Source organism: Nycticebus coucang, chromosome 4, assembly GCF_027406575.1.
Source record: "Nycticebus coucang isolate mNycCou1 chromosome 4, mNycCou1.pri, whole genome shotgun sequence".
Taxonomy (NCBI): Eukaryota; Metazoa; Chordata; class Mammalia; order Primates; family Lorisidae; genus Nycticebus; species Nycticebus coucang.
In genome coordinates, this window is record NC_069783.1 from 90,427,969 (window position 1) to 90,558,169 (window position 130,201).

At 50.4% G+C, this 130,201-nt stretch overlaps 2 protein-coding genes across 7 annotated transcripts; both read left to right on the forward strand.

The window, feature by feature from the left end:
• The first annotated feature begins 16,618 nt into the window (after window positions 1-16,618).
• PROM2 (prominin 2) lies at window positions 16,619-32,837 on the forward strand. 3 transcript variants are annotated; one of them, XM_053590186.1, is made up of 24 exons: window positions 16,619-17,226; window positions 17,911-17,960; window positions 18,357-18,559; window positions 18,658-18,778; window positions 19,035-19,098; window positions 19,352-19,441; window positions 19,775-19,977; window positions 20,371-20,445; window positions 21,133-21,196; window positions 21,409-21,568; window positions 21,903-22,055; window positions 22,974-23,097; window positions 23,558-23,649; window positions 23,772-23,856; window positions 26,564-26,710; window positions 27,207-27,272; window positions 28,010-28,102; window positions 28,228-28,281; window positions 28,547-28,627; window positions 28,800-28,868; window positions 29,633-29,722; window positions 29,873-29,979; window positions 30,334-30,407; window positions 30,601-32,837. In XM_053590186.1, the coding sequence occupies exons 1-23, from the start codon at window positions 16,977-16,979 to the stop codon at window positions 30,395-30,397; spliced, it is 2,505 nt and encodes an 834-aa protein (XP_053446161.1). In that variant the 5' UTR covers window positions 16,619-16,976; the 3' UTR covers window positions 30,398-30,407; window positions 30,601-32,837. The 3 variants fall into 3 exon arrangements, with proteins under 3 accessions (XP_053446161.1, XP_053446163.1, XP_053446162.1); XM_053590188.1 differs by lacking the exons at window positions 17,911-17,960; window positions 18,357-18,559 and having other exon boundaries at window positions 17,104-17,226; window positions 30,601-32,832; XM_053590187.1 differs by lacking the exons at window positions 16,619-17,226; window positions 17,911-17,960 and having other exon boundaries at window positions 18,375-18,507; window positions 30,601-32,832.
• Window positions 32,838-37,993: 5,156 nt separating this feature from the next.
• On the forward strand, window positions 37,994-115,148 carry KCNIP3 (potassium voltage-gated channel interacting protein 3). Of its 4 annotated transcripts, XM_053590199.1 has the most exons (9): window positions 37,994-38,132; window positions 51,459-51,624; window positions 105,711-105,835; window positions 106,274-106,343; window positions 106,518-106,588; window positions 110,848-110,955; window positions 111,525-111,629; window positions 112,368-112,430; window positions 113,134-115,148. In XM_053590199.1, exons 1-9 carry the CDS (start codon window positions 38,118-38,120, stop codon window positions 113,179-113,181), a joined length of 771 nt encoding a protein of 256 aa, XP_053446174.1. In that variant the 5' UTR covers window positions 37,994-38,117; the 3' UTR covers window positions 113,182-115,148. The 4 variants fall into 4 exon arrangements, with proteins under 4 accessions (XP_053446174.1, XP_053446171.1, XP_053446172.1 ...); XM_053590196.1 differs by lacking the exon at window positions 113,134-115,148 and having other exon boundaries at window positions 112,368-113,110; XM_053590197.1 differs by lacking the exon at window positions 113,134-115,148 and having other exon boundaries at window positions 38,001-38,132; window positions 105,715-105,835; window positions 112,368-113,113.
• Window positions 115,149-130,201: the final 15,053 nt, after the last annotated feature.

The following is a 130,201-nucleotide window of genomic DNA, read 5'->3' on the forward strand; positions in this document are numbered from 1 at the left end:
TAGGCATACCTGGTTTTATTTCACCTTACTTCTTTATTATGTTTTGCACATATTAAATTTTTTGTAATTTGAAGGTTTATGGCAACCATACATTAATCAAACATAGGAACACCCCATTTTTCCAACAGCATGTGTTCACTTCATGTCTCTATGTCAAGTTTTGAAATCTTACAGTATTTCAAACGTTTCATCATTATTATATCTGTGACAAATGGTCTTTGATTGTTACAATTGAGATTGGTTTGGGGTGCCACCAACTGTGCCCAAATAAGATGGCAAACTTAGTCAATAAACATATGTGTTCCCCTGTCTCTCTCCCTCTCCTCAGGCCTTCCTATTCTCTGAGACAAAATATTTAAATTAAGCCAGTTAATAACCTTACAATAGTCTCTAAGTTTTCATATGAAAGAAAAAAATCACACATCTGTTTCTTTAAATCAAAAGCTAGAAATAATTAAGCTTAGTGAGGAAGGTATATAGAAAGTTTAAAAGCTATGATAGGCTGAAATGCCTCTTGTGCCAAACAGCCAATTTTTGAAATAAAAGAAAAATTCTTGAAATTAAAAGCGCTACTCCAGTAATCACACAAATGATGACAAAGCAAACAGCCTTATTGCTAATAAAGTTTGAATGGTCTGGACAGAAGATCAAACCAGCCACAATATTCCCTTAAGGCAAAGCCTAATCCAGAGCAGAGCCCTAGCTCTCTCCAATTCTACAAAGGCTGAGAGAGGTAAGGAAGCTGTAGAAGAAAAGTGTGAGGTTAGCAGAAGGTGGTTCATGAGGTTTAAGGAAAGAAGCCATCTCCATAACATAAATGAAGGGTAAGATGAAGCAGCAAGTGCTGATAAAGATGCTGTAGCAAGTTATCCAGAAGATGTACTCAAGATCATTGATGAAGGTGGCTACCCTCAACAACAGATTTTCAGTGTAAGGAGGAGTCAACGTCTGGCTTTGAAGTTTAAAAAGACAGGCTGATTCTGTTGTTAGGACAGGTTGATTCTGTTGTTAGGGGCAACTGGTGACTTAACCTGAAGCCAGTGCTCTTTTGTTATTCTAAAAATCCTAGGGCCCTTAAGAATTCTGCTAAATTTACTCTGCTTGTGCTCTATAAATGGACCAACAAATCCTGAATGACTTTTGTTTATAGATTTTGAGCTCATTGTTGAGACCTACTGGTCATAAAAAAAGAGTCCCTTCAAAATATTACTACTCATTGGCAATGTACCTAGTCACCTAAAAGCTCTGAGGAAGATGTGTAAGGAAATTAGTGTTGTTTTTATGCCTTTTAACGTAACTTTAATTCTGCATCCCATGAACCCAGGAATAATTTCAATTTCTAAGTCTTCTTATTTAAGAAATACATTTTTTAAGACTATAGCTGCCATTGGTAGTGATTCCTCTGATCTGGACAAAGAAAATTAAAAACTTTCTGAAAAGGATTCATCATTTTAGCTGCCATTAAAAACATTTATGATTCATGGAAGGAGGTTAAAATATCAACATCAACAGGAATTTGAATGAAGATGATTTCAATCCTCATGGATGACTTTGAGAGATTCAAAATTTCAGTGAAGAAATTCACACAGATGTGGTGGAAATAGCAAGAGAACTGGAATTAGAAACAGCCTTGAAGACGGGACTGAATTGCTGCAACGTTGTGATAAAACTCGAATGAATGAAGAGTTGCTTCTTAAGGGTGAGCAAAGAAAAAGTTCATGAGATGGAATTTACCCCGGGTGAAGATGCTGTAAACATTGTTGAAATAACAACAAAAGATTTAGAATACTACACAAACTTAGTTGATAAAGTAGTAGCAGTTTGAGAGGACTGGCTCCGATTTGGAAAGAACTTCTACTGTGGGTAAAATGCTATCAAACACTAGCCTAGGGTGTAGAGAAATATATTATGAGAGGAAATATCAATTGATGCAGCACACTTTATTGTTGTTTTATTTTAAGAAGTTGCCACAGCCACCTTAGCCTTCAGCAGCCACCACCCTTATCCGCCAGCAGCCATCAACATCAAGGCAAGACCCACCACACAGAAAAGGTTATGATTTATTAAAGGCTCAGATGTTCATTAGCACTTTTTACCTATAAAGTATTTTAAAATTAAGGTGTGTACATTTTTATACATAATGCTATTGCACACATAATAGATTATGGTGTAGTTTAAACATAACTTTCATATTCACTGGAATCTGAAAAGTTCATTGATTTATTTTATTGCAATATTCAGTTTATTGCAGTGGTCTGGAACTAAATTGAAATATCTCTGAGGTATGCCTATAATTTATGAAACACTTTTATTAGTAATATATAATGATAGACATATCAGAATATTTATTTATTTATTTTTGGAGATAGAGTCTCATTTTGTTGCCCTCAGTAGAGTGCCTTGGCATCATAGCTCACAGCAACCTCAAACTCTTGAGTTGAAGCGATTCTCTTGACTTAGCCTCCCAAATAGCTGGTACTACAGGTGCCCACCACAACACCCCACTATTTTCAGAGACAAGGTCTTGCTCTGGCTTAGGCTGGTCTTGAAACTGTGAGCTCAGGCAATCCACCCTCCTCCAAAGAACTTTTATTATAACTTCTTATTTGACAATGTTTCCCATGTAACATATCAAATAAAAGCCTAATTAATCTAGTATAACTCCTTTTACAAGATGAGATACAAATGATTTAAGATCTTCCAGGGGCCCTCTGAGAAATCTTAAAGTTAGCTCAAGGTTAAAAAAAAAGACTTTATTTAAAATTTGATTTGGGGAAGTACAAAAAGTATCAAAATATTTGAATATTTAGGTAAATAGGTTCGTAGGTTATTATAAGACAATATGTAGTTGACTTAACAAAGTAACAATAAAATATTTTAAAGGCAATTTTGAGAAGTAACATAGCTATAAAAAACTTAGCTCTTTCAATATTTGGAAGATTTAGTCTTTCTTTTCAAATAATCAAAGACATTATACTTTTGTGATTTTTTTTAAACACTTGCCAGATTTTGATACTGCCTAATTTTATTAAAAATTACTGAAACATTAGTTATTAAATATAGGTTTATCACTTATACTTTTTGGCTTCTTAATTTTTGTAAAGAAAGAAAAGATATTTCTTTTAAATAATGACAACATAAAGCATAAAAAATATTTTGATAAGATGCAGAATCTGGGTTTCCTGGGCCAATGATAAAAAAGCTTAAAAAAAATTCTTATCTCTTATTAAGAACAGACCAGTAATCAAATAAACTTATTTTAACAAAAAGAGAATTAAACACTTGTTTTATATCAGCACATTATTAAACTCATTTATTTTTATTTATTTATTTTTGAGACAGAGTCTCACTTTGTTGCCCCAGTAAAGTGCCATGGTGTCACAGCTCACAGTAACCTCAAACTCCTGGGCTCAAGCAATTCTCTTGCCTCAGCCTCCCAGTAGCTGGGACTACAGGAGACCGCCACAACACCCAGCTATTTTTTTTGTTATTGTTGTCATTGTTTAGCAGGCCCTGGCCCCTTTGAACTCACCAGCCCTGGTGCATTTGGCCGGCACCCTAACCACTGAGCAACAGGGGCCAAGCCACCCACCCAGCTATTTTTAGATATGAGGTCTCGCTCTGACTCAGGTTGGTCCGGAACCCGTAAGCTCAGGCAATCCACCCACCTCCACCTCCCAAGTGCTAGTATTACAGGCATGAGCCACTGTGCACGGCCTGTTAAATTCATTTTAAAAATCCTTATAAATAAATCCATTTAGGGCAGTGCCTGTGACTCAAAGGAGTAGGGTGCCAGTCCCATAAGCCATAGGTGGTGGGTTCAAACCCAGCCCCAGCCAAAAACTGCAAAAAATAATAAATAAATAAATAAATCCATTTACTCTTAGCCAGCTTTCACACTGCAACACAAAATTTCTTTTCTTCAAAATTTTTCCGACTTTCTATATCCATTTAAGTTTTGCTTTATTATTTGTGTTATTTTGGAATAACCAGTAATTTTAGGACAAAATTACTTTCTTTTCCTTTCATAAAAGTATAACCTTTATATGTCATACTTCTTTTTATTTATTTATTATTATTTATTATTTTTTTTTTAGAGACAGAGTCTCATTCTATTACCCTGAGTAGAGTGCCATGGTGTCCCACAGCTCAGAGCAACCTCGAACTCCTGGGCTTAGGCAATTCTCTTGCCTCAGCCTCCTGAGTACCTGGGACTACAGACGCTCACCACAATGCCCAGCTACTTTTTTGTTGCAGTTTGGCCTGGGCTGGGCTCGAACCCACCACCCTCTGTATATGGGGCTGGGGCCTCACCCACTGAGCCACAGGCGTCGCCCCATATGTCATACTTCTTTTAAAATCAAAATCACATCCTATTTTCTTTACATACTTCTATTTACTTACGTATTCATTTATTTTGACATGGGGTCTCACTATGTTGCCCAGGCTGGATTTGAATCTCTGGGCTTAAGTGATGCTACCACCTCAGCTTCCCAAGTAGCTGGGACTACAGATACATGCCATGCCAACCAAATACGCACTTTTACATTCAGTTTTTCTCCTGTGCTTTGCATACAAAATTTTTACCCTTCACCTTTTTGGTTTTCAGTAGTTTCATTTACATGCATTGATTATAATTTTCAATCATTGATAACCTTTCTTTTACAGAGAAAACTAAGAAGTAAACAGCATTTGAATTGTCTCAGATATTAACACCTCATAATATGTTGGCAAATTTTATGAATATACCATCTCATAATTTTATAGGTATGTTTTTTCATGATATAATTTTTTCATGTGACAAAAAGAACATATTTATTAATAGGCTAAAATATCCTTTCTTTCTCTATAAAAATTAAGAAGCCAAAAAGTATAATAGATAAACCTGTATTTAATAACTAATGTTTCAGTAATTTTTTGTAAAATCAGGCAGTATCAAAATCTGGCAAGCATTAAAAAAAATCACAGAAGCAAAGAATCTAGAAGATAGCTCTTTCCTAATTTCTCTTATTTTTTTCTTTTTATGGTCATGCTTGACATATACCAAGAAATTTATTTTTATGAAATATTTTGTTATTAGGTTGATTTTTTATTTTATTATTTTAAACATCTAGTAGCGATAACATAAACTTGTTTGACCAGCAAACCCATGTAGAAGAAATTGTATACAACTCTCAAGACACACTGCTTTTATTTATTTACTTATTTACTTACTTTTGGACTCAAAGTACCATATCTTTACTATATAGAACTTTTATAGCACTAAGGGTAGTTAGCTTTAAAAACCTCCACAAAATACTATGAATTACATGTCACAACAGATACAAAAAGGACATGAGATTACTTTGAGGGGAAAGTTGCTTTTAAATACTGTTTAGTTCCAACGAAAAATTTGACACTGGGAGACTTTTTTTCCTCTCACTTTTTCTAAGACATGCTGCTTTTACTTTTTTTTGAGACAGAGCCTAAAGCCGTCACCCTGGGTAGAGTGCCGAGGTATCACAGCTTACAGCAACCTCCAACTCCTGGGCTCAAGCATTCTCCTGCCTCCACCTCCCAAGTAGCTGGGACTACAGGCGCCTGCCACAATGACTGGCTATTTATTAGTTGCAACCATCATTGCTGTTTGGCAGGCCCAGGCTGAATTTGAACCCGCCAGCTCAGGTGTATGTGGCTGGCGTCTTAGCCACTTGAGCCACAAGTGCCGATCCAACATACTGCTTTTAAATGACCCAACAAACTTAAACTAGCTTTTATTTACAGAATCTTACCCCAGATCATGTTAACTTAAAAAACGCTAAGGTTGGGCGGCGCCTGTGGCTCAGTCGGTAAGGCGCCGGCCCCATATGCCGAGGGTGGCGGGTTCAAACCCGGCCTGGCCGAACTGCAACAAAAAAATAGCCGGGCGTTGTGGCGGGCGCCTGTGGTCCCAGCTGCTCGGGAGGCTGAGGCAAGAGAATCGCTTAAGCCCAGGAGCTGGAGGTTGCTGTGAGCTGTGTGAGGCCACGGCACTCTACTGAGGGCCATAAAGTGAGACTCTGTCTCTACAAAAAAAAAAAACGCTAAGGTTAGTGTCTATACTCCTATTTCTGAGACTTAAGTATACTTAATTTGCACAAGTATTTATAAGCCAATTAGATAGAAGTTATAAATTAATTTTGGTAATACCATCTGGAGGTAGAAAATTTTCACCTATATATAACATACATAGATAGATAAGAGCATACAAATGCAAATGGAGATCTTATAGTTTTCCTTTTAAATCTTAGCCATGAGTTAGGCGTAAGGACAGGAACCAGACTTAGTAATTTATTCAAGCGTTGATTCTTATCTTTGCCCTATATCACCCTCGGTAGAGTGCTGTGGCAGCACAGCTCACAGCAACCCCCAATTCCTGGGCTTAGGCAATTCTCTTGCATCAGCCTCCCGAGGAGCTGGGACTATAGGCACCGGCCACACGCCCTGCTATTTTTTTGTTTTGCAGTTTCATGGGGCCGGATTCGAACCTGCCACCCTCGGTATATGGGGCCGCCACCCTATGGGGCCGGCCACAGGTGCCACCCATTAAAACAGTTCTTCCTGATATAAAATTCCAAATCTTCAAAGGCATTCCAATTTTAATTGTGACTAAAAGACATTAGGCCTTTTTATGGCTTAAAATGGGACTTTTGTGACTTAACCACAGAGGTGAGAGCATCCGCGGAAAGAGGGCAAAAGATGTAGTCCCTCTCCAGATCCAAAGTCTCTCCCAAAGGTAGCCTAGAAAAGCAAGGACCCTCATTGTTTTTTTTTAAGTCATAAACACATACATCATGTATACATTAATGCATTTATGGGGTATGATGTGTTGATTTTATATATAATTTGGAATGCTTCTATCAAACTAGTTAATATATCCTTCACCTCATTTACTTAATTATTGTGTTAAGACATTTATACTCTATAATTAATAAATTAGACATGTACCCTTGTAATATGCACCATAGGTGTAGTCCCGCCATTTACCCTCCCTCCTTCAAACCTCCCCCCTCCCCTCCCCTCTCCCTCCTCTTCCCTCTTCATCCTGGGCTATAGTTGTGATTTATCTTTTATATGAAAGTGTGAGTAATTGCAAATTGATTTCATAATAGTACTGAGTACATTGGATACTTTTTCTTCCATTCTTGAGATACTTTACTAAGTAGGATATGTTCCAGCTCCATCCATGTAAACATAAAAGAGGTAAAGTCTCCATCTGTTTTTAAAGCTTCATAATATTCCATGGTGTACATATACCACAGTTTAGGGACCCTCGTTGTTAATAAGGCAATGAAGGTTGAGACAGCAATGGCCCCTATGGATTGGGACTCTATAGTAAAATAAATTTCCCTGTCTACAAAGAAGACCCTTCATGATTGGAAGACCCTTCATGTTTCTGACTCCTAGCTATCTGGCTGGCTGCCTGATGGAAATCTGACCACTCGTGCCTCCATCTGGCAGATGGCAGAGAGAATATTTTCACTGGTCACAAAGCTAAGCTCTCAGGACATCAAACAAGATGAAAGAATAATCTCATAATAGTAGTTTCCTCTTATGACAACCCACACAAAAGACAGAGACAAGGAAAACGGGACTATTCCTGGGAGGCTGTGGATCAAAATGCAGTTGGTACCCAGACCAAATTCACAAGCATCATAATTTCAGAAAACTAATTGTTCCAAAAGTTTTTCTCCCACCATCCAAATTTAGAAAGGGTGGGACAAAGGAAATATCTTTATGTTGAACCCTTGACGGGGTGCTACAGACAGAAGTCTGGATCCCTAACTTTGGTAAGAATTCCCACCTTCTGTTCATGATCCCATTCATGGGCTCTGGAGCTGGTAGGTGTATCCCAGCCTGTTAGAGTCCCATTCTTGTCACCAGAAACTGTAGGGAAGGCAAAACTTTATTTCTTTCCTCTTAAGATCCTAACTGAACCTGAGAATAAGATTGACATAAGGCAGATTAACAGGAGAAATGTACACATATTGATATACATTAAGTTTTACAGGACACAGGACCCTCATAAGGAAACAAAGGCCCAAACAAATGGCAAAGCCTACATGAATTTGTACTATGTTGAACAGAGGCAATTGCAGAAAAGTAACTAACTTGTGTGGGGAGGCTAAAGGAAGATAAGATAAGAATTATTTTAACAAGGTCTGTAGAGAATTCTCTTGGTTATGATTTCCTGTCCAAGAGTGTTCTTTTCTCCTGCTACAGGAAGGGCATCTTTCCCACGGGAGTTTTTACGTCCTGTTTTCAGGAAGAAAAGGGGAGATAGAGTGCCTTTCTTGCATCTGTTGGTTTTCAAAGTGCTTTTAGCTCGAGGCAATCTTTATGTCAAAGTGGCATATTTGGGAGGGGCGTGTTTTGCCACCTTTCACTAGGGTTGGTGTGTGTTGTGTGTGTGTGTGCGGGCACACGCATGTGTGTACTGGGGCAGGGAAGGTGTTGAGTTTGGCAGCTCTGCCAAAACCCTGGGATCTAGGCTGATGGAGTTGCCATCACCCTGTAATGTCACCATCTCAGCATGAAACTTCAGGGACACTCCCCTAGAAAGGAAGTCAGGTGACCACACACCTGCTCTGCAGTGCATTAGCCAGGAAGTAACACATTGTCCTTATACTAATAGCCTGTTCATCGAATTAGGCATGTGGCCCCAACTCAACTACAGTGGAGGCTGGACAGTCCTCCCTACCATCTGGGAGAGGAGAAGGAACACAGGGCGTTGTCTTGGCCATAGCAGTCAAAGGACACTTGGGACAGAACTTTTCTGTGGGGGCCCTGAGTTGTCAGGGGAATGTTATGATCAGATGGCTTCACCTGTGCACCATTCTTTATGATGGTGTGGGCAAGACTTGAGCACTGGGCTCTGGGACAGTCAGTCCACTGCCTTTGACCACCTGGGAAGTGCAGAGGCCTGCTCCAGAGCACAGCAGGTGCTGCTGCATCTCAGGATTTTCCACCAGAGAGTCATGACAGGGAATTCCAGGCATGCCCCACCCCCAGGTGAAGCAAAGGCCATTTCTCTGGGACAGGGGTAAACCTGAGGCCCAACACCCCTCCCCTCCCAGGAGGAGCCACCTTTGACCTTAGGGATTCTTGTCAGAGCTTTGGTGGAATTTGTAACCCTTGAGCTAACCCAAAGCTTATGCCTCCAAGGTCTGTGCACAGGTCCTGTTGCTGCGGGGCTCCCAGCACGCTGCTGGGGCTGAGGCCTCCCCCTTCCTACCGCCTGGTGTCTGCATTCCTTCTTCAGCACTCAGGGCTTCTCCCGGTAGCCTGCTGCCTGCTGCGACTTGCAGCCGCTTGCCTGTGCTTCTCGGGTATCTACATTCCCCGCTCATCCAGTTCTTGCTGTGCTCAGACCACTGCCACCCTTTCATGCCACACTTCTGTCCATCCACCAGTTTGCCGCCTCATTGTCTCACACTGACGTTGACACAAGGTGTGATTGGCCTCCATGTTTCCTGCCTGCTCCCTGGCCTGGCCTAGGTCTTCAATTGCAGCTGTCCCCTCAGCTCTCCTCTCCTGGTTCTGCTGGACCCCCACTTTGTCTCGGTCCCTAATGGAGGGCTCCATCTTCATTGGAGCCCAGCACCTTCCTCACCAAGGTACAATCAGGCCCTCCGATAGCAGCCTGCTTCACCAGGTAATTTATACCACAGGTCACCCCACTGCCATGCCCCCCAGCTGGCCCTCCACTGAAGTGAGTCTCTTGGATTCTCATCCTCTGTCCCTCTGGGGCCAGGGAGACCCCAGCTGTAAGAGTAAAGGTGCATCCCTCTCCCCCCCACTCCCTCTACCTCCCCCAGCGGAGGCCCTGCCTTAGCTGTGAGAATGTTGCTTTCTGGGCAGGATTCCTCCTTTCCGTGTGAGCAATGCTGATCTTCCTATCCAGTCAGCAGAAATGAGCCATCAATTGTGGAGCCAGGGGTCAACCTCAGAGGCCAACAAGACCAAACCCTCCACCCCCTTTTGCTTTGAGGGGATCGAGGTCCTTAATGAGTCTGAAGTGAGAAGTCAAGGCCAGAGTGGTTCTTTCTGAGCGTATTGTGTCTTCGAAGTATCACCTGCACAGTGACCTGCTCCAGGGCCCTTGGCAGCCCAGGCTCTCCCCTGCAGCCCAGCTGCTTCCTGCTCTCTGAGAGCAGCAGAGGGCCTCGCCATCCCCTCTTTCCTCCCTCCTTCTCAGGTGCACACCCCAGGCCTGTATGTACCTGTCCCTGAAACCTGGCCCAGTAGTGAGTTGTTCTTAAGACACAGGCTGTCCGGCTGTGGTAGACGGGGCAGGCAGGGGTGGGGTAGGCACCACGGAGGAATGGGATCCTGACCCCTCCTCATCCTGCACAGAAGCTTCAGGAGTATGTGGGGTGGGGGCACCCCTGCCCTCCAGGATAAGGGCTGCTCTCCTGTGGGGGGTGTCTGGTGCGGCCCTGGCAGTGGCTCCAAGACCATCAGAACCCCCCTGGGAAGCTCATGGAACTCACACCACCAGAACCATTCCCTGGAGATTCGAGTTTGAAAGGACCCCAGCATCTGCACGTGATTCTGATGGGTAGCCAGACTGGGGCTCCGGTCCTCCCCCAGTGGTGTGGGAAGATGTCTCTTCTCTGCCCTGTTCTAAAGTGCTGGCTGAGTAGCAAGGCCTCTGCTCAGATGACAGCTCCCTTACAGCCCTGCAAAACACAAGTCCTCCAAGCTGCAGATGTGGGGGACTTGCATGTCATCCAGGAGGGAAGGTGTCCTGGGAAGTGAACGCTGCCATTGGCACAGCTCCGCTCCTCAACTGTTGGCATTTCTGTGGGGAAGGGTAGGTGATCCAGAAGTGTCACTACCTTACATTTTGGGGAGAGACTGTTGCACAATTCACACCCCCACATTGTCACTCATAGGGGAACATGTTCATTTTGTTTTGTAACACCTGGGTTTCTATGAGCAGTAGTTATGTATCAGGTAAGTGCACGGCATGGCATCTGTCACCATGAGACCCTCAGTCTTCATCTGGCCTTCTCTAGTGAAACATGGGGGTAGGGGTGGTGAGGTTTCTTTGCAGCTCACCCAGAGAGGAAAGGCCTTCTCATTCAAAGAGGCTCAAAAAAGCAACTGTCCACTTCCTTCCTGGGAAGAGTGCCCTGCCTCCTGGGGGAGGGGTTGCCACCATATATGAACTTCTGAGGAGTCTGCTTGCTGCAGTGGGCCCTATGTCATCTCCCATTGTCTGTGAAGCACCTGACATTGCTAGCCTCATCCCCAGCCTGCAGAGAGCACCAAGTGCACGGAAAAGGGGGAGCTGCTGGGAAGGCTGGGCTATGCTGTCCTCATCCTCTGTATTCATGAACCAGGCTCAGGGGGCTGGGTCTGTAGCAGGACAGAGTGTAGGTGAGAAGTGGTGGGAGGAGGCAGGGTGGGCTCAGATCACTTGGTCCTTCCAGCATGAAAGACCAGAAGCCTATGCTGTCTTTTCCCTGAGCTTCCTGTGACACCCCCCTCCTGATCCTTTGGGTGGCTCCTGTCCTCAGCACAGGTGGTCTCTCATGGTTCAGTGCCACTGGCCCTGCCTCCGCTGGCTGTGGCTATATGAGAGAGAGGCCAAGCTGCAGAACAGGATGAGCAGCACAGGGCCCAGCTGGCAGAGCGCTGACCTCTCGGGCCATTTAGCATTACGAAGGCATCTTGGATGTCTTGCCATATTACTGACTTACACTGACTTGTGGTCAGCTAGTCCACTATGGTCTTTTTGTTTCCATCCCCAGTTCAGAGACTCTGAACGTATGAATGGGCCATTACACTTTTCCAGCCTCCTTTAGTGCTGCATGCTGCGGGTTTGAACCCCCATTCCAGTCTGTTGAGATTCCTGTGAGTCCTTGTTCTGCCGTCAGGCCGTGCACCTTTCCTCCAGATTCTGTGTGGTCAGACATTCTGATAAGACTGATTTCTAGGTGCAGAGCAAAGACATGGTGTGGTCCAGAACAGGCGACACCCCATCAGAAACTTCCCTTCAACTTCAGGTCTCATTTCTCAGTCCTGCATGGCATCACCTGCTTCAGTCTTCTGGCTGTGATTGGGTGGGCTCCTCTGGAGGCCCCACCCCCTCCGAAGCTCCCCCTGGAGAGAAGCCTCAGTGCCTACATCCTGTGTCTTCCCAGACTGTCTCAAGAGACAAAGGGTGGGGCTACTTTTTCCTAATGCAATATAGTCTGAGAAGTGCTGGGGGAAGCAGGGTGGGCTTAGATCCCTTGGCTCCTTGGAGCATGAAAGACCAGAAGCTTTTAGTCTGCAATAGTTTAAGACTGTTGGTTGGGGTGGCACTCCTGAGTGTCCAGGCAGGACCCACCCAGGAGACTCAAGGGTCAGACAGAACTCCCGAGAGTCTGACAAATGGTACTGTTATGAGCCCCCATGAGGAAGAAACATACATGGCACCCCCAGGCCAGGACCCTAAAAGCCTTTCCCTCTACTTCCTGTGATGGGAAGAGACTATATTGGAGAAGGTGTCAGAATGAGACCAGTGACTCATCAATATCATGTGTCCATCATCTTTCTAAGTTGAGCTCTAGGAGGGTCCCCGCGGTGCTACTGGACAGCACGAGGCCTTGGTTGCCTTGAGGTTCTGCATGCCAGACTCCTGTCTCTGTCCTTTCCCCAAGGGGCTGCACAGAGGATGCAGCTGGTGTCCATGTCATATGTGGCCTGGGTCCTGATCTTGAGACAAGCCCTCTCCTGACCTTAGAAAGACAGTGCAGCCAAGGAGGCTCTGGGCAATGAGGAAGAGGATTCGCTTGCAGGCTGGGGTAGCCTTGGGGAGAGCCAGCTCAGGGTGGAAGATGGTGTCCTCCAATTTGACACAGAGACCAGCAAATCTCGAGAACATGTTGACCCTCTGGTTCCCAGGGGACTCACCTGGCCATGTCGAGGGTGCAGAGCCTACCCATTGGTCATGAGCTGCAAGGACTGAAGTTTCTAGTTGACCTGAAGCCTTCTACATCAAGTCTCTCTAAAGGATCTATTTGGCTCTATGCTGTTTCTTCTAGAAGCTCACCTGCCACAAGAAACCAGACGGCAGCCATCTCTGCCTGCCTGGGCCCCTGCCCTCCCTATTCTGACACTTCTAAAGTCCTCACATACCTGTGGCCTTCCTGTCCATACCCAGGTAGCCCCATTAAAGCCTTATCCTATCTTGTAGTCATTGTCATAAAAATTCTCCAGCACTTTGCTTCCAAGCTCAGGGGCCTCTCTTTGGGCTGTCCCCATCCTTTCTACTTGGTGAGACCCATGAAGATGTTCCCAGGGACGAGTCCCTCACCAGAGGGCCTTCTCTCCCTCCCACAGCCCACCCACCCTATACCTTCCTTATTGGGTTCTCTCACCAAAGCACACACAGAATTTTAGTTTGGGGACGTCTCCTACCTGTTCTGGATTCAAATTGACTTTCTGATTCTCTGGTACTGAGAGAATGTCTTGTCTTTAAATGTACCAAAAGTTACTTTCCTGAAGTCTAGGGAAACATTTCTGGGGAATATGCCATTTGCCAGGTGCCATGCTTAGAGCTGAGGAGGGTATGCAGGTACCCATGCGTATGAAACCCAGTCTTGATTGTGTGGAGGAGACAGACTGGTGAACAGGTAATGTGGACGCAGATTGTCATATTAAAGGATGCTTCAAAGGGCCCCTCACTCAGCTTGGCGGTCCTAGAGAAGGTGACAACTGAGCCAAGTCTTAAAAGATAAGCAGGAACTGGGTGGAAGTGGAGGCTGAGGGTAGCGACAGGGAGTCATGAGCAGGGACAGGACAGAGGGGAGTGTGGCAGGGAGAGCTCAGGCTCACAGGAAGTAGTCAGAGTAACCCAGAAGGTCCTGGAAAGACAAATTAAGGACTCCACACTTTTATCATGCAGGAGCCATTGGTGGTTAGAAACCAGGCGTCATGAGGTCTGGTTTGCATTTTCCAAGGTCCTTTCTGGAGTAATAGTCAGAAGGTGGCACTGAAAATTGGGATGAGTGGCTGGATGCAGGAATGAGGGACAGGAAGTCAGGCTGGTGCACAGTGTTCTGGAGTGGTTCTGGAGTGTTGATGGCACAGCTAGCTGTACCCTAGCCTTGATGATCTGATATGTGGGTCTTTGTCCCATGGGTTGGTTTAGGACCCATTCCCGGGGCACAGCAAGGACAGCAAAGGTGAGAGAAGAGGGACCCATCTTCTCTACTACTATTTCCTAGAGAGCTTCTGAGGGTCTCCTCCACTGTGTTCCCAGAGGGGCCCAGGTGTTTTCTGGGGGACAAAGCCCTTCCCTCTGCTCTGGCCTGCCTTTACCTCCTCCTTCCCCAACATGTGGCTTCAGGTTTGAGGAAGATAAACCTTTTGGGGATGTATGAGCTAGGGTGAGAACGTGGCCCCAGGAGGTGTCCTAGGGTAACCAGAAGCAGCTTATCCCAGGTTAACCAAAGAATCCCCCCACAAACACACAGCAAACACACACATACTTACACGAAGAATTCCCCACAGAGGGCAGAAGGTCCCAGGGGGTCAGCCGGAGAAGGGTAAGTACAAGTATGCCAATATGGCTCCCTTTCTCCACTTCCAGAAGCCCACCAGCCCCCCATTTGCCCCAAGGGCATCTCTACTGGTGAGCTTCCCCACGCTTTCCTCCTCTAAGGAGTCTAATTATAGCGATGGCTTTGCCTCTGCCCAGGGCCTAGGGCTGAGCCCTGAATCCCACTTGCTCTCCCAGGTGGGACTGGGAGTGGAAGGAGGTGGGGGGGATGACTGGCCAGTCTGATGACAGATTGACCCACCACGATCCTGCCAGGAAAGGAGACCTTCCTTGGTGGTGACTCCTGGCTTGGCCACTGACTCCAGAAATCCCCCTCTTCATGCTTCAGTTTCTCCACCTATCAAATGGGCAGGTTCAATATCGCCATCAACTGCCCTGCCCCAGGCTGAGGAAGAGGCTGGGAATGTTTTTTAATTTCTCTTACCTTCAAAGTACAATGTTGTTATTACAGGCACTTAGGAAAGCAACAGCAGTGGCCAATGATTGACTTGATTACAATAATTGAGAGGAGAGAGGGGTGAGAATAGAGCCCAGGGTCTGGGACACTGACTTCCCAAATCCCTGAAATTTCTAGTCTACTCCCACCCCAAGAAGCTGGGGCCTAAAGTCTCCCACCACTAGTGCACCCACATCTGAAAATACAAAAATGCCTAAATGACTGTTGGGAATTGCACCTCAGGTGGATTATCTCAAGCTGGTGCAGGCTGTGTCCATCCTTCTGGTGATGCAGCTGGTTAGAAAGTGATCTCAGTGCAAGTCAGTCTTTCTGACAGTTGGCGGGGGGAGGATGGAGGGGCAGGGAGGCTCTGGAGAGTCCAACCCTATCTAATGGCAGCCTCCAGGGACCAGGAGTCCCCAGCACAGGTGCCAGGCTCAAGTGAGTCAGGTGGAAGGGCCATAGGTTCATGGGTTGGAGAGAGGCGGACAGAATGGTCAGGGGCCTCCCTCCACACACAGGAGTTAAGCTGGCCCTGGACCCTCACTGAGGGACACAGCCTGGTCCCACTGGACCTCTCTGCCAGGGCACCCCCACTCCACTGCTCTCTGTAACCCTGATCCTCATCTCTGAATCACCCTTTGATGAGGTGCCATCTCCTGTCTACACCCCATTATTAACTGGACTGTGGCTTCTCCCACTGAGTATTCTTGCTCCCCACTCTGAGAAGACTGCAGGGGCAGCATGGAAGACAAGAACTCTACTGTCAGCCCCGCCCTAACTCAAACTTAGTTCCCTTCTTTACTGCTACCCCTGCCAGGAGCAGCTGGACATCCCTGGGTCTCTCGGAGACACAGACCCATCCCAAGCTACTGCTCTGGGCTGAGTTTGGGGTCCCAGGAGCCACACACCCAACAGCTCCCTCCAGGGCTTCCCAAGGTAGGGGCAGGGGCTGTCATGGACCCTCACAAACTTCTATTACTTCTTTATACACAAGGAACACATGGTTAATGCATGGAGATTAGGTAGCACAGATGAACAAAAGGGAATTAAAAATTGCCCAGCATCCCCCTAGAGATGATCACTGCTTTATACCTTCACTCCAGGAAGTGTTCTATTACCTGCTATTCGCACTTATTAATGCATTGTGAATACCTTTCAGGTGAAAAGAGACATTTCCACATGATTTTCCTTGATGATTGCCCAGTGTGTCATGGGGAATGCCCATTTCACCAGCTTTTTAGGAGTGGCTTTCAGACAGGATGTCCTCCATCTCTCCAGCAATACTTCCCCACCACCTGCTCAGCCACTGGCAACTTTCTGGGCATACCCCTGATCAATCCTTTCAGCTGAGGCTGGATTGGGTATGGCTAAGCCAAAGGGCACTCCTCCACTGGGATTTGTTCCCCCAAAGGACTGTGCCTGTCAGATTATGCCTCTGTTCCAGGTTGGCCTGGCAGTGGGTGCTGGGTATGATCCATGGGGACAGAGCAAGCTCCAGAAGGTTCCTGGGCCTATGAGTCTGGTCTTATGGCCCCTTATGCCAGGGCTTCATGAAGTGACTGTGTTTTCTCAGGCTCCGGATTGGGCTGTTGGGCCAGGCATGGAATATAATATTTGACATTGGGCCACCCTAGATAATGCAGAGCCACTGAGGTGCCACCTGGACCCAGCTCAGAGACAGCCCTTGCCTAGGAGGACCTGGGAAAGGCAGAGGGAGCCCAGGCTTCAACCCAGGCCGTCAAGGGCGGGCCAACCTGGCCCTGCCCCCCACCCCAGGCCTCCGCCCCTATCCTTCCTACACTTCAGGGCAGCAGCCCAGGCAGCTCTGGAGCCCAAACCTGTCAGGCCAGTTTTGAGAGCTGTGGAGTGGAGCCAGAGGGACAAGGCTGCCAAAGGATGGACGGCTTGCCTTGCGCTCGCCTGGCTCCCTCCTGAGGTCCTGCTGCCCACCCTCCAGACCCCATGAGGCACATATCTGGCCTCCTAGTGCCCCTGCTGGGCCTGGGCCTGGGCCTGGGCCTGGCCTTGACTCTGCCCAGGGCAGCAGCTGCAGACTGCGGGCTGGTCGGCCAGGCTGAGCGCCTGGTGTTCCCCGATGTGGCCAGAGCCCGCTGGCTGGCCCCTCGTGTCCGTGCACCCGGGCCCCTGGACTCCCTGTATGGCACCGTGCGCAGCTTCCTCTCTGTTGTGCAACCCAATCCCTTCCCTTCAGGTGAGTGTGCTCCTGCCCCCTCAGTGAGCCCCAGCAGATGCCAGGTCCCTGGTTAGCCCCTGTCCCCCTTCCTCCGTGGGTGTGCCCACCCTCTGAACAGGCACTTGGGGGGCAGGAGGCGGGCATTCTCCACCACTGGTTTCCTTTGTAGTAGTGCAAGGGCGCAAGGGGCAGCATCTGGAGAGGGCTCCAGAACCTTCTCATGTGACCTTGGGCAGTCCCCTTTCCCTCTCTGAGTCTCAGCTCCGTGTCTATAAAGTAGAAGAGACTGTGTTAGACATGCATTACATCAGACCTGGCTCAGACATTCTCTGAGTGGTGCTAGGGTTTAGGGGGCCAGGAGGGACTGAAGGACCCCTGCCAAGCCTGTCCCCTGCCACTAGAGGGGAAGGACTGCTAAGCTAGTCCCCTTCTCTGCCTCTGCCCAGGCTGCAGAGAGTCTTCCTGTAGGGTCTGGGAGGAAAGTCTGCGGCCTCTCCCTGGCTGCTCCCTCCTGCAGGCAACGCTGAGGCCTGGGCAGGATGACACAAGACCATGGTGACACTGCCTTCTCCAAGGGTGTCATGTGGAAGTGGCCCTATCCCAGAGCCCACCTTGGCCTGGCAGTGGGGTAGAGGGTAGACACAGGGGCAGGGTGGTGGGGTGGTGGCTGTCCCCAACCCCCCACTTGGCTCTTTCTGGTAGAGTTGGTGAAGGCCCTGCTGAATGAGCCGGCCTCTGTGAAGGTGGATGAGGTGAGAACCGAGGGAGGTACTGGGTGGGAGTAGTAGGGGGAGTCCAGAGGTGGGCAGGGCAGAAAAACTTCCACTCAGAATCCCCCAGGGTGGACGGTCAAGTATCTTTTCCCTGCTATGGGCACTGGAGTCAGCAGACTTGGGTGCAAACCACAGCTCTGCCCTTTCCCAGCAGTGGAGTTTGCTGTGAGCTCAAACTCCTTGAACTTTAGTTTCTCACTTTGTAAGATGGTAATGGACAGTGAGAATGCTTTGCACCCTATAAGTAGGCTCCATAAGATGTAGGCACAGATCCACAACCTTTGCACTCCCTCCCTCCTGGTTTCTCTCTGGACCCGGGTGGGAACTGAGGCCAGGGTGGAGGAATGGCCCCTCATGCCTGGTTGCCCTGCCCAGGTGGTGCGGTACGAGGTGGGCTATGTGGTGTGTGCTGTGATCGCTGGCTTTTACCTCCTGGCAGTGCCCATCGCTGGGCTCTGTTTCTGTTGTTGTCGCTGCCACCGGCGCTGTGGGGGCCGCCTGAAGACGGAGCACAAGGCGATGGCCTGTGAGCGCACCACCCTCATGGCCTTCCTGCTGCTGATCACCCTCGTGCTGCTGTGAGGGGCTGCCCTGGGCAGGCGGGAGGGCTGGGCCATGGCCCAAGGCTCCCATGGGCACCCAACAAGCCCATTCCTCTTCCCCTCCACCCTTGTAGGATTGGTGTCGTCTGTGCCTTTGTCACCAACCAGCACATGCACAAGCAGACCGGCCCCAGTGTTGAGGCCGTGCCTGAGACCCTGCTCAGCCTCCGGGGCCTGATCTCCGATGTCCCCAAGGTGAGCCCCCTCATGCCCATATGCCCTCATGAGCACTAGGCAGGACAGAGCAGAGCAGATGCTCTGTGGCTTGCAAGGCAGAAACACCTTTCCTCATCTTCGCACCTGGCTGCCCTTGAGGGAGAGTTGCTATACTACATAAACGTACCTATGGTGTCCTCAGGGTGGATGCTCAGCTCTGGGGCCAGGGAAGGGGCAGGGGTCGGGTCTGTGGGGTGACCGGGAAGGGCAGCCTCACGGCCCTGTGTTTGCCTAGGAGCTGCAGGCGGTGGCGCAGCAGTTCTCCCTGCCCCAGGAGCAAGTCTTACAGGAGCTGGATGGTGAGGGTCATAGCTGCTGGCAGGGCCCCTTCTCAGATTGGCTGGTGATGGGGGTAGGGGAGACTCCCACTCTCTCCGCCCAGACACCAGCTGGGACCACCCTTGGCCAGGGTGGAGGGGTGGGAATGGGGAAGGATGGAAAAACCAGTGCCCACTCTGCAGAGCCCAGTGCGCGGTGGGGGAGGCTGGATGGAAGGGTGGGGAGGCCCTCCACTCTGGGGGCCAGTCCTAAAGACTGTTCTGTGCTCCACAGGCTTCGGCATGTACATTGGGAGCATGCTCCACACCCAGCTTGGGAGCACTGTGTACCCATTGCTGGCCTCAGTGCACAGCCTGGGCCACGGTGAGTTGGACCTATGGGCTGTGTGGGTGTGAGGCCAGTAGGATCCTCCTGAGGCACGTCCACCTTCACCCAGCTCTGGATTTCTGGTGCCACCTCAGCTCCACCCATGGTTTCCCTTTCCCATTACCCTGAGATCCTCTATCCTCCCATATCCCTGCTTAGGTCCTGGCTTAATGTGCCTCAATGGTTTAATGTGCCAGGGGCAATTTCCATTGTAACTACAGATGTGAAGGACAGCAAGGTCCTTTTGGTTGGGAGGAGAGAGCACGGTCTGCCTCCCTCAATGCCTCCGAGTGTGTGGGTGACTGCTCAGGTTGGATGTGGGTCTCTCAGCCCTGCAGGTCTCTGTGGATGACCTCCAGGCTCTGAATGCCTTCACTGTGAAGCTGCGGGCAGCACAGCGGGACCTGGAGCCAGCAGTCCGGGAGCATCGGGAACGCCTCCGCACCCTGCTGCAGAAGCCAGAGTGCCAGGGGGACTGTGAGAGGGTCCTGACTCGGGCCCAAGCCCTGGACCTGGGTGCTGATTTCAGCCAGGTGCAGGCTCAGGACAGACGTCTCTTAGAGCTAAACAGGGCACCTCTGCCAGCTGCCCTGGGCATCTGATGGTTCAGGGGCTTCCTGAAGAGGCAGATTCCTGATCCCCTTCTAGGGAGGCCTCTCTCTTTCTCCATCTACCCATGACTAGTGACAGTCATCCGGAAAGTGGGCTATGAGCTCTCCTTGGGCCACACACTGTACCGTAGCTGCACCTATATTAGCTATATTAGCTTTTAGAGTCTTGCTGCCCCTGTCAGGGTGGTAGGGCCTATGGTAGTCAAGATTTTATTCCTGAGGACAGGAAAGGTTCAGAGGCTTCTTGGCACCTGAGCCTGGGGACCTCCTCCCTTAGCCCTCTCCATGCACTTGGTCATAATCTCCCCATTTCAGCTACCCTCGGTGGACAGTGTCCTGCATCGGCTGAAGGGTGTCCCAGAGGCCAACTTCTCTAGCATGGTTGAGGAGGTGAGTGCCCACCTGGGCCACCTGACTCCTCTCTCTCCTAGAGACTCACAAATAAGGGCCTTACTTCCCCTTTGGGAGGCAAGAATCCAGTTGAACGGGAGACTTGGGGCCTCACATCCCACGTGGTACCCTGGGCTGGAGGCATGAACATGGTCTGGTCTCAGAAGGGAAAGCTAGGGCCCTCAGGGTGGTGGGGGGCTGGGGCGGCATGCAGGTGAATGCTCAGGCTAGCAGATCCTGGGAGGGCAGGCAGCTGGAGATGGCCGTGGGGGAGGGTGCAGTATGAGTCAGCACCTGTGACCTGGGACCTACAACTGGGGAAACAGTGAATCAGCCGTGCTGGATGGCTGGAGTAGAAGATTCTGAGAGAAAGGAAGTGGGAGTTGGGGCTGGAAGGGTAGGTAGGAGCTGGGCTTTCGGTAGACAGACCTGGCGATTGTGTGCAGGAGGCTGAGGGTTGACTGCTGTGGTCTAGGAAGAGGGGTGGGGTTATGAAAGAGAGGTCTGCAAGGAGAATGTTTTGGGGCACTGAGTCAGGCTGGATTCCCAAGAGAGCAAAGGAAGCCTGTTTCCTGAGCTGGGAGCACTGAGGGGAGGTGCCCTCCCTCTGGACCTGCTGATTTCAGTGTCCTCCAAGAGGGGACACCAGGCAGAGTGGAGAGGCACAGCCTTACTTGGTTCCCACAGGAGAACAGCACCTTCAATGCCCTCCCGGCCCTGGCTACCATACAGACAGCCGACATGATCACAGGTGAGGCCCCAGGCCTACTAGCATGCCAGCCCTATCTAGGGGACTTTTGGAGAGAGGATTGGGGTAGGGGAGTAGGGAAAGCCATCCTTCTTGGTTGGGCTTCAGCAGAGAGTAGACCCTCTGTGTGTCCCAGAAGTTCTTCCTGTCCACCCATCGGTCCCTGTGCCCCTGTGTGCCCTCCTCATTCCACAAGCCACTGTTGCTTTGGACAGAGCTGAAGAAGATGGTGGCTCAGCAGCCTAAAGGGCTAAGGACACTGGCTGAAGCCTTCCCGGGCTCAGAAGCAACTTCCCGGTGGAGCCAGACACTGGAGGAGCTGGAACAGAGCAGCCGCCCCTACCTGCAGGAGGTGCAGAGATATGAGACATACAGGTGCCTGAGGCCCCATGGGCTGGGGGCGAGATGAGCAGCCCAGCCTCTCCTCCACTCTGACCTCATTTCTTGTCCCATCAACCCCTGGCCATGCTGAGCCTCTACCTCCTTTAAGTTAAGATCCCTGACTCCCTGGGCATTCTTGTCCCAGCCTGGCTGTTTGTCCTTGGGACCTGAGCCTGGGGACTCCATAGGAGCAATGGGGCCTCAGGAAGTGTTCACACACTTGCACTTCTAAAATCCTAGCCTTGGGGTTTAGAGGCCCTCTAGCAATAGGTCCATCCAGTGCCCGCTGCCTTACTCCTTAGTGACATCTACATCCTCTTTGTGGCAGGTGGATTGTGGGCTGCGTGCTGTGCTCCATAGTTCTGCTTGTGGTGGTCTGTAACCTGCTGGGTCTCAACCTGGGCATCTGGGGGCTATCTGCCAGGGAGGACCCCAGCCACTCAGAAGCAAAGGGCGAGGCAGGAGCTCGCTTCCTCATGGCGTAAGAAAGGGCCAGGGAGAGGGGAGGGATTTCTTCCCACTGGGCTGGCCAGATTCCTGCCACACCCAGGGACAGCTCCTGGTGTGGTTAGAGGAGCCAAGTCGTAGGAGTCTGGAGATTGAACTTTAATGCCGGCTCTGGCACTGTCCCACTGGGTGACCCCGGGAAAATTGCTGACCCATCTGGGCCTCAGTGTCCTCATCTGTATAAAGGGGTTGGACAGAGCAGGAATGGCAAATAAGAAGCACTTCCCCCTCTCACACTCTTTCCCACTGAGTCCAGACACAGCCTCAGGATCCTTCTTAACCCAGCTTCCAGGCAGCCACCACCAACACTAGGAGGCAGAACCAGAGGCAGAATCTGCTTGCCATCCTTAGGTCAGATAGTCGTTAAGACCAGGGCTGCCATGTACAGTTGTGCAGGCTGTTCACTACATGAGGGTACCTGGCCAAAGGGGTTTCAGTAGGGGCTGAAATCTACCCTGTGTTTCACTCTCCAAGCCTCACAGCCTGCCATAGGGCTGTGCCCACTCACAAAGAAGGCCTGCATGTCAGTGGTCTAAGGATCTTTAATACTTAGGCCTGTGGAGGTGTTGCCCCTGCCAGTGGGTCATGCCTGCCTATGCCAGGTGACCCTTTTGAGGGCTGAGTTCTGGAGCAAGTCACCTCCATGGGCTCTAGGCCCAGAAGTGAGCAGTCCTAGCTCTTCAAACAAAGCAACTGTCCTTCCCTTTAGTTTGCCAGCTGGAGTGGGCCAAGGATGAGGGGATAGTCAGGACTTCAATCTCCCTCCTGCCACTAAAGGCTCTGCCGGGGGCCACCTGGCTGACCACACGGCCTGGGATGTGGGGTAGGGCAGACAGTGTGGTCCAGGGTAGCCGGTCTCCACCCTCCCTCAGCCCATCTCTCTCTTCCCCAGAGGCGTGGGTTTCAGCTTCCTCTTTGCTGCCCCACTCATCCTCCTCATCTTTGCCACCTTTCTGGTGGGTGGCAATATGCAGACGCTGGTGTGCCAGAGCTGGGAGAGTGGAGAACTCTATGAGGTGAGCCTGGCCCCACTACCAGGAGGTGTGGGAAAAGCAAGAGGGTCAGGGGGATGTATGATCCAGGAGGACAGAAAAACAACAATGGATGGGATTGGGGAAGAGAAAGAATTCATGAGCCCCTGGGATGCTGCTGGGCAGGGACCCTGGGGGATTCCTCTAGACCCAAGCCCCTCTCCTCTGAACACTGAACCTGGGAAGAGGGAGCTCTAGTGCCCAGCAGGTGAGCAGAGATGCTGGCCTAGGCTCTCTGCCAGCCAGCTCTCCTGCAGATCCGCAGGAAGAGTGCCTGTAGGGAGTTAGGACCCAGGAGTAATTGGAGTTAGAGCTGGGTTTGGGCTGGAGTCATGAAGTGTCTCTGGTCTCTGCTATGCCAGGGTGGCCTAGAGCTGTGGGATCTGAGAGGAGAACCTTGCCCTACCCTCCTCTGTGCCCCATTTCTCCCTTACCCCATCCCCAGTTTGCAGATGCCCCAGGGAACTTGCCCCCATCAATGAATCTGTCCTACCTTCTTGGTCTGAAGAAAAACATCAGCATTCACCTGGCCTACCAGTGAGTGGGTAGTGGCACTGGAATTGGGGAGGACAGAGATGGTGTCCCTCCTGTTAGGGTGACTCCAGTCCTCACCCGCCATCCCTCATTGCCCATCTTTGGTGTCCATCGTTTCTCCCCAGGCAATGCAAAGAAGGGGCTGCGCTCTGGAAAGTCCTGCAGCTCAATGACTCCTATGACCTGGAGAAGCACCTGGATATCAGCCACGTAAGAAAATGTTCCAGAATTCTGTGAGGAGCCCTTCTGCACACTCCTCCCCTCTGGTCTTGGCACCATCTCTTTGAACCATCAGGGGCACCATCTCTTTGAACCTAAATAATTTGCATGAGTAATTGAGGTGCCTCAGGGTAGAGGCCCAGCTCCCAGCCCAGAGGAAGGCTCTGACCACCTCTGAGCATAGATGAGGTGATAGCAGGAACCAATGGTAGCAGTAAGCAAGTGGGCTTGGGACTGTGTGTGTACTGAGGACAGGCATTGGTTGGGGTGCTCCAGGGGGAAGGGGGAAGCCAGGCAGGTGGTAGTAGTGGAAGGTTGTGGTGAGGCCAGGTAACCCGGTGGAAGCTCACTGTAGGCCTCTGCCCAGCAGCAATAGGTGGGGATGGCAGGATCCATCCCTGGCCCAACTTTAAGCCTTTTCCTATAGCCACTGAGTTTTCCTGGAACTTGGGGTGTAGAATAGGAGACACTTGCCGATGCTGGCAAGAGATAGTTCTAGAACACAGGAAAGGAAGGGCTACTTTACAAGAGGGATGTACTTTGAGAATGTGGTTCTCCAAAAGATGTACAGAGGCTGTAAAACATTCCTTCCTTTCCTCTATCCACACTGAAGTGAGGTAAAAGAAGGCCTGACTTCCAGGGCCACTGGGGAGCCACTGCTAAGCATATACTGGGGAAACCCACATCTTTATATCCTCTAGTGCGCACAGATCATGCCTGCTCTTGACTCTGCATAGTCCCCCAAAGCCTCTCCAAGTCCTCTCAGATCCACCACCCAGTCTCAGCCCATGGGGTAGCACTGCCAAGCAGGCCAGTCCCAACTCCACGCCTTAACCTGCATAACCTGGGACAGTTGGCTTAATGCTATAACTTACCCTCCTTTATCCATCTTTAGGCCAGAGACACTACCTCATGGATGAAGCCGGGCCAGAGAGTGCTGCAATAGGGCCCGGAACAGAGTAGGCCCATGCCCTGCTGGCTGGAAGTCCCAGCTGCAGGTGGAGGGGTCTCTGCCCTGGCTCTGGGGCAGTGGGGACCCCCTAGGAGGGGTTCAGATGGGCTGGGCAGTGCTCAAAGGTCATCTGGCAAAAGATCAAATGTAACCTTAAGGATCTTTGTCCTCATTCCTAGGCATTCCTTGGAATGTGTTGTTAAAAAAAAAAGGGGGGGGGGAGGAATCCCCAAAGAATCCTCATTCTCAAAGGAGAGAGTTACGAGCTGATTGTACAGAGATAAATAAGACAAGATGTGTTTTCCAGGGCACCAGGAAGGCACTGCCGCCTTCATATACCTCTGTTTGTCTATGGCCAGTGCCTGAAATGCTGCCGTAAGATCCCACCCCTGAGAGGGGTAGGTCTTTGTCCCTTTGGGGAAGGCTGTCTGGTGGGAAAAGAAGAGAGGAGCAGAGCTGGGGTGTGGTCGTTACTTACAGTATAATCTCTCTGACGTCAGTTTCTCAGCTGTGAAACACTGAGGCTGAATTTTGTGGCCTCCAGATCTCTTCCAGTGATGGTAGGAAAATGCCAACAGTTTCTCTCGTGTCCATTCATTCATCAACACAGCAAATATATACCTCACCCCCCACATGTGGGCCTCTGCACTACATGCCAGGGGGGTTGGGGCAAAATAGGCAGGCAAGGTCTGCTCTCGTAAAGCTGATGGCCATGAACAAGTACCCAAATAGATAAGGCAATTCCAGAGCAGGTGCTGGAGGAAGTCTGGGTCTTGCCAGTTTGGGTTAGAGGGACAGGGTCCTCCTGGGAGCTTGTCTGGGGCTGGGGTGTGTTCAGGGTAGGGGCCTAGATATCTGGGAGGAGGACCCTGCCAGCCCAGTGACTCTACCTGTCAGGTGTGGAGACCAGTTGTTGGGTTCATGTTCCCTGGTCCTTGGTTCCCAGTACTGAAGAATAATGGTTGCTGGTACCAGGTCGACAGATCAAAATGAGCAAGACAAACAGATCAAGTAGACAGAGCACCAAGATTTCCTAATGTGTAGTACATTTCAGAGGGAGAAGGTCTTTCTCCATGAGTGGAGAAGACCCTGAGTTTAAAGGCAGAGTATAGAAAGTAAATACACTCTCAAAGTCAGTAGAAAGTGGACTGCTCCAATAAGGAACAGCCCCCAGTGTTAGGGTCTGTCTTTTTATGCTAATCCCTAATAATATGCTAAACTGGGGTGGAATATTCATGAATTTCCTGGGAAAGGGGTGGAAAGTTCCCAGAATGGCAAGTCCTCCCCATTTTTAACCTTGTAAGGCAATTTCCAGGGGTTGCCATGGCATTTGTAAACTGTCATGACGTATGTGTATATGATTTTTACTATGCTCATAAGGGTAGGTCACTTGAGGACACTGTCACCTTGCTTATACATATGCTCCAAAGACCTCCTTTCGCAGCCTTGATTACCTCTTGATTACCTACCATTACTTTATGATTTCTCTGCCTCTTTCTGATTGCTCAGTCTTTGAGGATCCCCCTCACAGACCAAACATCTGTTCAGTGCTTGGATACTCCCTGGACCAGGTATCCACTCTGTCTTGAAAGCCTCCTCTTGATAATCTGTTCCTTCTAGTAGACAAAGCATTCCCTAGTGCCATCTGCTTCTCTTCCTCCCTTCTTGTCCCTACTAACACCCGCTAGGGGAGCATGTCTGGGTCCTGGCTCAGCACTGGGCCTGACCCCTACCCTGCCCTCTCAGTACGCCCACAAGCTGCAGCAGGAGATACAGAACTTTAAAGTGGACATGAAGAACCTGGACCTGCTGAGCCCCGCTGTCCGCCGGGACCTGGAGGCCCTGCACAACAGCGGGCTCGAGAGCATCCGCTACTCTGATTTTCTGGTCCAGGTCAGTAGCAGGCACCCCAGATGTCCCCCCTGATGGTGACAAACAGAAGGTCCACAGAGGGGCTGGGCAGGTCTCTCGCCTTGTCTGGGCTCTCAACCTTCCCTCAACTCCTCCACATGTGTCCTAGAGCCCCTCCTTGTCGGCTCATGGACTGTTCCCAGCCCATGAGCCCATCCTGATGCCACCACCCAGGCCATGCAGAACGAGCACCTTTCCCTCGAGCTAAGGGCGTGTGTCACTGGAACCGGTTGTTGGGAATGCTGGTGGGGAGTAGCTTCTTACTTGAGTTACACCAGAGTGCCTTGTTTGGTGGTATCGTTTCTATCTCATTGGGAAAATGCCTGAAATATTTCACAGCCCCAGGTCAAACCTGCTGTATCACAACAGATTTCACTGGTGTGGTTTACATTTGGCAAGAATGAGAATCTGAAGGCTGCAGGCAGCAGGTGCTGGGGGAGTAGGGTCAGCCCTCTTGACCTCTCCTGTCTGCCCTCAGGTCCAGAAGCCAGTGGTGAAGACCAACATGGAGGAGCTGGCTCAGGACCTGGAAGGGCTGGCCCAAGTGAGAAGGGAGCAGGAGGAGTCAGAGGGAGGCTGGAGGGGGTGGGAGCCCTTGTACAGGGGAGAAGGGGAGGGGTTTGAGAGTCCCCACTAGTGAGACCTGGGGCTCCTAACCTCCTGACTGGGCCCAAGGATATTTAGTCTGACTCAAGCTTTGCTACCAATTGGCTATGTGGCCTTGGGAAAGTTATTCAGCATTTCTGGGCCTCAATTTCTTTATCTGCAAAGTGGACTGTCCTCTGTTTCACAACAGATGAAGTAACTGGTCTGACCTCCTGAAGTTGGGCAAGTGTTTCTAAGTGCAGGCTGCTTGTCGAATTTGCTTGGACAGGTGCTGTGAAGACATTGCAATCAATCAGATAACATAACAATTACCCTCCAGGGGGAAAAGCAGCATTTTGTATTAATAAATATTTAGATGTTTAAGAAATTCTCTTTGAGACATCTCAGATCCACAACCTCACATGTGGGTAGACCAAGGAATATTTCTCTGCTTCATCAGTTGCCACTGCAGCTCAGACAGGGGCACACCAGTCAGCTAGGGCAGACCTAGAACTTGGGCTTAGGTCCTCAAACCCAGGGCAGGCCCTGGAACTTCAAGGGGCCTCGGTTTTCTGCCTCTGAGACCAGCTTACCACCTCCTCTCACTATGCCAGGTTGAAAGGGTGGGTGAAGGGTACACTGGCAAAGCCTGTGCTGTCCCAGGCAGGGGCCATTCTGATGTCTGTTCTCCCTCAGAGCAACCCTGTGCTGAAGCAGCAGCTACAAGAGGAGGCCTTCAAGCTCAGAAGCCTCTACCAAGAGAAGGTCGCCCCGCAGCAGAGCCTGGTGGTATATTTGGCCTGGGGTCTGGGGGAGGGAGGATTGTGGAGACATCAGTGAAAGAAGAGGGAGGCACTGGGAACCATTCTTCATCCCACCCCTTCCCCCAGCCAGCCCTGATCTCTTTTCCACAGGCAAAGCTCAAACCCAGAGTCGTGGCCTTGGAGTCCTCCGCCCCAGCTCTTCAGGTGGCTGCTGGGAGGCGGGGGAACAGGTGGGATGCAGAGGGAGGGAGGATGTGCCTGGATCTCTCAAGCTCTTCCTGGGCCCAATGGATGTTGAGAGTGGGGATGGGTGGGCAGAATCTCAAGGACCACCTCCTTTGGCTTACCCTTCTCTCCCACGAAGGTGAGTGTGTTGTATGTTCTACCATGTGTTAATGAATGGATGAGTGAATGAGTGGCCACTCCCCAGCTAAGCAGGGCCTTGATTTCAGGCTCTCCTCCCCTCCAGCTGGAGACCACAGAAATCCTCGGCAATGTCACTTACCTAAAAGGAGAGCTGCCTGCCTGGGCCACCCGGATCCTGAGGAATGTGAGTGAGGGACACGTGCAGAGGGTTTCCACCCTGGGCTTCCCCTTAGCCCCATCCCCTCACTGTGGATCCCCAGAAACTTGGCCTATCTTCATGTTGACAAGAATGGTGAGGGGTAGGGGTGCTGTTTCCTGGGACCCCAGCTAGCCCAGGCCTCTCTTCTTCCCTCCAGGTGACTGAGTGTTTCCTGACCCGGGAGATGGGCTACTTCTCCCAGTATGTGGCCTGGGTGAGAGAGGAGGTGAGTGGGGCCTCAGCAATGACTGATCACCTGCCCCCAGTGGACCAGTTGTTCATGCTGCCCTGAGTCCCTTGGGGGTACCCTAGGCCTTAAGGATTGAACCCAAACCTGGCATTTGCACCCTGCTTTCTGGCCTGCCCCACCTCCGACTCAGGGGAACTAGAAGACTTCAGCAGCTCTTGCCTCAGAGCCCAGGTGTCTATAACTGGACTGTCCATACCTTTCTGAGGTCTGAGTATGGGTGAGGTTGGTGTGGCTCTCTAGCCCTTGCCCAGCTTGTCCAAGGCCAGTTGGCAAAGCCCGCCTAACCCTGTGGACACTTGCTGACCACAGCCTGTGCCAGCTGTCTGGACCCCGCACTAGGTATGTGGACGTATGGCTTCAGCCTGAATGTGAGCGCGTGTGTGCACATGCATGTGTATGCATATAAACATGTGATGACATGCACACATGTGCTGTGGTCTCCCTGGTGACAGTGTGACTTAAAACAGAACTGGGCACACAGCAGGGCCTTAGTCCAGGCTGGCAAATAGATGGAAAGGGCAGACGCTGAGCAAGGAGCCTACATGAGTGTCCCCATCTCTCTGTGACCTGCATCTGTGTGTATATGTATGTACCTGCCTCTCTGTGTCTGTGCATAAGTGTGTGATGGCCCTGCCTGGGCCCCTGGGCCTCGGTCCCTGTCAACCTCTCTCTCTGAATATGGGGCATACACCGTGGGCCTCGGTGTCTCCACATCCACCTACCTCATGTTGGTACCACAGGTCACTCAGCGCATCGCCACCTGCCAGCCCCTCTCTGCAGCCTTGAACAATGGCCGTGTGATCCTGTGTGACATGTTGGCTGACCCCTGGGTGAGTGTCCCCTGGCTCATCAGGGCTCATGGGTATTGGGGCCAATGGGAGGGTCCTGCTCACACAGTATGAGGCAAAGGCTCTGCCCAAGGCCTGCAACCAGCCCCTCCCCTCAGCTGTGGGGCCACTGACTTCTCACCCACATTCCAGAATGCCTTCTGGTTCTGCCTGGCATGGTGCACCTTCTTCCTCATCCCCAGCATCATCTTTGCTGTCAAGACCGCCAAATACTTTCGTCCCATCCGGAAACGCCTCAGGTAAGGGGCTGCCAGAACTGCAGAGGGCATCAGAGGCCCAGAAAAGCATCCTCTCAGCTGCTGGGCCTTGGCTCTCTGCCACACCTGCCTAACCTGTGTCCTCCCAGGCAGAGGAGGCTCATGGCCTAGCCCTGGAGAGCCACACACTCTAAGGAGCTCCAAGGCCAGGAAGTTCTCCCATGTGTCTGCCCCATATCCTTCTTGCTGCAATACATCTACCCAGGCTCAGCTTCTTGGGACTCTACCCATCCCCTGGAAGGCTCCTGAGGAGGGAACATCAAGTCTCTGGGTTTGTCCCTGTGTTGGGGCTGAGGGTGTGTTGGGGGGACTCACTCTCCTTCTGTAACACTGCAGCTCCACCAGCTCTGAGGAGACACAGCTCTTCCACATCCCCCGGGTCACCTCCCTGAAGCTGTAGGACTCAGTGGGTGAGTTTCCCCAACCCCCATATTCCTCGGTGCTGAGGGTTAAAAGCGGTGAGGAACAGAGGGCTGGGATCTGGGGTCTCCAGGGCCTAGGAGGTCACAAAGTTCTGGAGACTTGGTGGGACGTGGGTATTGAGTGTGGCCTGTCCAGCAGCATGACTGACACCATTACCTGTTTCCTGTTAATCCATAACAGGGCGAGGTGATCCCTGGGGCTGCCTATCCTTCCTCTGACTCAGGGAGACTAGAGGACTCCTCCAGCTCTTGCCTCAGAGTCCAGACATCCATACCTGGACTTTCCCCAACTCCAGCTTGCCTGGTCCCTTCCTGTACCCTTCTGTTCGTGACCCTCCTTTCTTTATGCTCAAAACTACACTTGATTTCTGATGAGCTATGGAGACAACAGGTTCTTCCAGGTGTCTATTCCTTACTCTTTGTGCTGCAAAATGTCATCAGGAAAAGCCTGTCCTTTCCCTGTTGGAACCCCATCCCCATCACCTTAGGCTGAACAGAGGCCTGTCCAACCCCTTTGCCCCCATCATCCCCTCCTTGCCCCTGTTGCTCATCTGCCCCCCTTCCTCAGCTTCCCTCCTGTGCCCTCCCTAGCCCTTGCTTCCTACTTCCAGGAAAGCCCTTTCCCTCTCTGCACCCCCCCCTTACCTCATCCCCTCTACTACATTGCTGTTCCCAGGGTCCCAGGGACCCTCCTGCCTAACCAAACTAATCAGGTAAAGCCACCAAGCAAGCAGGGGCCACCATGGTCATGTGTGGATTGGCTGCAGGCTCTGCCTCATGGTTTCCAATCCCTCCACTATCCTAAGACCTTGGACCATTTGCAGGCCCCAGTCTGGATTTACCAGCCACCATTGAGGTGAAGGAGGTTTGTCTAAAAGCCAAGCCTCCTTGCCTGTGCTTCAGGTTAGAAATGTTAATGCTGGCACTTAGCTCCTCTCTGATCACTGGCCTCAAGGAAGAAACCTGGGACTGGGGCCAGAATGGGGGCTTCCCCTAGTCTCCCCAGAAGGTAGCATCTTCCTGGTCCATACCCAGCTTTCCCAGAGGGATCTGGTGGCCCAATAGGATTTTGCACTATCCCTTCTATCCTTTGCCAAATAACCTGGGGCACCCCTAGCCCATTCCTGTGTTACCCCTGCATGCTGGACTCTGAATTCCACGAATGAGGAAGAGGGAGAGGAGAGAGACCTCTGATCCATTAACATCCTTAAGCCTTGGTTTGGGATCATTAAAACCAGGTCTTCCAGGCTAGGGCCCTGGACACAGTTGATGTTTAATGAGTATTTATGAAGAGGCAAATTCCAAGGCCTCTTCTAACTACGACCATCAGGGAATATTCCGGCAATGAGGAGTAGGGCCTAGGGTGAAAGCATACTGGGTTCACAGCCTGGCTCTGCTGCTTGTTAGCTGGGACATCTTGAACATGGAACACAGGTACCCTAAGCCATGCATAAAATGGGAGAAGAGTCACAGTCTCCTCACAAGGTTGGGAGCATTAAATGTGATAATGCATGGAAAGTCATCTGCAAGGGCCTGGTGCAAAACAAATGCTCAGTACATGGGAGATGCTTTCCCCTCAACCCTGCTCACCATGACTACTGAGCAGAGACAGCATTTGGGTTTGGGAAGATACCAGGGAAGTGGGAGATTGGTCCCTGTTCAAAGCCAGAAAGCCCTTTAAGATTGTGGTCTACTGGATTTCAGGGAGTATCTATAATTGTATCTTATAAACCAGCAACAAATGTTATACTAGAAATTAGGATGGTGCATACATAATATATTGTCAGGTACAAGCACATTCTCGAACAAACATCCTTGCATATGCACAATTGCCTCTTTTTGGCTTTTCCCAGAGGTCTTTTTTTGCTTGTTACTCATCTGTTGACCTATGTGGAGGAAGCAACACTCTGTATTTTAAAAATGCAATTGATGGTATTAAAACAAATGAAACAATTTAAAACAATTAAAAATCATTTATAGTTCTCTATGAAAATTACTTCCTTTTATATATTTGAGCATATTAAATATAATTATTTCAAAGTTCAATTACTCCCTTATTTGGAGCTTCCATGAGTCTGTTTCTAGTGTCTGTTGTTTCTCTTGCTTTTTGTTAGTTTCGTTTTGTGTCCTCACATACTTGGTGATTTTTGATTGAGTATCACACATTGTATCTGAAAATCTGTGGAAATAAGTTCAGAACTAGGATGAAGTTATCCTCCTCCATGAGGATTATGTTTATATCTGGCAAGTAGCTTGGGATCTAGCATACTAGCATCACTCTAATCCACTTGCAGGGAATAAGATGATTTGCAGTCACTTGGAGAAATGATCTACTTTCAATTCATTCATATTCCTAGGGTAAAGGTTTCTGGAGTCCCAACCAAAAACATGAAAGATTTTCCAGGAATACTTTCCTCTTGGTGGGCTTTGTGATATCTTCTGGAATCAGCAGACCCCATAGGGCGAGACAGTAGCCCCAGATGCCAGATGTATATCTCTGGGTTTCTTTTCCCATTCATTGGTCCTGTGATTTCTCATTGCCTTGTTTGTTCCCAACACCCTCCACCAGACTTAAATATATATACATATGCATATATTAAATATGTATAAAACTTTAAAAGCTGCTTGAAATGGTATACACACACACACACACACATGCATTTTAAGCAGATGATTTTAACTTGTCCTTAGCTCACCTAGTCCACTGTTTTTGTTTTTGTTTTTTAAGACAGAGCCTCAAGCTACCACCCTGGGTAGAGTGCTGTGGCATCACAACTCACAGCAACCTCCAACTCCTAGGCTTAAGTGATTCTCTTGCCTCAGCCTCCCAAGTAGCTGGTACTACAGGTGCCTGCCACAACACCCAGTTATTTTTTGGTTGTAGTTGTCATTGTTGTTTGGCAGGCTCAGGCGGGATTCAAACACGTCAACTCTGCTGTATGTGGCTGGCACTTTAGCCACTTGAGCTTTAGGCGCCAAGCAACCTAGTCCATTGTTATTAGAAGTTGTGGTCCTAAAATTATTGACTTTGATGTTCCCCTTATAAATTGGGTAGGGCTGCCACTCTGAATTTACTGTCCAGAAACCTTGGTCCAGCCAACTGAACATTAGCTTTGCAAATAAGTTTTGTTTACAGAGCATAACTGTAATCACCTGGGGGTGGGGGTGGCTCTTGGCAATTGACAGAGATAGAAATAGCTACAGAGAAAAATAGATTGCCTATGTTCCTGGTTTTTAAAATGCGAGGATCCTAAAATGCTAGCACTACTTTATATGTGAAACAAGGCCATTCGAGGCCACAACCTTGTCTGTCATCATGACAGTCTCTGAGGGGGGTGAATCATCATCTGTGGTTGAGTAGGAAGTTACCTGGCTAGTTCAAGGTTTCTAAGTTGAAGCCCAGCCAGGCTTTGGATTCGTGTCCTCTGGCCCTAGTGGCCCTGAGGTTTCTTCCTGGGTGTGCTGCCAGTCCCCATTCCTTGTCTCTAAGGAGATTTGAACCAAATGTCCTTGTGTACCTGTGGCAGTAGGGATAACAGATTGGGGGCCCTGGGAGTTTGGCCAGACGCTCCAGCATGGCCACCCAGCAAAAGGCCCTATGGCATATTCTGATAAATGTAGACAGGACAGATGGGCCTGGGAGACACCAGATGGGCCTGGGAGTCTGAGGTCTCAGGTGGCCAGTCAGGGCAGCTCCAGCTGGCTTGAGGTGTGCAAAGGGAGGGCCACATGACTGTGGTGAGAGCCTGCCCAAGCTATCTAAAGGGACAAACAATGTGAGCTAACATGGAGCTCCGAGGATAAACCAGGAAGTATGCTAAGCATTTTACATGGATTAGCTAAAAGGTGGGCATGTGATTTACCTATTTGATAGTTGGGAAAACTAAGGCGCAGAGAACGGATGTGGGCTGAGGAGAAAGGGTGACACCCAAAGACCCACTGATAATGTTGGCATTCAGGCCATATCCTGAATTCTCTGGAATCAGCCCAAGGCCCTGGCTCTGGGCAGTTGTGTACAGTGTCCTTCTTCCCCACCCTTCTAGAGCCAGGGCTTCTGGGTCTCACCTCCTGGTGTCCTGTCTACGCTTGAATGCCAAAGGCTGAGCCAGAAGGCTGGTGGCCAGCCTGGTCCACATACCATGTGCTGCTATAATGAAGCCCCTTCTTAGAGGTCCCAGACCATTCCATGTATGTGCTGGGTGTTCCAACCCTGGAGCAGTTCACATCATATTCCTCCATCTAAGGAATGTTGACTAAGTGGGGTGGTGGGTGTGCAGAGACATGACCTCTGAGTTCTGCCCATGAGTGATACAGAACCTCGGGAAGAGGTGGCCTAAACATTAACCACCCTGAGGGTACCAGGGGTCAGGTGTTAGAGTTAGGAGATTTTAGGGAGATGAGTTGCGCCCAGGGGTTTAGGTGAGGTGTCTTCCCATCACTTCAATCAGAAGGAGTGGGCCTTTAGAGACAGTCCCCAGAGAGCTTCAGGCATCCTCTGCAATTTGAGAAATCCAGTGGACGGATGCTTCACCCCCTATGAAGTTTAGAGAAGAAACAGCCTGGCTTCTTTGATAGCAGAGCTAAGAAGAGGACTGACAACGGCTGCCTCATGTGAGAGTCAGCGTGCAGTCTCCTAGGTCCAGTCCCAGGAGGCCACCTGGAGAGTGGACAGACCTCAGCCAAGAGAAGATAGAGCTGCCACTAAGTGTCAGGGCTCCTTGGTCCCCCAAGGCTCATGTGAAATTCCCTAGTCCCCCACAGGGGTACTGTGGGGAGGTTCCCTACAATGACCAGGCTCTGAAGACTCCTGGTGGTGAATACAGGAGAAAGAAGGATAACTTTAACCCCTGCCACACCCAGAGCCCAGTTCAGCCGGAGACAGACCACATACTTTGTCCTACACAGGCCCCCCACACTACCAGGTCTGAGCAGGGCCAGGATTGGCCTTGACATCAGAGCAGAAGTATTGACAATGACACAGGCCTGGACATGAGCTGAGACTATGTTGTGTGATGTGAAGTGATGGGGACCATTTGTATTTCCTCAGCAAGATGCATCTTGGGCCTGTCAGACTTCCCCCTCCCCATCCATGATGTCTCCTTCCCTCAGCCAGGGCCCAAGGCCTGAGAAAAAGATAGGGGGCTGGGTGCTCCACAGAGCCTGGGGAGGAGGGGTTTGAACTTGGGCCTGGAGCAGAGGGATAATGAACAGCAATTGAAGACGGTCCAGACCCCTAGCTGTGCAGGTGGTGGGGTGACCTGAGCCCCCACCTGGATAGGATGAGAGTAAGGGCCCCTAGTCAGCTAAAACAACTCACCACTGCCTCCTCCTCAAACATTGTGATATGAAGAAACTCAACTTGCATCCAGCTTGAAGTCTTTCTTTCCTTTTCTACTTCCAAACTCCCTCCCCCTACCATTGTGAGGAAAACCATAGCCGAGTGTCCCTAGCTGATAAATTGGGGTCTTCCTGCAGCTTCCCTTAATCTAGTAGTCTGAAGGACTATCAAAAGGTCTCAGGAAATGTCAAGACTCTCTGAGAGAGTTTGTGAATGCCACGTGCCCATAGGGAGGCCCATGGGAGGACACGCCCTGGCCTCCTCTCCCTCAGGCCCTTTCTCACTGTGGCCTTCCCCACATACCCAGTGGAGAGACCCACCTGGAGGTACCTGGGATTGCCCAGAGGAACAGGGGAGACAACATGGAACGAGGATCATGGCAGGGCACACACCCCCATCTGTGTTTATGAGGGGCACACACCTGGGCGGCAGCTGCAGTGGGTGATTCCCACAGCCCGAGGGCCTGGTGGGGCCAGCAGGGAAGGACAGTCATTCAAGGCCTGTTTTGTTGAAGCTTGTTAACTCTGGAGAAAACATCTCTGAGTAGAGGATTCCAGCGAGTGACTCTTCAGAGGATGGCCTTGGTTAAGACTGGGGCAGGGGGGACTTCTCTGGTCCTCCCTCCGCAGACCTTGCCATAAGGAAGACCAGTCTGTCCTGGGCAGTGGGATTGGCAAGTTTCCAAGCTGATCTATGAAACACGGGCATAATAACCTGTCAGGCAGGCTTTTGCCCACAGTTCTCACTTTGGGATGAAAGCAACAGGCTTTACATAGTGGCTTTGTTACTTTCTAGCCTATGACTTGAGCAAAACTTTTATCTTTCCTGGGACTCACTGTGGTTATCATTTATAGAGGGAGACAAGGACACTTCCCTCCCAAGGCCACTATGAAGATTCAACATACTCAAGTGTCCCTGCTTGTGGGTGCTGGCTTGGAGCCAAAGGAAGGGGCCTGTCCTGGGTGGCGAAAGGCCAGGGGACCGCCCCTGGAAGCACGGCCAAGGGGGCTTTGCCCTCCATCTCTCCCCAGGGTGCATCCATGGGCTGGGAGTCCTGGCTGTTTAGCCCCTTGCCCAGAGGGAGGTGTAGCCTGTCCTGACATCCCTGAGGGTCACACACCAGGGCTGCTGCTTTTCCTTTAGGAACAGCCCTCTTTGCCTCAGTGGGTCTACAGCTCCAGGCACTTTTCTTCCCCTGAGGATCAGAAAGTTGAAGCTAATTGGATGACTCCAAAGGACTTGCAAGTGCTGGGTGCAGACTGCAAAGGAGGGGAGGAGGGGAGAAGGGGGGAGAATCAGGGCTCCGTTTCCATGGGAACCACTGGCACAGACCTGCTCCTTAGGGCGCCAAAAAGGGAAACTTGGCAAAGGTTTCAGCACCTGGCTGCTGGGTGGTTTCCCTGGGGCCTGGGCAAAGGCCCAGGAGCCCTCCTCTGCCAGGGAGGCCCACCTCCCAGGGACCCCCTCCCGCCACCCTACCCCCTTGGAGATCAGCTCAGGTCCCTCATCCACTCTGAATTTGGTCCCAACCCCAGACACAAGTGGGGACTGAGGACACTTGGGGAGTGTAAGGGGCTCATGCTCTGGGGAGGACTCTCATACTGCAAGGCCCTGTGAGGGGTCAAAAGGAGGTAACGGGGTGGAGGACAGATCAAAGAGGCAGGAGGACCCCCAGTGTCACCCAGCTAATGCTGCCTGGTGGCTGTTGCTCTCTCTGGGTGATGAACCCCCATCTGCAAGGCCCTTGCAGACCAGCACCTGGGGTAAAGTCCCTGAGGGAAGGATGCTCACATGCCCCCCACCCCCTATAGTAGTGGCTCCAGCTGTCCTGGGGACCCATAGGACTAGCTCATCCCTAGGGTCCCACCGCCTGCCTTATGTCTGTGAGGGGACAGGCAGGATGGGGGAGGGGCTGGCTTGTTCTGGAAAATGTCTCCGGGTGGCTCTCGGGCTCCACAGCTGCCCCTCCTTCCCCAGCCCTGAGGTGAGAGCTCCCTTCCCCCCAGTCCCCTACTCCCCCCACCCTTCCCTCAGCCAGAGAAGAGTGTTAGAGAAAGGGACAAATGCTACCCGCGACAGGGGTAGGGGACAGGCCAGGATTAGAGACCATGTAGAGAGAGAGTGAGAGAGAGAGGAAGGGAGAGAGGGAGGGAGGGAGGGAGGGAGAGAAGGCAGGGGGTGGAGCGGTAGAAGCCTGCCGGCAGGGAGGGAAGGGTGGGCAGGGGGCGGGCAAGAAGCCACCGGTGACAATTACGTCTGGGTCCAAGCAAACATGAGGCAGCTGCCAGAGGACTGGGGCAGTCCCTCTCGCCTGGGCTGCGAAGTGGGGAGGCCGGCAACAGTTTCTTCCAGCACCCAGGATGCAGCAGGCTAAGGTAGGCACCGCGGGCTGTGAGCTTGCCCCGGGATGGGGAGGAGGGCTTCTGGGGCTCCTCCCGCACCTGGGAGCCCTGTCATGGCTCCTTCTTTCATTCCATTCCCTTCTGTCCCCTATAAGGTTGCTTTTGGGGAAGGTAAGTGTTGAGGTGTGCTAGCTGGGAGGCTGGAGTCCTTGGGCTCCCTTTGGATGCGAGAGGCTTTAGGAGTTTGTGGAAGAGAAGCTGGACAGAGAAGCCCGTGACAGGGCGATTGAAAAGGTGCTTCCTTTTCTGTCTCCTCTCAGGTCAGCCCATGGCTGGTCCTGCTCAGTTAGGTCCCTGGGGCAAGAGCCAGGACAGCCCCCAAACCACCAGCCTGGCCCTACAGCACTTAAGGCTGGAGGAAGGGTGAGTTCCAGGAGGGGGTCATTTATCCTTGGAGGACTAGCTCCTCTAAGATGGTCAGTGAATGCACCTTCTAATTAATCATTCACGCAACTAGTGAATCCCTTCTTCTAAACGGGCTCTGAGACCCCTAACAAGGACTCCTGTTAGTAGTTCTCTCTCAGGGGGGCTGTTAGAAGGTTGGAGAAAGAGAACACAAGGAAAATGCTTGGCATAGGGTTCGAGAAACAGTGGTAGGGAGAGGGGAAGGATGAAAAATAATTAAATGAAGACGCAAGGAAAATAAGTCGAACCACAGTTAACCCTCAGAAAATCTGGCCAGAAAATCTGACCCGCTCGCATGCTCAGAATAGTCTTGCTTTGGAAGAAGGAAGAAGCACCAGGATTAGGTCTCTTAACAGAACTCCCCAAATACCAGTGTTAGAGCAAAGCTGGCTGCATTTTTCTCTGGTGCAGGAGAAGCCCAGGGGCAGGCAAAAGAGGGCTGGCGGGGGCCCCTGGTCAGCAGGGACTCAGGCTCTGTCTGTCTCATCCTTGAGGTTGCCTGAAGGTCCAACATGGCTGCTGGAGCTCCAGCCAGCACATGTAGTCAGCAGGAAGGAGAAAGGTAGGAGGGCAAAAGGACCCAAATGAAATCAGGGTCTTGTAAGTAAGAAAGAATGGATATTGGCTTGGCATCCCACAGTCTCTCCCCCCAGGGATAGCTTCCTGTCTCTGTCACCAGTGAGAACAAGCAGACGAACAGGATAGTGGCTGGCTTCAGGCCACACTGTCTGCAAACCCCAGTGCCCCTGCCCTTTCTGGTTCATCTCCCATGAGTGCCAGGAGGATAGGCAGAGGCGATGACATGAAGCCTTTTGAGCACGGCGACACGGCTCATCAAAAAAGGTGCTTTCTCTCCTGTCACATCAAGTCTCCCCAGCAACGGCCAGGCAAAGCAAGGCAGAGCAGAGAAACTTCATGCCTTGTCCTAGGCTCACACATATGTGCTCACTGCGCATACATGCCACACACAGCACAGGCCATGTACATGCCAGGGAGCAGTATGACGTATGCTGCATAGCCACATAGACATGTACCCCCATGTGCCCTGTGACCCTGACCGCAGGCAGAGACAAGTCGAGTGACCCTTCAAGTCCACAGAGGCAGGGATTTCTACAGAGTCAGGCTGCACACAGATGTGCACACAGCCAACTCTGTCCACCAGAGAAGACAACCCCCTTTCTTTGTCTTTCCTCTTCTGGCCCTAACTGCCAGCAGTCACTCTAGGAGCTTGGTCACCCCTCTCCCTGTAGACAGGTCCTCCCCTTGGCCAGTGTGTTCTCCCACTGCCCTCTGCCCTCCCTGTAGCCTGCTCCTGGGTCCGGTGGTTCTCTCTGTCCCCCAGTGGCCTTCCTGTAGCTGGCTTGGCCTGAGACAGGAGCAAATCCCATCTGGAACTAGGCCAGGTGGGGACAGCGGTCCTAGAAGAAGCTGCCACTGGGTCCCTCATCAAAGTTGGCAGAAGATTGTGAAAAATCACCTTCTTCTCTAAGAAGTGACAGCAGGACAATCAGAACACAGGCTGGAAGCTGGCCTGACTCCACTGTCGTGGTTAGTGACTGTCCCCAGTAATTCCCCATGGCTGTGCCCTCAGCCCTCTCTCTTCACTTCCAAGTCATTCAGTAATCCTCACCTCATCCCCAGGGGGCAGGCACTGAAACTCAGATAGGGACAGCTAATCACAGCCTCAGGGTTCCATGGGCTCTTAGAGAGAAGGAGCCGACAGAATGCAGGCTCCACTGTGGTGGACAAGGGCCGCCATCCTGGGGCTCGGGGTGTGATGTCCCACACATGCACATACCCCACACACACACATGCACACGCACACACTCTGGGAACCTCTCCTGCCTGGCTTTCAGCCTTCTTGCAGGGTACTTGTGGAAGATGGACCCTAATCTGCTCTCCTATTTCCAAAGACAATAGCTGAAGCTACAGGTTGCCCTGGGGGAGGAAGGTGGCCCTGCTTCTGCTCTCCGGGTGGAGTCTAGGAGAAGGTCTGGGCTGAGGGATTGGAGCCCTGAAGTGGCTACTCCTTGCTCCATCCAGGCCATTGTTTCTGGTATTGTCTCCCTGATCTTCACGCAGCCCACTAAACAGCTTTTGGTGCTAAATCCCCACTTTGTAGATGAGAAACAGAGGCCTGCCCTGGATTGCAGTGTATCCCAGATACAAAGTGTAGCTGGGATTTGAACCCTGCTCTGTCTTACTCTAAAGTTCCCTAGGGTTGGAGGATCATGGGGGAAGACCAAAGAGGGGAGGGGTATGTCTTTAACCAGGCAGCTGAGAAGGTGCCCCATCCCAGCCACAGTGCCTGGCTCCCTGGGCTTGTGGCCTGTTGCACCCTCCGAACCCTCTAGCAAGTGTTCCCAAGCCAGAACACACTGTGGTCACATTCTCTGCATTAGTGCGACCTTGAGCCAGACGCCCACCTCCTTTTTGGGCTGAGGATCCAGAGCTATGAAAGGTTTTAAATTTAGGATCCCTTTTCTTATCAAAATGTTCTGCAAGTTTGGAGAGCTGCTTTGCTGATTCAGAGGTGGGGGCTTAGAGCCCTTCTGTTCCCCACAGCTTGCCCCGGGGGCATCTCTGGTGACTTCCAGGAGCAGCTACAGAGCCCCATATATGCTCTCTGAGAGGGAGAAGACACTCGTGGCTTCCAATACAAAGAAAGAAGAGGGGAAAGAAGTTGGCACACCTTCCTTAGCTGGTGTCCCAGCCCGGGGGCAAGAAGGAGACAGAGTAGGAGGGAGGGCGCAGCGTGGGCAAGTTGCTGTGCTGCTCCCTGCCCGCGGCTCCCCAACCCCGGCTCTCTGATGTTTCCCTCGAACAGGTGCATCTGTCAGTTGTGATCAGCCCATGTCCTAGAAGGCCACAGAATGGGCACGTGACAGGGACAGAGCGAAGGGGACCTGCAGGCTTTAGAGTTGGAGCAGATGAGCTGAGGCAGGAGGGCAGCTGAGAGGGGGCCTGTCCCATGCCACGGTTGGCCCAGCCTCCTCCTCTGATCTGCTGCCTCAGCTCAGTCAGCCCCCAGCTGGCCAGCCATGCCTGAGCCATGCTCAGCTGGGCATGGCAGCTGCTCTGCCTGCTACCTCCTACCCTCCCCCACCCCCAGTGCTGGCAAGGAGAGGGTCCCAGTCCCCCTGGTGCTGAGGCCACATGCTCCTATACACAGCCCTGTTTTAAAATCCTCTCTCAAGATGGGCACCCTGGACAGGGACCCCAGAGAGCGAAGTTCTAGCCCCAACTTCACCCCGTTGACTCTGGGCTGGGCCTGTTGCCTCTCTAGGTCTCAGTCTTCCCGCTGGGGCCTGAGATATGCTCCTTGTTTTTGCCAGGCCCCCATCAGGGCTGATGCCCTGTATGGATCAGTGGGGAGCTAGAAGGACACAGGCCTCAAACTCAGCCACCAAAATGTACCACGATGCAGCTTTCCCTCCAGCCCCTCTCCTACCACAAATGCCCACAGGCCCATCAGAGCCCCTGTCCTCACCATTTGGTATTGAAGGGCCCTGGCCGGAAGAGGGAGGTGGACTGGGGAGGTGTCACAGCTGTACCTTGTCATCTGGTGGCTTCAGTTCCACATGAGAGACCTGGGCTCAGACCTGGACCCTTCATGTGTTGGCTGTGTGTCCTCAGACAAGTTGTGCCATGGTCTCCTCATTTTCCTCAGAAAAGTATGTATGACTTCCAGATAAATAAGATCCTATACCAGCTAGATTGGCCAAGGGTGAGAGCTCCATAAATGGCAGGAATGCCAATGTTATTTTCTGGCTGCTGATTAGAGCCTGGGAAGGGACCTCATAGAAAATGTTGCCATGAGCAGCTCAAGTCAACCCCTGTGTTAACATAACATCCTCATTGCTGGCAGTGGGAGGAGCTTATGTCCTGGGCAAGGTGGCAGCCATCAAGGGCCAGGCCAGGAGAACCCAGTTCTCCAGTTTCCTGTTCCAGTGCTCTGAGAGGGGCAGCACCTAGGGCTCTGTGTGTGTGTGTGTGTGTGTGTGTGTGTATCTGTGTGTACATGTAGATATGTGTACGTGTGTATGTGTATGCATGTGTGTATGCATGCAGGAGTGTGTGTAGGTGTGTATATGCATACATGTACACAGGTGCATGGATGTGATATGTATAGGTGCACATCATATGGGGTGTGTGTGTACGTGCGTGAATCATCTATAGGGACTCATGACAATCTTGGCTCTTCCCTCACAAGGCAAGCTGTCTGGCCCACATCTGCGTGTGCTGGGGGGTGGTGGTGGTGGAAAACCCAAGCTCCCAAAAGCCTCTCCCTTCCAAATCCTGGGGGACCACACAACACAACACAGCACCCACCACTGCTTCCTGCCATCTGTCCCGAGTGATGGAAATAGAACGAGCGATGACACACGGGTGCTGGGTGGGCTAGTCCGTGCTGTGGCTGCCCTATGTGTGGGGGAGGCAAGGCGGCCTCACTACTGAACAGCCCTGCATGTTCCCTGCCAGCCCAGGCTGTGGCCTCAGGACAGCCCTCCTGGAGATGTCTGCCCCACTCAGACAAGGCCAGAATGTCCTATCTGGTAGGACAAACAACGAACCTTAGTTGCATTTTCAAGTCTACTGAGGAGCTATATAAAAATAGAACAGCCCAGGCCCCTCTGAATCAAATAACCCAGCCCCTGGGCAGGCAGATGGTGGGGACACGTTGCTGAGTGTGGGCTGGGCCCCTCCTATTCTGGGTAAAGAATAGCGACAATCTCCTGCAGGGAGCTTTGTCTCCATCACCTCACATAACCTTCCCCATAACCTTGTAAGGGCATAATATTATCTGCATTTTGCAGGTGAGGAACCCAAGGCTTAGAGCAGTCTAGTGCTTTGTCTAGGTTCATCCAGCTAGGAAGGGAGAGCTGGGATTCGAGTCCCTGTCAGGCTGACTGCAGACCTCTTCCCACTGTACTTGCTGCCTGCAAGAATGTCAACCTGCCAGAGATCTCCCTACCCACCCCACCCCCAGTTAGCTGTGTCCTCAGAACTGGCATCTAGTGGGTCCTGGTAGCTCTTTTGAGGCCATTGGCTGCTGTTTCCCATCCATTAAGTCTGTAAACAGGGCAGATATCAGAGATGCATTTTGCATACATGTTTACTCATGGACCACTAAGCCTGGAGAATGAGCCCATATATTTTAACATGGGCTTTGCTAGGGCTCTCCACGGCCTCCAGCCTCCAATCTCCCACCCCTGTTGGTCACCTCTGCCAAGCCTTCTCTGGGGGTTCTCTGGCACCCAGCTGACAAGAACCACGGAGAGTAAATTAGCTGCTTGAGGGTTTCACCATGGTGCACCCTCAGTGGTCTGACTCCATCTTCTCCACTAGATGGGTTCCCAAAGGCCCCCATGGGCATGGGGCAGTAAGGAGGACAGCTGCCCTGAGGGCCATTTGGCCTTTCCAGGGAGCTTCAGGAGTGGGTGGAGAGCCACGCGGTGGAATGTCTGGGTCCAGGTGCCGGTGGGTGGTTTGTTTTCAAGTGAACTGGCCTCTCTCCATGGTGTGGTGAGCGCTCAGGATGTTAGTGTTGCTGCACTGTGTTCGAGGGGAGATGGGAGGCAGGAGAGATAGTCCCTACATTTCCATGGGAATCACTCTGGCCCCTCCATCACTGCCCACATCTGAAGTGATCCTAAATATCACACTAGTATCCCCACCACCCGTCCTGCCGCCCCCGCCTGGCTGAACTCTCCTTCCCTTTCTTGGATTTGGGCACAGGCCCCCCAGTTGGCCTCCTGCCTCATCGTCCCCCAGCCTGTACTCCACACTCCACTGGGCCATCCTTCTGAGATACCTGACGCCAAGCTAGCACTAGGGTAGGACAGTGCAGCTGGAGCCAGGGGTGTCCTGCCAGGAGAAGCAGGTCTGAGAACCAGCTAGAACAGTGCTGTCCAGTGGAGACATGATGTGAGCCATGGGTGTCATTTAAAATGTTCCAGTAGGCACATTAGAGACAGTAAAAAAAAAAAAAAAAAGTGAAATTACTTTTATTAACATATTTTATTAAACTCAATGTAAATTATTATCATTTTAATGTGCAATCAATATAAAAATTGTTAATGAGCTATCGTACATCTGGTAAGTGTGTTTTTACACGATGGCACATCCAGTTTGGATCAGCCACATCAAGCCGTCAGTAGCTACGTGTAGCAAGTGGCCATATCATTTGGACCCGGGGGGAGTCAGCCTGGCTGAGTGCAGCAGACCCCTCAGCTCAGCTGCAGAGGGGACAGGTTTCTTAGGCTCTTTGTACCTGCCTTTATTGGTTTTTCCTTGTCTGTCATGATCTGTGCTATGGTTTCTTGTTTTCTCTTTAAATTAACTTGCATTTTAAATTTTAATAGAGAATCTTTAAATCTGTATTGTATTATAAACGGAAAGTGGGCAGCAGAATCAGAAGGTAACCACAATGGTGCCATGAAAACAAAGCAGAGCAGGGAGCTCTCACTCCCACAAGTAAGAGCACAGTTAGGGGACATGAGAGTCCACATGATCTCCCATATGCCCTACAGGGGTGTCCAACCTGGGGGGGACTGCACGCTGACTTTTTGAGGGCTGTTTTGCTTATCTGTGGTGTCAGATATCACAAAGAGTATGCACAGAACTTTTGTTTGGCTCATCAGTTATCATTAGTGTTTGTGCATTTACCATGTTGCCCAAGGCAACTCTTACCCTTCCAATTTGCAAGAGAGAGAAAAAAAATGTTGGACACCCCTGAGTAGGAGCTTTTCAGTGTCAGTGACCTCAGGCCAAAGCGTTGACTTGAATAAGCTGGTTTGCTCCTGCTGAGCAAGGGGGAACCCACACAGCCGAGACCCTCATGAGCTCCATAAGAAGGTGTAAGATAGAATCTCTTATAGGATCTGGGCAGTAGTTGGGTGGTTTGGGTGATTTGGGGGTTCTAGGAAACATCAAAACGCTGGCATGAGCATTAAATGAGATAAACTTTCCAACACTGACCCAGCACCTGCATACAGCAGGTGTATCACTATGTGGTCCCCTTTCTGTCCCTCTCCACCTGCCCACTGGCCAAGGGGACCTGGAAGGAAGTTGAGGCCCACCCTTGGCCCACTTGGCCAGACCAGAGCCGCAAGTCTTGGCCCCCAGGTGATAGGCCATGAATGGCCCTGCTCCCTGGTAGCCTTGAGGGAACCCTGTGAGCCTCAAAGGAGGCAGTTATCCCCAGGGCTCACCGAGGGCTATTTCTGGGCCTTGGCCCCAAGTGCCCACACTGCCAGGTGTGCTACTGAGGACTCTGTGTGACCCCAGGGCCCAGATCTTCTGGCTTCATTGATCTTTGCCACTCAACCCTTGCCATCCCCTGAGGCCTGTGGATGACGATGGTTCTGTCATCCGTTAAAATAGGCCAGCATGAAGAAGGGCCAGGAAGAGAGAAATTTTCAGGTGAATTACGGAGAGCATTAAGGCACTGTCACCAGATCAGATCATTTGTGAGTACTTATTGAGGACCTCGTGTGTTTGGGTTTTTTAATATACTTTTGTGTGCACGCGCATATGTATATGAGAGAGAGAGAAGGAGCATCTTTTTTTTTTTTTTTTTGAGATGAAGTCTTACTCTGTCCCTCTGGGTAGAGTGCCACTGTGTCATTGTAGCTCACAGCAACCTCAGACTCCTGGATCAAGTGATTCTCTTGCCTCAGCCTCCCCAGTAGCTGAGACTACAGGCCTGAGCCACCATGCCTGGCTAATTTTTCTATTTTTCTTTTTCTTCTTCTTCTTTGTTTTTTTTTAAGTAGAGATGGCATCTTACTCTTGCTCAGGCTGGTCTTGAACTCCTGAGCTCAAGCAATCTATCTGCCTCAGCCTCCCAGAGTACTAGGATTACAGACATGAGCACTGTGCCCTGTCAAGGTGAGAGTATTTTTTTTATTGAATTTTTATTGAGCCAATTGTAGAGTCACATGCAGGTGTAAGAACTAACACAGAGAGATCCTATGTGTCCTTTACCCAATTTCCCCAGTGGTAGCATCTCACAAAAATACAGTACAATACCACAACTGGGATGTTGGTAGTGATGGAATTCACAGATCTTATTCAGATTTCCCTAGTTTTACATGTACTCGTGTGTGTGTGTGTTTAGTGTGTGATACAATTTTATCAGATATGTTGCTTCCCGTATCCACCAGAAAAATCAAGATGCGGAACAGCTCTGTCCCCAGGAGAACCCCTCCTGTACCCTGTTACAGACACACAGCCCCTTCCTGCCCCTCCTGCCATACTTAACCCCTGGCCCTCTAATCTGTTCTCTATTTTTCAAACTCTGTCATTTCAAAATGTTATAAAAATAGAATCACACAGTAGTGACCTTTGGAGATAGGCTTTCTTTTTTCCGTTCAGCATAATTCTCAGGAGATTCATCCAGGTTGTTGTATGTGTCCATAGTTTGTTTCTTTTCATTGTTTAGAATTCTATGGTAGGGACGGAGTTTATTTAATCATTCACCCGTTAAAGGACTTGTGGGATGTTTCCAGTTTGGGGCTATTAAAACTAAAGCTGCTGTGAGCATTTGTGTACAGGTTTCGGTTTGAACATAAATTTTCATTTTTCTAGGATAAATGCCCAAGAGTGCAACTGCCGGATTGTAGGGTTGTTGCATGTTTAGTTTTATAAAAAGCTGCCAGACTATTCTGCAGAGCAGATAAAGCATGTAAACGCAATCCAGTTCTTCCACATCCTCACCAGCATTTGATGCTGTCACTGTTTTTTACTTTAGCTGTTTGGATAGGCACATAGTGGTATATGACAGTGGTTTTCACTTGCCCTTCCCTGACAGCTAAGGACGCTGAGCATCTTTTCACGTGCTTTATTTGCCACCTGCATGTCCTCTCCAGGGGAATGTCTGTGGGTGTCTTTTGGCCACTTTCTCATGGGATGGTTTGCTCTTTTACTGTTGGGTTTTGGGAGCGGGGCTCCTCCCAAGCCGGACTCTGTGATGGGGAGGAGCAGCTCACCCCCAAGTCAGGGCCCCTCTCTGATGTGCTGGGGGAGGAGGCAGAGATGCACCAGAAGACAAAGTAATAGGATCACTTGGAAAGGGATGGGCGCTGTGAGGAGGTGCTGGGAAGTCTCAGACGGAGGTGCACGGGGAGGACCTGGCACCAGGGAGCCTTGAGCATCTGTCCTGAGGGAGAAGTGTTGGATGCGGGAGCAGCGGGGAGCAGCAAGGGCAGCAGGTGCAGCCATGTGGGAGCCAGTGCAGCCTGTGTGAGGGCAGAGAGGCTGAGATGAAGCACAGGGGCTCCCAGCAGGGGTGGGAGGGAATTTACTTCCTGTTCTGGGCTTATCAGAGTCCCAGCCCCCCCCCCCACTCTCTCACCTCCTGCACAGAGGCACTGTGGGTGAGGGCCGAGGGGGTGTCTGTCAGGGCTCCCTCCCTTTGGTGCCCGTGAGCCTCCAGTCAGGAAAAGGGTGTCCAGGGTGGCTATTTAACATTCCCTGACAGCTCAGTCAGACCCTCTCCCAGACAGACAAGTGTCAAATATTCATAAGGATGACCCGGCGGTCATTCTTCCCTCCCCCACAGCCTAAGGGCCCAGTGCATAGGCCTCAGCTCCTGGGGTGGTTGTGCAGCCCTGCCCAGCTCAGCTGCTGGGCCCCTCCCTGCCCCTCCTCTCTGGGACCCACTGTCCGCCTCACCAAGGGAGGGTGTCCCAAGTGGCCTCCTGGCCCCTCAGCCAAGTAGAGGAGCCAGGCCCAGTGCTTCCACCACCACCCCACCTTCTTCACTGGGGAGAAATATCACACTAGAGCTTCTTAGCCCAGGAAGGCATCATGACATTTTAAATAGTTACTCTTGAGAGCCTGCTAATATGATCGGGGCTTGAGAACCATCCCTCCCCCCAACTTCTGAGCTCTGCTCAAGGACCTGGCCTTGGAATGGCCACGTAAAGAGACCAAGACCGCCTGAAATCTGGAGTCAGAAGATTGCATGTAGTGTGGCCCTCTCGGCCACAAAACTTCTCAGGGACTTAGGTTCCTCATCTGTAAAATGAGGGTGGTATTGGCGACATCATAATGTGGTCATGACAATAACATGACTTGGGGCTCAGAATAGACACATACTATGGAGCTATCAGCCTGCACTGTAAGCTCATTCGGCCTTCCCAGAGGGACACGACCACTTGTCAGATAGAACCCAGGGACAACTGTGGGGCCACTCCCATTCTAGCCAGGGCCCAGGACTGTGAGACAGGATCCCTGTGACTAACCAGCACTGTCCCAAGGGAGGAGGTGATGGTGGACTCCCAGCAAATAGTGGGGACAACCTCAGCTTCTCCTCCTTTTGATGTGCTCTGCAGAGCCTTCAACAAAGAATTCATGAAATAATGAAGCCTGTCTCTCCTCTACTCCCCTCCTGGACTGAAATAAAGACTTCATTCATTGAGGCCATTTCTCTTCTGAATAAGATTTTTAATAATGGAAAGGATGGCTCTGTGACCCAGCCTGGGCAGGACATATGTGTATGTGCATATGTGTGTATATGTGCACATGTACACACATATGCATATGAGCGTGCACTCACAGTGTGCATTTAGGGAAACTCTGTCAGCATCCCAGGCCTCCCTGCCCACCCTTAGCTCTCTTCTTCTGCCCATTGGGATGGCCAGTGTCCCCCTTACTGCAGCTCTGACACCACTGACCCCCTCATTGCCAGGGTGAGCTTCAAAAGGAAGGCTATGTGGGGGCTGTTGGGTATGGGAGAGGGGAAGATAGGGGTGACATCCACCAGCTAGGACACTGCCTGCTGAGACCTGTCTGGGAAAGGCCCGAAAGCCTTTCGGGAGAAGGGGTGTAGACATCACCCTGCCTAGGCGGTCACTTCACCAAACACTGACCAGGAGTGCTACCACCCAGCCCCAGATGTGGACAGGCCCCACAGGGCCATGAGCCAATGAAGTATCTGGAGGAGTCCTGCCTAACTGGAGCCTGCAGGATGCAGCAGACCAGTGGGTATCCCAGGCCGGGAGCCCTGGGAGAGGGGCCAGTATTTTCAGCAGCAGTACAGATACCCTTATAGCCTCTGCCATGGATTGATGTGGACAAGGTCTGGCTGCCTCTGCTCTTTGCTCTGGTCTGTCTTCCAGACCTGGCTCCCTGTCCTTCCTGGAAGGCTGTGGCTGCTCTGGGCTCCCTGCTGCTAATTCTTCTGGTTAAAATCAGCCTGGGTCAGTCTCTGGCCCTTGCTCCTGAGAGCCAGGCCACTGAAGGGGGTGGCTGGGGGGCTGCATCTGCAGGATTCGCTGATGGCACTTCTGTGTGTTTCATTTTGAACAACCAAATACTTTTTAGGACTGTGCAAAGGTAGCACACATGAGACCCCACGACCCTGGAAGGGTATTGCCAATCCACCACCCAAGTGGCCTTATTACTAGCCAGCCTACCCAACATCTCAGAGCCAGGATCCATGCAGGGTGCGGTCCCCTCCCATGACTGAAACTCCGGCAGCACATCACAGATAGAATGAGCACAAGGGCCACCCATGGGCTGTGACCCAATTGCCAAGCCTCACTGCTGCCCCTAGCGGGAGGGCGTGGCACAAAGACAGCAGCCAGACCTGACAGATGCCCAAGGGGCCACATGGCTGACTACACTCTGCAGAACACCACCCTCTGCTTGCCAGCCACTCTGCTGCCAGCGTGGGAACTGAGAATGGGGAGCAGTTTAGGGATTGAGGGGCCCAAAATATGTAGTAGGAGAACAAATTTTGCTGCTCTGGGGACTCAAGCTCATGTCCCACTGTCTTTCTTTCTCTTTCTCTTTGAGTTGAGGGACAAGTTCTTACTTTACTAGACAGGCTCGAGTGCAGTGGTATGATCATAGCCTCACTTTAGCTTCAAATTCCCAAGTAGCTAGGACAATAGGGGCATGCCACCATGCCAGGACAATTTATTTTTATTTTTTTGGAGATGGCATCTCACTATGTTGCCCCGACTGGCTCTCAAACTCCTGGCTTCAGATGATTCTTCCACCTCAGCCTCCCAATGTGCTGTGATTACAGGCTTAAGGCACTAACTCATTTTTTTTTTTTTGAGACAGTTTCACTTTTGTTGCCCTCAGTAGAGTGCTATGGCATCACAGTTCACAGCACAGCAACCTCAAACTCTTGGGCTTAAGAGATTCTCTTGCCTCAGCCTCCCAAGTAGGGGGAGGCACGCCCACCACAATGCCTGACTATTTTTGTTGTTGTTGTTTTTTGTTTGTTTAGTAGGCCCGGGCCGGATTCGAACCCACCAGCCCTGGTGCATGTGGCTGGCACCCTAACCACTGAGATACAGGCACCCAGCCAAGCCACCATCTCTTAATACCCACCACAGATCCCTCCCTCCTCCAAAACCACCAGTCTGTGGCTTGAGCTATTTCTTCAGATCACGGGGCAGCCTAGGCAGTGAGTTCCCTCACTATGCCCCTCCTGAGGTGGTCACCCAACCTTTCATTCATTCTCAGTTTGCCTCAAGGTAAAAACAGAGGCAGCAAAGGGGATTGAGGGGGCCCAGTTTCACTTGTGACCCTGTCTGGGCTTCAGTCAAGATCTGAACTGTGATTTCTATGGGGCCATCCAGCCAGGGAGAGGATTCTACAAGCAATCTGGGCTCACCACTGGCACCCCACTCTCTGGACTCCTAGCCTCACTCCTTCTGGGGACCCATCATAGGCCAGAGCCAGAGTATGGAGTGGAGGAGACCCCTAGAGGTCTGGCAGGAATGGCCAGTGCAGGGGCGGGAGCCTGGGACCCTGGGCTCCCAGGTCGGATTAAGGCTCCTCTCCCCTAGGACAGCAGAGTGACCTGGGGACAATATGGAGACCCCCTCTGTGAGCAAGCGCTCAGAGCTGCTCTGCCTTTTCCTGCTGTAGGAGGGGATGAAGACATCGGACGGAAGCCTCCTGGAGGACCCTGGGCGGACCCCACTTAGCAAGAAGGAGGATGTCAAGTGGCAGAGGCCGCGGTTCACCCGCCAGGCTCTGATGAGATGCTGCCTGGTCAAGTGGATCCTGTCCAGCGCAGCCCCTCAGGGCTCAGGTAGGGCTGGGCTGGGCTGGGACCAGGGTGGGGGTCGGGGATCTGTTCTGTGCTCTGTCCTTTCTGAGGACTCAGAGGCCACCCTGGCACCCAGCCTGGGCCACAATGCCTCTGCCTCTGATTGGAGATCTGTTTCTATTCATTCATACTCTTCCCATTTTCAGAGTGCCATGCTGGGCACTAGCTCCAGGCAGGAACCATGAAGGGTGGGGAAAGAGGGCTGGGGCTGCACTAGGGTTTTCCAGCTGGGGAGCTGGGAGGACAGAGCCAGGCCACAGAGTCTGAAAGGCCAGGGTCCACCCGGTGTCTGAGTATGACAGAGCAGGAGAGGCAGAGGCAGCCTCATGTAGCACCCATGTGCGCACATCTCACACCTGTGTATCCACCACATACAACCTGGCAAACCCACCCACCCAACATGCACATGTGGGTACACACCACACATGCCTGCACACTTCTGTGCTCACACGCACACTCCCCACATGCCAGCGCACACCAGACACACTGTGGGGTCACACACAGGCGTGTGCAAGAGTCTTCCCCCTTGGCTTTGAGGAGCTGCTCTTGCTTGCTATGTTGGACAGTCCAGCTGTGTAATTTCAGGGAAGCCTCAGTCTTCTTGCTTGGAGTGTGGGCACAATCATGGTGCCAGCCGCCTAGGCCCAGTGAATGTTGTTCAGAGGGACCCAGGGCAGACAATAGACAGTGGCTGAAGGCCGCCCCCAGCTGTCCATGCATGTGCTAGAGGGGATAGGGCTACTACATGCCAGGCCCCTTTACCACCCAACTCAGCTCCAGGGAGCTCCAGCACTACTCCAGCATCCTCCCCTCCGCCTCCGTCATCTCCACTTCCTCATGGAACCCATCTGTAATTCTTAATCAGCATTTATCCCTGGACCAGCATTTCTCCCTGACTCTTTCCCCCAGAAGCACTAGCACTGGGAATACATGTGTAAGGTCCATGGACACCTCCAACTTCTCAGGGCAGGGGTTAGGTTTTGCAGGTGGCAGAAACATGATGAGGTCCCTAAAAGCTCCTGCAAGTAGTTTAACTGGGAAGGACAAGTCTTCACAGCACTGTTTGATCTGCATTTGGATAAAAAAAAGTCGATTCTCCATCAGGGTGGGAACCTAGAGCAGAGGTGAGCTGTGGTGGTCTGGTGTGGCCACCACATGCGCCTGAGGACTCAGGTCCACTCTGACTGGCCCAGACACATTGTTCAAGGGTCAGATCTCTCCTGGTCTGAGTCCTGCAGGCGGTTCTTGGTGCAGCAAATATCGGAGGGGTTGCAGAAGCAGAACCCTCTTTTCCTCCCCTCGCCCCTGTGTCTGTCTGGCAGGCAGAGGAGGCTTGAGTCGGGGTTGGCGCTGGCGTGCTCCCCTGGCCAATGTTTTCTGCACACCTGTGACAGCAGCAGCCATGCTAAGTGGCAATGACAGGGAGAAAAGCCAACCAGGGAGCAGGCATGGCATATTCAAGGTCGTAGGGAGACAGGCCAAGGGGACCACACCCCATGCCCCACCCCAGCTCTGGGTGGCTTCTGAGTGCGCAGGGTATTTTCACATTCAGCTCCTGCATGGAGCCGTCAGGACATGTTAGCTGAGTAACTTGTCAAAGGCACACAGTGGGAGGGGCCAGGGCACCATCAAAGGACGTGTTTCCCCAGGCAGACATTCTTCCCAGCCCCTGTGCCGGGTGCTGAGAGCAAGTGTGAAGGACAAGTCTGAGACCCGATTTGACTGTGTGAGGTAGGCAGTGCCGATCTCATCTCATCATTCTGTTCTACTGAGGAGTCTGCTGAAACGCTGGACGGTCATATAACTTGGCAGGTGGCACAAAGGGTGGGGTGGGTGTGGGGAGGCCGGGGACGCAGAACTCCTTCCATGTGCACCCTGCCACGCATCTTCCATAAGAGGTGAGGGGAGTGGAGCTAGGAACCCCACAGACTGAGGGGCCATATACCAACAGGCCCTTCACCTCCCATGGGCACAGGTCCCAGGCCTCCCCTCCTCAGTCCAAATGTCCTGTTGTGTCCCTGCAGGGGGATGGATTCGCCTGGTGTGGTCACACTGAGGGCTTTGTGTGGGTGTGAAATGCTACACTGTGCGCACAGACAAGGCGCCTCTGCTCTTTGGGAGCCTGCAAGACTCTGGGTGCAGAGAACAATGGGAGCCATTCAGTGCAGTCCCACTGCACGCTTCGCAAGTCCCCGTGCAGCGTCCGGAGCCCTCGGGAGCCTATGGGAGTCAGCGGCCCAGACACTGTGCCCTTGTCCTTGGGGTTTTTCCATTCAGTAGGAGTGAGGCCAGAGAGTCACGTCTGGGACAGCTGGGAGCGGAAGTCACGGTTCAGCAGGGTATCTCTGAAGTTTGGGCAACAGAGAACCCAGGCAAGGAGTGGGTAGAGCTCAGGGGCCTAGGACATGAGGACAAGGGGCTGGTCCAGCTGTGGCTACACACCCTGGGAGCTCATTACTGGGATGTGAAGGCCCAAGATGAAATCAGGAGGTGGGCAGCAGGGTTGGGCCCGGGGTGGGGGTGGGGGGGAGTGCAGGGCAAGTGGATGGCTTCACCCCACCCAGGAGAAATACCCCATCCTCAGCCTAGAAGCTTGGGGAACCCCTCCTCACTGGCCAGAAGCTACAACTCTGACCTTCCCAGCATGTCTGGCAGCATCTAAAATCCCTCCAGGCAGGACGCCTATCCAGGGGTGTGTGACTGATGCTACAACCTACACACCTGTTTCTCAAGTCTGGCTCCCCACTAGTTCTATGGGACTTGGGCTTCTTCACCTGCCAAACTGGAACAATAATACCATGCACAAAGTGACCTAGGGACTTGGCTGTACACAACTGAATCCAGGCTGTCTGGGTTAAGCAGAGAGACATCTGCTCCTGGCCTAGGGAAGTTCAAAGAATTCTGGAGGACCAGAATATGAGGCCTGAATGTGACAAAGCCAGGGTCCTATCTAACACTATGGGAAATGCCTCATATTCTGGGTTCTTTCAGCCGAACACTGGAACAGCAGCCACATGCTTTTGTGTGACACAACACAACACTCCTTGTGCAAAAGGACACACTCCCACCCCTCCCCCAAAGCGGAGACCCATGTCCTCCAGCCACCACATCCATCTCAGGGAGATATTCATTCCTCTCTGGGTTCCATCACGACCCATTTAAATCACAAAGTCATTTAAATCACCAGGGATCCTGATGAAAAATGGTAGGAGAAAGGTATGGGGCCACAAGACTGAATTAACTTGTCTCTAATACATACACACAGAACATATTCTAACAGAATTTTCATGTGTTTGAAGCACCAAGATACAGTCAGCATTAGAAAGCATTGCGATGTGTGACATTGAAGTGAGATGTTAGGTCACATGCAAATTTTTAAGGATTTATCTGAAAACTGTTTACATGGCTCTTGAAGCTCTCACCCTCGCCAGAAATATAGGAAGTTGAATGCTGGAGCCTGGGGAAAGATGATTTGTGAAGAGGATTTCTCTGGAGAGAGGTGTTATGCGTCCAAACCCCCAAGATGAGGGAGGGATGCTTTGGTCACCTTTTGTTACCTAACAAAATACCTTGACATGTAGTGTCTTAAAATAATTATTTTGTTTGCGCTCAATTCTGTGGGTCAGGAATTTGGGCAGCCAGATGGTTCTTTTACTCTGCATGGCATTGGTTGCAATGATTCACTCACCTTATTTAGCTAGTGGCTGGGCTGGGTTGAAAGATTCAAGAAGATTCTACTCACATGTTTGGTGCCTCAGAGCCTGTCTCCCTTCACATGTCTTCTTTGGCTTCCTAACCTTATGGTGGTCTCAGGGTACTTAGACTGCCTTCCTGATAGGTTCCAAGAGGGAAGTTAGGGAGGAGTTGCAAGAGCTCGTAGGAGCTGGGCTCCAGAACTGGCACATCATCACTTCTATTGCGAGCCATCAGGACCAGGTGTTGGGACTCATTCCATAATCCCAGCACTTTGGGAGGCTGAGAGGGGAGGATCACTTGAGGCCAGGAGTTTAAGACCAGCCTGGGCAACATAGCAAGACCCCAGGCCAGGCAGCACCCATAGCTCAGTGGGTAGGGTGCTGGCCACATACACTGAGGCTAGTGAGTTCGAACCCGGCCTGGGCCAGCTTAAACAACAACGACAATTGCAACAACAAAAATAGCCGGGCGTTGTGGTGGGCACCTATAGTCCCAACTATTTGGGAGGCTGAGGCAAGAGAATCGCTTGAGCCTATAGTCCTAGCACGTTGAGAAGCCAAGGTAGGTGGGTCATTTGAACTCAGGAGCAAGAGTGAGACCTGAGCAAGGGTGAGACCACATCTCTACTAAAAATAGAAAAACTAGCTGGGCGTCATGGAGGGTGCGTATAGTCCCAACCATTCAGGAGGCTGAGGCAAGAGGATCACTTGAGCCCAAACGTTTGAGGTTGCTGTGAGCTATGACTCCATGGCACTCTACCCAGGGTGACAGAATGAAACTTTATCTCAAAAAACAAACAAACAGGAGGCATCCATAGCTCAGTGGGTAGGGCGCCGGCCACATACATCCAGGCTGGCGGGTTTGAATCTGGCCCGGACCAGCTAAACTACAATGACAACTGCAACCAAAAAATAGCCGGGTGTTGTAGCGGGCACCTATAATCCCAGCTTCTTGGGAGGCTGAGGCAAGAGAATCACTTAAGCCCAAGAGTTTGAGGTTGCTGTGAGCTGTGATGCCACAGCACTCTACCCAGGGCAACATAGTGAGACTCTGTCTCAAAAGAAATAAACAAACAAAGCAAGACCCTGTCTCTACAAATATATACATGTTTTTAAATTAGTTGAGCATGGTGGTGCATGAGGTGAGCTAATAGTCTCAGCTGCTTGAAAGGCTGAGACAGGAGGATCCCTTGAGCCCAGGAGTTCAAGATTGCAATGGCACCACTGCACTCTAGCCTAGGCAACAGAGCAAACTGTCTTCAAAAAAAATTTAAAAAGTCAAGTCATCAGGTCAGACTTCAGAGGATACAAAATGGACTGTATATTCCCTGGAGTTGGGGTATGAAATTTGTGGCCATCTTTAATCTGTCACAAGGGCCTTGGCTGAGTCTGGTAGAGTGACAAATGCTCATTCCTGAGGGAGCTGAGTCCTTGTTGGTCCTGCATCAGGGAGGTTGCTGTAACCCCCTACTAACTTGTATCCCTATATCTGGCGGTGTTTCTAGGCTCGCTGGAGAACTCACTAGATTTGAGGTGTAGTCTTCCCTGCCACCCACTGTGTAGCTGCAATATCTCTTGATAACCAGGACCATGCACCCATCCTTTCCCGTTAGTTGGTCTAAGAGGGACAAGGGGCCCCAGGAGGCCAGGAGGCTTTCTCAGCTTCCGGTTCAGCAGTCATTGGCATCTCACTTTGGGAATGGTTCTTCCTTTGGGATCCAACCCTTTAATCTACAGCCCAGAGTACCAGAGAGGAGAGGCAGAAATGCTGTGAGGGGGTGGGGGGGGGGTTGGGGAGGGGCTTCTGCCACCACCTCCCTCAGTTCCTGGCCATCTCCCAGCTGCAGGAGAAGCAGCAGCAGGGTATCTGGCACCCGACAGGACAGCCCCTGAATCTCACAGTTGGCGCTACAACCAGCCTTCAGCAGGCCTGGTCGCTGCTCTGTGGGGACAAGGCAAGGACAGCCTTCTCTGTGGTGAAGTGAGGCCCTTGGTCAGCAGGGTGGGCAGGCAGGAAGGTCCTATCCCCAATGAGTGTCTGTTCCAGTGAGGACAAACGGTGGCTCCCTCAGTGACAAAGGGGCTACAATGGAGCTGACCTGCCACCTGCTGGCTGCCTGGGCACTACCAGCAGCTGTAGCCTGATGAGCCCAAGGAAAGGAAGTTTTTACTGAGCCCATGGCATTTTGCTCCCACCTGAGTAAGCACCAGAGTGGCCAGGAACAGGGCCTGAGAAATGTGCACAGAGCTGGCACGTCTGCCCAACCTGATCACCAAGAACCTCCTCAGCCCTGAACAGCCTTTGGAGAGCACCAGCAAGGGACTTGGTGTCCTCACACTGACCTCCTCGTCATCACGCCTCTTATTATGTCCCCTCCACTTCCCTGACCCCAGAACAAATAGCTAACAACCACCACCCATAGATCATAAATTTTGAGACAGAGTCTGTGCCTTAGACCAGCAGCCCCCAGCCTTTTTGGGCACACGGGACTGGTTTCATTGAAGACAATTTCTCTACAGACATGGGGTTGGGGGGGCGCATTTGATTCTCGTAAGGAGCATGCAACCTAGATCCCTCACATGTACAATAGGGTCCTTGCTCCTATGAGACTCTAATGCCACCACCGATATGACAGGAGGCCCAGCTTAGGCAGTGATGCAAGCAATGGGGAGAGGCTGTAAATAAATACAGAGGAAGCTTCTCTTGCTCAACAGCCACTCAATTCCTGCTGTACGGCCAGCCCAGGGGTGGGGAACCTCAGCCTTGGACCATCTCTGTCCAGGCAACCTGGGCAAGTTGGTGTAAACACCGTTCTTCCCTTCCCCATCACCCTGCCACTGGGTAGGCCTTGATGTCCACTCAAAGTTGGTGCCAACATTTCTTGCAGTTCTGTCTATAAATCATAAGTGAATGTTTTTCCCCCTCACATGGCCTGAGGAACTCCCCACAGGGCTGCAGAAGTGGGCCGAGGGGAAAGTGACATTGCCACAGGTGCCACGGGGGTCTGAGCACCTGCTTATACACCAGCCCCCACCCTGTTCCTTCCAGCCCTGCTCCCCAACTCTGACCACACATGCAGCACCTGTGCTATGCACACACATCTGAAGAGTGGGGGCAAAAGGCTGATCCCCAGTTCCTGGTGGGCAGCTCAGCCTTCATGATTGGTTTCTTGGCATCCCACAGTCCACCTCCATGATAGCCCAGTATCAAGACACTAGCTGTTTATCAAAAACAGAAAAGATCTTTGCTGAAGAAACATGGATTTGCTCAAAACCCAAGAAACCACAGAATTCTCCTAGAAGGGCTACCATGGGCCCCACAAGTTGTCCCAACTTGCCTTAAATGCACTGTGTGCCATTGAACATGCTGGGTCAGGACCAAGAGACAAAGCTGCTCATCCTCATCTGGACCTGTCCACAGGCTTTGCTACTGCTCAGTACACACAGCAGAGCCACAACCTGAATGCCCACAAAGCACTGCCCCATCCTTTAGTTGCTGGAGTACAAGGTGCAGGGGTCCATCTCTCCCTTGGAGGAGAGACTTGCCTGCACTTGCATGTAACAGAAACCCCAAGTAACAGTGGCTAAATCAAGCCAGAGGTGTGTTTGCCTCCTCTGTGAGATATCGGGACTATGCAGTGGAGGGGATGTCAGAGACAAGGTCTCTCATTCCTTTGTCCTTTCCCTCACTATTATAAGGTGATTGCTTTGGTTCTAGCTATTATTGTCTCGTTTTAGGCAAGGGGGAAGGAGAAATCAGTGGAAAGGGAAAGTGGTAGTACCTGAGTCAGGAAAGCAACACTCACAGAAACCTCTGGAAAGTTGGTGCTTACATTTCATTGGCCTGAACAGAGCCACCCAGGCTGCATGGGAAGGCCTGGAATGGTAGTGTTTCAGCCAGGCACATTTCCACTTCCAATGGGATCTGAATTCTGAAGGTAAAAAGCAGGGCAGGTGCATACAGAATTGGCATTCTCAGCCACGTGTTGATGGCAGGTTGTTTGGATGCCTGAATGCGCTCACTGCAGCCCAGGAACACCAGGCTGCCTGGCCTGATTGCTTTTATTTATTGCTAGGTGTTCAAAAACTGTGGGGGCCCGGGGTGATCAGCTCTAGTCACTTATTTGGCTTTCCAAATAAGTGACTTATTTGGCTTATCCTCCTCGCCAGAGGAACTCCTTTCCACCTCCCCTTCTCCGCACTAGAGAGATGCCAGAAGGGCTGAGGGATGGGGCCAGTGAGTAGAGGTCAGGGACCAAGAGACAGCCAAGGCTCTGCCCATGCAGGGGGTGGGTTGAAGCAGACTTCTCCCTTTCTGGCTGCTGAGAAACCCTGAAGCCTAGACGAGTACCCTCCGCAGTGAGATCACACCCTTTGCTGAAAATCACATCAGTGGCACCTCCTCGGTTGGTGCTGGGAACTCAGGAGCGAGGCCCACCCCTGTCCCCACCCTTCCCAGCCCAGCAAACTGAAGGAGCCCTCTGCCTCCGGGAACAGTGTCCAAGGTGAAGGGGCTGGCTCTGGGACAGGCATAGGAGCCACCTGGGGAGGCAGACCTGGGCAGTGGGACTACAGGGTTCTAGCCCCCACTGGGTCCCTGGGCTGAAGGCCAAGGGACAGGCAGTCTTTGGAAAGACCAAGAGAACAGGAGGCAGGGACAGAGAACAGAGGAGAGAAGGACAAGCCCTGAGAAGCCAAGACAGTTGGGCAGACTGAGGCCAAGAGGAGAGATGCTGAGTTTGAGAGACAGAGAGAGACAGACCTGTAGGGGTGGGAGAGAGTTCTCGAAAAAGAGAGGCGCTGAGTGTCAGGCTGGGGAGAGGCAGGCAGAGGGGGTGAGGAGCAGGGAGGGGGTGGCCTGCACTGTGGCAGGTGGGGCAAAGCTGAGGGCAGAAGCGGGCAGGAGCGGCCTGGCCCTGGGATGGCACGGCGCAGTGAGGCCCGGGGCCTGAGGCTGCAGGAGTGCCAGCATGGCTGCAAGAAGCACTTGGGCGATATCATCAGCTTCTTCTTCCGTTTCATCTCTGGGAACCTGGCTCGAGGTGAGGGCTGCTTTGGTGGGACTAGGGATGGGTGGGGATGCAAGAAGCAGCAGCTTTGGGGCTGAGGGCCATGCTTGCCTCGGCTGGGCCGGGGATGACTATGGGGCAGTGTGACTTTCGGGCAGTGAGTGCCAGGGCAGGGTTCCCCCAGACTGGTGGGCTGGGCAGGGAGAGGAGGTGGGGAAGGGGCAGGTTTCTCTGCGGCAGTGCGCACAGACTGGGATGGCTCCCAAGCGAGCCCTCCTGCTTTGCACACAGGGACTGCATGGCCCTGGCTCTCTCCCGTCTCCCTCCCTCATTAGAGACCCCTCTCTTCTTCCATCAAAGACAGATGTGGCATCTGTGATGCAAGTTAAAGAAAATGATTGAGTGTGTATTAAGACCTGTATGTATATAGAAAGCACTCAATTAACAATAGCCACCTTTCAAAATCTATAAAACCAACCAGGCTGGAGGGTGTGGCAGGCATAGAAGGGGCTCCCTGAGTCTGTGCTCAGGCTTAGGGAGAAGCTGGGGGTGGGGCAGGCCAGTTCCACTCCTCACAAGCTTCCTCTACCCCTCACCCATGCTGAGCAGGACCAAGCCCCCCTCCGCCATGGGGGCCATGAGGCTGGCACAAGGGAGGGGTCCCACATATACGGACATGGCATTTTCTGGGCACCTGGGAAGGGGTGGTGTCAGGACCTTCAGACCTTCAGAGATATAAAATTAAATCCCTAAAACACAGATGAGTCAGTGTAGACATGTGACATGTAAATCCCAAGAGCCAGTGCTACAAGCTGCTCGTGCTGCCGGGAAATGCTCACAGATGCCAAGAGGTGACCTGCACCACGAGAGGTGCTGGATTGGGGCAGGCTGACCTTCATCCCCTGTCTCGTCCCCTGGCCTTTTCTGAAAACCTAGCACAGAGCCTGGCACATCAAATACTTGTCAAGTTAATGGATAGCATTTTAAGAATAAAAACATAAAAGTGAGCATAGAATCAATCATCTTAAAATCAGTAGAACGCTACTGGTTTAAAATACTGGAAGGCAACACGCAGTCTCAAGGAATGGGACAGGGGGACTCTTCGGTAATGAAGGTGTGCAGGGGAGATGGTGGCAGCTCAGGTGGTTCTGGGTGGGAACCCCAGGCGTTCCAGTTTGTTAAAGGGAAATCCTGTGGCTACTCGTGATGTCCCTTAACCCTGTGTCCAGCTGCTGAGCCAGCCCCCTCCAGGAGGTCTTCCTGGGTGGGGGAGGATGGAAGCTTGAAGGTGGGGATGTTCTGCCCTTGGTCTTTCTGTGCGATGAGAATTAACGAGACACTGAGCAAGAGTCAGGGCCACAGCTTTACAGGGCCTATGCTCAGCATGAGAGAGATACCACTAAAGGCAGAGTTTTAAAGGGGGTTAGGTGGGAACAGGGAGATGTGTAAGAGATTTTCTTGCACCTGGGTTGTTCTATTACAGACTTCTTCATGCTGACCATGTCTCATTAGCATGTTAAATCTCCACCCCTGGGTGTGGTTTTTAGCATTCAAATTAGATTATACTGAGGGAAAAGTCCAGGTAAGGTCAGCCTAGGGGTCTGTTCTAGCTTAAAGCTGTTGGGTCCGGATAGGTCTGGTCCTCTTCAGCCAGGTGCCACATCAGCCTGTGTTAGTGTCTTGCCTCCATAGTCCTGAAAATCATCACTCACAGGCTATGCTGTCCCGTGCTATCTCCACGGTCGGAAGTGAGGCCTGAGTCCTGTCCCTGTGCTGTCTTGGTGGGCCCTGGGCTGCTTCTCTGTGAGGCGAGACCCTTGCGGGGGGCCAGACACAGTGGCAGAGGGATATGTCTGGGGTCAGGTCACTGGGCCACAGTAGAGTCACTGGCCATGACTCTACTACCTGGGCCCACTTGCTGCTTCTCATTAGTGACCTTGAGCGTCTCTCCTGACTACACTTGGCCGGGCTCCTCCTCTGTCTGATGTGATATTCATGATAGCACCTCCTCCAGAGGCTGGCTGCGAGGGTCAGTTTATTGCTGCAGTCGTGATAACAGGAGTCCTTATTGTCTGGATCCGTGCACCTTTGTCACACCTTTAACCTACCCCAGATGCCACAATCTCACGGTGCTGTCTCACCTCTGTCTCAGTCTGTCTCTCTCTCTTCTTTACGGGAGTGAGACAAAGCCCCCTTCCTGCAGGGCTGTCCCCAGGTGGACACCGAGTAGGTTTTCATCACTTGAGGGGCAGCCTGCCACCCCAGGCCTCAGGTCTCACACCTGAATCCCAGAGGTCCCAGGATTCCTAACAGGTAGGGAGGTGCCATCTGGAAAAGGGGATGAGGAGGCTGAGAGCAGGACCCTGAGGTGCAGCTGAGAATGAGGTGGGAGCCCGAGGAACATACCAATGTATGGAACCACCTCTGGAGGCCTGGTGCTCTGGTGCCTCTGACCCTTCAGTCCACTCTGTGGCACTGCTCTTGCCCACTGTTGGATGAAATTCTGTGCATACCCCAAGGTTGTGTTTCAGGAGGAGGGCAGCATGTAGGTGGGGTCTGGGTGTCTCCACATGCTCTTCATGTGGCTCCCATGCAGGCAGCCCCAGGCCAGGCCTATGCCTTTCCCTGTCTCCCCAGTGCTGGGCTCTCCCTCTCAAGGTGGTCTTTCTGGGGAAGCATGGAACTTTGAAGATACACTTCCCTGCTCTCTGCCTCAGGATCCACTGGAGCTCTGCAGAAATGCCTCCACTGGCTCCATATTGGTCACTGGGAAGGGGTCCAGTTCATTCCATCACCCCGGCTGCCCCAGGCCAGAGTAACCACAGCCACCACCCTGACCTCCTTCAGGGCTGGGACAGACCCACTGGGCCCTGCATCCCCCAAACTCTAGGGACATGCTCAGATCATTAGAGACTTCTCAGAAGCCCCTCAATTAGATGGAAGTGGAGACTGCAGCACCTCTGGGTGGGAGAAGTAGGGAAAACTCCCAACACACCAACCAGCCTTTCCAAAGACATTCTCTCCACCAGCCTGCCCCTACTTTGCCTTCTGGGAGTGAAGAGGGGTGAGTCACAGACTGGTTTCCCAGTCCTTTACTGTGACCCGCATAGCTGATCTTGCATCTCTGTGTGGTCCTTGGGTGTTGGGACTTCTGCCCAAACTCAACAGGAAAAGTCACATTTAACACCCAGATATGAGACACAGAATGCACATCAAGGGAAAGGAGAGCTCTGTGCTCTCTGGGTTCCTCCCCCAAACATAGAGCAGGTGCCCATCCCAGGGCTCCCAGGGACTAGGCAGGTATGGGGTAGAAGCAGGGAGGGGCCCAGGGAAGGCTCAGTGTCTGGTTGAGGCAGCAGAATCCACAGGGTACCAGCAAAGCTGGGCACATCTGGCTTGAATTGTTAAAGTGTCATTCCAAGGCGTTAAAAATATCATTCTCCTACAAATAGACACTGAGCGTGTGTCAAGGTTCTATTGAACTCCTTAATGAGGGAACTGCAGAATGACAAAGCTAATTCAAAAGAGAAACACGGAGACTTTTAGAGAGGGTGGAATAAAAGGAGCCCAGAGATAGGATTGCTCAGTTAAGCAAGCAAGAAATTGAAAAAGACCTGGGCCAGTGAAGCTGCCACCCATGGGGTTAGCCTTTCTGCCAGAGAGGAAACCTTAGCATCTTATCAGGCTTATAAAACATCTGGGCCCTAATTGATTGTGCTGCTTAGTTCTGCCCTTGGATCATCAGATGCCCTGACAGTCATGCTAGACAATGCTCTGGTAGGACCTTAAAGTTCACTCAATGCTCTTGAAGCTTCAGCTTCACAATTTTTTTTTTTTTTTTTTAGAGACAGAGTCTCATTTTATTGCCCTTAATAGAGTGCTGTGCCATCACAACTCACAGCAACCTCCAGCTCTTGGGCTTAAGCGATTCTCTTGCCTCAGCCTCCCAAGTAGCTGTGACTACAGGCGCCCGCCAGAATGCCCGGCTATTTTTTGTTGCAGTTTGGTCAGGGCTGGGTTGGGGCCCGTGCCCTATTCACTGAGCCACAGGTGCCGCCTCTTCTTCACAATTTTTAAACAAAATCTCATATGTGCCACTCACAGGTCTCTGAGAAGCAAATTGCTTCTAACCTCTCTGAGACTCAGTTTCCCCTTCTATAAAATGGCCGTAAGAAAGATGAGGTCATTGCAAGGATCCTTGTCAGATGCACGTCGTAAGCCCTGCCCCATGAACTGGCCTTTTTCCTTCTCCACCTTGCTGTGGTGGGCTCCTATGATGGCTCTGCTCAGTGGCTGGGGTGTGGCCTGGGCAACTTAGTCTCTCCAAGTCTCAGTTTCTTCATCCATCAGATGGTCATAATTGAGGGTGGTTTTCAGGATTTTAACCAGCATCTGTAAAGGGCCAAAGATGTGGCAGGGCTGGTGATAATGGGGACTGGGTTTGTGGCCCTGAGCTGCGACATCCCCCTTTCTGGGCCTTAGTTTCCTTGTCTGGGAAATGAAGCCCAGAGAGGAGAGTTTTCACAAGGACCAGCTGTGTAGCCTGTGATTCCTCCCCCTTTGCTTTCTCAGGCACAGGATGGGAAGTGTCTGTGGCTTCAGCACCCTCACGACTGCCTGGGCCTGCCTGCCTCATGGTAGCCCTCTCCCTAGCCACTGCTTTCTGTGCCCTTCACTGCTCATAGGACCTCCCGGACTGCTCCTCAGGGCCTTGCTAATGAGGCACAGCTCATTGAAAGCCAACTGGGAGCAGCTTGATGCTGTCCCTTAGCCAGGAGGTTGGGCTTCTCCAGGCAGAACTGGCCGCCGTGGTCCCTGTCCCTGCTTTGGCCTCCACTCACCTGGCCTCTCCCACTTCCTGCCTCCAAGTGGCCACATAGAATGGCCAGGAGAGGGGTGGATGGGGAAGCAGTGGGAGGGTCAGCAAGAGGTACTGACTGCCAGCTGGGCAGGAAGCGCCTCCAGGAAGGTGTGCAGCAGCCACCTGCACAGGTGGGCCCTCAGCTTCAGGACCACCTTCCTGGCACTAGACCCTTTCCCAGCATGGTGTGTTTGTGTGGCAGGTGGTCCTTGCCTTCTGGAGTAAAAGGGGTTGGGGGTTCTTTGGGAAGGTGGGGGCGAGGAAACAGTAACAGCTTCCAGACGTTCTGGGATAGGAGGAAAACTCTGTGTGCTGGGGCTAGTAAAGGGGCAGGCAGAACTGTGGTGGCAGCGTGGGTCTGACAGGAAGATCCTCCTAGGCTGGGGAGCTTGGAGCTCACAGGCCTGGCCACCAGGAAGAGGCCCTGCCAAAAGAGCTCTCTTGACAGGCATTCCACCATCTTCCCACCAGGGGGCAGCAGGTGCCAAGGCGTCTACCTCTGGGACTATTTTATCTTTCAAAGTCACTGACTCAGGGTTTTCTGACTCCATCCTTTCACACCTTTGGCGTTAAGGAATCCAGAACCCAGGATTTCTGGGTTGCCAACTGTCTTCCAGGACACATCATGGCTCCTGATGACCTGAGCTAAGCCCAGGACAGGCTGAGACCCTCTCCCTAGCAGGTGCCCCCTGCCCTCTGCTGCCCATAAAGTCCCTGCCCCAATCCACTAGGGCTTGATGTGTTTTGGGGGTGGCAGTGGTCTCTCCGTGTCACCCCCCAGAGGCCTCAGGAGGTGTTACCTAGGAAGGACTTATTTTGCTGTTGTCCCCATGTATGGATGAGGGAACAGACTCAGATGCGGAGGGAAGGGCTGCCCAGGGCCATACCGTGAAGTGCCCTGCCCCTGCCCCTGACAGCCTGGGAAGTAGGGGGAGCCCATAGTTAACTCATATGAATGTTCCCCCGAACATTTCCCCATGGGCCAGGTGGGTCTCCGAGATGAAATGTGGAAAGGCAGGCAATGAGCTGACTTGGTTAGTAAACTAAATGTGTTCCCTGTCAAAGGTTCAAATCTTAATTCTCCTTTGAAATAATGCTGAAGATAGTGAGTAGTTAGGGTTTTTAAAAAATTTGTTCTTAATGCCCTTCCATTGCAAAATAGACGATGACAGTTTTATGGCCTGTTTCCATTTTGGGGGGGCGGGGGGGGGGGAATACACGTATGACAGACAAATAAGAGCCTGGGGACCACAGCTGCAGGCCCCTGCCTGGCTAAAGCTGGGCAGGAAGGTCAAAAGGGTGACTGCCGGCTGAGTGACAGGTGGAGGCTGGGGACAGTGTGGGGACAGCAGGTGTCCTGGCTGGGCCTTGGCCTCCCTTCAGAGTGAGGTGCAGCCACGCTGGTGAGGTCCACAGCCTGGGCCCCCCACTCAGGTGGCTGAGAGCTGGCCCTCCCAGAGAGGAATGAACTGAGGGCTTGGACCCAAGCAGTGCCCAGAACCCTGGGACCTGAGGGCAGAGTGGCAGAGATGGCAGGAGCTTGTGCAGGAGCAGTGCAATGAGTGAGTGAGTGAGCAAAAGAAGACAGAAGCAGCAAGGAGGCCACCATCAAGAGTACTGACCACAGTACATCCCACAGGAGGGGGAGAGTGTGTGACAGCTGGTACCATCTCTGAGTCACAAGATAGATTACAAGAAAAAAGCAGGGAGAGGAAGTATTTGCAGAGACCCAGAAGCCAAAGGCAGCCTGGGGTCTTGCTGAGAGCCAGGGATTGCATGCAGAAGGCCCACTGGCCAGGCAGGAGGCTCAGGGCAGCCATTGTCCCCTAGCCCCCAAACATAGGGTTTGCCTCAGTGCACAGCAAGGTGCCCGGGCAGGGGTGAGATCTATGGGGTAGACAAAGAGGGCCTCGGGTGCCAGGCTCTGGGAGGGTGACCCCCAGCTCGCCAGCTCTGCCCATCCATTGGGAGCCTAGCAGGTCACCTCAGCGCTGAGCCCTGCCAGCCTCAAGTGTAAATGGTGGAACGAAGGCACCTGAGGGCTGTCGCTCTTCCTTGCTTCATTCCTCAATGCCATGTCTCATTTACTCCTCTCCTATCTGAAGTCTCCCCTGGCCAGGGCAGGGACCTTCTCCTACTGTTGCTGCACTCAGCAAGCATCAGGGCAGCTTTGAAAACACAAATTGGAGCTTGCCACTCTCCTGCCAAAAATGCGTTGGTGGTTTCCCGTTGAACTTGAAATAAATTCCAGATGCTCCACCCTGGCCTTCAGTCTCTGTGGGATCTGGCCTACCCACATGGCTGAGTCCCTCCATCCCACTAGGCTGCCGCTCAGAGCTCCCCCGGCTACCTTTCCTTTGCAGGACATTATGCACATGCACCCCCTGCCCTACCCCCCGCCTTCCACCTGAGCACCTGCACCAGTGGGTCTTTCTCCCCTATCAGGCCTCTGTTTAAATGTCACCTCTTCAGGGGACTTGCCCCATCATGTCACTACAATGCCCAGCACATGTTAGGAGCCTACTCAAACTGCACTTAACAAATTATTCTCTTTTCCAGATCCGAGGCAGATTCTGTTCACTAGGACCTAGACAGTTCTGCAGAACAGAAAAGGCTTTAGTAGGCCACCTTCCTGGTTCCATTCTAGGTCCCCAGGTCCATCAGCTGACGTGCAGGGTCTCTGCGAGTCCAGCTGCCCTGATGACTGACACTAACCATACCCACCTTGTCTCTAGGAAGTGCCACCATGCAGCCATCCTTCCCCAGGGTCTCATGGTCCCCACTGCACTTAGAGATCCCAGTCCAATGGCTCCGCAGACACATACAAGGTCCTGCCTGCTTTTCAGGGGCCTCACACCTGCACACACACTCACACACATACACCCACAGGTGCACCTGGAAGCAGGGGTCATTGTTTTCATTTACTGCCACAGATTATGTGGCTTCTGAGCACTTCCTGTGGCTGAAGCAAGGGGTTGTCTGAGGTAAGGAGGGACCTGGATCCAGCAGAGTGCATCCCCTGTCTTGGGCAGGTGCTGGTGTCACTCCTACACCCCCAGGCATTCCTCTTGCTCTTTCTACAAGGTGGACATCACCATCACCCCACCTTCTAGGAGAAGTTGAGGCTTAGAGAGGGAGTAGTTTGTCCGTTCGTCTGTCCATCCATCTGTCTGTCCATCTGTCCATCCAGCCGTGTAGGTGTGTGTGTGTGCACTTTGTTTGTGTGCATGTGTGTGAAAGCTTGCCATCTTCATGTCCTCTGTGACCAGTGTGCCCATGTGTTGGGGAAGAGAACAAGGGCTCTTCTCAATCCCCAGTCAGAGGGTCCCTAGTGATTTGTTGACTGTCCTGGGGCAGCCTGGGCCATGTGGTCTCCTTCCCCAATAACCAGAACCTGGGGGTGGATGGGCTGCTGGGGGCTCTTGCCCTGGCCCACACCTCAGATGAATAAATAGAAGTCAGGCAGCCTTTCGGCTCAGGCCTTTGCCACCCCTTAGCTAAGCCCTCAGGCATATGGGCTGCTGGCTGGGGCCCTCGGCACCTGAGTGGGCCATGGGAGGAAGAGGGAAGATGTAGAGGAGGAGGGGAGAGGCAGGGGATGGATGGACCTCAGTGCAGCCCTGGGGCTCCTAGACAGGGCAGGAGGGGCCTGGAATGCAGCGCTGGCTCTGCCACTTGACCTCTGCACTTTTCTGAGCCTGTTTCCTCATCCTTACAGCGGGGAGGGATGATAGGAGAAATCGCCTCTCTGGGCTGCTTGGAAGATTAAATAGGACACAGCAGATGGCTCAGAAGCTCTGGGCACACAGTTAGTGCCTAGTAAATGCTGTGGCTCAGTCCTCCTTCAGCGCAGGACTGAGCCTTGGAGCGGCCCCACACCAGCCATCTCACACTGGTGGGGCTGTAGAGAGCTCCTGGCTTCTGAGCGTTCAGCTAAATCTATATTTCAATTAAGCCAGGGTCTGGGGTGGAGCAGAGCCCCAGGTGTCTGCCTCTACCTCCAAATCTCTGGACCTACTGGCCCCCAGCAGACAGGACACAGCACTGGGCTTGCTCACCCACACTCAGGTGAGCACTTGTTCCACAGAGAAGTTAAGTAGCCTGCCTGGTATCACCAAGCTGGTAGAGGCTAGAAGTGTCTGACTCACCGCTGGTCTCCCTCAGTGCGGGCTGCAGGGAGCAAAGGGACACAGGGAGGGGCTCAAGCTGCGACCCTCTGGTAGCCTGAGGGTGGGTGTTGGGCATGGAACCTGTGTCAAGTACGCGGCTGGCGCACACATTCACAATTAAACTGAGTAAATATTTACAGCCATTATGGCGATTGATCGCCTTCGATCCTGTGCGCTGCTGTGAGCTAGCCCTGCTTACTCATGCTTTCTTAAAAACAGCCTCTTCCCTCAACCGTCTTTAATAATTCAGTTTATAATTGTCTCCAAACGCAAACCTGAAAATGCCAACTCAGGGCGTTCATCCCCACACTGGTCCTCCTCTTGCCCTCTCTGTGGTTGAGGGCCCCTCCCTCTCTTCTGCTGCAGACCCTGGTCTCCCTGCCCCTCCCGTGACCGCTGTTAGGAGGGGCCCAGGATGTGCCTCACCTGCGGCCATAACCACTGCCGGGTACGGCGGAGGAGGAGGAGAGCTTGGTGATTGAGTTGCAGGGCTGAGGCAGAGGGGGCAGGAACAGGAAGGTCTGGCCACTGTTCCCCAGGGCACCCTGGAGTGCTACTGTGGAGGGAGGGGAGGACCTGGGGACATCTCAATGTGACAGGGAGGCCCATCCTGAATGGGTCTCTGGAGAGGCATCAGGCCACAGGCTGGGGTGGAGGTGAGGCCAGATCAATACCTATAGTGTCTCCTACACACCAGATCTCCTGTGCTCCATCTCATGACTGGCAACACTCCCCAGCGCCCTCTGAGGCCCTCTGCGTGTGGGGTAGAGTCTGGGGGACTACCTTGGATCCCAGCCCTGTCCTCGTGGTAGGATGTTCAGGGCTGTTAATAGCTTCACTCTGAGCTCCACATCCCTCTCCTTGGGACCCAGCCAGAGGGACACAGAAGATGCCAAAGAAGAATGGCCTCTCCTCAGGCCTACAGAGTATCTGATCGGTGAGAACCCCAAATCCTCACATCACAGGGTAAGCAAGGAGGGGCCAGTGCACAGTGACTGGAAGTGGAGCCTGTCCTCAGCCAGTAGCCACTGCCATAAGAGGAACCTGCATTGGGTCATAGTCCTCAGTGCCAGTGGGGTCACTGGGCTGGCATGCATGTCCACGGAAGACTGTTCTGTTTTCATTCTATCCGAAAGCACTTACGCATGGTCCAAAAAGTGGCTCTCGTCCAATGGGAAATTGGTAGCCAGGAGGGCTCTCGGCCTCTCACCTGACCCACAGGTGCCTGACACAGCTGAGCCAATTGTAGCAGAAATACTCCCCACCAAGTAGGCACCTGGGCCAGGCTGGGGCAATGAGATCCTTTCTCAGATCTTTGACGGAAAGTGGCCCTATTCCTGGGACAGGAAGGCTGTGGCATGCAGTCCTGGAGACTTTCCTCAGCTGAGCAGCAAGCCACATGGGAGAATGAAGCTGATATGCCGTTGGCACCTAAGAGGCAGAGGATGCAGCTCGAGCCTGCTTTTCTGATCAGCCCTCCCCGCTTCTCTTCCTGTGGTTTGGTTTACGGTCTAGTAAGTCCCTTTGCCTGAGCAAGTTCAATCAAGGGAGCCCTAACCCAGCAGCTCAGAGGGAGGGGGTACAGAGGAGCCTGGGGGACCAGGAGCACGAGGAAGGGCTTCTCCTCATCCCCGAGTCAGACCTGGGGTGGCCACAAGACACACAGAAGTGGGACTGACTGGAGAACATGTTGGTCATCTGCTTCTGTTTTGAGTCAATTGTTTAAAATACACATATGAAGGATTTTTTTAGTTCCTTTGGGTTCCCAGTGAAGGTTTTACTATTTGTTTCCTTGTTTATGGATTTCCCGCACCAAGAACTCTGGGTTTGGTCTATGATTCAGGGAAACAGTGACTATATATATGGGTTACGTTCGGCAGCCCATGGCAGGGTCTAGGGATTGTTCAGGAGCTCTTCCTATCCATTGTATTCTGGGCACAGGCTCCTACGAGGTCCCTTGGCTGGTGCTGAGTGGCACTGTTACCAGTGGATAAACCAGATTGCATGTGCCTGTGGAATCTCAGCTTAGCCCTCCCACCTGGGGCTCAGCACATGTCACCTTCGGGAGTATTTATTACACACCCACTGAGGGAAATCACCGAGACTGGGCATCTCCTGGTACAATGCATGTGCTAAGTAAAGGGGATTGGTCCAGACAGCACCATGCATACCTGTGTCCAGCTCTCCTAGGGAGGTTAGAAAGATAACCAGAAAAGAATGAAGAAGTGGTGCCTGCAGCAGGCCAGAAATTATGAGGAATCTCCAGAAGGCAGAGGAAGATGGAATTCCGTTAAAGAAGGAAACCAAGCAAACCGCAGCACAGAGGTGCACAGAGACAGCCCCAGTTGGTAGACTCAGTGGGTGACGACAAAGCACCGAGGGAAACAGGGATATGGAAGTGGGAGCATGTGGGCAAGAGGCCTTTCTGCCTCTGTTTCTACCTAGTCCTAGAAGGAGAACCATGGGTATTCCCCACATGTCATTCATCCCGCTCCCACCTCACCCCCTTCTGCAAGCACGGATCCACACAGCACTTTGCAGGCAGACACAGACACGTGCTCAAGAGCCACCCAGCCCTTAAAGAAAACCGACATCCAAGAGTAGCATTACACTCAGTAAAATGAAGATCTAACACACAGAGTTACTAGGACAAACAAAGAATAAGAATAGAATAGATATAATTAATGTTCTCAGAGATCCAAGGGGACATGATAGGCATGCAAAAGGGTCAGCAATCTTGGAAGTGAAACTATACTTGTTGAAACATAGAAAATTTCATAGCTGGGTTAAATTACAGAATGATCACCCCAAAAGGCAAGTGAGTGAGCTCGACTGTGTAGCCAAAAATTCTATCAGGTTCTATACCAAAAGTTAGAGGTAAAAATACAAAAAAGAATTTGAGAGATTGGAGGAGTGTTCAGCAGTTTCAAATTTCTTCTAAAAGGAGTTCCAGAAAAAAAGGAGAGGGAGCAGAGACAAGCAGGTATTCCTTAATAGAAAAAATAAATCGTTTTAGTCCTCCTAGCATGCAGTGAGGAAGCCACATTTCATACATAAGAAAAATCAAGAGGGGAAAGCAAATGGGATTTTCAGGGCCTCATACCAGAAGAGCATCTGCTCTGCTGACACTAGAACTTGGCTGTTTCCAGGGTCACTGGCCCAAGGCATGCTGTATGTGCCCTAAAATCATACAAGTAGGACAGTGTTTCTCCAAGTGTGGGCCATGGGATATTAACATGTGTTGTGTTAAAAAGGATTCTGTGGGCAAACACATTCGGGGAGTGCTTGTCAAATAAGGTGACACTTCATCTTTTTAAGACAATGTGGTGGGTAAGAGCCCTGGCTTTAGAATCATTCAGACCTGAATTCTCAAGTCTTCTCTGCCTCTTTTGTCTTTGTGACTTTCGGGAAGACCTCTTGCCTTTCTGGGCCTCAGTTTTCTTGTCTGTTAAATAGGAATCATAATTACACCCTTGGCTGTCTTCTAGGCTTAGAGACAAAGGGAGGAGATAGACATGCAGATGCCTCATAAGAGAAGATTGTATGAATGTGAAATGCCCTGTCCCGCATGGGTTCTGTCACTAAGTCCTCTGTCCACTCGCTGCTTCAGGCTACAGTGGAGAGCTACATAGGCTCAACTTTCATACATGACTTATGCATTCGATTCCAGAGTCTGTTGCTTTGGTAAATATGTGAATGGTGAGAAGAGACGAGGAGGCCCATTCCAGGGAAAGCCCAGGGCCTCACCACGTGCCTGTCCTCAGGCCTTCGGGTACATGGAACCAGGGACTCATTCCTCTTGCTTCTGAGTGGGGATGGGTGGGGCTCTGCATGCTCTTTCCACTGCCTCAACCTGCTGCCAGGTAAGCTTGAGATGCTCAAGTCAGGGCAAGGTGAGGGCAGAGGAAGGAGCACGGCCAAGGAGTCAGGAGGCCTGGGTTTCTGTCCCCACCGTGTGACTTAGCCCCTGGCTGGGCCTCACTTGTCTCTTCTGTGAAATGGGAGTTGGGAGAAAGTCACATAGCTTCCCCAACACCCCATCTGGCTATGCTGCAGTTTGAGTGGTCATTATAAAGAAAACAAAAACAAAACGAATGTGCCGTTGCCTGGGGGACCTCTACAGACTTCTTGACTTGGGTCCTGGCCCTGCCCAGCCTGCCCCTGCTTTGTTCCCTGTGGCCCGCTGTCCTGGCTCACCCCCAGCCCTCCCGCCCTCCACCCCATGCCTCCTTGCTTACAGCCTTCTTGACCTCCAGACCTTGGCTTGGAAACATCCAAGCTCTCTGGTAAACCTTCTCTGGCCCCTCTGTTGGGGTGGAAGCTGCTCTGATGTATTGGTCCCATCACAGGCTTTGTCATCCCCTATAGCTGCTTAACAGTCTGCCCGGGTAGGCAAGTTCCTCGAGCCTCAGGCCACATCTGCTACCTCTGGCAGGCACAGAATAGACTCAAAATTTGTTGAATGAGTAAATGCATGAGCTTAGGCCTCTTCTAACTCTAAAATCATGCATCTCTTTATTGAGAGAAGAATAAAAAACCATTTCCCTCCTGAGTCTAGCTAACAGACTCTGGGCCCTGACCTGAGTAAGACCCGTCTTCAGCACATCTCACCTCGGAGAAGGGAATGCTCAGGTGTCTCCAAGGGGCTTCTGAGAGCACGTGCTCAGGTTACAGTCCATACAGGAGCATTGGACTGTAAGGGCAAGTCCTGTCACCTCTATTAGCTGCCATTATGATACCTCATAGAATGTTGTGAGGATAAAATGATATTATGTGTGTGTGTGCCTGGGATGGTGCTTGGTACATAGGAAACACTCAATAAACGAAAATGCTATTGTTGTTACTACCCAATGCATTCAGTTTACTGAGCCTGGAGGGAATGATGGGCTGGATGAGGCCTCAACTTCTTGGAGGCAAAGGTGAGACTCGGATCTGAGGCTTCCACTCTACTCCGGGCTCCAATTGCTCCCCTACTGATTTTTGTCTCAGATCCTGAGGCTTTGATTACCAAGTCATCCATTGCATTTAGCTGATGCAGGGCATCTTCAAAACACATACCTCTCTGAGCTGTCAGAGGACTCTGCAGAAGCTGAGATCCTGGCACTGAGCATCCCAGATGGAAATTCCCCAAGACACCCCTGGGGCCTCGGCATGAGTTCAAACAAAGAAATGCTTATGTCCAGACATCTTCACAGATCAGCAGCAAGGATGTGACTTGAAAGCACTTTGCATCACTGTCATAAAACCCAAGGATTGATGACCCCACATGACTGGGGCAAATGCCAAGGGAAACGAGCAGACTTGGAGTTGGCCAACGATGCCTCCTGGTGTACTTTGCGTGCAGAGTTTGGCTTGAATCCAGTGGAGGTCAGAAGAACACTCTGCCAGTTAGCACATGCACGGAGCCATGTTTACAACACACTCACACAGGCATGGGTATGCCTGGTTCTCATGACAATAATACAAGGAGACAAGAGGGGGATCAAGCTTTTCCTGCTTTGGAAATGAGGAAACTGAGGCTGAAGGAAGTATGAAGCACCCAAGCTTAGGTCACACAGCCTTGGGCTCTTATCTCATCATTACCCTGTCTTCCTGCCAATAGGGAGATGAGAAACCCAAGTTCAGCCAAGAAACAGAAATTTATCCAGAGAAACTCACAAACCAATATGGTGGGCATTGAACAAACTCTACGGGTCTGAAGTGAAGTTGCTGAAAAGAGCTACAGATCTGGCGTTATCCAATCTTGTCATACTGAGGCTGGTTAGTTCCCTTGGACTGGACCACAGGAAGGTCAAAAAAAGACACAAGATGGGGTTAGAAGCCCGCTAAGTGAAAGAGGAAATAGAAATCTCCCATCGCAGGGGACCAGGAGCAGGATGAGAGGCCAGGAGGACAAGCTGCCCACCTGTGGTCTGTTCAATATTACTAGGCTGTTGTAAATCCCAGGGAGAACAGAAGAGGATATGCCTCATGTGGGGATGTGGTTATGAACAGAGATCCTCTCCTCCTGACCAACAAAGAATCAAACAGGTCACTGGGCAATCAAAAGAGAATTTTCTCACGGGTAGGTAGTGAGAGGCATACCACCAGAGAGATGCTTGGGTGTGTGCCCACATGGGTAAGTAGCTTTGTCCTTTTATGCCTTCCGTATCTTTCCTGACCGTGAGAACCACTCAATTAAGAATCATGACCACTAGACCTAATTCTGGTGCTGAGGGATCCCACAATTCCTATGATGGACAGAGACTTATTCCCCAAATCTGATTGCCACATGGGAAATTTAATCCTTTTAGCATTTCTTGTGGGATGTGTCTTCTGCTGATATATTCTCCCAGCTTTTGTTTAACTCGTCTTTTCTGAAAGACATTGTTACTGGGTATAAAATTCCAGGTTAGCTAGTTATTTTCCTTTGAGCACTTTGAAAATGATAATGTCTTGAATTCTGGCTTCTATGGCTCTTGTTGCAAAATCTACCATTATTTGTATTGTTATTTGTCTGAATGTGATGTGTTCTTTTCCTCTGGATACTTTTAAGATTTTTCACTTTATGTCTGGTTTTTAGCAGTTTGACTCTGACATGCCTAGCTATGGTTTTCTTTGTTGTGTTTATCATGCCTGGGGTTTATTAAGTTTATTGAATCTGTGGTTTGATATATTTCATAAGTTTTGGAAATTTCTCCAAATTCTATGCTATTATTTCTTCAAACCATTTTTTCTAATTTTATCAGAATTTGTTCAATTTTCATTATTTCTTCAAATTCTAATTCTGTCCTTTTCTTTCTCTCCTTTTCTACAGGGACTCCAATTACATGTTTGTTAGGCTTTTTGACTTTGTGTCACATCTTCCTTATATTCCTTTCTGTGTTTTCTTCCATTCACTTTTAGACCATTCATATTTAATATAATTACTGATACGGGAGGATTTGTGTCTGCCATTTTGTTATTGGTTTTCTATTTGTCTCAAGTCTTTTTGTTCTTTTGTTCTTTCTTCACTGCCTTCTGTTGTGTTTGTACTTTCTTGTTTCTTGGTATGCCTTATACTCTTGTATTGAATACTGAGTATTGCACATGTATAGTACTTTGGCAGACAGTGACAGCTTCTTCCGCAGGCCATCTGTGTTATCGGAGCTGGAGGCAGTGAGAGACACGTGTGGAATCCAGTTTGACCTTTTGAGATCCTGTTTGTTCTCATTTTCTCTCACTTAATGTATAGCCTTTCTTCCCATCTTCTGGTCCTGCCAACCTATAGTAACTTCAGGTATAGGCAGAGGCAACAATAGGCTTCGATAGACTTCTTCCCCAGTTCCACAATTACATAAAGTGTCATTCTTATAATAAAGCCCAGATCCCATATCTCTCATAGAGGTTCTGCTTCCCTGATCAAATATTGCTTGATACAAGACCCTAATTTTCTGTTAAAATTTAAATGTCATTTCTTTATTCCTTTAGTCAATTTCCTTTTCTATTTTTAAAAACATTAATTATAGTTATTTTGAACTATGTTCGTATCATCTAACTTCAATATCCAAGTCATTTCTGGATTTTATTTCTGTTGACTTCATGACCACCACTTTTTCCTTTTTCTCACATCGACCAATTTTGTATCACAGGCAGGAAATTGTGAATGATATGTTGTAGAGGCTCTAGATTAGCTTATCTCCCTATAAAGAGTATTGCATTTTCTTTTGGCAGGCAGTTAAATTCCTGGAAAACACACTAATCCTGTCAAAGTGTGCTTTTAGCCTTTGCTGTAAGACAGGTCTGTTTCAGCTTTTTCCTTATTCAGAGAGCGCAGCTTTTCTCTTAAGGCATGTAACAAATGGGCTTTCTGGTTTCTCAACAGGCAGCTAGGCTGGAGTGCAGGTGGGGACTTGGGCCAGGAAAGCCCAGTCAACCTTTGGGTACCAGGATGGAGAACCTAGATGTGGGAAAGAGACAGCAAAATAACAGCTGGAGCCCTCAGTCAGGGAGCCTGTGCAAGGACACTCCCAGCCCCAAGACTGGTGACCTACAAGGAGTAGATAGATGCTGGGCAAGGCAGAGGCCCAGAGAGTCAACATGGGCAGGGAAGGAAGCAGAGGGGAGTGGGGGCCATGGGCCACATCAGCTGTCTCTCTGTGGCACTGCCACCTGGGTAAATTCAAACCCCAGCTTGGATGAAATCAAGGTGATTTTTGTAAAGCATCCAGCAGGTTCAGCTATGGGGGCATTTGGGCACATCTTGTAAGCCTCAGTTTCTCCACCTTCAGATCACTTGAGATTGACTTCAGCTTCATGAAATAGAAAACCTAAGCCTCGGCACCTATAGCTCAGCAGCTAGGGCACTGGCCAACCAGCCACATACATTGGGACCAGCAAGTTCGAACCGGCCCCGGGCCTACCAAACAACAATGACAACTATAACAAAAAAAAAAAAAAAATAGCCGGGCATTGTGACAGGTGCCTGTAGTCTCAACTACTTGGGAGGCTGAGGCAAGAAAATTGCTTAAGCCCAAGAGTTTGAGGTTGCTGTGACCTGTGACACCACAGCACTCTACCGAGGGTGACATAATGAGACTCTGTCTCAAGAAAAAAAAAAAAAAAAAACAACTAAGTAATGGTGACCTAAATGAGACAGAAGTTTAGCTTTTTCTTTCTTTTTTTTTTTTTTTTTAGAGACAGAGTCTCACTTTGTCACTCTTGGTAGAGTGCCATAGCATCACAGCTCACAGCAACCTCCAGCTCTTGGGCTTAGGCGATTCTCTTGCCTCAGCCTCCCAAGTACCTGGGACTACAGGCGCCCGCCACAACGCCCGGCTATTTTTTCTTGCAGTTTGGTGAGTTTGAACCTGCCACCCTCGGTATATGGGGCCAGCGCCATACTCACTGAGCCACAGGGGCCACCCGAAGTTTAGCTTTTTCATGCAATGAAAGGAGGAGGTTGATAGCCCAAGTCATCAGAGCCCAGGAAACTGCATCTTTCTATCGTGGTTCCAGGTGCAGCCATCATAATCCCATCCCAGAAAGGAGAAGGGAGAGATGGCAAAAAAGGTGCGTGCTAGCTGAGTCTCCTATTCCCTTAAAGACGGTTTCCTAGAAGCCACACCAGTGGCTTTTGTTTATGTCCCATTGGCCCAAATGACATCACTTGGCTTTTTCTAGTCACAAAGGACACTTGGAAATGGAGTTTTATGGCAGAGCACATTGTTGCCCTCAACAACATAGGATCTGTTAGGGAGAAATACAGGATGAAGAGATAGGAAGCCTAAGCAAGCAGAAGTCCCACAGTGGAGTAAATGGTGTGAATTTCTTCACTGTGAGCATTGGCACGAGGATGAAATTGGGTGATTCTTGCAAAGCACCCAGCAGGTACCTGGTTCAGTATATGGCAGCAAGTATTCTCAACTTTGAGGAGCTTTTCTAATGATCCATTTAGGCAAGGCTTCACGGCAGGCTGACTGCTCAGTGGAGTGCTCGCCAGGGCCACCACCAGAGTAAGGGCTTAGGAAGGACTTGCAGTGTTGGCTTGTCTAAGCCACAGCCAAGAGAGAGACGCTTTGTAGAGGCTGACGGGACATAGTCTGAAGGTCTTTCAAAGCCTTGCCTTGGAGGGAGCTGACCCTCCTTCCTTGGCAGATTCACTCAGTGGGTGGAGGAATGAGGCTCTTGGCCCCAGGCCTAGACCCCACAGGGAGCAGGGTATTCATGCAAACATTGTCACTTGTCTACCCCAATCTTTTGCCCTCTTCAGAGAGCTCAGATTTAAGCTCCAGTTTCAAGTGTATCCCTTCATCCTTTAGCCACAGGAGGAACCAGACTGATGGGACCGTCAGATGTGGATTAATTAGGCTAGACTAGGTGCTAGAATGATGAGAACCCACAAACCAAGTGGTTTAAGGACAGAGCAGCTTATTTTTCTCTCCTATAGGCCTCTTGAGGTGTGTTCAAGCTGGTGGGCAGCTCTGTTCCATGCAGACATTCAGGGTCCAGGTCCCTTCCTCTACTGGCTCTGCCAACCTCCAGGGCTATGTCTCTGTCGTTACACAATTAAAGCTGGTTGCTACCATGCCTGGATCTGGGCACCAGCTTTAGAAAAAGGGAGATGAGTCCATTCCCAGTGCTTAGGAGCTCCACAGGGCCTCTGTTCACCTCCTGCTGGAGGCAATGTAGTCACATTCCCAGGCCATGGAAGTTTTGGAAATGTGGTTCTGAGCTATACGTATTCAGGAACAACTCTATCACCACAGAAAGGCAGAATGGATTTTTTGTGGATGACTGGTCATTTCTATCACTGTCTACCAGCAAACATCTGTGCACATTATTCTGCCATGTGTATAAGGGAGCTAAGGTAAGAATGGGGAACACGTACTAGACAGAGGACCATAGCAGCTACCCTGTTTCCCCGAAAATAAGACATCCTCCGAAAATAAGACCTACTTACAGGAAAGATAAGACGTCCCCTGAAAATAAGACCTAGCGCATCTTTGGGAGCACACCTTAAAATAAGACACTGTCTTATTTTTGGGGAAACAGGGTATTAAATCCTGCTGGACAGGAACTGCAAATATAAATATCACTGCTATCAGAGCTCTGCTTTTCCAAACACAGGAACTGAACAGATTCACACAAGTTTTTGAGATAGCTTTCCTTCCTGAACTCTCACCGCTTGCTATCTAAAACTCAGGAATCGAATAGATTTGGATAATGCATTACACTGCTCATAACCTAAACCCACTGCAAGAATTCTGACTACCGGAATTCAAGAAATGCGTGGATTTGGAGAGTGAGGATTCTTAGGTCACCTGGCCATGGAGTGGGACAGTTTGGCCACCTCTGTTCTGCTCTCTGGGAGTAAAGGGCCTCCTTGTCCACTACCTTCCACTGTCCCAGCCTTGCCCTCTAGAGATCCATTCTTGTCCACTGCCCACTCGACCACATTTGAGGCAGGCAATGAGAGTGTGTCTTCTGTGGCTGCAGAGCTGTCCCCAGTTTTCTGTTAGTGTAAATTTGGAGGTTTAAGAGTCATTTTAAGTCTTGAATAGCCACAGGCTTTTTGTATGCCAGGCCTCCAGTTTTTACCACAATGGGAACCCCTGGAAGACTTGGCTGGTTTCTGGTCTATTTGCTTGCAGTCAGTTCCATGCTCTGTAACCACTAGCAAAGTTCTTTTCTGGATATAAAAGTCCTGCTTTATTTCTTTGTTTCCTTGTTCCATCCCTCTCTCTCTTACTTGAGGCCGCCTTGGTTTGACTTAATGTTTGCTTGAGTACTCGTAAAGGATCTTTGAAAAATGCTTTCTGCCACAGTCTTATCTCTTCTGTTTGTTGCAAAAGCAATTTGTTTTTCCAACGCTGTAAAGAAGCCTTCAGTATCTGGTATCTCCATCTCCCCTTCCACCTCTGCTTTCAAAATATATAGTTCTCAGCTGACCGCATCTCTTTCCTTAGGGCATAAAACATTGTTTCTTTCTCTCTTAACAGTTCAAGGTTAATGTTGGCCATTCAAGGACCCAGATGTCCCCACCCTTTTGGCACCATTCTCTCCCTACCCCAGGATCTGCATGACAGAGGCTGGTCATTAGTATATCTGAGTTCCAGCCAGTGGGGGGAGAAGAGAGAACCAAAACACTTACTCTCTGTCATAAGGCCTCTGTCCCCAAAGCAGCACTCATCACCGCCACTGGCAACAACACATGGCCACATTCAGTTACAAGGAGGCCAGAGAAATGCAGCTCCCACCAGGCAGCCACATATCCAGCTATGACTTCGCTACTGTAGAACAGAGGAGAATGGGTTTGGGTGGGGAGTTAGTAGTTTCTGCCACAGTGGAGGCCTCATTTCTCTCACCAGCAAATGATTTAGGGATGTGACACAATTCTAGCCAATGTGAGGGGATCCTCCCCCCCGCCTTTGGAGAGAAGCTTAATGGGAAAGTCTTTCTCACAGAAAGAAGCCCAAGAAATGATTCTTCTTCTTTCCCTGGATATTGTCATGTCAGGAAGTGATATCTGGAATTAGGCATCTCATCTGGTCATGAGAGGAGCAGGCTGTGGATACAGTGGATGCTCTAGGGCTGGCAGTGTAGGTAGATGCAAGAATCCAGGTCCTCAGTGATGCCACCACATCTAAGCTGGCTGCCCCTGGAGCCACTCTCCTACTGGACTTCTTATGTGGGACATGGGACATTTCCTCATGATTTAAGCCAGAGGAATGGGAGTTTTCTGTTACCTGTAGCCATAAGCCGCCTAGATCTTACCTGAAGTTGGGCCAGAGCAGAGATTTGCATGGACAGGTCTGTGTGGCCCCGTCAGGGTCTGTTTGGTGGGACACCTGTCCCAGTTTCCTGACTGGAGGGCTCAGGCAAAACCATGAGGTCAAGAGAGCTAGACTCCATTGATGCCACTTCCTAAGTGATCTGGCTCTGAGGAAAGAGGCTTCTCCAGGAACAAGGTCTCTCATCTATGTCTTCAGACACTTTCACATCCATAGCCCATTGTGCAACAGGCGGGTAAATGTCACTGAGTGACTTCGTTTACAAGAAGGAAAGGAAGGTTCAGAGAGGTAGTGTGCTGGGCCAAGTCCACCAATGGGTGAGGACTGGAAGTAGAGTATCAGCTCTGGTACTCCTGGCACCCCAGTCTCGTGCTGCTGCTAGTGACACCAAGGTAGGCTGTGCTGAAACAACTGGGGGAAAGGCATCATCTGACACCCCATCAGTTACAACAAATATTTATACAAGGTGGGTAATGTCCATCCCTTCAGGAAGCTTCCAGTCTAGTGGAAGAGCAGAAACAAATAAATGAACATACCGCAAATACAAAAGTTCACACTGTGCTGACTGCAAAGGGAAAAGGATGGGGGTGTGGTAGAGACTAAAAAGGGGAAGAGGGTCAGAGAGGCACCTCTACAGAAGTGACATGGAAGCAGAAACCCAACAGAGGAGTAGACATTAGCTGGGTGAAGAGGAGGAGGAGGAGAGCCTGACCTGGGAGAGTGCAAGTAGAGCAGGGGCCCAAACCACAGAGTGGTGCTGAATTGAAATCACAGGCTCCAGGCTAGACTCCTTGGGTTCAAATTCCCTACTCTCTGGTTTATCACTCTGTGCCTTTGAGCAAAGCATGAACCACGCTGTCCCTACCTTATCAGGAGCTGTAAGGAATGAATGAGGTGTGCTGAGATGCCTGGTACATAGTAAGTGCTTACTAGATGTCAGCTGCTCTTATTATGGGTTTTTTTTTTTTAGGATTTTGGTCTTTGTTTTATGAGTAATGTAGAATGCTTAAGTAGGACCCTCTTGGTTCAAAAGAGAGGAACCCAATTCACATTGGCTTAAGAAACTGGGCGGAGGGGATGTTAGATCGCCTCATATAACTGAAAGATAGAAGTTTAGATGTGTCACCAGGCACAGCTGGATCCAGGCACACAGCACGGCCAACTAGACTCTCTCTCTACTTTTGTTCTATTTTCTCCTGCAGTGACTACATTCTCAGACTCATTCACTGTTCCCGTGGGGTGGCAGGGTGGCCATTTACCTACCATGGTCTCCTGCTGGTGCCAGGGCCAGTCTCATGAGGGCTCTCATTATTCTGGCTCCATCCAGTGCCTGTCCCTGAGCCAGCAGAGCAGTGCTGTGGAATGGGAAGGAGAAATTGGTACTGATCAACCTGTTACAGTCCCAAACCTCCAAAATCACTGCCCTGAGGTTGGCAGAGCCAGGGGCCTCCACAGATGAAATCAGGGTGTGTTCACTGATCAGGGAGGAGACTGCTGAGTGGCAAACATGCCCCATGGTGAGGCAGAGACCTACTGGAGGTTTTAAACAGGAGAGGGACAGCATCTGATTTTTGTCTTGAAATGATCACTCTAGTGGCTAAATAGAGAAGAGGGCAGAGAATAATAGAGGTGGGGAGAGGCATTGGGGATGGATGTCAGAAGTCCAGAGGAGAGGCACAACGGCCATGTTTGGGCTGGTGGCAATGGGACAGAAATAGAGGAGAAGGCACAATGCCAGACTGTAATCACAGATTGGGCAGGGTTGGGGACAGATTTCAGGGTTTTGGCCTGAGGAGCTGAGATGACAAGACTAGGGGAGGAGAGGTGAGAGGTCAGCTTTGACGCACTGAATTTGAAGTGCCTTGTGACATGCGTGGGGAGAGTTCCTAGAGGCATTTCTTTAGGGTGTGGAATTCTACTCCTGAGTATTCTTAAGTGGTTTCTATAAAATATGAAAAGGATAAATAAATTGAATAATGCCAGTTTTGCCCAGTGGAATGCACTAGAACTAGGGAAGTCCTCCTCCTGGCTAAGAGAGTTAAGACTGGACCAGATTACTGAGATGATTTCAGGGAATGAGTCCTCCAAACAGCATGTGTCCACCCAAACCCTCCCTTGAGAGTCAGAGGCCTCGGGTGGTGGGTAGGGTGCTGGCCCCATATACCGAGGGTGGCCGGTGGGTAGGGTGCTGGCCCCATATACCGGGGGTGGCCGCCCCAGCCAAACTGCAACAAAAAATAGTTGAGTGTTGTGGCAGGCGCCTGTAGTCCCAGCTACTCGGGAGGCTGAGGCAAGAGAATTGCCTAAGCCCGGGAGTTGGAGGTTGCTGTGAGCTGTGACGCTACAGCACTCTATCAAGGGCGATAAAGTGAGACTGTCTCTTAAAAACAAAAGTGTCAGAGGCCTCTTGAAACCCTTGGGCAGCTAGGCCGTCAGGAGCAGTGGCATGGGTGGGGATGTCCCGTGAATGTCAGTCAAACTGAGAGGGTGTCAGCCTCTGGGAGCTGATAGAGCAGCTGTGCTAAGCAGTGAGAGGAGCGTGGGACAACACAGGAGACGCTGGGAGAGATAGCCAAAATGCAGGAAGGAATAGTGTGGCCCAGGCAGAGGCTACAGGAATTCAGAGAAGACAGCCGAGACAGAGCTGCTGTAATCTGGGTTGGCTTCCTGGAGGCAGCACTGGAGTGGCAGCTTCCATATTCCAGGCAAAAAAGAGACCATGACCTCAGGTGTGGGGTGCAAGCCTAGGTGTGGAGTGCCCCCCCCCAGAGTAGTTTCCTCTGAACACTTTCTGAACTAGATGGGGATGTAGGGCATGCCTGAGGCTCCCAGCCCCCCTCAGTCTTCTCTAACCACCTGAGGAGTGAGCTGCTCTGTCCACATTATCCCCTCAACTTGTCCCCACTTTTGTGCCAGCTCTTAACATCCTATCCTAAAGAGATATTTTTGCATTCACTCCACCTCCCAGTCTATCCCTTCCACCAAGGCAATGAGTGCCACCAACACCCAGCATACTGCCACATGTACGCACTTGGGAATGTTGGGGAGGGGATGAATGCATGGGAGGGGTGCAGGGGGCATGTCTACTGGCTTCCCTCTCCAGGTTCTGGGGGAGTGTGACACGACCATCAGCCCAATTTCAGTGGACATGGGCTGGCCCCAGAGCTGACAGGACCCAAGCTAGTGAGTGAGTGGGCAATGAGCTTCCCGTCCATTAGGCCCACAGCCCAGGCTGCTGATGCCCAGCAGACATTCTGCTCTCAGGCTGGTATCCACTTAGACATCGTTAATATTTCACGCTGCACAGCCTGGGAATTGATATCTTGTTTATAGCTCAGTATCTATGGGCAGTCATTGAAGCCTTCTCTGGGAACTGGGAAGATGCTCAGGAGCACCAGGGGACCTGAGGCAGGGGTGCAGCCTCTGGGGGACTCCTGAGGTGGCTTCCTTTGCTTGCTTAGTTCTCCACCTGACCTGGCACATATGTCACCTGGTACAGCTGGGCACGGCCTGCTTGGGGGGGAGAATAATAAGGGCCTTGTCCCATTCCATCATTTATAAGAACCAAGAGAAGTCAGATTATCATTCCCATTTTCTGGATGAGGAATCTCAGGTCTAGAGAGGTTATGTACTACACATATTAGCATCTCAACTAGACCGTTGATTTGGTGTCGGTGTTAACTAGCTGTGACACAGGCTAGATTTTGCTCAGCACCTAAGTGTGTAAAAGAAATTGCAGGAGGTTCTTTAACCCTTCTAGACAAACATTTTAGCAACTCCAGTTCTCCAACCAAGCCCATTCTCTGGGGATTGTTAGCCTCTCTGTTTAGAACTCTTGCATTTGGTCAGTGGAGACTGCATCCCAAGTAACTATTAAAAGCAGTGCATTTACAGTTCTTTAAAAATACCAACAACTCAGACTTTTAATTAGGCACGTGCACTTGTTAGGTCGGACTGCACAGACCCTCTGCCGAGACCGAAAACAGTTTGATGTCATGGAAAACACCCACTCCCGAGCCCCAGTGCGTAATTCACCCTCGCCTGTAAAGTGGGGGAGGAGGAATGCCCATTGGGGGAGCCCGGTAAGAATTACAAGTCAGTCCAAAGGCTTGGCCTACATATACCAGCTCCAGGAGGGCCCTTACAAGCCACACACTGCAGTTCAAACCCACCCAGGCACCGAGCTCTGCGCCTGGCGTGAAGTGCTGTACATGTTCCGTCTTTGTTGAATAAATAGCAGCGTGGGTAGCAGAGGCTGTGTAAACAGAAGCTGCAACTGTTTAGCCCGTAGGTCCAAACAGGGCTTACACTCAGGCGTGAAGCGCAGGGGATTTCTCCCTCTGTTAAAACAGCAGGAAGGCTTCGGCGCTCGCCACAGCCCACGCGCACCTCCCTCTAACTCCGGCCTTGAAGGATCCCCACGGTGCGCAGCGCCCGCGGGGGGGCAGCAGAGAGTCACAGCTCCCGCCCTTAAAGTCCCCCGAGCCTTGAGGCCAAGGAGGACTCCCGGCCCCGCCCTGCCACGCCTCGTCCTCTCCTTTCTCCTTCCTTTCCGCAGCTTCCCTTCCTCTACCCAGTGCCGCCGGCAGGAAGAAAGTCGTCCACAAACTATTAGCATGCCCTTGCCCCGTCCGTTCGTAGAACTCTGCATCTCCTTAGCTCTTTCCCACCGCCAGAAAGGCAGGCTTCGTCCCCTTTACCGAGAAAGAGGCTGCAAGTCCGTGACTCGATCAAGGTCACGCAGCAAAGTCACCACTTGAACTCAGATGCTAATGTTAAAGTTCCCAAGACGCTAATGCCAAAGCTCACACTTCCTCCTAAAGCCTAGAACGGACGCACATTTCCAGAACTGAAGAACTTTGGATACCAACTTCTTTTTCAAAGGGGGCCAGTTCACGGCCCAGTTTCATCTCACGCTTGAGGGTTGAGGGTAGCGGGAAATATCCAGAGGCGAGCGGGCTTCCCGGATCCTCTGCCCGCCAACTCCGCGCCGGCCGGTGATGCGGAGGATCCCCACCCCTCCAGAGAAGCGTGGATCCGGGGCTGCGTTCCGAGAGCTTAGCTTCGGCTGCTGTCCTCTCGGGCACACGGCCCCCTACCGGGCCACTCGGCCTCCCGGGGGATCGCTGGACAGCGATGGCAGCGCGCCAGGATCCGTCCAGGGCTGGACCGTGCGGGGCGGGGCCGTTTCCTCCGCCCCTTCCCGGGCTAGGGTGGGGGTGGGGGTGGGGGCGCAGGGACGCCTCCCGGAGTGGTCGCCGCACCTAGGCCAATGAGCGCGCGGGGAGCCGCGATGGAGGCTGGGGCGGCCGGGAGCGCCCGGGACCCCCGCCGCAGCCTCCGCCGGGCCCCCGCGGCCCCGCGCCCGCAAGGCTGGAGAGCGGGCAACAGAGGCGCGGCGCCCGCGCCGGGCATGGAGGCGCCGCTGGCCGGCGCTAGCCGCCCGAGCTGCATTCCGCGCTGCCGCCGCCGCGCCTCGAAGTTTGCCGGCTGACTCAGAAAGTTGAGCTCCGGCTTCGCCGCACCGCGTCCGACCTCCTGGCTTGCCCTGCTCTCTGCCACCTCCCTCCGCGGGGCTCCGGCCCCGCCAACACCCGCAGCCCCCCCTGCCGGGGGCATGTGAGCCGCGGTTGCCCTGAGAGGCCGTGCGGGCTGCACCGGCCCCGGCGCCTCCGGAGGCAGAGCGCGGGTGAGGGGCGCGCCCCGGCCCCAGGGCCCCAGGTAGCCCGGGTCGCCATGGGTATCCAGGGCATGGAGCTGTGCGCCATGGCCGTGGTGGTGTTGCTGTTCATCGCCGTCCTCAAGCAGTTCGGCATCTTGGAGCCCATGTCCATGGAAGGTAACTCGTGGCCACCCTTCCCTCCGCTGCCCTCCGTCAAGGGCCAGCGGTCTGTAGGGAGGGAGCAGCGCCCGCACTCTCAGGTGCGCCGGTCTCGGAAGGAGAGGCCCTTGGGCACGTTGGGCTCCAGGGCCCTGGCCGCCCTCTCCCGGATCCGGAGGGCTGGGCCTGGGACTAAGGGGGCAGAGAGAGCTCTGGCTCCAAGGAGCCCCAGAGAGGACCGAGGCGAGGCTCTTGGGGTGAGTGTGAGCGAGGCGCAGGGTGACACCTTGAGCAGACATCCGTGGCTGTCTTAAGCTCGCGATCCAAGCCGTCCCTGGGGTGCACAGCCAGTGACCGGAGGTGGTGAAGATAACAGGAAGGACCCTCAGCCCAGGGCACTTAGTGGTGCCCAGTGATCTGCGTGGTGGAGCTGTCCGTTTCGTCCCCATCCCGCATCCAGTTTTTCCTCCCCAAGCAAGGCTCAGGCCCATGTTATCAGTAACCAAATCCGCAGGCGCCACATTTTATCCCAATAAAATATTAACTGAGGAGACAGACCTACACCTGAATCAGACACTGACAGCCTCCCTGGAACCCCTGATAGGCCCCTTGGGAGCCGCTTCCCAACCAGTTGGTACAGCCCCACTGCTTCGCTGCCTGCAGGTTACCAGGAGGAGTGCCTATCCCAGGGCACACCTGCTTCTGAAGGGGACCCTGACCACCAGAGATGTAACCACCACCACCACCCCTTTGCAAAGAGGCAACTACAGTCTCGTGCCTTTTGGCTGTGGGGAAGGGGCCAGCTGGCTCTGTTCATATTTGCCTCCCTCTCAGAGGATGATGGGTATCTGCAGACCTAGGAACTCTACTGACCTTGGCAGGCTGTAGCTCTTGGGACTAAAACCCAGGGGCCTGGTGAGGGGAGAGAGGGAGAACCTGCCCCTGCCTCTGAGCTGCACCACAGCCCTTCAGGCATGAGGATGTGCCCCAAACCCATGCACAGGGTAGGAAGGGGCCAGTGTCAGGAAGCAAGGCTCTCTCCTCCGTTCTGCCTTCAGAGCCCAGGGCTGGCTTTTTACCTGTGGTTGGTGCCCACATGCCTCTCAGAAGCCACTGTGCTTCATCATATCTTTCCTCTAGGTGAGTTCATGAGGCCCAGAGAGAAGGGACTTGCTCCAGGTGGTTCAGGAAAATGCCACCTTGAGCTTTAGATTTTAGTAGGGGAGGAAAATTGCCCAAGCTAGGCTTCCACTTGGCTGGATGTAGGGGGAATCTGTGACACGGAACTTGGAGGAAATTACAGGTGCTTAGGATTGGGGTAGGACTAGGAAGAATTGAGCATTCCATGCCTCCTACAGGGACTCTTTGTTCCCAGCCCTGCCTTTCCTTTCCTCACCTGGAACTGGGGGTGGGCATGGAGGAGTGGTTGGTGCCCAGGGAGCTCATAACCTCTCTGTGCTCTTCCCTATTCCCTGGGTCCTCCTGGGACCACCAGGGGCCAGGACCAGCCAGCCTCACTTCACTTAATGATGCAAAACCTTTTTTTCTGAGCTAGACTCACAGGTCAGGAACAATCTGAAGTTTGCTGTTGTGATTTCTAAGAAGGGATTTCTTTACAAGAAAAGGTGGATGGTGTGCATAGGACAACAGATGGTTTATTCTACCTTCTAAACCCCCCCTCAAGCTTTAAGAAGTTTCTCTTTTCTGGTGTATGTGCCCACCTCTGCCACCTGGAGTTCTGGGGTCTTAGTGCAGTTGAGGGATCCTCAGTCAGCCAGATCTGAGCTGGGATCCTGTCACCCTCACAACTGGCTATAAAAATCCCTTTTCTGACTTGGTGCCTGTAGCTCAGTAGTTAGGGCGCCGGCCACATACACCGGGGCTGGTGGGTTCAAACCCTGCCCAGGCCTACTAAACAACAATGACAACAACAACAAAAATAGCCAGGCATTGTGGTGGGCGCCTATAATCTCAGCTACTTGGGAGGCTGAGGCAAGAGAATCGCTTAAGCCCAGGAGTTTCAGGTTGCTATGAGCCGTGATGCCATGGCACTCTACCAAGGGCGACATACTAAGACTCTGTCTCTAAGACAAAACAGAATAAGGAAAAGACCCTTTTCCTTTCTGAGCCTCAGTTTTTCACCATCTATAAAATGGGGCTAATAACAACTCCTGTCCCATAGGGCTGTGGCAGCCTTTAACTAGTCAGTAGGGCTTTCATGGCCCTCAGCACTATTCTTAGCATGTAATAAATGTGCAGACTTTGTTATTATTTATTACTAGACCGTTGCTATTAGCAGTACTGGAAATGAGTGATTACTGGTAATAACAGACCTGATTTGCTGTTGAAACAATCTCTCTCTGAGACAGGCCCCCCGAGCCCCTCACCCCATCAGAGGAGGGAGTCATAAGTTCCAGATGTTCTCCCTTGGTTGGAAATGGTACCAGCCAAGGGCCTGGAAGTGCCCCTTGGCTAGGCAGTGTCTAAGAGACTGTCAGAGAACTATGGGGGGACTGGTGCCCCAGTTCCCTCCAACCATGTGCATGTGCAGTTGGAAGTGTCTCTTGTCCTCTCTGAGCCTCCGTGGTTCTCATCTGTAAGAAAGCTGAGTTATGATGCTCTGGGGATTGTTAGGAACTAATGGATCCGGGTTCTGGGGATGCAGCCTTCTAGACGTAGATGCAGAAGTGAAAGGCTTTCCTCTCTGCCCCAGGTCCGCTGTCAGACTCTGTGGGAGGAGTCACCCCAACCACTTGTCCTGAGCAGTAATTAAGCAGGAAGCCTGCTCCTTGATCCACACATGAGGCTGGTGAGCCTGGGAGGTGGCTTGGCTGTCCTGACCACCAGGGCAGATCTGTGGGCAGCAGGCACGGGACTGGAAGGAGGCCAGGCCAACCTCAGTACAGTGGACTCCAGGTGGCAGAAAGGCAGGCCTCATTCTATGCACTTAATTGGGATTTCTCTTTCCCTCCTGACCTGTGGGGTCTCAGAGGTGAAGGAACTAATCAGTGTCTGCAAGCTTTGCTATGACAAGGGCACAAGAGGCTGGAGCTGTGGGACAGTCCAGAGGGCCAGGAGGAGAAATCTCATCTTGGCTCTAAGACCTGGACCCCTCAGGGACGGGGCTGGGCACAGGGCAGGGCTGCATCCCAAGGACTGCAGCTTTTCTGTGTGGCACCTAACTTAGTGTTTAACAATGGGATCCAGACCCTGGAAGTCCATAAACCCTGACGTTTGGGGCAAGAAGTCTGTCCGGAACCCACCCACTTGTCCCCAGCCACTGCCTTTTGCTGGGCTGCTGAAATATGATTCTCAAGTGTGTTTGTATTCCTGAAAGGTTCAAAGGCTCACCTCTGGGGCGCTCCACTGGACCCCCCTGGTGTCTCCAATGTGCTAGTGACATGAAGGTCTTTCTCGTCCCTTTGTGTCTCCCAGTATGGCAGGCACTTTGCCTGCAGGAGCCAAGACTCCCTTACATACTTGATTTCTCGTCACCCCCGTCCCCACTAGTGGGTAGCTTAGTTCCTTTATCAGTTCGTGGTCTGTCTCTACCAGGCATCAGCTGCACGAGGGCAGGGACTTTGTCCTGGTCACTGTAGTACCTTATATCTGGAACAGTGCCCGCAAAAGGCAGCAGCTCTGTGAGGGTTTGTTGAATTCATGAGGGAATCTTGCCAACAAAGAGGGAGGACTGGAGTCTTCTGTCCTTTCTGCCCCAGCCCCTGCCTGTCAGCCTGAGGCCTGGTCCTATGAGAGCTCCTGGCCGCATGGGCATGGAGCAGGGGACATGGAGCAGGGCAGGGATTAGAGTGTCCCCTGGAAAGAATCCAGAGACTGGAAGTGGGGTGTATTCTGAGTCATCAGGGATAAGTGTGGATGGAGCAGAGTAAGCGAGAGTGACATGGTGGGGAGCAGCTAACTAAGGTGTGTGGGACAGAAGTTCTATTTTTTTTTTCTTTTGAGACAGAGTCTCACTTTGTCACCCTCTGTAGAGTGCGGTGGTGTCACAGCTCACAGTGACCTCAAACTCTGGGACTCAAGTGATTCTCTTGCCTCAGCCTCCCAAGTAGCTGGGTCTACAGGAACCCACCACAATGCCTGGCTATTTTTAGAGGCAGGGTCTCGCTCTGGCTCAGGCTGGTCTCCAACTCCTGAGCTCAGGCGATTCACCCACCTCAGCCTCCCACAGTGCTAGGATTACAGACTTGAGCCACCACATCTGTCCAGGACAGAAGTTCTTAACTGGCTGCAAGTCATAACCATCTGGGGAGCCCACGCTGGGGCACTGAAGTCTGAATCTCTGGGTTGAACCTAGGCAATGGGATTTTCAGAAGCTTCTCAGGAGACTCATGTGCAGCCAAGATTGAGAACACACTGTGAGGCCTTTGAGGACAGTGGTTCTCAAAGTGTGCTCCACAGACTACCATCAGCAGCACCCAGAAGCTTGTTAGAAATGTGCGTCTCAAGCCCCCTCCCCAAACCTACAAGGCTTGGCTCCTAACCAGCTGCAGGTGCCAGTGGGATGCACTGAAGCTTGAAGATCGCTTCTCTGTCTAGGGATGGCCCTCTGTGAGGACTGAGCTTTAACTGTCAGAGAAATCCCAGGCCACTGGAAGATTTGGAGCTGGGGAATGAATTAGCCTTGAATTTCAGCAGTTCCTCTGGCTGCTGTGGTGAGCGCAGACTTGGGGTGGGAGGCAACAGCAGAAGCAGGAGGTCCTGTGAGAGGCATTTGCAGCCATCCAGGAGAGAGATGGCCGTGGCTGGGGACGAGTAGGTAGGTGGGGTCCAGATGGACTTCCAAGGTGCACGAGGAAGGAAGGGATCAGGGAGATGGGCCTGAGCACCTGAAAGGCAGAATTACCCTACTGAGATGGGGAAGGTTTGTGGAGAAGGTTGCTGGTTCCTTTTGGACCTCAGTTTAGACTGTATTAATCTTCTATCACTGCTGTGACAGATTGCCACATATGAAATGCCTCAACACAAATTTATTTATTTATTTATTTATTTTACCTACCACCTACATTCTGTAATTAACATTTTTCCATATTTATTACATGTCCATCTAGTCATTCCTTTACACAAATTTATTATCTTACAGTTCTGTAGAGCAGAGGCCTGCGTGGATCTCCCCAGCTAAGATTAGGCAGGTGGTGTCATGGCCACCCTCCTTCTGGAGGTCCCCAGGGATCATCCATCCCTTGCCTCTGCAGCTTCTAGAGGCCTTTCCTTGGCTCATGGCCCTTCTTTCATCTTTAACTAGCCACCCCTCATGCCACCATCTCTTGGTTCTCTCTTCTGATTCCCTTTTCCATTTTTAAGGACCCATGTGATTACATTGCCCCCACCTTGATAATCCAGAAAAAAATTCCCTATTTGAAGGCCAGCTGAGTAGCAACCTCAATTCCATATACAATCTTAATACCTCTTTGCCATGGAACCAAACATATTCACAGGTCCCAGGGACTAGGACAAGACATATTTAGGGACCCATTATTCTGCCTGGCACAATGTCTATTAAAAAATCCAAGTGGAGCCCTCCAGAAGGTGGTGGGATAGGTGTATCAGGCATGCAGGGCAGACATTTACATGCCACCAGCAAAGGCTGGGATGTAACACTGTGAGACTAGGGAGCCAACAAGGGAGTGGGTAAGATCAAAAAGGGACTAGGTTCAAGGGGCAAACCCTATGACCCTCCAGCAGTAACAGGTCAGGGAGAAAGACAGCTCTGAGATCTGGAACCTTGAAGAGCCATCTTCTGGAAACCAAGGGGAGGAAGGGTGGGCAGGGGAAGGAGGGAGTGCCCCACCCCAGTCAGAGGCTGCTGACTCCAGACATCTGAGGCTGCAGGTCACCTGAGGATAAGGCCACCACCAGACTTAGCCCCTCCTGGAATCCCTGTGCTCCCCCAACCGTCCCTCCACTGCTCTCCAGTTCAGGGACATCCTGTTGCCAGTTAGGGTCTAGCCAGGAGGCCTCCCAAGGCCTGACCTCTGGTCACTTCATGTTCAGGCAGGAAGCAGGAAGACCAGATACTTTCTGGCCAGTACAGCTTGGTCACTCTGAAGAAGGCCTCCTGTGTGTCTGAAGAGCCTGTCACGTTGTTGATTCTTTGATTTTTGGACTCCCAGGCTACTGTTCCTAAACCTGGCACTCTGCTTCAGTGCCTGGGACCCCACCATTGGCTGTTTGGGTTAGTGAGCAAATACTAGAGGCTTGGAGACTGGTAGGGTCTCTCAGATGGGTGAGTTTGCATTCTGCTGGGCCGGATTGTGTTCTAATGGGAGAATTAAGCCCCCAGCACAACATGAGTTGTCCAGGTCAAAAGGGAGGTCAAGGTCAAGTGCTGAAGAGGGAGCAATGCTTCCCATGGGGAAGGATCTCTCCAGCACTCCAGGCAGAACTGATCCCAGAGAAAGAACAGATGACACCATTCTCCTCACTTGGTGGGACCATATGGCCCTTTCAGCTCCCCTTGAAAGGGCCTTCTGGGGTCATATATGGACTCATAATCTGAGAGGGGGAGCAGCTTGTGTTGGCCATAAACCTCAGTTGCAGCTTCCTTGGGTACTAGCCTACCAGGTGACTTTGATGCAATTAACTTCCTTGAGCCTCACTTTCCTCCTCTGTAAAATGGGGATAATAACGATATTTGCCACTATTTGTTTCACACCAATGGGGTAATCCAAAAACACTTTGAAAAAGTTGAAAGAGGAACTCAAATATAAGGGACTCAGAAGGGTAGAGCAGAGCAAAAATTGGGACCAAGCCAACAAGCCTTGGCCCCTGTTTGCAAGGTTGATGCCATCCTGACTCCAGGATGTTTTGTCTACATCTGTGGCCCAAGGCTTGGCTTCAGTTGCTGTTTCTCTTAGCCCAGCTCAGATTTCCTCAGTTCTAAACTAGTGGCTCTCAACTGAGGGCAATTTTATCCCCATGGGACTGGAGACATTTTGGTGGTCTCAGCTAGAGAGATGCTACTAGCATCTAGTGGGTAGAGGCCAGGGACACTGCTAGACATCCTTCAGTGCAAAGGACAGCCCTCCACCCCCAAAGGACATCAGTAGTGCTGAGATTAAGAGCCCTGTTCCAGAAGGAGCGCTGGCTGAGGGTGGGGATGCTGCTGCACTGGGCAAGTGCTTCTGTCTGAGCTGTTTCCCTGTCTGTAAGTGAGGGGTGGATTAGAGGCCCCCTGTCTCTTGGGATCTTTCCAGGTCCCTTCCTATTCCTTGCCCCTCAGGTTGTGTTAGATGACTCCACCCTCCACTCTTCTGTGTCCCCTTCTTCACCTGATTGGGGGCTCCCTGAGAGGACATGTGTCTCTACACTTATGACCTCACAGGGTGTCCCGCACTGCCTGGTAAACAGCAGGTGCTGAGTAAACGTAGGTTACAGGCCCCTGTCAGCACATACTTACCAGGTACCCAGTGTGTACCAGGCAGGGCAAGGCCCCTCAGAGCACAGTGCAGAGTCTCAGCTCTCCCTTTAGAGAAGCCTAAGCCTTCCTGGGTGGGGGGGCTGGGTAGTGGGGGCCAGAGTATAGGTGGGTGAAGACAGCAGAGATGTGAGGTGTGACCGGGAGGATGGGAGTGCCCAGAACTGGGATGTGCCCCCTTCATGGAAGGCAGCCCCTCATACTCTGCAGTTGCCCTATGGACACCTGCCACCCCTGATATTGAAAAGGTGACTTGGAAGCCTGGTGAGTTCACAACTGCCTCTTGACTCAGAGCAGGTCCTAGGGGCCACTGTGATCTTTCCTGCTCTCCTCCCCCAGCACCCACTCCCACCTTTGCTGGGGGCCTGGTGGTGATGCTCTGAGCATCCTGAGTACTATTCTCCCTGATGGGGTCCACTGTACTTTGTAAACTGGAAGTTTCTCAGAACTCCTGCACCTCTGGGATGCTGAAGACAATGACAGCAGCCAACGTCCAGTGACTGCTCTCTTTATGCTAGGCTCTTTGAACATATCCTTATTTTGTCCTCATCAGAAGGCCCATTTTATAGATGAGGAAACTGAAGGCCAGGGAGGTATCCCAGACAGGAAGCAACAGAGCCAGGACCTTTCTGGATGCTGGCATTCCTGCCCTGAGTGCATCTTTAAATGCAGGGCCAAGGGGGACCACTGGAGATGGCTGTGTATGTCCCAGCCTCTTGTAGGACAGGTGTCAGGAACCTGAAGTGGAGGCAGCTGCCTGGGTCCAAATCCAAGAACAGTCTCTCTGCTAGAGCTGTTGTGAAGACAACGTGTAAAAGTGTGCAGAGCTTATAAAACAGTGCCCGGCAGAATCAGCGCCTTGAAAGTTTAAGCTCTCCTGGGACACCCAGTCACACATCGGTATGTGTGCACTAAAAGTTAGTGGGAAGGAAGGTGTACTTGACAGGCCCTCCCTCATGCTGGAGTCCTTCATCACGTGCCCTGTAAGGTTAGGGGCCTAGAGGCTGCTGCCCTGAGGCCTGCTGGGCTGGAGGAAGGGCAGGAGCCTGAGACCTGATGTTGTTCTGGACACAGGCAGTAATTTCAGACCAGTTTAGCTAGGGCTTCTCGAATGAAGTCTTACTTAGAAGACCAGAACCCCTTGATAGGTAAAAGAGGCAGCTCAGATTGAAAAGGTTGCCCTCCGGCCTCCCCATACCCCATGGCAGTTCCTGGGACCCTCCATGGGAACCTGTGGTCTAAGAGTCCCCTGACCAGCAAAGAACTGGGTGAAGTCTGAAATCCTCTGGCCCAGGGTGGAGGTGGGGAACCTGTGGCACCGTGTGCTACAGGTCCTGCCTCCCTCTCTTCCCTTCACCCTCAGGAATGGTCAGCCAGTGGCATTTCCAGGCCCATCGGTGCCTCTGAGTGGCTGATCCTGGCCCGGCTAAGCACCTGAGCTCCTGGGGCAGAGGATAGGGCTGCTTTCTCCACGGGTCACCAGAAACATTATTTGGATTATTTGAAGTTAGCAGCAGCCCTCCTCCTCAGGGCATAGTCAGTTAGGGGGATATGATTCACATAGGCACCACAGTACAGCCCTCGGAGGCCTCAAAACAGCAAGGATTCTAAGGTCTCCTATCAGTACATTGAATTAAGCTTAGTTTTGAAATGCAGTGGCTGTGTAAGGAAGTCCATGTGCTTCCCTTTGGACCACACGGACGCTTTTTGAAATATCAGATTCAGTCACACTCAAGCCTGGGCCCCCTACCTCACTGACAGCTCAGGCTGAGCATGCTGTGTCTTGGCTCCACCAGCTCCGCCTGCCCCATCTGTCAACGTTGGGCCATGTGGGCACCAAGGGGACCTCGACCAGCAGCTCTGAGGAGTGGTGGGTGGGAGAGCACCTGAATGGACTGGGTTCAAGAGTCAGTGGAGCCAGGGAGTGTGGACAGCACTTTGGGGTGTTGATGGCCGGGCAGTAGGTTTGAGAGAAGGTGTTTAGAGAATCCACTGTTTCAGTTCTCCCTATAGGGAAGCTGCAGTCACCTACAGGGTAGCCTTGCAGAGGTGTTGGGGCAGCCCACAGAAGCTTCACAGGGTTCAGATGTTGTGTGGGGTGGAAAGAGTCCCTTGCCAATGTCTGGTGCATCTCAGCTCCGTGAATTAAAGATTTGGCCCCACCTTTCCCAAGGTTTTGTACAGAGGGGACTTCGTGGGATACAGGACAAGAACCTGGCCTGGGACTTTGTAATCTGTCAGGCTGCTGCACAACTTTAAAATGTCAAAAAAGCCTCATGCTTTCACTCCTTTGGCAGGATGCTTACTGGATAGAAAATTAAAACTTCATTGCCCACCCTCTGGTTATCAATGGTGTCTTAGCCTGCTTTCTGCTGCTATGACAGAAGACCAGAGGCCAGGTAATTTATAATGAACAGAAATGTATTGGTTCAAAGTTCTAGAATCTAGAATCAGTGTCCAGAATCTGGTCAGGGCCTTCTCCCTGCACCATCACAGAGCAGAAAGCATCACATTCCAGAAGGGCAAAGAGAGGGAGGGCAAGAGGGGGCAAAGCCACTCCTGCTGTAATGAACCGGCTTCTGTAAAAGTGGCATGAATTCATTCATGAGGTCAGGCCCTAATGACCTAAACTCCTCTTAGAGATCCCACTTCCTAATATTGTTACAGTGATAACTAAATTTCAATGTGAGTTTTGTAGGGGACAGATATTCGAATCATAGCAAATGGGAGCATTGATGGGGAGGAGATGACCCAGGACTAACCCCTGGAAAAGGGGGGTAGACACTGTACCAGGGAGAGGTAGAAAGGAAGATGGGGTATGTTGGTGTCAGCTTTGTCCTGAGCATTGCTCTACAAGTTGATGTCTAAAGGTACAGAGCATGGGACCTGATCAAGAGTAGTCAAAGTTTCCTGTAGACAATGATTTTGCATGATATTAAAAAGCCATGCAGCCTTCTTCTTGCCTTATCTTCTAGTTCTAGGTAATTCATGGGACCAGCAGTCTTGGTGCATGGAACCAGCAGTCACCCAGCGTCCCAGGTCAGAAATATGGGGTCACCCTGGTCTCTGCCTGCCCTGCCCTGGTTCAGTCAGTGTCCAGAGACTGTGGCTTCTTCATTCTTGACACTCTTGCCAGTTTCCTTCACTCTATTCTCTGTCATGCCTTTCCCTCCCCCATCGAATGACCATTCCCGAATAGAGATCAGACAACCCTTTCCCTGCTTTGGGCTTTTCGATGGCCCTATGCCCATATATGCCCAGGTTATCCTTTGACCCCCATCTACCTGCTGTCACTGGACCTGATTCTTGGAATATCAACTCTCTCTCTCTGACTCCCCCACCCTCTCCATTCCCAGTAGGTATAGCAGCAGGGGAGGTGAAGCCTGGGACAATCTGCAGGAGGCAGCCTCAGCTTAGAGATGATTATGATTAAAGCCCAAGGCCATAATCTATGAACACATGCAAGGAAACAGCTGGGAAGCTCCATCCCACCCAAAGCACCTCCCGTGTGCAATCCCGTTTCCAGGATGGGTGCAGCAGTGGGCAGACCCAAGTCCATGCTGAGGTCCCTGTGCAGAAGAAGAGACCAACAACAAACCAGCTGTATTGGTCTGCTCAGGCTGCCACAACGTAATGACACAGACAGGAGGACTTCACACAAATTGTTTTTTTTCCCACCTGGGGAGGCTGAAAGTCCGAGATCAGGGTGCCAGCAGAGTGGGTTTCTGGTGAGGGCTCTCTTCCTAGTTTTTAGGTGGCTACCTTCTTATTCTTAACCCACATGGCCATTCCTTGGTTCATGCACACGGAGACAGAGATATTTCTGTTCTTATAAGGCCACCAATCCTAAAGGAATCGGGACCAAACCTGGTGAATTCATTTAACCTAAATTACCTTCTAAAGACCCTATGTCCAAATACAGTCACATTGTGGGGGTTGGGCTTCAACTGTGAATTGGAGGGGACATAGTTTAATCCATAGTACTAGTAAACAGAGAAATGTGCACATGCTGGGGAGTGATAGTCAAATAAAGACTAGTAAAACTGAGATGGGGTGGCTCCTCGAAGGAGAAGGTGACATTTGAGCAGAGGCCAGCAAGTGGGGGGCTCCTCAGGACAAGTGTGCCTGATAGGTTTGAGGGGCACCAACCTGGCTAAAGTTGAAGGAGTGAGGGGAGAGACATGAGAGATGAGGTCAGAGCTGGGGAGGGTGGGGACACTTACTGGCTGCCTAGGGACTTTGATTTTTATACTCTGAGCTTGGGAAGGTCGCTGAGCAGCAGAGAATGTGATATATTTTCAACAGCTTCTGGCGCTACCTGAAGAACAGACTGATGGGGTCCAGAAGAAAGGAGGCCAAGAGGAGAGATGCTGGAGCCTTGGGCAGTGGCAGTGGAGGTGGGAGAAGGGGTCAGAGGTGGGAAAGATGTCGAAAGTAGAGCTGGCAGGATTTGCGTGTGGGCTGGATGTTGGGAGAAAGGCAGATGCCCAGGGTTTGGGCCTGAGCACCCAGCAGGATGGAGTTGCCACCCCCTGAGCTGGGAAGGCTGGGGGTGGAGCAGGTTTGGGAGGAAGATCAAGAGCCCAGTTAGGACATGTTCCCTAGGACACCTCCCAGACATCCAGGTGCAGGTGACAAGGAGGCATGCAGGTCTGGAGCCCACGGTGGATATTAGCCCACATCCTCACTAAGGCTTGATTTTATAAGCAGCTTTCAGATTTTGCAAGTTTAATGAGCGTCATGCTTTTTCTCATTGTTCTCCTGTGCATTTCATACTGATGGCTTATGTGTGTTGATTAGCTTTTTTGACTTCCTTGTCCATAAATTGCCTTTTCATAGTCTTTACCCATTCTTTTGGGATTGTTGTCCTTTTCTTGTTTTCCAGGTATCCAATGTTTAAACCAGACCAGAGGTGTATGCTGGCTCCCTCACCTCACCCCTCCATTTTCTTTTGCTCTGGGAAAATGAAATCATAAACATTTCGATTAACCTCTAATAAATATTTATTTGATATGTGAATTACAGGGAATAATGAACATTAGTGAACCCATCTTGTCCTATCCCATCCTGTCAAGGTTACCATAGCCAGATTTGTGTTTGTCATTCCTTGATTTTGTTCTTATTTATGATTTTAACTCTCATGTACCCCTACAAATATATTGTTGAGTCCTTCTTGAGTTTGGACTTGATAAAAAAATAGACTCATACTGGTTTTCTAGGACTGGTTTTTTATTAAAAAACTGCTTCTAAGACCCATCTATACTGTTGTGTGTCGTTACAGCGAATTCACTTTTCACTGCTGTATAATTTTTCCCCAGGTGCCTATCCCACAATACATTTATCTGCTCTGTTGTATATGGATATTTGGCTGATGGAACTATTGTTATTGTAAAGAGTGCTTCAGTGACTATTCCTATATCTGTCTTCTGGGCACTTGAGTTTAGCATATATATCTAGGAGAGGATTGCTAAGCCCTAGGCCTGCTGTTGATTTTATATAATTTATACATCATTGGAATGAAAATAGGTTTCACAGTGGTTGTAGCAGTTTGCAATTCACTGAAGTGTTTCAGAATTTTTTTTTTTCACAGTGGTGAAATCATAGCTCACTGTAGCTTCAAACCATCTGGATTCTAACCATCCTCCCACCTCAGCCTCCTGACTAGTGGGGATGAAAGACATGCATCACCATGCCTGGCAAATTTTTTAAATGTTTTTGTAGAGATGGGGTCTTGCTGTGTTGCTCAGGCTGGTCTCGAACTCCTGGCTACAAGGGATCCTCTCACCTCCTTGGCCTCCCAAAGTGCAGGGATTATAGGTGTGAGCCATTGCACCCAGACAGAATTAACATTGATCCACATCTAGAACTTAGCATCATCAGAGTTCTTTTTTCATTTTTCATTCTCATCATAATTTACATTCTCATAATTTACATCATCTTGTTAACTATCTTTCATACATTTCTCTATCTTTCTGGTTCCCTTTTCTGATGATTATTTATCCTAGACATTCCCCTTTTTTCACTTGTAAACTATAACTTCCCTCTCCCTTTCCCTCAAGTGTCTCTAACTCTCCCCTTTGTTAAACAGAAATCCTTATTATTGATGTAATCAAATTCATCAGGTTTTTTTTTTTTCCCTTTGTGGTCTGAACTTTTGAAGTTTTAAGAAATCTTTCTATATCCTTAGGTTAACAAGAGACTTTTACTTTTTACTTTAATTGGAATTTACCTTTCATGTTTGGGACTTCAGTTCATCTGAAGCCTGCTTTTGCATGTGGTTCAAGGAACAAATCCAGACTTATTTTCTTTATGTGGTGATCCAGTTTTCCTAACGCCATCTGCTAAACAATCTGACATTTTCCTGTTATCTTTCATGAAATTCCCTTCCATTCCTCAGTCTCTTTTTGAGCTCTCTGGTCTTTTTGTTGGTGTGCTTGCTGTCCTTGTACCAACCACACAATTTTTATTTGCAATAAAAATTGCAACTTTGCAATACATATGATTATCTGATAGAGGAAAGTCCTTTGTTATACTTCCTTTTATTCTAATTTGATTTGAATTCCAAAGGAAATTATAGGGTGTTTTCTCTTCTTTATATAAAAAGGTGACTTCAAATGTTAATGGAAACTATAAAACAATAAATTTATAGATTAAAAAATAAATTTATAGATAAAAATTGGGCTACTCACTTAGAGTAACAAGTTTTTTTGTTTGTTTGTTTTTATTTTGAGACAGTCTCACTATGTCACCCTCAGTAGAGTGCTGTGGCATCACAGCTCATAGCAATGTCAAACTCTTGGGCTAAAGTGATTCTCTTGCCTCAGCCTCCTGAATAGCTGGGACTACAGGAGCCCACCACAACAAATGCCCAGCTATTTTTTGGTTGTAGTTGTCATTGTTGTTTAGCAGGCCTGGGCTGGGCTCGAACTCACCAGCTTTGGTGTACGTGGTCGGTGCCCTACTCACTGAGCTACAGGCGCCGAGCTGAATAACAAGTTTTTGTTTTTTTTTGTAGAGACAGAGTCTCACTTTATGGCCCTCGGTAGAGTGCCGTGGCCTCACACAGCTCACAGCAACCTCCAACTCCTGGGCTTAAGCGATTCTCTTGCCTCAGCCTCCCGAGTAGCTGGGACTACAGGCGCCCGCCACAACGCCCGACTATGAATAACAAGTTTTTAAATCACCATTTTCCACCTCCTCCCCAAGGAAAACCTTGATCAGCTGTGCTGTAATAGCAGATAGCACTGAGACTTGAGTAAACAGAAAAATTGAAGGTTCCCCATCTCCAGACCAGAAAGTGTTTTTTCCCTTATGCTTTCTCATAGTGGCAAACAGCAACTACATCACCAAAAGTAAGGGTCATAACCATGTTTCCATCCTTAATTTCTCTTACAAAATTTGTTTCTTGGCCATCCCATTTCTGTACATGAATGAGTTTGTCTCCATCCAGGCTAACAACAGACTTACAGTTTCTGTCATCTGTCATGCTTTCATCAAACTCTTCTCCCATTTGGAAACAATTTTGAGCTATTTTGGGCTTTGGACTACAGCAGAGGGCTACAGTCTTTGAGAACAGGGAAACTGAAGTGAGCTCCACACTCACCCTGGCTATCAGCCTAGAGACACTTTCCATCCACGGCACAGGGAGGTGGGATGTAAGCCAGGGAGCAGCAGTCTTGCTGAGCTGACAAGGCAGACATCAGTGTTTTGGGCTATTAATGAATAAAGGTACTGTGAATATTCTTGTACAAATCTTCATTTGTCCTGGGTAAATAGGTCATATGGTTGATGTTTGTCTTAACTTTATAAGAAACTACCAAGAAGTTCTCCTTGTTATATCCTTTCACACTTCTGCCAGTATACATTAGAGTTGCAGCTGCTCCACATCCTTACCAGCATTTGGCACTGTCAGTCTTTTGAAAGATAGATGATTTGGTTATTTTGCATATTGCACTGGATCATCTGCATTTCTTTCATGAGTAGTGCTATTTCAAACACCTTTCTTGACCATTTGTATCTCTTCTTTTGCCTATTTTAAAAATTGAATTTTGGGTCTTATTATTACTGATTTATAGAAGTTTGTTATACATTCTGGAAATGAGCCCTTTGGTAAATACATGCATTGAAGCTATATTTTTCCAATCTGTGACTTACCTATTGAGTTTCTTTTTTATTTTTTAGTTTGTTTGTTTTTGCAGTTTTTGGCCGGGGCTGGGTTTGAACCCGCCACCTCCGGCATATGGGGCCAGCGCCCTACTCCATTGAGCCACAGGTGCCGCCCCTCCATTGAGTTTCTTAATGAGTTTTTCTCCATTTTCTTTTTCATTTCTTTGTACTCTTATGTTTTATTATTTCCTTTCTTTTGCTTTCTTCAAGTTGAATTTACTCTGCTTTTTCTAGATTCCGAAATGCTTACATCTAGAAGTTTATGTCATAGGTTTTAAACCTATTTTCTTTTCTAATAAAGAGATTTAAAGCATTAAGCTCCCCTCTAAGCACCCCTTTACCTATATCTGGCTTAGTTTGATATACTGTTTTTAATTATGATTCAGTTCAAAATATTTCCAAATTCACCTTGCGATTTTTCTTTTCTGACTTGTGAGCTAATTAGATATGTGTTGTTTATGTCTAAGTACTTGAGATCTTCTAAATACCTTGTTCTATGAGTTAATACCATTGTGGTCAGAGTCTGTTTTAATGTTTCAGCATCTGGTATATCTTGGTAACCACAGAATGTGCTCTTGAAAAAATGTGTATTATACAGTTATACACTGTTCTATCAAATATTAATTAGGTCAAACTGGTCAGCGGTGTTTTTCAAATCTTTTATATCTTGTTATGCCATTATTAAAATCTTTAGCTATGACTGTGGCTTGTTTCTCCCTTTAGCTTTGAATTTTTTGCCTTGGGTATTTTAAAGCTCTGTTACTAGGTGGTATATGTTTCAAATTATTCTGTTTTCTTGATGAATTCATCCTTATATTATTATGAAATCAACTTTCTTGTTCTTTTCACTTCCTTTTACTTTAAATTTGTCTTTGTATTAAGAGTATCCTTTTCTTGAGTAGCAGATAGTCAGGTCTTGCCTTTTCATCCAGTCTGAAAAGGAAAGCACCTTAATCAAAGGAAGCACCTTATTGTGAACATCCATCCATACTGTTCTGCATCTAGCCCATTGCGTGGTTCTCCCTGGGGTGCACTCCCACTATTTTGCCTACCTATCCTGCCTGCTATGGACCCCTGAGTTGCCTCCACTCCCCTTCACCAAAAATACCAAATACTCTTGCTATGAGCAGCCTTGTACAGTTCCCCTTAGCCAGGAAGATGTTTATCCAGAGTGGGATTGCTGGATTATGGGGTTTGCCTGTACTAATTTGACTACCGATTGCCAGATTTATCAGTAAGTCTGTATGGTGATGGGAATCATCCAGAGGAAGGAGGGAAAGATAATGAAGAAAGAGTGGGGAGAATTGTTAAAGCCACATGCTTGAGTGGATGAGAGGAGTCAAGACCCATGGCACAGGCCCAATGGACAGGCAGTTTGCCTTCACCCGGAACAGAGGCAGTTCACCCATAGAGGAGGGAAAACCATGCCTGGGCCAGGTGCAGGTGGATGGATAGGTGTGGTGCAAAGAACTGGGGAAATCTTCATGGCTCTAATCTTCTTAATGAAGTAGAAAGCAACCCAAGGGTAAGGATAGGGAAGGAGATTCTGGAAACTTAAAGAGAAGGAAGGTATAAAGTAGTTCTTCTGGAGATTGGGAGCATGTGTGGATAAGGAAGCAGCCTGATTGCTGGACAGCTCTCCAGGTGCGCTCACAGTTTAGTGTCTGTCCTGCCAGGCTCAAGGGGGAGGCCCAGGCATGGAGCAGCCTCAGCACAGGACCCTGCCCAGCACCCCAGGCACAGGATGAGCAGTGCAGGATAGCTGCCCTGAAGACGTCCTCCTGTGGTGGGAGAGGGAGCAGCAAGCTGTGGCTGTGCAGACCATCGTGGACTCACTGTTCGGCCAGGGGAGCCAGCAGTGACAGTGCAGCAGGGCTTCTGTGTTTGAGTCAGTGGGAAGGTGACCACTCTCCCACGATGTGAGCGTGCTGCTCCCACAAGATGTGGGTACTCAATGCTGCTTTGTCCATAGTTTTATCTTGTATTGTAAAGGTGATGCATGTCATGCCAAAATAAATTAGGAAAATGTAAAAAAAAAAATCATGAATAAAAGAGTAAAGATCACTTGAAATCCCTTCCCCCACCCCACAAAGGTAGCCTTGGGTAACACTCTGGCCCGTTGTTTTTAAAGGAAAGGTCTGATCCTTGCCCTACAGGTTTGGAGGTGTGACCATCTACCCAAACGTGGATGACACCCCTATCTCAAATGTAGCCGAACAGCATTGTGTTAGGCTTTTGGATGGGCCAAGAGGGGAGCCCTCCCCATTCCTGGGGGAGGTCAAGGAGGGCCACACAGAGGAGGTGGTCTAGGAATTTGGTCTTGAAGTTCATGGGTCCTTCACACCTGTCTGGCTGTCTTTTCCCCTCCTGTCTCGTCGTTTTCATTGTCTCTCCAGGACAAGAACAGCTCCCACCCTGTCCCACCATGTGGCTGAGAAGGTGGCACACCCGGGTGAGGCGAGTGGGGAGGATCCCTCTGTGGGGAGCAGGGAAGCAGAAGGGCCATGAGGCATGACCCTTGAGTGTGCCATTCAGTCACGGCCCCTCCATTTGTGCAGTGCAAGGAGAGTCATTCCACCTGGGTTCAGCCCATGCCCATCAGGAGCAGGACAGAGGTGCAGGGCCACATGCCTCACCCTCCTGGGTTGGTGTTTCCTCCAGACAGCAGTGACAGTGAGCTGGAGCTGTCCACGGTACGCCACCAGCCAGAGGGGCTGGACCAGCTGCAAGCACAGACCAAGTTCACCAAGAAGGAGCTGCAGTCCCTCTACAGGGGCTTCAAGAATGTGAGTGCCCCATTACTCCTGGGAGAGGTCCTGAGACCCTGACACACTCAGTCCTCCCATCCCTGATTCCAGGCAGGAGGGACTCAGACCCAGGGAGACCACCTAAACACTTCTCCGTGGCACAGTAAATATCCCAGGGGCCTTTATGGGGCTTACATTTTCTGGGAGAGCTGTATGGGGGCTGGAGTGGGCCCCAGAATCAGTATTGTGAGGTCCACCACACCCCCTTCTCTAGGTCTCCGATGCTGGTACAGGGAAGGAGATGTAGGAGGGGCAGCCACGCCCTTCCTGCCTACCCTCTCCTTCCTTTCACCCACCCTGCCCAGGCTTTCCCCAGCCCAGGAATCCCCCACAAAGGGGTGACAGGCCAGGCTCATGGAGTCAGGGCATGGAGCTGGGGGTGGCCAAGGTTGCTGAGGGGGTGACTTCCTGCTGCAGGAGTGTCCCACGGGCCTGGTGGATGAAGACACCTTCAAACTCATCTACTCCCAGTTCTTCCCCCAGGGAGGTGAGTCCCTGGCCAGGCCCCCTGGCTTCCCGGCAGCCCCCACTCCATCCCTGTGTGGAGGGAGGCCTGGTGCTACCTCTTTCTGGTTGGAGGAGGGTCCTCAGCTGGAACCCCATGGTGGGACTGCTTGGCTGAGGGACCAACACACCCCAGCCCCTGCCTTGCTCTCCACAGATGCCACCACCTATGCACACTTCCTCTTCAATGCCTTTGATGCTGATGGGAACGGGGCCATCCGCTTTGAGGTAGGCCCCACTAACTCCTCCCACGTGTCCTGCCTGAGGTCTGCGGGGCAGGACGGGGTCCGGGAATCTTCCTGCCCTGGTTGTAGCCTCTCAGGGCTGTCCAGAGGGTCAGACGTGATTCTGGGTAGGAACAGTCCATTGTATCACCTGGGGAATGAGTGGATAGCACATAGCTGGCCCTGGGCCAGTGAGGTCAGAGGCATTTGGCCCTGTTGTTCTGTCACCCTGTCCGCAACCTTTTCTCCCATTCAAAGAGTTCCCATCCAGCTGTGCCCTGCCAAGGGAGCTACTAATACACCCTGTGGCGACAGGAACCCAGCATGAATTTGCATTATCAGAGGGATCACGGTTTAACTCAGAGGCCTGGCTTGCATTTGGTGAGATTTCTGGACCCCAGTCTCAGAACTTCCCCCTTGTTACCCAGAAAACAGGCCAGAAACACCCAGAAAACATACAGCCTAAGCAGGATCCAGGGCCTCCTCCCCTCTGAGCACTGTGAATGATGCCCTGGTGCCCTTCACTGTAAGGAGAGAGAACCCTGTCCCCAACCGCAGACAGCTTCCTAGTCAGAGGGCCTGGCCTGTGCTCCCTGTGTGGGCAGCATCATGGGTTCCTCCCAGGCCTGGCTGCATAGGATCATTTGAGAGAGGCCCCATCTGTGGAGCCTAAGCCCCTAAAAATAGCTGCAGGCGAAAAGATGAAACCTCTTCAGAGAGGAAAACCTTTCTGAGAGCCCGCCTGATCGATACCACCCAGCTCGGCTTCCAGGACCAAGGGCAGCTGACAGGAAAGCACAGAGCAAGCCCCTGCACGTGCTGGGGTAATAATAACCCATCGATAAGGCTGCTTGGTTATTTTTATGCTGTGAGCCTGCCGGACACACTCACGTACACCCACCTTGTTCTGTGACCACAGGACACCTCCCACACACACACTCCAGGGGTTGTGCTTGAGTGAGCAGGCAGTGTTTTCTTCTCTGTTACTGCTAGCAATACCCGAAATACTGATACTACTGCACATAGAAAAATCCAATCAGGGAAAAGTCATTGTTCTTCCCTGTGCTCTCCTGTTGACCAGTTTCTGGTGTCCCCTTTATGAGGCATCTGAGACTCTGGGCAGAAAGCGTGAGGAGGAGCCCAGGGTAATGGACCCACACAGGGCTTTGTAGGATGGATTTTCTTGTTCAGAAATGAGATGATTGGACTGGTGCAGAGGCTCGCTCCTGTAATCCCAGCAGCTTGGGAGGCCGAAGTGGGAGGATCCATTGAGCTCAGAAGTTGGAGACCCTGTCATTACTAAAAATAGAAAAAATTAGCCAGGCCTGGTGGCAGGAGACTGTAGTCCCAGCTATTCATGAGGCTGAGGCAGGAGGATCACTTGAGCCCACGAATTTGAGGTTGCTGTGAGCTATGATGATAACACTGCATACTCCACCCAAAGTGACAGAGCAAGACTCTGTCTTTAAAAAAAAAAATTGTTTTAGGGTGATGCCTGTGGCTCAGTGGGCAGGGCCCCGGCCCCATATACCAAAGGTGGTGGGTTCAAACCCGGCCCCAGCCAAACTGCAACAAAAAAAAACAGCGAGGCGTTATATTGGGCACCTGTAGTCCCAGCTACTCGGGAGGCTGAGGCAAGAGAAGTGCCTAAGCCCAGGAGTTGGAGGTTGCTGCGAGCTGTGTGATGCCATGGCACTCTATCATGGGCAATAAAGTAAAACTCTGCCTCTACAAAAACAAACAAATTGTTTTTAAAAAGGCAATGAGATGATCCAAGAGTTCAGCAGAGGCCCTGAGCATGGAGGCTGCTCGGGAAGGCCACTCTCAGCCTCCTCTCACTCCCCTAGAGGGAGGTGTATCTTGTGGTCCTTTAAGGTGATAGGTGACCTGTCTGGGGTATGGTAAGGGGATGGGTCGGCAGTGGCTGAGCTGGGGACGCAAGTGTCGAAATTCCTCTGCAGGGTACATTTTCAGAAGGTCATTTGGCATCTTCTGGCCTTCTGTGCACTTCCCTGCGTGTGAAACTATTTCCTCTGCTTTAATACTGGTATGTTTACATTGAGGAACTTCTTGATTTCAAAGTGCCTTGCTCTGGGAAGAAGAAAGGCACATATCACCCTGGCCCCATCCTTGGAGCACCACAGCTTGTCCCAGTGGTCACAAAAGATCCTACCAGGGGCAGGGAGTGCAGAATTGACCCTCCTCATTGCCAGGCCTCAGAACCTTCCAGCATACCTTCAAAATGGAAAGTCAGGCCAGCTTATTGATATTTGCAAAGATCCCAGCCCTTATTTTAATATCCTTAGAAGTAAGACACATATCAACTGCAGTAAACCATGATTATGTTTTCCTGTCCTTTGCCTACAGTTAACATTTGTTCTTATTTTTCATTTGCCTGGTTTTCTGTGACCTTACCTTTTATTCAAGCCTAGGCCCTTCTCCAGTCATCGGAACCTCCTGTCTGGCATCTCCCTGAGGACACCTCCCAGCCTCCCATGGCTCCATCCTCTGTTGGGACTAGGTGCCCTGCAGGGCCCTTTCCTCTCACTCTCCTGGGTTGGGTCTCCTGGTTCTGGAATCCTTCATCTTCTTCTGTCTCACTTTATTCTCTCTGATCAGGGGCACGTTTTGCAGCAGCTTCCTACGAAGGAGTAACTTTTGAGCCTTTGGGTGTCTGGAAGTACTTGTATTCTGTTCTTACTCTTGCTTGATATGCTGTAGGGACCAGAACTCCCACGGGAAGCTATTGCTCCTTAACGGTGGCAGTGGCACCTCCCTTGGCTTCCTGCGTCCAGCATTGCTGGCGCAGGCACGGCTGCTGATTTTGACTTTGTGAATGGGACCCGATTTTACTTTTTCTGTTGGGCTTTGTTTCTCTCTTTGAAAGCTTGGAGGATCCCCTCTTTGCACCCAGTTTTTCTGAAATGTCACCATGATCTCTGCCTGTAGACTAAACTGCAGGCTGTTTTCACCCATAATGTCAGGCCCTTGGTGAGCCCTGGCAAATCTCAGCCTTCCATTCTGGAAGTCCTCGTTCACAGTTTCTTCAACCTCCTTTCCCTATTGTCTCATCTTTCTGCAACTCCTGTGTCCTAGAGTTGGCCCCTAGTGGGAGTGCACCTCTTATTATCCTTTTTTCTGTCCTATTTTTCAACTCTTTGTTTTCTCTTTTCATTGCATGAAAGATTCCATTTTCTTTTCTAACCCTTCTCCTCAGTCTGTCATTTTGTTTTCTTGTTTTTAATTCCTAGAGCTCTTTCCTATTTCCACTATTCTTTTTTTTTTTTATGGCATCCTATTCTTAGTTTAAGGATACCAGATCACTAACCTCTGAATTTAACAGTTTTTGTTAAGTTTTGTTTTTCTTCATGGAATAATTTGTTTTTTCTTCCAAATAGCTTTTCTATTTCACTTTGTCTTTCTGTCTTGTGGGACAGGCTTCCTCATACATATCCAGAAAATTTAACATCTGATGGAGACTTAGCCCCTTGGTACATGGCCCTGACCCTCTGCAGTCTGGCCATCCTCTACCCACGTCTGAGACAGCCCTTTTCTGATCCCTTGCTTTCTCAGTAGCCCTGTGGGACCACTTGGTACAGGGAGGGCTTAGCCAGAAAGCCCTCCAGGAAACGGGGGAAAGAGCTACTTTCCACCAACTGTTCTAACAAAACAGTTGAAGTTTTCATGTGGAAACCATTTGGACTGTCATGTTTTGTCACTTATGAATAATAAATTATTCATAGGCCAGAAGTGATGACCACACACAGCATGTCATAACTCAGGAACTGGACACCACTAGTCTAAAGTGAAAGTTGAAAGTTTTCAAGCACCTCTGAACTTAAGACACTTGGTAAACTGAAAGGAGAGCAACCCCTATGTTAAAAGAGCAGGTTCAGGGGTTCTCTGTTAGCAGCAATGCATTAAATGAGTCCAAGCTGCCATATTTGAGCATCTTTATTTCAAATCAGATCAGTTTCAGCTCCCATGCCACCCCTGCCACATGTGAACACAGGTCCACATACCCAGGCACATTCTTACACATACATGGCACACAGCTCATACACACGCACACACACTTGCATGCACACGTGTACTCACACACATACACACACACACACTCACCTCATGCTACCTGAATGGGCATCTGTCTACCTGTCGTGGAGGCTCCTCATCTGTAGAGGTGTGAATTTCAGTAGAAGCCACACAGTAACCTGGAAATAGAATCTGGGCATTGCACTGGCACCCCTCACCTTTCCTCCCCAGGACTTCGTGGTCGGGCTTTCCATCCTGCTGCGAGGAACAGTCCATGAGAAGCTCAAGTGGGCCTTTAATCTCTATGACATTAACAAGGATGGCTACATCACCAAGGAGGTATCGGGGATGTTGGGGGTGGAGGCCTGGCTGTCCCTCCTGACCTCCTGCTGCCTGGCTGTTCGCCTCCTCTCCCATCCAGAGATAGGACTCAGCCTGGCCCTGAGGACAGTAGTCTGTGGGCTCTTCTCTCCCATGCTCTTGGTCCTGGACACCCAAGTATCTAGAGGGGACTTCTGTGTCTCACACCACACATCTTAGTCCACCTCAGCTGATGTTCTCTGGCCATCCTTTCTTACAGACTGCTTAAGGAGACCCAAGTGGAGAGGTCAGGGATGCTGGCCTCAGCCCCTGCCAAGTCAGAGGGGCATTGTGGTCCTTTAAGGCAGGAAGAAGATGGGCTCCCTCACTACACAGGCCCACAAACAGGTTTTGTTTGGCCCAGGCATTTTTTGGTATTTGAAGTAGCTGTTACCATTTCAAACTTTGAAGATAAGCGTATAAAAGTCTATCCCCAATCTCTTTTGGAGATAAATTTCCCTTCAAGAGTCAGAAGGTCACCTCTCTGGCTTGCTCACCACTGCCTTGGCAGTGGCCCTTCACCTCCTTATGCTGCCCCTTCCCCCCAGGAGATGCTGGCCATCATGAAGTCCATCTATGACATGATGGGCCGCCACACCTACCCCATCCTGCGGGAGGATGCACCCATGGAGCATGTGGAGCGGTTCTTCCAGGTGAACAATCTCAGCCCCTGCCAGGGAAAGGGAGCCCTGCGGAGGAAGGGGCTCTTGCTCTTGGGGCAACCCTGGGCAAACCCTTTGCCCTCTCAGAGCCTCCCCACTCTCCACAAGGGGGTTAAACCTGCCTCTCCAACCTGGCAAGTTGTCACAATCCCCTGAGAAGAAAATTAAACCGGTGTCGGCACTCCACTGAACCATGTCTCAGGGTAGGCAGAGCTCATGATTTCCAGGCAATCCTCACCTCCAGGCATCCCACACTGGATGAGGCCTCCTAAGTGTGTTCTCAGTTCCTCCAGGGAAATGCTTTGTGAGAGCAGTAGGGCTGGGGTTGCCTTTGCCCTGTGGCCGTGGAGGGTAAAGGGGCTGGGCTTCTGCCTCCATGTGCTGTGGGGCCCTCTAGACACGTGACCATCCTGTGACTTGGTAGTTCCATCCACCCTCCTGTCAGGGAGGTGAAGGGTCAGAAGAGCATGGGGGAGATTCCAGGAAGCAGGAGTCCAGGTAGGCTCAGGGAAGTGTCTGAGGGGGACAGACTGGGGAGATGCTAGAGGAGCCAACTAGGAAGTGGGAGGTGGCTAGGGAGGACACTTTATGTGACCTGGATCCAGGGTAAGAGCAGAGGAGACAAATTGGGAGGAGGGAGCCTATCCTCCACTGCCATGTACTCAGGCCTGGGGCAGGGTCTATCCCTGGTGGGGCACAGACTCACCTTGGGTGTGGCTTGGGTTGCAGAAAATGGACCGGAATCAGGATGGGGTAGTGACTATTGATGAATTCCTGGAGACCTGCCAAAAGGTAGGTGGCACTGGGAGGTTGGGCAGGCCCATAGTCCTCTCAGTCTCTGCTCAGAGGAGGGTGGTTAATGGCTCCCACCCAATCCCATACCCAGACCCTCCTTGCAGTTGTCCTGTGCCCGCCCCGCCTCCTGGGCATTGCATCCAAGCTCCAGTCTCACTCTTTTGTCTGATTATACCCCTTTCCCAAACCCACCCCCTCCTGCCAGCCCATAGCACCCTCTGCACCTACCCCCAATACACCGTCCCTAAGCATTTCCCTTATAGCCTCTCAAGGAGTGCAGATGTGGGGCCAGCAGGAGGGTGATTAGCCTGTGTGCCCTTGGAAGGACTCATTTTGGGGAAAGGCACCCAGAGCTGCCCCACCATTGCTGCTGGCCTCCTCTGTGGAACATCCTTGCAGGACAGGACATAGGACCTCCAGGGGCCTTGCTTCTGCTTCACTCCCAGGGCAGCCTCAGTACCCTGGCTCCACTGGGTATGCAGCCAAGCCCCGGGGGGAACACAGGCAGTGCCTTGCCATCTAGGGGGCCTCAGACCAGCTGTCTAACCTCTCTGCTCCCCCATCTACCCAGTAAGACAGAGCTGTCATTGCTCAGGTCCAAGTACCTGACAGCAATCTACTCAAGATTAGATTTGGAGACCACCCCCACCCCTGCCCACCCAGCCCCTGACAGGCCTCTGCTTCTTCTCTTTCCATATAGGATGAGAACATTATGAGCTCCATGCAGCTGTTCGAGAATGTCATCTAGGACATGGACAGGGGGCTGGTGGCTATTGCCACCTCCACCCCCAACTAACCTCAATCCTACCAGGAGAAGCCTACATGAGAAACTTTTTAAAAATATATTTGCAAAGTGAACAGTTTGCTCCAGATACTCCCCCCCAACCAACACACACATACACTATTCCTCTGGGCTGGCAGAGGGGAACAGAGGAAGGGGCTGAGTCTGGCTAGGAACGAGGTCCATGTGACCACAGTCCCTGCCAGCCCTCTCCAGGGCAGTGAAGCGAGGCTGGCTCTGGGTGAACAGCTGAAAGAACAGGTCTGCAGGCCACTGGATGCCAGCAGGAGGGGCTCAGTCTCCAAAGAAAGCCCCCTCCTGTGGACCCACCTCACCTCTCCTTCACCTCACAGTAGGATGGCTCTGGGACTCTCTGGCCTCTTCCCCCAGCCACTTCCTGCCCACTGTATGATTCTAGAAAGCCCCTCATGGCAAGACCCTGGAGCGGCCAGATGAAGTCAAGGGAGCTCTGATTAGGAAAGAGGTGTGATGGAGGCTGGACCTTCCGCTCTCTGGAGATGCTTCCCTGGGGCTCCAGGACCCCTATCCCCCAGACCTGGGAGAGCCAGAGCCTGGACCAAGCCACTCACTGTAGGGAAGCTTGGGTGGTGAGGGGCCACTGGGCTCCAATCTCCCTCTGGCCAGTAAAGGAGGGCCTTTCAACCTCAGCATTTGGGTTTCTTGATGGAATATCTGAGGGGACTGTTTGCCACCTCCATAGTGGTGAGGAGGGGTAGAAAGGCCTTCCCTTGCCCCAATCCTAGCTCAGTAGGAATGGTGGGTGGGCTGTCTACTTTCTCTAGCACCAGACTGTTCTCCTCAAGGTCCTTCTAGGTCCTGGGAAGTCACATGGCTCAGGGACTAGCAGCCAGGGAGCCTGGGGACAGTGCTCTGAGGGTCCTGAAAAGGGGCTCCTCCCTCCTCCTTACCCTTCACCCTCCTGTCTCGCTTGGCTGAGCCCCTGTCCTGAAGCAGTATGACCATCCATCAGCCTGGGCTCACCCCAACTCCATTTAAAAAAAAAAAAAGCACAAGCACCCTCAGCACCTCAGGCCACAGCCCATGGAGAGAGCCAAGGACATTATACTTTTCAGAGGCAAGGTCTTCCTGTTGGGCTAAGGCCTGCGTCCCAGTAGCCCCATTACAGGTGGGCCTGGGGAAGAAACCTGGGAGGTCTGTTCTGTGCCTCAGGGCAGTGGGAACTTGAAGCTCTGCCCAGCCTATCAATATTCAAAAGCACAAACCCCAGGGACTCTGGCTGGGCTTTGCTCTGGGAATGGAGGACAATGCCAGCCCAAAGCCAGAGCCAATGGTAGGGGCTGAAGGAGAGGTCTGTGACTGGGCTGCAGGTCAACAGTAACTTCCAGGACAGAGTGGGATGCTGCTTCCACCTGCCCAAACCTGGCAGCGAAGGAGCCCAGTCCCAGGCAGCATGGGCCCTTCTAGGAACATTCCCACATGATACATTCCATCAGTGTCTGCCCAACTCTGCTCAGGCTCAGCCACAGGGAGTCTCTGGGTGCCCCCCAAAAGCTAGCCCCAGGGTGAACAGGGCCCTTGGAGGAAAGACAGGATGGCCGTGGAAGCCCCTTGACACCCACATGCAGTGGGCCTCCTCCTTGGAGCTGCACTGACACCCATCTCCCCTCCTCGAGGAGGGCATCAGCTTTCCCTAGCTCAGGGATCTTCTCCCTCTTCCCTTACCTCCAGCCTCCCAGCTGGTGTCTCTGCTTCTAAGGGGCCAAGGCTTCAGGGCTAGACTGGCTACACATCCAACCAGGAGGGGTCTGCCTCCCATACTGGGATGAGGACTGGCCGCATGTCTGCATGGCAGAAGCATCTTCCCTGGCCATGGCTTGGGAGGGTGGTTCCTGTTTTCAGTGGCCACCAATATTCAGTCCTGTATATTTTAATAAAATAAACTTGACAAAGGACAGGGACTCCTGTTGGCTTTATCCCAACTCTGAACTTCCCCTGTCCCACCCCTGCTGCTGTTAGCCATGCCTCCTGCCCAGTGCTGTGCTGGTAAATGCCTGACAGCTGGCTCTGGGAGGGACTGCTCTAGAAATCCTCAAGCTCCCAATGTGACTTCACTGAGGCTAAGTCAGGAGGAAGTGCACACAGTCAGCCCTCGGGAACTTTTTTGAGACGTTCCATCCCTGGAGCTGTATGTAAAGCCAGTGGGGCAGGGTGACTTCTTGAGGCGCCATGTGTACTTCATTCCAGATCATTTTTCTTTTCCAGTTCCAGTTCATTCTGGGTGTCCCCTGGCTGGAGGGTGAGGTCATAGGAGAAAAAAAAAAAAAAGCAGAATTTGCCCGAATACATCTTCCTTTCCCAGTCTTTACTTTCAAAAGTATAAACTTCATGAGGATTATGTCAGGGGAGGGGCAAGAAATGACAGCCTGGGAGGAAGGGAAGAGGAAGGTTCCCAATTCACCAATTTACAGAATTGAGATACTCAAGCAAGTTCCAAGCAGGTGAGATAAAAGGAAACTTTCGCCTAGACATATTACAGAACAGGTAAGATAGGGTGGCACCAGTAGCACAGTGGTTATGCCCACCACATGCACTGAGGGTGGCAGGTTCGAACCCAGCCAGGGCCAGCTAAACATCAATGACAACTGCAACAACAACAACAAAAAAATAGCTGGCTGTTGTGGCGGACGCCTGTAGTCCCAGCTACTTGGGAGGCTGAGGCAAGAGAATCGCTTAAGCCCAAACAAGTTTGAGGTTGCTGTGAGCTGTGATGTCATAGCACTTCTACTGAGGGCAATATAGTGAAGCAACATAGTGAGACTCTGTCTCAAAAAAAAAAAAAAAAACACCTAAGATAGATCACAAAGGCATCCAGAGAGAAAAAGGGGTCTGGAACTCAAACCCCAGAAAACTAACATCTCATCAGTTACGACGACGCTAAAAGACTGGAATGACATTTTCAATTCATTGAAATAAAATAACTGCTAACCTAGAATTTTATTTTTTTTATTATTATTGTTTCTTTTGCAGTTTTGGCTGGGGCCAGGCTCAAACCCACCACCCCCAGGATAGGGGGCTGGCACCCTACTCCTTGAGCCACAGGTGCCGCCCTAACCTAGAATTTTATACCAAGCAAAATAAAAATATTTTCAGACAAAAATAACTTTAGAAAGTCTGCTACCAATATACATTCAATGAAAAAAATCCCAAAGAATTCACTTCAGTGGAAGCAAAGCAGACAAGTAAATGCAACAACAACAACAAAAAATAGCTGGGCGTTGTGGCGGGCACCTGCTATTTGGAAGGCTGAGGCAAGAGAATCACTTAAGCCCAAACGAATTTGAGGTTGCTGTGAGCTGTGATGCTACGGCACTTCTACCGAGGGCGACATAGTGAGACTCTGTCTCAAAAAAAAACAAAAACAAGAACAATTGTACTGATTGTATAAAAATCCCCTGTGGGATTAAAAAAAATTAGAAACTAAAATCCAAGATAAAATACATGGAAACAATAGTATTTAAGTTGGGGGCACATGCCCTATTTGAAAGGTGGAAACAGATACAATAAACTTCAAGGTCCTTTTTAAGGTAAAATTTTAAAGAATGCAATGTTACTTGCAAAAACAGTACAAAATAAAAATCAGTATAACTTCCAAAATTAGCTACTACAATATTTCTAGCCCCACTTACCACTCCCTCATCAAGAGATGGAATCTGGTCTCCCTACCACTGAAACTCAATAGGACTTTGTGTAACTATCTTGATGCATAGAATATGGCAGAAGTGATGTAGCTTGATTTCTGCGGCTGGGTCATAAAAGGCAATGTGGCTTCTGCCTGCTTCTCTCTTAGGTTTGCTTTTGGAACCCCAACCACCATATTGTCAGATAGGCCAGGCCACATGAAGAGACCACATATAAGTGTTCCTGCTAACAGTCCCAACTGATGTCCCAGCTTATAGTAGCAGCATCGACTATCAAGCCTGTGGATGATTCCAAGTTCCAGGCTTTGACCCACTCTAGCTGACGTTGAGTGAGCAGAGATAGGCTGGCTCCACTGAGCCACACCCCGACTGCAGAATGATGAGTGGGTAAATGTCATTGTTTGAAGCCACTACCTTTTGGGGGTGGTTTTTATACTGAAACAACAAATTAAATGAAAAAAAATTATTCATTTAATTCAACAAATTAAATGATCATCTTATTAGATAGACAGAAAGCACTAAAAACATTCAATACCCATTTATGGTAAAAATTAGAAATGGAAGCTGATAATAGGTCTCCATAGCAAATGTAAGACACAAGTGTGAAATGCTGGAGCTTTCTCTTAGGTTTCTCTTTCTGATGTACCTATCAGAACTGTACCTATTGGTGAAGGGCACATTGACGAAACCTGAGTGACAGAAGAGGGATTCAAACAGCTCTGGCTGACTCGCAAACCTGTGCTCTTTCTGCATCAAGTGGGTGGGTGGACGGTATCAGAGTGATAAATGACTGCAGTAGAACACAAGCTGTCTTAAGCCTCCTGTAATATTAGAAGAGAACAGAAGAGGGAGGACTCACTTCAGCCTGGGGAAGTAGGAGTTTGAAGATAGTGGGCAGGGGGTTGTTTCTGGCTGAAAACTCAGCTTAAGCAGGTGCCCAAGGGCAAGAAAGTGACAGGCTTCCTTGGCACCTTTTAAGTGATACCACTGAACAGAAGAGAGATGAGTGGGATCTAGAATGAGGACTGTGAGGTGATCCTAGAGGACTCTGAAATGGCCTCAAGCATGCAAGACAATCAGCAGCTCCCCACATGCCCCTGTGACATAGTCACTGAGGGTAGAGGTTCAGAAGCCAATCTGCTGGAACTCAAACCCCAGCTTACCATTCACTAGCTGTATGACCTTGGGCAAGTTACACAATCTCTCTGTGCCTCAGTTTCCAGGAGAGAGCCTGCATTACAAAACCAGGCTAAAATGAGCACATAAGATTCAGGTACCAAATCCAGTTCCAACAGGAGGCATGGGCCACCTTTTTGACCTAGTGTAGGGGGGCGGACCATTCCGTCCTGAGCACTGCTTTAGTGTGAAATGTGGCTGCTCTGATGCTCTGTCATAAAGCAGTGTCTTTCTGCTACCAAATGCTCCACTTTCTCTGAAGCACACTCCTAGAGGAACCGAGTGGTCTGAAGATTGTGGATTGGCTGCCCTTGGCAGAGGTGTCAGGGCTAGTCGAATCAGTTCCGGGAACCAGGGTTATGCCACTCCTAGACAGAAGTCTGTGCAAGAAGGGGCCAAGGGCTGTGCAGGATAAGTGGGTGGGATGGGGTGGAGTGAGTCCTCCTTCTCTCTTCCACCCTGCCCTGAGGGTAGAGCTGTACACATCCCCAATATCTGCTTGACACATGCCATGCCTCTAAGGCCTTGTGACATCTACAGCATAGGACCATGCTTCCATTCTGGAACTTTCTGTGTCATCTTAAACATGTCAGTTTATCCTCCTGAGCCTCTGTTTCCTTAATGTGTAAGATAAGCAAAAAAAAGAAAACCTCCCCTGAAAGTGCTATTATGATAACTTGATATACATATTATACTAGCCTCTTAATAAATATGAGCATCCTTCCTTCCAGTCCACTGAAGTTTTCGCGTAGATTTGTCTTTCCTATAGAAGGGTGACTCACACCAATAAGAGAAAGGACATATAATTTTTTTTTCTTGCAGTTTTTGGCCAGGGCTGGGTTTGAACCCGCCACCTCCGGCATATGGGGTTGGCGCCCTACTCCTTTGAGCCACAGGCACCACCCTTCTTCTTCTTTTTTTTTTTTTTTTTTTGTTTAGATAAGAGTCTCACTTTGTCACCCTGGGTAGAGTGCTGTGTCATCACAGCTGACAGCAACTTTGAACTCTTGGGCTCAAGTGATTCTCTTGCCTCAGCCTCCTGAGTAGTTAGGATTACAAGCACCTGCCACAATGCCCAGCCAATTTTAGAGTGGAGTCTCTCACTCTTGCTCAGTCTGGTCTTGAACTCCTGAGCTCAAGCAATCCACCCACCTCAGCCTCTCAGAGTGCTAGGATTGCAGGCATGAGCCACCGTGCGCAGCCAAGACAGATATTTCAAAAGGTGTTTCCAGGTCTTGGAAATAAATCTGTGATGGTCCTCAGTTTTGTTGGTAATCACAAGGCCCATTTGGGGCCCAGGTGGCTGAGGAGGGGTAGAGTAGTCAATGCCAGCCAGGCTACCACAGGCAACTCTCAACTGCATGGCCAAGCTATCCGCTGAATACAGAAAGGAGGGCCAGGATCAAGTGCAAGCCCTCTGTGGGCCTGGGCCTGATGAATCCACCTCACAAGGGCCCTATTCAGGAGGCTCCTTGTCACGAGATAGCACACACCGGGAAGAGTGAAGGCCAGAGATATTGGCTAAGATGCCCATTGTGCTTGTGACACTTTCCAGGGATACAGCCACTGATTTAGAACATCTTGGTTTCTCTTCATGTGAGGTTCCACTGTGGTTCCAAATGCTGTGCCCCTATTGACCACCAGGGGGCAACAGCTCCCCACAACGGCCCTCTCACCTCTTTGCCGCTTTTGGGCCCCAGAAGCAATCCTCAGAAGGGAAGCTACTTCTCTTTGTCATTTCCTTTTTGGACCCAAAGGCACTTCCATGTTTCTGCCTCATTTTCCATAAGGTTTTACCCCTCAAACTAAATTTACCAAATAAGTTGAGTGCTGGGGAGAAGGGCACAATGACAGTGTCCTCCTACTTTATTAACCAAGGTGGACATAATCCATTAGGCTTTGCTAAATCCTGAATACAGCTGGAGAACACCACTTACACTCTTCACAGGCCACTGTCGGGTCCAGGAGGCCCGAAGGAGACAGTGGTCTGTAGGGACGCCGGGAAGAAGGCACAATGGGTGGATTTAAATAGCGAGGGTGCAATTCTCACAGAGCTGAAATTTGAAACAACCACACCCTACCTCCACCCAGATGTGGAGATCTTTTTGAAATTTCTTAGTACTCTCAAGTCTCTAACTTTTGTCCAGTGGCCTGAAGCCCTCAGGAACATCAACACTGCCCTTCAAGTTCACAGCTGCCTCAGAGGCTCCCAGGGTTGCAGGAGTGTTTGCCCATTTGAAGGTGTTTGCTCTCCATGAGGTCTCCACTGCACATCTGCTTTGGGTGGCATTTCCACCTTCTGCATACTGGGAACCCCACAGTAATTCCACCTTCCTTGCTCCCAATTCCAAGTTCCTAGGTCTAAACTAGAAAGGTACCATTCTCCTTTTATGGAACACCTTCCACACACCAGGCGTGTGCTGCACTGTGAGACCACAGTGAATAAGCCACGGTCTCTGCTGTACAGAAATTCAAGTCTAGTGGGGACACGAGAAGGCAAGGAGAAAAGTCCCAGACAGTGATTTGAATGACAAGGGAAGTACCATGGGGCACAGGTTGGGGGTACCACACTTGGCAGGGATGATTGCTAGCGGACTTGGAGTTCCCATAGAACTGTGAATAATACAAAAGTAAGAAAGCTCAGTTAGGATGGAAGATGCCTGCCTTAGTGTCTGAAGTATTTGTGGTGTGCACCCAGGTTGGTGGGGAGCCCTTTTCTCCTTCACCTGTCCTGCCTTCCCTTGGACATGTTCCAGGAAAGAGGTGGGTAATAAGTTAGGCTTGAGACCTCCTGTTGAGGATCTCCCAGCCCGTTATGCCATCATGGATGTGGCTTGTTTTTTAATTGTCTTCAGCAACCATTTCCATCCCACACAAGCCCCCAAGCCCATAGGTACTGCTATCAGCCCAGAGCAAGTACTGAGCCCTCCCCTTACCCCTCTCACCCAGTCATTTATCCCTTTGTGTTAGGGGAGTACCAAAGGCCGGCCACTCTGGAGAGGAAATCACTAGCCTTGCCTAGGCCAACTATAATTGCCTGGACTTTGTCGCAGCCAGCTAGTTGTAAAAGGAATGTACAGAGTCCAGCTCCTATAGTGAGCTTTGCAGGAGTCAGAGATTGGGAAAGAGAATGGGGGATGAGTTGGGGCGTGGGTAGTTCCAATGCACTGGAAAGGAGGCCTGAGGGCTAAGCCAGAGCCAGCATGGCCAAGAGAAACCCTGAGCCTGAGCATGCCCAAAATGAGAGCATCTATTAGAAACTTCCCACCCTACTCACAACCCTGTCCACTCACATGGGAATATCTCATATATGGAGGAGAAGTTACAAGTCTAGTTAGCCCTTGGCCAGAGCTGAGAGGTCCCAGGGAAGAGGTCGTGTGCTGGGGTGGGCCTGCCAGGAAGGCCCTGGAAGGTCCTCTGGAGCTCCACTAAGTGCACCTTCTCTTGGGCAGTAGTGGCACCAGTCGGTGGACTGCCCAAGCCACCAAGCTGTCTTGACTGCTTCCTGACCACCAACAGCTGTCAGTCTTAGCACTGGGCTCCCTGCCAACTACTGCATACTTTTCTATTCTCTCTGCTCCTGGCTTCCCTCTCAATTGCTGGCCCCAGCCTCACCTGGCTTTTGCTCCTGGCCCTTGCCCTGTGCACAGAGTCCCCTCAGTTCAGTTGTCTTGGCCGGCTGTGAACATTATGGAACCTTCCTGGGGATGGAGGACGTATGTCTACCCATCCCTCTGCCTGAGATATCCTCTCTATTCCCCTTTCAATGAAAGGCCTCCAGGGACTTCTCTCTTGCCAATGTCCCTGGGGACCATGAGGGCAATGAGGAAGGCCACCTGACAGGATGGCAACCTTCTGCTTCCCATCCCCCACACTCTCCTGGCAGCAGCCCCAGTCAAGCCTGGGCATCCTTCCTCACACTCCCATGGAGAGGCTTAGAGCTCACCTTCACCTCCAAGGGAGAACAGCAAGGCCAGGCCCAACCCAAAAGGCTCACCGCTCTCCTGAGCCATCATTATTGGTTGAGGGGTAGGCATGTGACCCAATTACAGCCAATGAGGCCCAGGGGGACCTTTGCTGGAAATGGCTGGGAAGAGATGTGGCCTGGAGCTGAGCGGGTGTGAGAGCTGGAGCTTTGGATGACATAGTGTCACTGCCAGGAGCCAGGGCAGTGAAGCTGGCAGAGGAAATCCTGACTAAGGGATGGAGAGAGCAAAAATTGGGAAGGGGGGGTGTCAGCTATCCAAGCTACACCTTAAGCAACCCCCTTGTAAACAATGGACTTTTTGCTTATACCAACCACTATAAGTATCTCCATCCATCCCACCCATTCAGCTGTTTGGAACCAGATGCTCAACACTTTTAGCGGAAATTCTCAGCTGCTATGAGCCCTAATGTCCAGATGTGCCTTCCAGACTCCCAGGGCCCTTAAGGAAGGAGGCTAACATAGCCAATACTGTCTGCACTGCCAGAGTAGAAACAAAAGCAGCAGCCACGGCCTTCAGCCCTGGGTCCCCAGGGCTGGCAGGCTGGTTGGCATACATGGGGAAGGGAGAGTTCAGCAAATGCTGCTAAAGTGAAGGTCATTGGGAGGCAGGTCTGGGCAGGGTTCCCAGGATGGGGCCAGGCCACAGGGCCCTGAGCCTGCTGGGTCATGGAGCCACTCACAGGGTCAAAGTCTCCTCTAGAGGCTGCCTGTACTGTAAGGGGTCTTGGCCTGAGCACACACCCCATGTGCTCCCACATCCAGCCCAGCTCCTCCTTCTCCTAACTCTTCTGGCTGTGTCTCGACCTGGGAACACATCAATGAAGCCAGGCAGCACTTTTTCCCAGTTCAAATACAGTAAAACATCCAGAAACTAAAATTAAGGTCCCAAGGATCAGGCCATCAGTTTCTGACAACCAACCAGAATTGCAAAATCCTCACGTTCCTTGCTTTGTTGACAAATTTTCCAGTCCCAGCAGAAGTTTGTCCTGGGAAGAGCAAATGGGGCCCAGAAGAAGGAATTGCTTGTCTTGTTCTTGTCCGGACACCAACCTTCTTCTCCGGCTGTCCTTGTATATGTGGGAAAAAAGCAACAAGAAAGAGGGGAAGGACATCCCACCCCGACCTGCCCATTGCTTCATTCATTCAATCACTAAAACAAAACAAATAAACAAAACACATGTACTCAACACTATGCCAGGGAAGGGGGATAGGATAGCAGAATACTCGCAAACCCTTTCCCTGTGGAGCCATAATTTCGTAGAGATAAGACATTGGTAAATCATACAAAAGAGTGTAAATTTACACCCAGTGTCATGGCCATGAAGATGAAGCTTATGGTTCCTTGAGACCTTTGGACAGGGCCAGGGGCTGGAGCCAGATTGATGTAGCTGAAACCCAGAATATAGGCCAAAATGCTGGTGAAATGGGAGCAGTCAGCAGAGAGAGGCAGAGCCCTGAATGCTTTGGCCATAGCCTGGGAGCTGCAGGAAGTCACTGATAAGTGTTTTTGGTGTTTTGAAACAGCAATCTATCATCAAATGGAAACAGTGGATCAGAGACTGGGCTTGGGCATTGGTGAAAGTACAGCTAAGTTGCAGGAGCAAGTGACTGAGATTCCTTTGACATCAAATCCAGTTGCATTGCTTCCTCTTCTTAAGTCAATGCCTATGGCTTCTTGATATGCTTGTTAGGGTCAGTTTAATGAGGGAGGAAATCTTTAACCATGATTTACGGATAAGTCTGCATGATATGCTGATAACCACTCAAAAGTTATAAGCTGCAGTATGACAGCCCTACTCAAGGATGATTCTGAAGGTCAATGGGGAAGAAAGTCTCCCAGTGGATAGAACTTTGAGCAGTATGTTCGGTTGTCTGAAGTGAGAGGTGGCCAAAATGAGATCTGTGCATCATTTCAACAACATGGACTTTCCCTTCCCTGGCTGACCTAGCTAACACCACTGCTGAGGGGCCAGTCTGCCAGCAGCAGAGATCAATGCTGAGCAACTGATAAGGCATTGTGTCCCATGGAGCCCAACCAGCCACCTGGTGGCAAGGTGATTACATTGAACTTCCTTCATCATGGATGGGGCAGAGATTTTCCCTGATAGGACATATATCCTAGATATTGATTTGCTTTCCTTGTCCATAATGCTTGGCCCGTATCATCATCTGTGGACTCACAAAACACCTGATCCACCATCCTGGCATTCTGCACAACATAGTGTCTCATCAAGGAGCTCACTGCACAGCAAAGGAAGTGTAGCCATAGGCTCATTCCCATGTAAGTAATTTGTCTTACCACTTGCTCCATCATCTGGAAGCACCTGACCTAACTGAAAGTTGAAATAGCTTACTAAAGATTTAGTTATGATGCTAGTTGTGAGACAACATCTTAATAGGGTGGGGTAAAAAAAAAGGGTGGGGTGATATCTCACAGAATACAGTATAAGCTGTGAATCAGAGGCCATTATGTGGTGCTGTGTCCCCGATGGCTAGAATACATGGATCCAGGAGTCAAGAGGTAGAAGGTGGGAGTAGCTTCTCTTATTCTTACATCTAATAACCCACTCACAGGATTTCTGCTTCCTCTCCTGACCACTTTGAGCTCTGCTGGTTTGGAAATACTAGTACTCAGGTGGAGAGTGCTTCCACCAGGGGACACAGACTAGTTCACTGCTTGGAAGATCACATCGCCTCCCAGTCACTTTGGGCTCCTTATGCCACTGAGTCAAGAGACATGAGAAATGGCTAATCCACTGGCTAAAGTGATTGATCCTGACTACCAAGGGAAAATTTGGTTCCCAAGGGGAAGATGGTTGCTGCAATAAAGGCAACAGTGATTACATCTGTAAGCCAGGGCATTAATTCCCTGGAGTACAGCTTAGTATTTCTGATAGTAAATTGCCCAATAGTAAAAGTCAATGAAAAACTTCAGCAACCATAAGACAAGACAATTGAGTGCTCAACCTTTTGGGAATGAAAGTTTAGGTCACCCCTCTAGGTAAAGAACCCCAACCAACCTTCTCCTTTGGACGACAGGAGAAATGTGGAATGTATAGTAAAAGAAGGAAGCCATTAAAATCAATTACGGCCTTGTGATTAATTATAGAAATGAGAGCTAGAGTAGCTTCGCCTATTTTCTGTTTATGTCCACTATATGTTTATTTAGATAGGCCTCATTTGCTTCTTCTCTCTCCTTCTTCCCACTTTTATTTTATATACAAGTTGTTGGGACTTAACTTTTCATTTTAGGCAACAGAATATTCAGGGGGGTTGTTACTGAATTTGAGAGGTAATTAATATACCAGTGGTAGATATAGTAACTTTCAGAGAAAGGGTAAGGAGTTCTTCAGTTGTAAGAAGGATGACCATGTATTGTTAGGTAGAGTTGCTGCTATACAGTCCAAATATGTGTAAAAGATCCACATGAGGGCGGCGCCTGTGGCTCAAGGAGTAGGGCGTCGGTCCCATAAGCCAGAGGTGGTGGGTTCAAACCCAGCCCTGGCCAAAAACCAAAAAAAAAAAAAAAAGATCCACATGAAAGCAGACCAGTCAAAGAGGTGGACTGTGCCTATGCATTAACTTGCTCAGTGGCCAAAACAAAGTACCACAAACTGTTATTTTTTGCACAGTTCCGGAAGCCAGAAGTCCAAGATAACGCTGTCAGCTATATTGATTATTTCTGAGGCCATCTTCTCCCTTTGTCTTTCCTCTGTGTGGGTCTGTTATAAATCTCTTTTTACAGAGATTTATAAATCTAAATGGCACACCAGGTCAGATTGGAGCCCACCCTATCATTATTAGTTTACCATAATGACCTTTTTAAAAGCCCTACCTCCAAATACAATCATATCTTGAGGTTCTGGGGATTAGGACTTCAAATTTATGAATCTGGAAGCAGGGGACACAATTTAGTCCTTAACAGCCTATTAGCTATTTATTGCCTCAACTCCAAATTTTGGGATATAAGGCTGCCAGGATGCGAAGATATGTTGGGAATGGTAGTGAGAGTGGGGAGAGGCAAAGACTGGGCTCAGGTTTGGAGGCTGTCTAGCTGGATGCACAGTCTTGACATCCTCTGAGACAGAGAAGACCACATTTGATGGGGAAAATGAGTTTAGTCTCAGACATGTTGAGTTTATGGCGCCTTTGGAACATCAAAATGGAGATGTCCAGTAGACAGTTGGGTTTGTGGAGATGTACACATGTTAGTTTCCTTTCTGTAAGAGAATTAAACCATCAAGCATGAAAAATGTTGCCTCGGGAATCTTATTGAATGAGAAAAAACATAAGAATCATGCCTTAAGAGATATCAACATTTATAGGTCAAATAGAGAAGGGTGAGGGAGAGACTGATCTAGAGAAGGAAATCCAAGAGAGTGTTGTGTGACAGAAGAGTCATCAGTTCAGACTATGTTTGGCTACAAGTAACGAGGATCCAAAATAACAATGTCATGGCACTCTACGGAGGGTGGTAAAGTGAGACTCTGTCTCTACAAAAAAAAAAAATAGATTTTTTGGGTGGCGCCTGTGGCTCAATGAGTAGGGCACCAGCCCCATATACCAAGGGTGGTGGGTTCAAATCCAGCCCTGGTCAAACTGCAACAACAACAATAAAAAAAAAAATCGATTTTTTTTCTCTTGCATAAAAGACCAAAAGAGAATTGCAGTTGGTTTGGAAGCTCAACAATCATCAGGGATCTAGCCACAGCATCTTTAACCTGTCACCTCAAGGTCTAAGATAGCTGTTCATGCTCTCGCTATCACATTCACATTCCAGCTAGCAAGAAGTAGGTAAAGAAGACCATGCTTATTCTTTAAAATAATTCCTTTAACCCCCTGACTTTTCTGTTTAGATCTTTTTAGCTAGACTTAGTCTCACGGCTACAGGTAGCTGCAAGAGTGGCTGAGAAATGAGTTGCTATTTCAGGCAACCATGCATCTGGAAGAGGGGGAGAAGGGATACTGGTGGACATCCAGTCACCTCTGTTACAAAAGCTATGGGGAGAGAAAGTTTAAAGCAAGAAGAAATGGCCAAGAGGCTAATATTGCTGAGGTTAAAAAAAAAAACATCCTTTGGTCTTAGCACCATCAAAGTCATAAGCGACTTAAGTAAGCCTTGTTTCAGTGGAAGGATGGGGGGTAAAAGTCAAATTAGGAAAAGATGACAAATGGGTGGGAGATAAGAAAGCTAAGGGTCATAGAGGAACTAAGCTCATGTGGGAAATTTTGCAAGGAAGGTTAGCGAGCAACATAGAGGAGGCCACTAGAGGAGGGTGGGGCTGAAAAAGAGTTTGCTTGGTTTGGTTTAAAATGGAGATATCCGACCTTGGGGGAAAGGACCTGGTGGAGAGGCAGAGCCCCGCTCACAAGGAATAAGAGTCAATTACCAGTGTGAGGCAACTGGGGTGCAGGGTCTCCTGTAAAGGACTTGAGGCCAGGCCTGGGGGACACTGCCCATCAGCAGGGCCGGCACGTGGCAGGTGCAGGTGTAGAGGGTTTGAGAGTCTAGAAGTAGGAATTTGAGGACATTCCCAAGTGAAGAGTTTGCTTTTCTCTGTGAAACATACTAGTCTCCAGCTAGAGGGAGGACAGGGGGAGGAGCAAGCTGCCTGCAGGGCTGTGCCAGCGACCTTGACGTGGTGACCAAAAATTCATGCCAATGCCACCTTCACAAGGGCAGCTGTGGCGAAAGCACGGGTCAGAGTCTTTCGTTTTCTCTCTGGCTATTCTCCCACACGCTGGATTAGTCCAGCTCTCCACCATCTCTGGTCCTACGTGCAAGCTGTTTCTAAAAGGAGGGGTCCACGCCACTACAAACAACCACTGGTTTGTTTTCTGTCCCTGCAGATTCATTTGCATTTCTAGAGTACAGCAGTCTCCCTTTATCAATGGTTTTGCTTTCTGCAGTTTCAATTACTCAAGGTCATCTGTGATCCAAAATTGCTAAATGGGAAATTCCAGAAATAAACAATTTGTAAGTTTTAAATGGCACACCATTCTGAGTAGCATGATGACATCCAGCACTGTCCTACCTTGGACGTGAATTCTTCCTTTGCAGGTCCCTGCTGTCTATGCTGCCTGCTCCTTGGTCAGTTAGTAGCCATCTTGGTGACCAGATTGACTGTCACAGAATTGCAGTGCTTGTATTTCTGTCACCCTATTTGGCTTCATAATGACCCCCAAGTACAAGTAATGATGCTGGCAATTTGGATATGCCAAAGAGAAGATGTAGAGTGCTTCCTTTATGTGAAAATGTGAAATTTTTTTCACACTTAGGCAAGAAAAAAATATGAGTTTTCTTAAATCTACTGAAAGAATGGATTTATCTGTGATATTGTGGAGAAGGAAAAAGAAATTCATGCCAGCTTTGCTCTCACACCTCAATTACAAAAGTTACAGCCACAGTGTGATAAGTGCTTAATTTTGAAAAGTAATGTGTTCTAACTGATGGCAATGTATTGTGCCAAATTAACTTAATCTTAATTAAACTTTATTAGGTATGTATATGACAAAACATAGTATATAAAGAGTTTGATACTATCTGTGGTTTTGGATATCCTTTGGGGATCTTGGAACATTTTCACCTTAGATAAAGGGATACTACTGTTTACAAATGGAATCATACCATATGTATTCTTTCTTAGTCTACCATTTTTTGGCTCAGAATAATTATTTTGATATACTTTCAATTGTATCAACAAATTGTCCCTTTTTATTGCTAAGTTGTATTCCCTACTGTGGATATACCACAATTTGTTTATTCATTTATTTATTAATGGAAAATTGGACTGTTTCCAGTTTGGAGATCTTACAAACAAGGCTGCTGTGCATATTTGTGTATAAGCCTTTGCATGAGCATATTCTTTTATTTTTCAGGTAAATATTACCAAATAAAAAAACAAATCTGGGTGTCTTAAGGAGAAACTATTTGAAAGGATTGTTGTAAGGATGGTAGGAGGACCACTGCAATAGGGAAATGCTCTGACCACTTGATCTGCAAATGTCTAAGAGGTTAGGCAAAGGGTGTACCTTGTACACAGAGGTGTGAACTTGGCTAGAAAGAATGGCATGGGGAGTGGGCTAAGCAGGAGTGTCATGATCAGAAATAGATGGAGCATGTCTTACCCTGAAGCCAGGGTAAGCTAGTCTCAGGAGGAACCTGCAGAAGGGTTGTGTGCTGGCTCCAGCTGAGGTTAGTCAGCTCATGGGGCTAGGGAAGGAGAGAATCTGAACCAAAGTTTGGTTAACAAGCATTTCATTCTTATTGATCAATGAGGGCAAGCAGTTCAGCTAATCATTTATGAGAAAAAGAATGGGAATTTAGAGGGTCTGTGTTTGACCTTGTCATGGGAAACAAGGGAGTTTCCTTGGGAGTCTTCTCCAAGTCATATGGAAAGTCATATCCAGTAAGTTGTTTCCAAGAACAAGGGTTGAAGGAGTTCTTAACCTTTACTACTTTTAGGCGCACAGAACTAAGGTAAAATTCAATACTGTGAATACCCAAGAGTGAAACGTCTAGAGGTATGTTTAATTTTCTTTAAAAACTGCCAAATGGTTTTCAAAAGTGTACAATACTATGTATAATCCCACCAGCAGTGTTTGAGACTTCTAGTTGACCCACATCCTTGACAATACTTGGTATAATCAGTCTTTTGGGGCCATTCTATTAATAGTGATTGTGCAATGGTGTCACATTGTGGTTGTAATTTGCATTTCCTTCATTACCAATGATGTTGAGCATCTTTTCATGTCCTAATTTCCTACCTGTATAACTTCTTTGGCAAAATATCTGTTCAAATCTTTTGTCCATTTTAAAAATTGAATTATTTGACTACATCTACTGACCTTCGTTGGCATCTATTGAATATTGAGTGTTCTTAATATATTCTGAATACAAGTCTTATATCAGATTTATGCTTTGCAATATTTTCAGAAAAGTTTTGGGACCTACAGCTTAGTGAAATGCTTATGCCAGTTTCTCTTCAGCACATTTCCCTGAACTCAGCCACTCCTGCGGGCTCCACTTCCATCTCTGTTGACCTTCTTCAAGCCAGACTACAGTCCAGACCCATGTCTCCAACCACCCACCCCACACTGCTCCTTGGATCTCCCACAGGCACATTAATGTGACCCATCCAAA

What these genes read in the sequence shown, in the direction of transcription:
- KCNIP3 (XM_053590196.1), top strand. An exon ending in CGCAGCCCCTCAGGGCTCAG is followed by an intron (nt 51,625 to 105,710) that starts GTAGGGCTGGGC and finishes TGTTTCCTCCAG; the next exon opens with ACAGCAGTGACAGTGAGCTG. An exon ending in CCAGTTCTTCCCCCAGGGAG is followed by an intron (nt 106,344 to 106,517) that starts GTGAGTCCCTGG and finishes TGCTCTCCACAG; the next exon opens with ATGCCACCACCTATGCACAC.
- PROM2 (XM_053590186.1), top strand. Translation starts at nt 16,977, where the DNA reads ATGAGGCACATATCTGGCCTCCTAGTGCCCCTGCTGGGCCTGGGCCTG. An exon ending in ACTCTGATTTTCTGGTCCAG is followed by an intron (nt 26,711 to 27,206) that starts GTCAGTAGCAGG and finishes GTCTGCCCTCAG; the next exon opens with GTCCAGAAGCCAGTGGTGAA. An exon ending in TGGCCTGGGTGAGAGAGGAG is followed by an intron (nt 28,869 to 29,632) that starts GTGAGTGGGGCC and finishes TTGGTACCACAG; the next exon opens with GTCACTCAGCGCATCGCCAC.